At 36.0% G+C, this 144179-nt stretch overlaps 1 protein-coding gene across 1 annotated transcript; it reads left to right on the top strand.

The window, feature by feature from the left end:
• The first annotated feature begins 13533 nt into the window (after positions 1–13533).
• Positions 13534–109953, top strand: LOC149535939 (uncharacterized). The gene is made up of 15 exons (XM_089807763.1): positions 13534–14652; positions 16603–16689; positions 16999–17108; positions 18159–18209; positions 18359–18530; positions 18655–18972; positions 28820–29023; positions 29160–29660; positions 29784–29993; positions 31296–31484; positions 74982–75163; positions 108123–108275; positions 108382–108466; positions 108655–109198; positions 109330–109953. Exons 1-14 carry the CDS (start codon positions 14110–14112, stop codon positions 109093–109095), a joined length of 3246 nt encoding a protein of 1081 aa, XP_089663889.1. The 5' UTR covers positions 13534–14109; the 3' UTR covers positions 109096–109198; positions 109330–109953.
• Positions 109954–144179: the final 34226 nt, after the last annotated feature.

Raw genomic sequence — 144179 nt, forward strand, 5'->3', positions numbered from 1 at the left:
CCCCGAAAACCCCTATGGGGTCAATGCCCCTCAACCCCACCCTATACTACAACAAGGAGCACACCTGGGGCACTACCCTAGGACCCCGCAGGGGCACTGCCCCTTGACCCCATCTTGGGGGCGCTACCCCCAACCCCCCATAGAAATAATCAAGAGGGAAACCATGCTAAATAAACCTTTGAGTCTAATTAGGCTCCACATCACAACAATATCCCACTTGGAGACTAATCATACTTCACACTAATAACCTCCCACTTGGAGACTAATCATAGCACTATTAAACTTATAGCTCCTACTAGAATATCAAACCACCCAAGACTCTATTGTTTTTTTATTCTATTCAGTTGAGAAGACAAAATGAAGCTGAAGAGGAATTCAACTTCTCCCTTGTCACTACATTTGTAAACATATCCACTGAATTTTTATTTGTATGTATCTTCTCCAGCTTTAACTATCCATCATCCAAAATTGATCGATTAAACTGGCACTGCAATTTTATGTGCTTAGTCTTTGAATGTAGAGTTGAATTCTTTGCAAGATGAATGACACTTTGACTATTTGTAAACAAATACTTATCCCTCTAAGGGTGTCCCAACTCTTCCACGAAGAACTGAAGCCAGATCATCTCCTCAATTGCCTCTATAGCAACAACATACTCTGCCTCTGTAGTGGATAAAGCATTAACCTTCTGTAACCTAGAAACCTAAATCACGATTGTCCCACCAATAGTAAATACATAACCTATAGTACTCCACCTGGTATCAATATCCCCTACCAAATCTAAGTCAACGTAGCCATGTAAATCAGTAGTGGAGCCCCCAAAGTGTAAACACTTACTGGATATTCCTCAAAATTATCTGAGGATCCATTTAACTACATTCCAATGCTCAGTTCCTGGATGACTCATATACCTACTAACAATTCCCACTACATGTGCAATATCTGGCCTAGTACATACCATAGCATACATCAAGCTTCCTATAACTGAAGCATAAGGTACCTTAGAAATTTTATCCTCCTCTTCTTGTGTCTTGGGACACCTCTCCTTAGTCAAATTCAAATGACCAAGTAAAGGTGAACTGACAGCTTTAGCATTCTCCATTTAGAAACATTCTAACACCCTCTCAATATAATCAACCTGAGATAAAATCAATCTCCTATTCTTCCTATCTCTGCAAATCTTCATACCAAGGATTTGTCTTGCTGCCCCCAAATCCTTCATAGCAAATGCATGTGCTAACTGGTGTTTCAGCCCCTTAATGTGATCTATGTTAGACCCAACTACAAGCATATCATCAACATATAAACATAAAATAATATAGTTGTCATCATCTAACCTCTTAAAATAAACACAATGATCTGAATAACACTTGTTATATCCATACTCATGCATAAACCTGTCAAATTTCAGATACCATTGCCGAGGTGCTTACTTCAAGTCATATTAACTTTTCTTCAATTTGCACACTAAGTTCTCCTTACCTTTGACCTCATATCCTTGTGGTTCTGCCATATATATCTCTTCATCCAAATCACCATGAAGGAAGGTTGTTTTAACATCAAGTTTCTCTAAATGCAAATCTTCAACAACCACAATACTTAAAAGAATGTGAATAGAAGTAATTTTAACAATAGGAGAGAATATCTCATCAAAATCAATGCCATTTTTCTATGCAAATCCTTTTACCACTAACCTGTAAACCCATTTATTCTATAAAGCCCTTTTACCTATAGGAAACTTGCATAAATCCCATGTCTTATTTTTTTAGCAAAGAGTGCATTTCTTCTTTCATTGCAGACTCCCACTAAATCTTCGTATCCACCTGCACAGCTTCATTATAACATTAAGGTTCACCAACATTGATAAATAAAATAGAATACAAGGAGAAAATATTTCTGGAGGTCTACTTATCCTTGTTGACTATCTAACATTCACTGGGGTGTGTGGTATTTGTTGTTGTGGTTGTTGCACATCATAAGGAATTGTTGGAACATCAGCTTTTGGAGTATCATCCAACACTATATAATCATCTTCTTTCTTCTCATGTTGTTGCAACAGATCTTTGCACAACACTTTCTCATTGAATATGACATCCCTGCTTCTTACAATTTTATGATTTGCAAAATCCCAAAGCCTATAACCATATTCATCAATGACATATCCAAAAAATACACATTTATTTGACTTAGCTTCCAACTTGGCTCGATTTTTAGAATCTATATGAGCAAATGCTTCACAATCGAAGGTTTTGAGAAAATAATAACTCACCTTCTCACTAGTCCATGCTTCCTCTAGAATACCACAACCCAAAGGAGTAGAGGGACCTCTATTAATCAAATATATAACATATTGATAGCCTCCACCCACATGTTTAAGGGCAACCCTACATGCAACCTCATGCTTCTTGCACGCTCCATTATATTCTTGTTCATGTGCTTAGCCACTCCATTTTCTTGTGGAGTCCTTGGAACAGTTTTCTGTCTACGAATACTGTTAGTGGAGAAATAACCTTCAAATTCATGACTATAATGCTCACCACCATTATTAGATATTAGAAATTTTAATTTCTTACCAATCTCATTTTCAACCAAGAATTTCCATTTCTTAAAAGCTTGAAATACATCAGATTTTTGTTTAAGGAAATAAACTCATACTTTTCTAGTTGCATCATCAATAAATGTAACATAATAATGAGAGTCACCAAGGGAAGATACTTGAGCCGGTCCCCATACATCTATATGCACAAGCTCTAACTTCTCACTTTTATTTTCCTTCCCAGTCTTCACAAAACTCACTCTCTTTTGTTTTCCATACACACAACTTTCACATAAATCCATAGTGACACATTTTAGACTTGGTAAAACTTTCTTTGAATGAAGTACTTTCATACCTTTCTTACTCATGTGTCCAAGTTTGTTGTGCCACATTGTTATGTTAGAATCTACAGTAGCTATTTGTTCTCCCTGCTCAACTGTAGCAATTGTTCCTGAGCATTCATTTTTCTCTAAAATAATCAAAGTAGAAGGAACAATATAACCTATACAAAGATATAAGGTGCCTACTTTCACACCTTTTTCTACTACAAGGGAACCTTTTGAAAACTTCCAAATTTTATCATTAAAAGTAACTACACAACCCTCATCACTTAGTTGCCTTGTTGAAATTAAATTCCTACTCAGCCTTGGAACATGTCTTACTTCATGTAGTAACCAATGATTCCCATTCTGCAAATTAATCTTAACTTTTCCCTTTCCAACAATCTGACAGGGTTCATTATTCCCCAAATAAACAAGCCCAAAATCCCCTTGGACATAATCAATAAAATAACCTTTATGAGGTGTAGCATGAAATGAAGCACTAAAATCTAAAACCCATGAATCATCAACACTTTCTAAAGATAGAAGCAAAGCATCCTCTTTGGATTTGTTACTTACTACGTTTGCCTCCTTGTTCCCTTCTAGTTTGTCTCCTTCATTATTCTTTTGAGTACAACAATCTTTCTTCTTATGCCCTATTTTACCACAGTACCAACAATCTCTCTATCCTCTGGATTGAGATGTCCCCCCCTTTGACTTTCCTCTTGATTTCCCATGATTTTTAGCATTATTTCCTCTCTTAGTTGTTCTGCCTCTACTTTGTGCATTCAAAGCACTTCCTGATGTAGATCCGCCTGAGGATCTTCTACAAGTTTCCTACTCAAAATAACACCGATCAGATCATCAAATTTTAGGGAATTAGATCCAGAAACAGAATTACTCACAGCCATTACCAAGTCATTCAAGCTTTCAGGCAAAGAACACAAAATCAATAGAGCCCTAATTTTTTCATCAAAATTAATACCCATAGAAGATAACTGAGTAGTAATAGTATTAAACTCAATTAAATGATCTACAACAGATCCACCTTCTGCCATTTTCATATTAAATAAATGCTTCATGAGAAATACCTTATTTGAAGTGAAGGGCATTTCATATAATTTTGCTAGGGTTTCCATCAACTCTTCCATTGTCTTTTCTTTTGTAATGTTAAATGCCACTGATGGTGCCAAGCATAATCGAATGCTTCCAAGTGCCTTTTTGTCTAAAATCTTCTAGTCCTCATCTGACATAGTTCCTTGTTTCTTGGATTTTCCTTCCAATGGCTTCCATAAATTCTTTTGATAAAGATAGTCCTCCATTTGCATCTTCCATAACTAAAAGTTCTGCCCATTAAACTTCTCCACCTTTAGCTTACCCTTGTCTGCCGTAGCTTCCACTCAATTATGAGACTCCCAGTCAATTGTGAGACCTTCCTGAAGATGATTGTTTAAAAAAATGACGACGGTTTGGCTAAAAAACAATATCGATGGTCTGGCTCTAATACCACTTATTAGGATTAATGTTAGATAGAAATAATAGTTACATGCAAATATAACTAATGCTAGAAAATTTAATGCGGTTCACAAGACACCAAGATTTAATGCAGTTCACCCAATCCCTAGGCTACTTTCACCAACAAAAAGTTCAATATTATTATTATCCAGTGATTGCAACCTGATTACAATATGTAATCCCTTATAGCTCAATACCATCACAAGAACCAATTTTTGCATCACACATTATGAAAATCCCTAGCCCTAAGCCTTTTTATACAAGCTTTTTGTTGCTTACAAAATTAAGGCTAGAATAATAGAAAAATAGTAGCTGATGCCTTTTACAATATAAGGTCATTTTTGGCTTCGAGGGCGCAACCCTCAGAAACCCCAGTAGGGGCAATGCCCCTCGACTCCACCCTATACTACGACAGGGAGCACATATGGGGCACTACCCCAAGACCCATGCAAGGGCGCTACCCCTTGACCCCATCTTGTAGGTGTTGCCCCCAAACCCCTATAGAAATAATCAAGAGGGAAGCCATGCCGAATAAACCTCTAAGACTGATTAGGCTCCACATCACAACAAGAAGTTTGAGTTGTTTAAGAATAGAGTTGAGAATGAGTCTAGAGTAAAGCTCAAATGTTTAAGATTAGATAGAGGTGGAGAATTTACCTCAAATGGGTTTAACACCTTTTGTGAAGTGAATGACATTAAGAGACAACTATCAACACCTAAGACTCTTGATCAAAATGAAATTGTTGAAAGAAGAAATAGGTTTTTAATAGAAGCAATGAGAGCCATGATGTTTGAAAATGATGTATCAAAGACATTTTGGAGAGAAGAATTCAATAAAAAAGTATATAAAATGAGCATAGTGTAGATTAGAAAAGGTACAAACAAGATACCTTATAAACTTTGGTTTGGACATGCACCATCGGTGAAATATTTCAAATTTTTTGTAAGTAAATGTTATATCAAGAGAGATGATGACATTGGTAAGTTTGATTCAATAAGCAATGTGGGTATGTTCCTTGGTTATTATTTGAAAAGAAAAACTTATAGATGTTTTAATCAAAGAACTAAGACTATTGTTGAGTCTGTAAATGTAAAAATGGATGAAAAGTTTGGAGTCACAGAAAGAATGTTGGATTATAATTTTGATGAAGAAGAAGCTAATCTTAAGCCTATCACAGAAAATTTTGAAACTTTCTTTGAGACTAACAATGATTTACAAAATGAAATTCGAGTTGTGGAACATAGATAAGAACCAAGATATGAGCTTAGAGAAGTACTAAGAGTTGAGCTAGTGACGCCTACATTGAACAAGAATTTGACAAAGAATCTCCCTGCTAATCAGATTATTGGAAGCAAAGAAAAATGAGTTATGATAAGATATAGAGTTCATGAAGAATTGTGTTTGATTTCTCAAGTTGAACTAAATAGTGCATATGAGGCATGCAAGGATGATCACTGGATTCAAGAAATGAAGGAAGACCTAGAACACATTTTGAAGAATAAGATATGGGAATTGGTTCCTAGACCTAAAGATAAGAATGTTATAGGAATTAAATGGGTTTTCATAAATAAGATGAATGAAAAAGGTGAGGTTGTAATAAATAAAACAATATTGGTATGTAAAGGATATTCACAAAAAGAAGGTATAGACTATGAAGACACATTTTCCTTTTTTGCCAGAATTGAAGCAGTAATGTTATTCTTGGCTTATGCAACAAGTAAGAAGTTCAAAATGCATCATATGGAAGTGAAGTCAACATTTATGAATGGATAACTTAATGAAGAAGTCTACATTGAGTAGCTTGGAGGATTTCTTTTGACAATAGAAGGATATATGGTATGTAGATTGAAAAAAGTATCGTATGGACTTAAGCAAGCACCTAAAAACTGGCATGCTAGGTTGGAGAAGCATTTAGAAAAGTTGGGATTTGCTAAAGGTACTATAGATAATCATTTATATTTAAAAGAAATTGAAGATGGTTTGTTGATTATTGCGATATTTGTGGATGGTATAATCTTTGGAGGTAATGATGAAGCAAGTGAATTTTTTTCTAATGAAATGAAGAATGAATTTGAGATGAGTATGTTGGAAATAACAATAGGGAAGAAAATTTTGAGGGGGGGTTGGGGGGGGGGGGTGTGTGAATCAACACTTAAAAACTTCTACCACTAAAACATTCAACCATTCATCCATCTCATAACTTAACATGTAAACTAAAATATTTAAGCATGCATCACATCCATAGCATAAAGTAAATCAACACATAACACAAAAGATTTGGTTACCCAGAAACCCTCCAAGGAGAAGGTAAAATTGGGGCAGGGATAACACCCACAAATCTTCACTATTGCAACAATAAATTTTGGTCAATTATGGATACAATTTTTTTATCATAATCTATGATCTACCTTGTGAGAGGTTTTCCCTGTTAAAGGCTTACAAAGACTGTTAATTCTCACCTTGACTAAAGGATTTAAACTCACAATTAAGTAAGCACTCTGTTAGGAGATTTACAAAATTTTGTTAGGACTACTTTGTTGAGAGATTTACCTTGTATCACCTATTGAAATGATTTAGTACCTGATCCTTCACTTAGTACCTTTCTCCTAGATGTCAGATCTCTTCTTTACAGTCTGTATCTTGATCCTCCTAATCTAATACATCTTCTCTAACCTTTCACTACTTGACTTCACAACTGATATGTTCTCCTTAACTGATTCTTCACTCTTGCTCATTCAATTATCCATCTTCTCCATGCCTCTTTTGCACAAGATACTCTCTTTAGTATCCTCCTTCGCACACATACTCCCCCTTAGGGTTTACCTCTTTAAGTAGGCATTTGGAGATGATCTTAGGCTAAAATCAACGACTCTAGTTGATTGCTATTGCCGCCTAATGCTTCCCTTTTTCTAATTGGTTGCATGTATTGCATAGGGATGTGTGACATAACTTGATCCTTATCTCTTCATATCAAAAATTCAACATTATGTCAACCAAAAACAATTTACATATAAGTTTGCACTATTACAAACATCTATGCCATTGAATGGTTACTCAACATCAATAGGCTTTTGATGCTTGGCCTTAAATGTGCTCTTATGTTGTTTACTCAGCTCCTGAATCACTTGGCATACACTAATTGTTTGACATACATTGTTTGCTCGGCACTTGAGTGACTCAGCACATACTGACTGCTTAACACCTACTTATGCTCGACATTAATTGTCATATCACTCGACACGTATTGTTTGGAGACTTATGCTCGACATGATTTGTTCACTCAGCTCGCACTGATCACTCAGCTTTCTTTGTTCACTTGACATGCACTGTACACTCGACCTAAATAGTAGCTCGATCATAGTGATGATCAACTAACTATGCTAGATGATGACTTACTATAATGACAAAACCATAATGAGATTAACATAATATGATTGGTGAGATGAAATATTTATTGGGTTTACAAATTGTGCAAAATAGTGATGGTATTTTCTTATCACAAATTAAGTATTTGAAAGATTTATTAAAGAGATTTGGTTTGGAAAGTTGTAAGGATGTTGGTACACCTATGATAATTGGTCACAAGTTATCTAGCAACGATGAGACACCTATGATTGAGAAGAAGTTGTACAGATCCATGATTGGAGGTTTGTAATATTTGACTCACACCAGACCAGCTATAACAAATATAGTTGGTATAGTGGCAAGATCTCAAGTTGATCCTAAGGAATCACACTGTGCAACAATAAATAGACTATTTAGATTTTTGAAGTGAACACTTGATTTTGGGTTATGGTATAATAGATCAAATGATTTTACTCTATTTTCATATACTAATATGGATTTGGCAGATAGTATGAATGATAAAAAGAGTACAAGTGGTGGAGCATTTTTTCTTGGAGGAAGATTGGTTGCTTGGCTAAGAAAGAAACAAGATTGTATTTCATAAAGTACAATAGGAGCAAAGTATGTAGCAATAGCAAACGACTGTAATCAAATTATGTGGATGAAACATATGCTAAAGGATATTGGGATAGAGTTTTCAAAGCTATTATCATACATTGTGATAACATAAGTATAGTGAGTATGTCTAAGAATTCTGTGTTACATTCTATGACTAAGGATATATCGATTAAGTATCATTTTTTGAGATAGAAAGTTGTTGAGAAAGAAATTAGATTAGAGTACGTGAATACAAAAGAGAAAATTGTAGATATTTTTATGAAGCCTTTGCTTAATGATACATTTAAATGTTTGTGAGGTATACTTGAGGTTATACCCCTGCCCACTTCTGAGTAGATGATGCAGAGAGTGCATCGATCTAGTAGTACAAATCATTATTATTTATCTGGACTAAATGTAATTGCTTCCTGTATGGGGGAGTATTTATAGTTGAGTAGAATCATTAAGGACTCTTGGTAGCTAGTATGAAAAAGTATCTTTAGACACTTGAGCTGGTTGAAAACTTTGAGCAGTTGATTTATATAATGATGTCTTTCTCATTTATGTCAATGGGGGAGAGATTGCATGAAAAACATCTCCAATGAATGAGGGAGAGTATGTAATAAGAGAGAATTGTTCATGAGATATTAATGTCAACAGGAAAGTATATAAATGAGGGAGAAGTGTGAACAATTGATGCCATTTGCGTAAGAATGAGAAAGAAAAAATGAATAATTGTTCTTTTAATTTTTATATTTGATTGACAAAGAGGATTTGAAAAGATGAGAGCAACAACAACAACAACAACATAGTTTGATTTGATATTCATGGACTTAGATGTTTTTCATCTATGTTGCCATCAATGCAAATGGGTAGATTGTTAGCATGAATACTAATGGTATTCCTTTGGGGGAGTATCCTAAGTATTGGAGAGATTGTTAGCATGATTGACATGTTGCATTCATTACTTTGTTTGTCATTGATGTCAACATAGTATTGCTTATGCAAAGACTGGTAGAGTAGAAGGCATAAAATGAGGTCGTACGAACTATGCATTGATGATGAGGTCCAATGTAGCTAAGGATATGTTCTACATTCTATCTTGATGATATGGGGAAGTGTGCATGCAGATAGTCAAAGACATGCGAAATTTATTCATGATTTACAAAGGACAATGCACATACAAAGTACCTGATAAGTAGTTTTTGATGTTTGGATTGTATCTCTTGATAGGGATAGAACCATGATGAGTGAAGTTAGATAGTGACATTAGATAGTCTAAAGATGAGATTAGTGAGTGCACAAGGTCAAAGGTCACATGTGTAAGAAGTTGTATTTACTATGAGCTGACAATGTTTTGTAATTATGAAAAGATGTAATGAATTGTAATATCTTAATGAGATCCTATTATAATTAATTGGGAAAGCCTCAAGGATGACTCGGTAAGTTATTTTGAGGATATGGTATATAGGAAGGTCATTTAACTTGTGGTGAAGTATGCAAGATATGTGGATTTGTGAATTGTGCAAGTGATATGCGAAGTTGGTAAATGTGTGTAAGTGATCAAAGGGATCAATTTTTTGTGAGTTTGAAGATCTAGTATTTGGTGTAGTACTGGCACAGTAAGAGGACATAGAAAGAGTTTGAGTTGCGAAGATCAATTTCATTCTATTATTCTACAAGGAATAATACAAAGACTAGTTGGACAGTGAGTTCGGTGGTCTTACCCCCGAAGCTATTTGGATAGTGGGTCCATCTATCTTCTACAACTACTAACAGGGTTAGAATCTCCTAATATGGACTGATATGTACAAAATTTATTTCATTGACTCATAACAGAGTCCATCCTCTTACAAGGAATATTTATATTAGTACATAATTTTGTGGGTACCATCTCCACTGGGGTTTTACTTCTGATTAAGGGTTTCCCTAGTTAACATATCTGGTGTTATTGTGTATGTGTATCTTCTTATGGTTACCGATTATGTTGTTCACATGCTTAAGGTTTAATAGGGTTGATAAAAGTTATATTGATCTGATAACTAATTCACACACCCCCTACCCCAACCCCCCCTACCCCAACCCTCTCAATTATCTTGGTGGACTTTACTCTCTAGTGGATAGATAGTTTATGATATATTCTTTGCACAAGTTGACGTGCATGAGAGATGCTTTATGACAACTATGAGAGAATACGCAGGAGGCTATTTTTGGGGGTTGGCATGAGGTTTTTCCAAGTGGTTTTATAGTCTATTATTTTATGATACCATAATTGTATTTATCCTCACAAATTTCTAATAACTTGGTGGCTTGAGCTAGAGTTATTCATCTAGTCTCGTTTAATTTCTAGGGTTACAAAGTAGTGCTTGATTTGACAGAGGTTTGTAGAGAAGTGTATTCTTTTTGTAATTTTTATTGGATTAGTAATGTACCTCCCATCTCTCTTCATGGTAGATTTCTTTTTCCAAAAGAGCTTCTCCACTGGTGTTTTATGGGTAATGGTTCTCTAGTTCTTGTTTTAATTTCACAATCACTCTATTGAGGGTTAATTTTTAGTTTCATATTCAAATTAATATTCAGTTGAAGTTCATATATCAACCTTTCTTCACCTTGTTTTACAACATAGACTTCTACAACTTTTTTCAACTTAGTAATTGATGTCTAAAGGTGTTTAAGGATTCTTAGTACATTTAAAAATAGTGTTGGATTCCTTTTTCAACCAAATAAACCGACTTTACTATCTTAAGTGAATATAAAAAATAACACTCTCAAATATGTGGATGTCTTAAATGTAAACACACTTGTAATTATGGGTTTTAAAAATTAAATGTTCAATCTTGTATGACTCCATATTTGAACACACACATACATCTTATTATTAATGTTGAGAGGCATTCTAGAATGACAACAAGGGGTGAAGTGTAAGTACATTAGTGAATATTTTTTTAATTTTTACTTTAATTTCCACCACTAGATAAATGTCAAAATATCAATGTTTAAAAAATATACATAATATTTTCAAAATAAACAATATATAAAAACAAATATTCCGTCATAGACACTATCCACTTATTAATATATTATAAAAATAAAGTTAACAATACCTAGCTACAATAAGTTTTATGTCTATGTATATAATGAATAAAACAATTTCAAGAACTTTAAATTACCTATAAATTGACATTTCCATTTTTTTTTATATAAACATATTGAACAAATAAATATATATTGAAGTTATTTTTCATTATATAGCTCTTTTAAACATTCTTAAAATAAGTATAAATCAATTTTAATACACAATTTTGATGGAATGATGGACGAATAATAAAAATAAAGGTCAAATAATATTGAAGTTAATTTTCATTATATAACTCTTTTAAACATTCTTAAAATAAGTATAAATCAATTTTAATACACAATTTTGATGGAATGATGGACGAATAATAAAAATAAAGGTCAAATAATGAGAAATCTTTATAGTTCTTGGCCCCACCTTAACTAGTAGAATGATTCTCACATGTATTTAAAAAATAACCAAAACAAAACAAGACTTAATTTTAATTACTTACGTCTACTTAGAATTCATCTTTGACCTTATTAAATAACTACTCACAAATGAAAAAGTAATGATCTAATTTTTAAATTATTTAATAGATATACTTAAATACCATATAAAAGAGGTAGTCTGTTAAGTCTTTAAACTTTTGGGGAACACATCTTAATAATCTAAATGGGTCCCATACATCCAAACTAAGACACATATTGCGAAATGCATATTACAATTTTTTCTCTTTTTTTCTAAGAATATTAAGAATAAGCTTAAGAGAGAAATCCACTCCATTTTTGACATTTCCAATTAATTGATTCCTGGACTTTATATTGAATTTGAGTTTTTCTTTAAAATTGTAAATAAGAATAAACTACTATAAAATGAATCTACAAATTTAATCTTTAAATAAGAATAAAGTACTATAAAATGAGACAAAATTTAATTGAGTCCCATAGATCCTTGTTGGTCTCCCATTGGACATTAATAAATTTATCTTATCTTATCTCACTTCTAATATCTAAAAGTACACATTTGACCTTACTCTAATTGATAAAAAAATACATAAACTCTATTCAAAATTTTGAATTATTTAATAAATTACTATTAAAAATAATTAAAAATTTAAAATAATTGAAAACTATAATTAGTTCATATATTTAAAAATTAGAATACCATTTTTTTTGATAGAGGGTTCTGCAAGTTTTCAGTCCCATAGACCTTGTTGGTCTCGCATTGGACATTAATAAATTTATCTTATCTTATCTTATCTCACTTCTGATATCCAAAGTGCACATTTGACCTCACTCTAATTGATTACAAAATAAATAAACTCTTTTCAAAAAATTGAATTATTAAATAAATTACCATTGAAAATAATTACAAATTTAATATAATTGAAAACTATAATTAGTTCATATATTAAAAATTAGAATACCTTATATATTTACAATAATAGATTTCCACGATCCATTTGTAGAATAAGATGTTTTCTAGATTCGATTGTGTGTGTTTAGATGATAACTAAACACACACAATTGAATCCAAAAAACATCTTATTCTACCTTATATATATTTTTTGATGGAGGGTTCTACCTTCAAGACAGTCCAAAGTGATGAGCTAACCAGCAACGACCACCATAGAAACCACTGCAAAATCACACCCCTTTAAAAAAATAACTATATTCCTCGTTTATTCTCCTCAAAGATTAATATATATCCAAAACTCTCTATAAGTTTATTCCTTCCTTCAATAATTCTTAGAGATAAATTATAAAAAAATCAAACCAAGACCACATTATTAGTAGAGTTCACCCATTATAAGTCCACATCCATAAAGTTTATTCTTTAGAGAATAACAAGCTAACAAACAAAGACCACCACAAAAACCACAAAACGTTACACACCTTTAAAAAAACAACTGTATTAAAATCAAGACCTAGTTTATTCTCCTCAAAGATTAATATATGTCCAAAACTCTCTATAAATTTATTCCTTCCTTCAATAATTATTAAAAAAACGAAACCAAACCAATACCCAATTTATTGCTGCCCATTGTAAGTCCACAGCAATAAAGTTTATTCTCTAGAGAATAACTAGAGAAAGAAAAGATTATTTACAAAACCAAAAAGGTAGCTCGATAAAGTAGCAGTCAAAAAATATATCAGAAAGTGTCCGTTGGTCTCTCACTACCGGCTATTAAATTACTTAGTCCAACTGCCTGTCCACTACGACGCTCTCTTTCCTTAAAATAAGGAGGAGAGTTAATTTGGTCTAGAACTCTGTCTTGTATCCAATGACAGTAAATTAAAAAATACCGAGACATTTTCCTTATGAAGTGGGACGCGTTAATCAGAAGTCTGCGCGGGTTTTTGCACGGTTTGAAAAAGAAAAAGAAAAAGGGAAAAAGAGTAGACTCCAATTGATAAGTATGATATTTGCTCTCGTGACTGGTGATTGTCCCTCTACACGTAACCGACATACTCAACAAGAGTAACGTCATCTCAGAATTATTATAATTTATGCGGCAATTTTTAATGATTTCTGCAGATTTCCTTGCACGCAGCTGAATATAATTATACTGTTTTTTGTGGACCCATGTAAGTAGATCTAGTATGTAGAAGAGAGAAGGTTTGTGTGAACAAAGAAATTGAAAGCTTACATAATCAGTATTCGTTCTCACCCAAATGACATCGGAACCATTTTTTTGGGTGGGAGAAATTGAGTTTTGGGTTCAGAATTGGGCCTAATGGGCATGCCTGCAACACGCTCTGAAGAACATTTGGATTTAATTGCATCAGAAAACAATGGTGTTGTTTTGAGGAGGGATGTGGGGATTTCAATGAGAGAAAATGGAAATGGATATCCCATCAAACGCTTTCATTCGAATGGATTAGACCTCCAACAAGAAGCCCATAAAGTCAGTGGTGGTGTTAAGGGGGGCAGGCTTCATGGGTCCGGTAGAAAGAGTGGTCGGTCGTGGCTTTGTAGCGTTCTGATTTGTATTGTTTTCGTTTGCTTCTTAACTCAGTCTCTGCTGCAAGACACTCTGATGAAATTTATCGGACCAATTGAATCTTCTCGCCCTCGTTACAGTCATGACTCTAAGATTGATCTTTCTCAACCTCTGGAAAATAAGAACGATCTGAAATTGGCTGCTATTGCAATTCCTGCTTATTTTGGAGATAACATCAAGTTCATGCCTTCCAAGAATTTGGCAGGTGGCAGAAATCTACAGGGCAGGCATGGAGAGCTCCATGTCCATCCAATCAGGCATCCTCGTCTTGCAATTGTAAGTATAGTGAGCTCATAATTACTTTCTATTTTAGCTCGTTTACATAATACAAGCGACTGATAGTGTTATTGTTATAATTAGTAAAACATTCAAATTATAGAAATTGGATAAAGCAAGATAATACTCTCAATGCAATAAGTAAGAAAATCTAATATTGAATTGGGGTAAGATCAACAAGGATCAAACCAATATACTGCTAAATCGAGGTTGTTGACTAGCTTTAAGCCAGAGTTGTATGAACAACAAGTGTAACTAGTCACTACTTTTGTCAAATTGACATATTAACATTGCTAGATTGTTGTGGCATAATTAAACTAAAAGTGAAAAACATAAGCATTTGATCTTTAAATAGAAAGGATTGTCTTCAATTTTCAGGTCTCTAAAATAGTTTGAATGAAGCCCAAAAAGCATGATTTGACAAAGTTGAGTAGCTTTAGCTCAATAGCGCAGTGGAATATGAATTAATTTTTTTATGATGTCCACAAGACAGATCAGTCTGTTGGGCCAAGGATCTCCCTATTCCTTTCAGTGTCAGATCTCCTGCTATGGATCTTGACTAGAAAGCTAACAGTTTGATTTATCTTATCAACATAAAAAAAAGTGTGCATGCTGTTTGCTTTTGAGACGAATTCATACTGATCAGGGATATCTTCATATGCTGTGCACTCTACGAGAAAGTACCATTCTGTCTCTATTGCACCGTCCTGCAGAACATGCAAATTCTCTTTTCCCATAGCTCTTTGGGCCTCTTCCACCTACCTCAACCCAGTGATTAGTCTGCATGACATTTGACCATACAACCAAAGGGATAGTCTGCATGGCATTTGACCATATAACCAAAGGGATTTAGTTAATCCACAAAGCTGTCAGACAAATTTCAAAGGCCCAAAAATCTGATTTATATTCAGTAATTCGGACTGGACTTTAATGAAAGTTAATGCTGATTGAGGACAATGCTGCAAGATATGTTTGCTTATACAGATATCATCATTAAATGCTAAAATGCGCAGGTGTCTGGTGCATTTTTGTCACATGGCAGTTCCCTTTAAATGGAACCAATAACCCCATTGAAAGTGGATAGTCATTTCTTCACTGTGAAATTAGATCAAACCTACTTGGCTTTATATTTGTTTTCAAGTGGCTTTATATTTGTTTTCAAGCACTCTTGTAATAGAAATCGACTGTCCTTGTACTCATTCTGTGTCCAAAAGAGACCTTGAAATACAATTAAATTTTCTTTGCCAAGTACACTGGGGACAACTGTTCACGTGATTTCTACTTCTGTTTGCCTATTATGTGCTTCATAAAGGTATGGCATTTTCAGAGACATGCTGTCCTATTTCAGCATTGGATGATTGGAGATCAACCAGTATGAGCACCTGGCTACGTCATAGGATAGATTGTTCAGCCAGTCTCTCTCACCAGATTATTCCCCTTTAATTTCAGCAGACCCTGGGCTGCTTCTTTTATGGTGCTTGACAAGGATGGTGGTCCTTCTTCTGCTTCTGTTTCCGATGTTGATCAGAAACTTGTGGTTCAGGCTCCCTCTCTTGGGTCCATTAGTGGATCTTTGTTGAGGGACCTTTTCTTTAGCAGAAGTTTCTCGTATAACATGACTTGTATATGCTATAGATAATGACTTGTGTCTGGTTTACCTGTTTCAGCTCACCCTCTTTTCATTTTATTTATTTTTGATTGAATTCCAGTTTGAGTTCTATAAACCTTAGTTTTAGTTGTTGGTGTTCCTTTCAGCAGGCTTGATTAGCTTTTGAAACTTATTCTACTTCCGAGTTAAATTTATTTGCGTTGGTCAGCTTTGAACATTATTATATCTCTCTTTCAATTTGTAGTACCAGCATAATTATCTAAACAAGTAGTTTGGTTGTATTACTTATCTCGTAGCAGAATTGTGTCTGGCCTTAACGAACTTATATGTTTCCTTGTCAGGTATGCTCTGATCTTTCAAGAAGCCCAGGACTTCTTTTTTTGTTTACTGTTGCAACTGGTCTACAGGCTCTTGGGTACGAGCTTGAGGTAAGAGCTAAGAGCTATCAACTCACTTATTAATTGAAAGAACAAAAAGTAACTGCATAGCAAAGATAGCATTTTCCTGGTCTAAGCAATTAAAAATAAAGAAAGCATTTGCTTATAGAGATCAGTTTCTCATGTCTAGAAATAATGTGATAATTGATAAGAAATAGTTTTGTGGTTTTTGGAAACAATGAGCATATGGGGAGTTCTTATTTGGTGAAATGAAAAGCTATCCTGATTTGAAATTCTCCTTACCCAAAGTCAGTGTGAAAAATTGCAGCACTAAAATATTTAAATGAATTTCCTCTGTAGCTATTTTCACTTGAAGATGGACCAATACATGCAGTCTGGGAGAATTTGAAAACATCTGTTCATGTCCTGCAAGGTAGTTCAGAACAAGAACTCAAAGTAGATTGGTTAAGGTAAGTTGAAAAGGAAATTTCTATATTTTTAAGTTTTTTTTATCTTCTTCTGTCAAAACTCTATTATTGGGAAAGGAAATGAAAAACATTTTGATAATCATTTCTATTGAAAATGTCACATATAATCTTGTACTCAACCGTCCCTTGGAATTTGGCCATAGGTATTCCAAACTGGCAAGCACACAGTTGACTTCTTATATCAAGAAATTCATTTCAACTTTCAAGGACTCATTTAATATCTATTTTTGTGCTATGGACACTATATATTTACTATCTGATATTTGTCCCTTAGTTCTCGTCTAGCTTCTCATTTATTAGTTATTAGACTAGTATGTAGATTTCTTTTAAACAAATAAACATTTCAAAAGAGGTGGAAACTGCAATGCTTCAAGGCTAATAACCTTAGAGATAAACCCCATACAAATTAAATTTCCATCTATAGATCTGATGATCTGGCAGGTCTTACACTTGTCATATGTTCCCAAATCTCTCCAAAGTACTTTCCATGGCACCATGCCCTTAGTACATATAGAATGATTTCTCTTAATATGATAATATCTTAATACTTATTTGTTAATACCATGCAAATTTGCCTTCCATCATCTTTCCTCTCTTTCGAAGGCCAGGAAATCTTGTTCCCTGGCATAACAAGCTCTTCCATTGAAATATTTAAGAATCATGCCGAAGTCAAGCAAAGGTGTGATGTTTGTGCACTTCTTTTGTTATAGATTTTGGAACATCATAGTTGTATCTGAAAATAATTCTAGCTAGTTTGACACAAAATTGTTTGTCACTTCTTCTAGGGGCCCTATATTGCATAGCATTAGACCTCCTATACCAGGTCACAAAGTGATATTACAACCAAGCTTATACCGCTTTTTAGTTATCCTGGTGTTTTAAATGTCCAGACAGAGAATAATGATAATTATTTTTCTTTGTTTGTAAAACTTTCTGTATTATCATGTCATCAGTGGAGGAATGAAAAAGTTCCCTTGATTTGTGAAGTCATTAATTTACCTGATAAACATTGTTTTAATTTTTCTGGTGCAGTTTTGATGGTGTGTTCGTGAACAGTCTTGAAGCTAAAATTTTTGTTAGTAGGTGGGAGTTCTTATCTAAATATTCTCTCTTCTACCTGATGATAATCTTTGAAATTTTTTATTCTTTCAGCATAGCTTGTAGTGGGAAGTAATTGTAAAATCCATTCTATATGTTTTTCAAACGAAAATAACTTTAGTTTCTATTTACAGTCTTTGGCTGGAACCTTTTAATACAGTGCCTCTGATATGGGCCATTCATGAGAATGAACTGGGTGTACGCCTTAAGGAGTACACATCTAGTCAACAGACAGAAATATTGAATGATTGGAAGGAAACCTTTCGTCGTGCTGATGTGGTTGTATTTGATGACTATACCAAGCCGGTAGCTTGACAGCCTCTACCACTGAATTTGTTTTAGTGACATACTTCGAATTGTAATCATATTAAGTTTGAGATGGATGTTTGAGTTGATGTCTGATTTCTTATTTTCTGTCCTTGGTGCGCAGATGATTTATTCTGCTCTTGATTCTGGAAACTTTGTCGTCATTCCTGGCTCTCCCATTGCAACATGGGAGGTGGAAGATTTCATGGCTATGCAGACGAGAGAGGATTTGCGTAAACAACTTGGTCTTAATTTGAGAGATTTTGTCATTGTGGTTGTGGGTAGTCCATTCATTTATAAAGGAATCTGGTTGGAGCATACACTAGTAATGCAGGCATTGTTGCCCCTGTTGTCAGAGTTTAATGTGGACAGTGATAAAGATTTTCCATTAAAACTTCTAATAATGAGTGGCAACTCCAGTACCTATGGCACGGCTTTACAGGTTAGGAGCTTTGATAACTCATAACTCTGCAGAGCTAGATTTAATGGATGTATTTATTGAGTCTTTTCTTGTGTCTTGGATTGATAAAATTAATGCCAAATTCAAGTCTAAACCATTTAACAGGTCAGGAAAAGTTTAACAGATGCGAGAATCTATAAGACATATTACCACAGAAATACTGTTATATTCAATTCGCAACAACTTTCAGATTCCAAATCATATAGTAAGGGATGTTAATTCCATAACTACAAATCATACTGATCTGATTACAGATCATACTGATCTGTTCTTGCATTAATCCTTTCTGAAGTCATTATTTAAATTGTCTTATCCTCTTAATAGGTATCGGCGCCTATCTAGAACAAAGTAGTTTTAGAACTAACTAATCTCCTTGGTTAGTTTAGGTACTAAACTATTTTATTGCTTGGAAAGTCGCTGATTTTAGGAGATGAGTCAAAGCCAACTTTGGAAGGGACATGCCCCTTGGTTCTATATTTATGTAAGGTGTGGTTGATGTTGTCGGTAAAATGTATAGTGCAGCCGACGGGTAGAGTAGTATCCGAACGGGCGCGTGACGCTTGAGTCACCCCTTCGGAAAGGTATATGTACATGTCCAAGATGGACTTTGGAATCATCATTGTGATCATTGTAGTCATTGTATTCGGATCGTAATCAGTAAATGCATATATGAATAAAGTATCTGTTCTGCGTTGAATCATGCTATACTACATGTGTTAAGTTTCTTACCCTGTAAGGTAAACATTTGGCGCCGTTGCCAGACGGACCTGGAATGAAGGAATGATATGAACATTAATGCTGAATTTGCTTAACAAGGATAGGAACAAGGTGAATGATAAGGATGAACTACGGATAACACAAGAAATTTTAATTTTAGCGTAGCAGGCAGATTGTCGAGGGGCACCGAAGGGGTGAAGAGGCACAGACGGAGGGAGTGCACTCACCTAGTAGGCTGAGGAGTGCCGAGGAATTGCTGGAGGAGACTAGACAACGATTAAATTTGGTGGAAGAAACAAAGGAGTTTCTTAACTTGTATACGCCGAGGGGAGAGTGTCCAAACGAAAGGGAAGCAACTTGCACGGCTTAGAGTGCCAAGGGAGCACGAGCGTGGAGTGATCTCTGTGTTCCCGATACACCATACGAACGGATACAGGCGGAGAATAGAACATCACTTGAAGACCTTTCACTAGACAACGTGGTTTTTGGAAACAAGACTGTTATACAAAACAACGCGGGTGTATAGAACAACGCGGGAGTGCAGAATAGTGTGGGAGCTCAAAACAGCGCGGGTACACAAGTACCTCAAAATCAAAGGAAAGTAACGATGGTAGGTCCTAAAGAAAAGTTACCCAAGTTTCATGGTGATGGTACATCAGACCCTATTAGACATTGTAAAATGTGTGAAACCATATGGATGGCAAATGGTGTGACGGATGAGGACGACTGGGTCAAATAGTTTCCAGCGACCCTGCGGGGTGTGGTGATAGATTGGTTTTCCGACACTAGTCCTCAGAAACTCACTACATGGGAGAATGTTAAAAAGGAATTTATAGCAGAGTTCAGATTGCTTCAGGATGATAATGAAATAGTAGCAGAGATATATAGTACTAAACAAGGAAAAAATGAAATAGTCCGGGCCTATGCTAGACGATTGAAAGAATTGGTTGGAAAGATGGAAAGTCAACCAGCGGACGGTTTGAAAAAACAGTGGTTTGTGGAGGGGCTACGGCCGGCTTTGAAAAAGAAGATGAAGATTGTACCACCGACATTGTACACTGATGCGTATACTCGTGCAATAGATTTAGAAAGTGAACAAAAGACAAGTAAGAAGAAAAAGCATAAATCCTCCGATTCAGATGATTCATCCTTTGAAAGTAGTAGTAGTGATGAGGAGTCGAACAAGAAGGTGAGAGCATTACAGAAAGATATGCTTCAGATGATGAAAGAATTCAAGAATTTGAAAAAGAATCCAGACACAGTGAAGGGAGAACTGTGGTGCACAGATTGTAAAGAGGATGGCCATACGAATGGCCCATGCCTGAAGAAACAGTTTTGTGACATCTGCCCGGTGGCGGGTTGAAAGAGTGCCCGTTTAACATGAAAGCAAAAGGACACCAGTAGGTGTTACTAATGTAGGAAGCGTCCAACAACAACAATAACACGAGCAATGATGCAACTTCGGGTGGATATCGTAATAATAATAGACGCGGAAGGGGTGGAAACAATAACAACAACGGAGGCCAGAGTAGAATACAGTACGATGCGAGTGGACGACTGATGATATAGTGCCGGGCATGCAATCTTTGGGGTCACTTCGCAAGGGATTGCACTACGAAGGAGACGCCACAACTACTGTGCAGATGGTGTGGTCCAGGGGACCATGAAGATTCAAAATGTCCAAAGCAAGGTGTAAATCTATTAAGTATTGAAGCGTGTGATGAGAAGGTACTAGCGATCACACGGGAATAGGCGAGGAAAACAAAATATCCAAATGTGGAAGAAGAGAAGGGAGAGGTTACAAAAAGCATGAGTAGAGATAGAAAAACAGATGAAAGCAGAGAAATCACAAGTAAAGGACACGGCTGAAACTTCAAAAAGGAATTTGGCGGAACAATACATGATAAAATAGATAATGCAAATAGAAGTGCCGATTAAACTAAATGACCTCCTTCTCACGATGCCACAGTTGGGTACAACCATTATGAATATGACACCGTCCCTGAGAGTGACGGAGGAAGTAAGGGATAGTAAGGGAACAACGGCAATAGACCTGATGCTATTGGCACTTACAATAGGGAGGCACCCGACAGTAGTGGAGATGGGCATTTTGGGTATTGTGCTGACAGATACAATTGTCGATGGAGGATCGGGGGTGAATGTGTTGCCGAAAGATATTTGGAAAAAGCTTGGACAACCCACACTATGGCCACCTACTTTCTAGTTACTCACAACAGATCAACATGGGATAAAGCCGTTGGGAACTTTGATGGCACAGCCGGTAACAATTGGGACACAATCATTTTTACTGGATTTTGTGGTCATTCCACTGAGGAGAAGAGGGCACGACGCCATCCTGGGACGGGGGTGGCTGGTGCAGGCAAAGGTAAAGCATGATTGGAAACAGAACACCTTGTCTATGGAGAGAGGAGACAAGAGATTTATAATTGATTTGCATACACAAATGGTAGGGGAAGAAGCAGTGTCGTCGGACTCGGAAGGAGAAGGCGAGAGTGATGACGAAGGCAAAAAGAGGATACAACCAAATGAAGAAGGGGTGTTGAGATTAGGAGGGTCAACTGATGACTACCTTCATTCGGTGAACCGACTACTACACTGGCAAATGGAAGATTATGAGGTCTTTCCGAGATGCAACATGTTGAGTGTCGAGGAAGGAAAAGCAGGCAATGAGTTCCGGAAGGAGTATAGTGAACTGAAGGAAGGAGAAGCGCAGATGGATGAAACACCAGCCCATACGTTCAGTGAAGATAAATTGATGAAGTATGAAGAGCCTACGGTGAAAACAATGAATTTGGATGATAAAGAAAATCCGAAGAACATTCTTGTAGGAGATGATTGGAACCCAGTGTTGAAGGCGGTAACATTTAGAATATTCATTGAGTACAAGGATGTTTTTGCTTAGACATATAAAGACTTAAAAGGAGTGCCACCGGAGCCATGTGTTCACTGGATACCATTGATTGAAGGTGCAGTACTCGTATGGAAGCGGTTGTATTGAATGAATAAGAACTATGCAGCATGGGCCATGGAAGTTGCACAAAACTGGAGGAAGGCATGGCATGATAAGCACTTAAAATTAAACAAGTTTCAACCGGGCCAGTTAGTACTGAAGTATAATGGACGAAATGAAATTAGGCCTGGAAAGTTCAAAGCTAAATGGGTCGGATAGTACAAGATACGAGAAGTTGGCTATAACAGAGCAATTAAGTTGTGGACATTAGATGGGAAAGAAATATCAAATGCAGTGAATGGATCGAAGTTAAAAATATACCATGAAAGAAATGGTCCTCCGCCAAAAAACAACTGAGAAAAGGAAAAAACGTCTATAAATAATGTATATATGTATAATAAGTAATAAAATATTTGAACATAGTTTTGAGCCAAAGGATAAACTATAGTTTTAAAGTGTGAAGTTATAAAACATAAAGGAGGAGTATTAAGAAAGACAGCTTAATAAAGTAAAGAAAAATGTGAAGAAGTATAAAAATAAATGCTGTACGGCCTTGAGGGATATACTATGCATGAGTTAAAAAACGTATGGCCTCTTGGGAATGGAAATCAAGAAGACCGTACTGACACTGAGATATTAAAAACTCTGTACGGAGTTAAGGAGCAAATTAGGCAGAGAACATAAGAGGAACAAGTTAAGACCCTGTACGGCTAGAGGAAGAAATATCAAAGACCGTACGGCTAGTGCAGAAAGATCGTACGACTAGTAAAAGAAGACCGTACGACCAAGGACGTTAGATATTATAGATTGTACAGTGATACCCTACGGCCAGCAGGGAGCAAAGTACGGAAATACATTTCATAAGTAGAAGGGAAGGCACCGTACGAAATAAAACAAGGAGAATATTTGACATCGAACAGCTTCTAAAGACTGTACGGCTTGAAGAATAGGAAGAGGCAATTCGTACGGGGTTAAAGAAGAGCAGCTGGTATAAAAAAACGCCGTACGACGTATGGCTGAACAGGAACATAGAGAAGGAATTTAGTACACCTTCAGCTTAGCATAATGGGATCGTATGGTAAAAACATAAAGGATTGGAAAGAAAATTAAACAACGCAGAAGCTGATCATTGTACGAAAAGTGAATTAAGAGACAGGAAGAAGAAAGGTTGGCCGTACGGCGTGTGGGGGTGCATAAAAAGACAACCCGTACAGTGTTGGAGAAAGGACTCACAGCGAAATAAAGAAGCTAGAGAAGGGCCGTACGGCCACTACAAGAAGCAAATAAGCTGATCACGTATGGTGGAAGGAATTGGCAATTGCCAGGAAAGCATAAAGTCAAAGTCAGGACAGGAAAGCATAGAGTCAGGGAAGCATTTCTGTATGGAAGCCAAGAGAGGGCCGTACGCATTTGCACAGGGAAGGAGAAGAATTTCTGTGTGTTGAGGGATAACTGACCCAACTCAGAAGAGGAACAAATGAAGTCTGCAGGAAAGAGGAAGTGGAAGAGCAAAAAAAAAAAAAGACGACAACAAATCAAAAATGTTCAGAATGAATAATGTACGATGCCGAAAGGAAGGGAAAGACATAAACGGGTAGAAAACGCAAGTGGTTGGCAGAAAGAGTGTGGGATTAGAAGAAAATCGCAAAAATGGTGTGTTCCATGGACTTTTGTATGGCTTTGAGAGTGCTAATTTGGTCTTGGAGGCGGGTGTGTTGCCCCTCAACCCCGCCCTGTATTGCGGGAGCGCGCCTGGGGTGTTGCACATGCCCCCTAGATCCCTAGTCAATGCGGTTATCAATCATGGGAAGTGTGACTTGTTGATGAGACCTGGAGCTGCTGTGGGCATGGAGTGTCTGTGTGTTAGAGGTGGCACTCGAAGTAGGTGTTTGGACATGAGGCTGTCTTGGTGGATGCATAGAGAGCTCGGGAGGAGCTGATCATCCAGTTGAAGGCAGTACGACAACACTTGGCTCAGTGTACCCAGGAGTTGGAAGCAGAGAAAGTAGCACGAGTGGCTATCAATGTCAGCTTGATTAAGGAAACAATATTGTGTTAGCAGAGGCTACAAATGCAATGTGGTTTGGAGACCAATTTGGTGCAGGCATGGGACGAATGTGAAAGTGGTGTAACAGAAACAGATTTATTTTGTTGTAGTTAGTCAGTTAATGTATTTCGTTTTGTTACTCTCTCTTGGATATTTTGTAATTGTCGTCCGGAGACGACTTTTCTTTTGGGGGGGATGATGTTGTCCTTAAAATGTATAGTGTAGCTGACGGGTAGAGTAGTATCCGAACGGGCGCGTGACACTTGAGTCACCCCTTCGGAAAGGTATATGTACATGTCCGAGATGGACTTTGGAATCATCATTGTGATCATTGTAGTCATTGTATTCGGATCGTAATCAATAAATGCATATATGAATAAAGTATCTGTTCTGTGTTGAATCATGCTATACTACATGTGTTAAGTTTCTTACCCTATGCGGTAAACAGTTGAAGATTAAGGACACAATTATTAGAAGTCTACTCCTTGATCAACACTGCCCTAAAGACAATTCATAGATAATAAAACATCTCCAGAATTATACTTATAAATTCACTCAAGTCTGAACATTGAAGATTATACTTTGCAAGTACAAGAAGAAGGTATAAACTAAGTCTGATTTATTACAGAATTTGTAGAAACTTTACAAGGGAAAGCAGTAATTTTTTGGCTGATGACATCATCAGCTGTATATGTAGCTGAGACTGCATCATTGATAATCCAACAGCTGTATTGAATCTGATGTAATAGGGGCTGATTATTACCTCAAAATGTGACGTATGGAAATAATCTGGAGCTTCATCTAAACTCTTATGGTACATCAAGTCACTCATCCAGACTCCTGTTCTTGCAAACCAGTACACACAGAAGATGAAACATGTTCATTAGCCTAGTTATCCTTAGGTGCAAGTGAGTCTTCAGAACAAGCTTCACATCTTTGGCAAAGAATGTACCTCTATATCTATGTCTTTCTAAAGTGCAAAAAGATATGAAAACAGCAACCCAACCTTTTGCCTCGTAATGTCATAGACAATAGCTTGAGTGCTTTTCCATGCACATTTCAGTACAGAATGCAGTTTTGAAAATAACCATAAACTGAAAGGTGAAAGCTCATTGACAACTTACAAGAAAATATCATAGCTAAGTACCCCACCCATTTTCTCACTTACACTAAGTTTTGCTGAGTTTCCCGAGTTACTAATTTCATTAAATATTTTTTAATTTGCCAAGCTGCCAATTCTATTAAAAATTGGGTCTTCTGAATTGCGAGTTTAAAACTTTCATCCCGTTTAATGATAAAATCACATTTCTAAACATTCAAAAAATCAGAAGATTCCAATTTTCTAACATCCCAACAAATTATCATTGGTATAAAAGGTGATTATTCAATGGAGACATGCTTAAACTGGCCTTAAAAACAATATTATCTTTGCCAATGTCAGCTCCAGAGTTTACGGGTTATAATTGGAGCTCTATTCTCTTTATCACTCTTATTATTATCTTTATTAGATATAACACTTGATTTTTAAAATTTTTAAATATCATTATGATATTCTTCTTGATATCATAAATTTGTACAAGCAAGATTTACTTGTTATATTCATAGGCTTATCACTAGTTTGTTCCAAGCTTTCTTGATTAGTTTATGTTACAGTTTTTCTAGATTGAATCTCGATGAAATCATATGGAAAGCCTTTGATATTGTAGCTGTCTACTGGATCTCATATTGGCTGTTACAGACACAAAAGGCCAGACTCAGTATCTATGCTGCGAAGTAGATGAAAGTGCTTCTTTATCCTACTCGTTGAGTGTGGTCTATGATGCATTAGGAAATAAACAGAGCACTTTAATGAAACAACACAGATTTTTTCTTCCTTCTCAGGTAGGAAGGTCTGCATTTGTATTGATTGATTAACGATTTCAGTTGCCGAGCATGCAATATAAATGTAACACATATGTTTTCCATGCCTAGTGGCTATACAAGGATACAGCAGCTTTCAATCTTCTTATTATATCTATATATGAGTTTTACTTTCTGGATTTGATTGTGTAGAGTTTTTTTTCTTTTTTCTTTTTTAACATATATCTATATAATTTTCACTTGAAGTTTTTTAATGGTTTTGTGCCACTTAAAGATCACCTGCTACTTTTGATGCCCACTTCTTTATAATACTGTCCAAATCCCTTCATTTGCATACACTTGAAGAAAAATAAGGTTCAGGACCATAGCCTTAGAAAGTTTCTCATCTTTTAGAGAATAGCAGTTGTCATATGTCCTTGATAAGGTTCAAGATCATATAATTTAGTAAGAAATTGCAATATTTCTCGTCGTATGAGAGATTTTCACCTTTGGCCCAAGTGGCTTAATTGACTACATTTTTTTAATGTCAATCATGATAGGATCAAGTTGGATGGGTTTCTTCCTCTCTCACCATCCATGGAAATTGCTGGATGAAAACTATTTTCAAATTCAGTGGAAAGATATGCAGCTTTGATTTGATCCTTGTGAATTTCACACAAGGCATGTGAACTAAACATTCTGCAATAGAGAACCAAGAATAGGCCTATATCTTATCATAGTGATAATCATCAGTCAAGGGAAAAGAGATCTTTAATTGGTAATTTTACTAGGTATGAACCTAATCCCTAACTCTTGCTTTTATGTACTTCTGTTACTGTTTAGAGAGCAAATTCCTAGCAATATGCATATTGTCTGCTATCTACTGGCAATTGTTATTTTTAGCTCTGGGAAACAGTAATTTAAGGCACAATTATGCGATGCTTAAATATCCAATATAAAAAATGAAAATGCAGAAGGGAGCACGATCATGTGAAAAATCAGCAATCTGGGTGTTTACTGATATACTGATTGATATGGCCCATGGGTGACTGTTGGTATGCTGCCAGTTTTGTTGCCTGTTTCCTTAATTCTGTTGGACAGTGACTCAGTTATGAATCGTAATTTAATTTTATTCTTCTTTTATACCTCAATAGCTGTAATTTTAAGTCCAGCTTCTTACAATGAATTTGACTGCTACTCATTAGGGACCCTACACATTGAGTTCCATGGTTGCATAATTGTCGTGATCATCAGCTGTTCTGCTCATCTTTATGCATGCAAAAATGTAATCTATTCCGTCCTTCGATAAATTTATTGACTTGCTTTTTTATAACAAAAATGCCTTCCCTGCATCTTGTTGGAAATTGAGTTTCATTTCTAAATATGGATTAGGTATAATAGTCGAGGTGAGCTGTGTTGCTTGTAAACTTATTAGGGAATGGGTTTTATTAGGTGGAGGTGAGGTCAACAGTTAATTCCATTTCAAATGATATAAAAATGTATTCCACGATTGAGGAGTTGGATACTACACATTGCAGTCAGTAGTACTCTTTATTGTTCATCAGTTATGTGGGAGAATATTATGATCATTGCTAGTATTGATGTTTAGTATTACTGCTTTGGAATACATGTGTGCGAAAGGTCATGCAGGTGAGTTTACAAATATTATTACATTCAAAATGTTCTGCAGTCCTGAGCCCGACTTCTAAAGAATCAAACAGTATTATGCATACAATATTATGCATATTGGAAACCTAAGTCTTTATTCCTGCCAGTATATTGCCTGCAAATCTGTGGAAGGAAAACTATGAAAGTGAAACTCCTAGATGCTAAGGTATTGTGCCTTATTATGGATGCTTAGGGGATTATTACATTGGTCTTTTAAAGCTTTCATGGAGTAGTAGTGGCTAGAGCCTACCTCAGTGCAAACCCTGACCTCCTATGTCCAAATTATTTCTGCTAGTATATTTCTTGCAAATCTGTGAAAGGAAAATTATGGATGCGAAAGTCCTACATGCTAAGCTATCGTGCATTATTATGGCCGCTTAAGGGCTTATTGCATGGATATTTTAAGGTTTCAGGGAGTAGTAGTGGCTAGAGCCTGGCTCAGTGAGAACCCTTTCCTCTTGTATCAAATCTCAGCAGTTGTAATGCAACAGCAAGTTGTCAAACAATTTTTTGCATATATTCCCAAATTACATGTCTGATTTCAAATATTGTTGACTGAAATTTGTTTCCATGCTTTGTGGTTGCAGGCAGTTGCTCATCAATTGGGATTTCCAATTGGAAGTATCCAACATGTTGGGGTCAATGGACATGAGAATATCATATTGAGAATTTCTGACTTAGTAATTTACAGCTCATTGCATGAAGAACAGGCATTTCCAGCTATCTTGCTACGAGCCATGGCTTTTGGAAAACCAATTATTGCTCCCAACCTGACCATAATTCAAAAATATGTAAATGTCAATCCAATTTTTTTCTTTTTAATAAACTTGATTGTTTCTGATGAGTTCACTAGTTGTTTAATTAAATTTTTTTGGTTGTGGCCTTCAAACACAAGATTTAATAATTCATAATTTCGATCTGATGCAGATTAAACATGGCACACATGGGCTTATTTTCTCAGTTGGCAATGTTAATATGATGACAAAGGCAATGTCATTAGCAATACGGAATGGTGGACTATCATTTCTGGCTAGTCAAATCGCTTCAGCTGGCAGATTACATGCAAGGGATGTAATGGCATCAGATGTTATTGTTGGTTATGCTACCTTAATTGAGAATGTTTTGCAATTTCCCTCTGAAGCTTTGCTTCCGCTACATGCTTCACAGCTCCCAGAGAAAGTTAAAAATAATTGGCAATGGGATTTTTTTACAGATACCTTTAAAGCAAGGTCTGAGTTTTTACACCAAAGTTCTAAAAAAAGCAGTGTGATACTCCAAGTGGAAGCTCTGTGGAGAAACCAGCATCGCATGGCAAAGTCTTTATCAATATCTAGCTACAGAAAGGATGAAACAATAGACTTGCCTTTCTGGGAGGAAGAGAGGGCCAATCAAATTGCAGAGAGCATCAAGGTACGTGAGGAAGAACAGGTACGTTGAAAAATTAAGTGACACATTCTTTTATCTCTAGGCTATGTTTTACAGTGCATTTTCTTCTAATGTTTCTGCTATGCCATTACATGAGTAGGCTGAATTTTTGATGCGCGATTTCAGCTGGAAGAGAGAAATATGGAGCCAAAAGGGACTTGGGAGGATTTTTATCGGGCTGTTAAACGGATCGAGAGAAGAAAAGATGAACTGCATGAAAGAGATGATGGTGAACTGGAAAGAACTGGACAACCACTATGCATCTATGAGCCTTACCATGGACGTGGAACATTGCCTTTTCTACATCAAGGTGCACTCTACCGTGGGATAGCACTTGTAAGCTTGGTACCATCCTTGTCATAAATTTTTTAGATACTAATGAGGATAATCAAATAGACATATCATTGTGGGAAAATAGATACATGCATATGCAGAGTTTCAATGTTAAATATTGAGTATAACATGCTTCTACTTTTTAGTACATTCCACATCAAACATTATTTATGCCTGTAAACAACTGAGCTTCACTATGATACAATCTTAATTCTTGGGAAATTAAAACAAGAAATCTTTTTCCATATACTTTTACCAATGGAAATCCACTCCTTTTACACTAAGCCATTAGCTAGTCTCAGAATTCCTTTCTCTATTTCTATTCACAAACGACCTAAGATATATTCAGCATGATTTGCAGAAGCCTTGCAGATTGTCTTTACTTTGCTTATTATTTTCTTCAAAACTAAATAGTCCGTGCATGTTATTGATTGAAATCGGCAGTGAAAATGCATTATTCTTTTATGTGCTAATGATTAATATATTCAGAATTAGCACCTATCATGGAAATATATTACTAACAAATGATCATTTCCAAATAAAACATCAAACTTTAGAAATGTCCTTTATCTTGAAAGTACAATGGTAAGGAGTAGGACACTAAGATCAATTGGTTGTAATATTCCACAGGGACATGCCCCCCACCCATTGGAGCCATCCTGGATTTCCGGGACACATAAGCCTTCTTCTCTCTTATAAACCACAATCCCATAAGTGGCTCTTTTTTCACTCACTTTGTGGGGATGTTTCCTGTCTTAAGAAGAGAAGGCTGTACATGGGGATATCTACTGTCAGTGATACTTTGAAGGATACTCTTAGTTTTCTTCAAACACCCTTTACATTGACTGCTAGAAAATTTTAAATAGAAGAAATAGAACATTTTTGCAAAGTTTAAAAAGGGTGCCTAAGGGGAACATTGTCAAACAGTTAATTTTATAATTATTGAAATATAACAATCAGATATTCATACTTACATATTTTATATTTTTCATTGCTTCACACAATTGTTTGATTTCAATGTTTTGTAATTAATGTCCAATGTGACAGATGCTTAATGTTTTTTGTCTTTTATCATTTGCTTCTTCAAATGTTTTAATAGTTTAATTATAATATATTTCCCATCCCCTAGCCATTTCCATCCTAGAAACATATCCTCCGCATCATTTTTTTTTTGTATTGAAGAAGATTCATATCCTCCCCATCTTGGAAGCTTGGTTGCGACTTCCTTGCATGAGGCGAATATCATTATATATAGTACAACATCTATTGCTATTAAAGTTTGGTCATTCATTGATTTTGCCACAGGCTAAAACAAGCTTTAGAAATGGGACTGATGATGTGGATGCAACTGCTCGGCTTCCACTTCTTAACGATGCATACTATCGGGATGCACTTTGTGAATATGGAGCCTATTTTTCCATTGCAAATAGAGTGGATCATATACATAAGAACCCTTGGATTGGGTTCCAGTCTTGGCGGGCAGCTGGGAAAAAGGTAGGATTTAGATCATAATTCATTGTCAAATTTGCAAACTAGGTGTACATTTGTCTTTGTGTCTCATATATGATTTATGCATTGTGGTTTTCTGAAAGATTATTAACTGCTATGATTTAAGCCTATTATTTACACAAGTGCAAATCGTTGTCTCCAGTGATTAATTCACAAGCGCTTCAGAAGTTAAATTTGACATTAATATTTCTTATTCTCTTTCCATCCATGTTAAACTCTTTCTACACTTTTGCATTGTAATTGGTTGTCAACTTGTAAATATCATTTTTGGTCTTTATGCAACTTTATTGATTTTGTGTTCTTGATCTCTGTCTAAGCTTATGATATCTTTTCTGAATATACATGATAATGTTTGTGAGAAATTACTGAAATAAGTAGCTAGCAGTTAGAGTACATAGTTAAACGTTCCACAAAGAGAAGAAACCTGTCAGTATAACTTTCACCACACTTCTCAATATTCACTCTGTTATTGAATTCATATAATTATCACAAGGCTCTACTACAATCATATCCCTCAACCCTCTGAAGTTGCTTGAGGCTTTATCTTTCCAATTATGCTAAGCATTCCTTGTAAAGTGTGTACTCTTATTTCTTTAATGGCTCTGTCTATCTGTGAAGCCCAATAGTTACTGAGTGTAACTGATGCCTTAAATATTCCAAAACCGTTCACCTTACAAGCTGCTACGATGGCAGATACAAAACTGATTATTTAGGATGTGAGAATAGCTAATATGTTAAGAGCTGCTGTGTAATGTAAGAAAGTGATGTTATCTAAATAAAAGAGATATACTGATGGGGAGGATCTTGAACAAGGTTCTAGCCTCAACTACTAGAACTCACTTTAGGCTTTCTCCTAGCCTCTTAGGGTATTTATCCTATACCCTACTCCAAGGGAATCTTCTCTCTATTCCCTTATTACACTAATCCTCACCAATCAACTCAAAACTCTATTTCACCATGGGGTCTCCCTAGTGCTCTCATTGCACAGTTCTTGACAACTGGCTTCCAGGAGTGCATTCTTGGCTATATTGAATTCCAAGGCTTGTATTAGGTCTCATTCAATACTTTTTAGGATCACTAAGTGAATTGGAGTATTGGGTTTCCAATCGATTTGAAGATTGCATAGTTAAGAGGGCTACCAAGACTAATAACAAAATTAGGCCTCCAAAACTGATTTTTGGCTTATATCTCCTCAAACCCTTAAGAAGTACTCAAACAAATTTATGATTTGGATACCCTTTTGGCTCCCCTTGAAGATTTATCAGGTCTGCAACACCCAGGTCATCCGTACAAGGGATTTCCAAAAATATGTCTATTTACAAGGGTTTCTTGTTTGTATGAACAGGAATATAGAGAGTTCTTCCTTCCACCACTCAAATGGACTCTAAATGACTGAAGTCCTGGAATTAACTTCCTTCACTCACCACTCTTTCCTTCCATGAATTTGTATTGCACCCAACACCCCATTCTATGCCCCTTTCAAACACTTATTTGCTGATTTCATTGCCTAGCCGGGTATGCAAACTCGTCTAGGGCCTCTTGGAAAAAACAACAAACCTCTGCAAAACAAGACAAAAATACATATTTACATTGTTTATATAGTCTAGTACTTGATTCCAAAAGGCCATCATGGTTCCACCATTGAAATTCAAGTTATAGAGATTTCTTTGCTGATTGTTGTGTACAGACCAACGAACTGGCAACTTTAAAAAGATTTTCAAACTAGTAATGAAACTGATAAAAAAAACTCCTAATCTTTACCAAAGCATCTACATTCCATACACTATAAAATCACATGAAAACAGCAACCCTATCAATCCATTAAAGGTGTGGATGAAGGGTGAAATCAGAAAACTGTCATCAAAATGCTCAGTTTGCTCTTCATTCCAATGCCAAAATTCGTACAAAAGCATATGCCAACCCTCAAACTAACTTGGATTGGTCTTAAATACCTCTTACCCACGTGAATCAACAGATCCCATAGGTTTCCAACTGATTCTTGAAGCCCTTATAAAGTTTTAGCACTTTTTGTCAATGTTGTCAAGCAACTTTGCAAAGTTGCAAAGTTGCCAAGTGCAACTTTTGCACTATTGTGCATTTAATGGCTCCATGACCTCAAACATGGTTAAATGAACCTATTTCCATGTAATTACAACTTTTAACATATTTTCCATGTTTCCCATCCTCCTGGGGTCTTGGTCAGTGTTTGACCATTTTAGGCTCTAACAAGCAATTTAAGCAATTTTGCCAACATAGAAGCAACTTGGAAACTCAAACACAACAAAAACCTATTTACAAACACAACTCACACACTTGGGGCTTTATCTCATAGCCCTTATTCATGTGGTCTAGCCAAGACCACTATAAGCCAAAAACGATTTAGGAAACTTGGCATATTTCCTAGGTGCTCCTGCACCATTCTCCCCCTATGACAAAAAAAAATCTTAAGGTGGGTCAGTATTCAAGAGATCTTGACTGATACCTCTCTTTTTGAATTCATGTTCAGCTACCCATGTCGCTTTAGATTCAGGCTGGTTCTTCCATTTTACTAAATGCTCCATATAAATTCCATGCCTAGTCTTCTTCTTTACTCTTGAATCTAGAACTTTTTCAGCTTGAGGCTTGGTTTGGAGAGGAATACTGATTTCTGGAATATTCTTATCTACCTCTATGATGTGTTCCTCTTCCATGACATTAGGACCCTTGTATTTAACCAAATCTTGAATGTTGAAGATGGGAGAGATGGCTAGATTGTTTGGCAACTCAATCTTGTAGGCATTTGGGCCATACTTAGCTAGAACCTTACAAGGCCCTATCCTCCTCATTTGAAGCTTGCTTGGAACACCTTTTTGAAGTCTAGCCTTGTTCAAGTGTACCATCACCAAATCTCCTACTTCAAATTGTAAATCTCTCCTCCTTTCATCTACTTTAGTCTTTAACCTTTGAGTAGCCTCTATCAAGGACTTCTTGACCTGCTCATGTACCTCTCTCATGGACTGGGCAAAATCATCTGCATGTCCACTAATCTCTTCTTGATTCTTTAATTCTCGTAGCTCACAAACTCCTCTTGGGTGATAACCATAAACAACTTGAAAAGGGCTCTTACCAGTAGTTCTATTTGTGCTATCATTGTAGGCAAACTCAGCTTGTGGTAGGACTTGATCCCACACTTGGCCATACTCCTTTGTTAAACACCTTAGAAGGTTTCCAAGCACCCTATTAATTACCTCAGTTTGACCATCAGTTTGGGGATGGTAAGCTGAACTATGTGCCAAGTTAGTACCTAGCCTTCTCCACAAGGTCTTCCAAAAGTGCCCCATGAATTTAACATCTCTATCTGAAACTATACTGATTGGTAAGCCATGAATCCTTACAACTTCTTTGAAAAATAAGTGAGCAATATAGCTAGCATCATGAGTAGTCTTACAAGGAATAAAGTGACTCATTTTGCTAAATCTGTCCACAACTACAAACACACTATCCAAACCTGATGTTGTTCTTGGTAAGCCCACTATGAAGTCCATGCTGATGCATTCCCATGGCCTATTTGGAATGGGTAAGGGCTGGTACAATCCTGCATTTGTAGAAGTTCCCTTGGCCTTTTGACAAATCATGCATTGTTCAACATACTTCTGGATATCTCTTTGCATCTTAGGCCAATAGTAGAATCTTTCCACCAACTCCAATGTTTTGTTGAAACCAAAGTGTCCACTAAGGCTTCCATTATGCTTCTCTTGGATCAGATTTTCTCTCATTGATCCTCTAGGCACACATAATTGATTTCCCCTAAACAACAACCCATTTTGCAAAGTGTAATCAGCAAACTTGCTATGAAAATGATTGTTAAACTCTACACATACCTTGTAGGCCTCTGAGAAGTCTTCATCATCAGCATATAGGTCTTTGAAACCTTCAACTCCAATACTCTCTAACTGTATTTCTTGGATAGTAAGCAGCCTTCTACTTAATGCATCAGCTACTTTATTTATCTGCCCTTTCTTGTGCTTGATGGTGAATGTGTAGGATTGTAGGAACTCCATCCATTTGATGTGTCTTAGGCTCAACTTCTCTTGAGTGTTGATGTAACTCAATGCTTGGTTATCAGTGTATACAATAAACTCTTTAGGTAAAAGATAGTGCCTCCACTTCCTAAGTGCTTGCACCAATGCATACAATTCTAAGTCATAGGATGAGTACCTAGATTTGGATTCATTTAGCCTTTCACTAAAGAATGCTACTGGCCTTCCTTCTTGGCTTAATACAGCCCCAACAGCAATATTACTTGCATCACATTCTACAATAAACAACTTGTCAAAACTAGGTAAAACCAAAATGGGTTTAGTAGCTACCTCTTTCTTCAACCTTTCAAACCCTTCATTGGCTTCTTTGGTCCACAAGAACTTAGTTTTTAGTCCTCCCTTGATGGTGTCTAATACTGGTGCACATATCTCACTAAAACCCCTTATAAACTTCCTGTAGAATTGTGCCAAACCATGGAAACTTCTTACTGCAGCCCCTGTTTTAGGTGTAGGCCAGTTTAGAATGGTTTCTATTTTACTTTCATCCATCTTCAAGTTACCTTGTGAAACTACAAAACCAAGGTAAACCAACTCTTGTTTCAAGAACTCACTTTTCTCAAGATTAATGGTCAATTTTTCTTCTTGTAACTTCTTTAAAACAATTGCCAAATGCTTCATGTGTTCTTCTTTAGTCTTGCTGAAAATGAGAATATCATCAAGATAAACCACTACAAAAATGCCTATGTAGTCCTTCAACACTTCATTCATTAGCCTCATGAATGTACTAGGTGCATTAGAGAGGCCAAATGGCATTACTAGCCATTCATAAAGTCCTTCCGTAGTTTTGAAGGCTGTTTTCCATTCATCACCCTCCTTCATTCTGATTTGATGGTAGCCACTCTTGAGATCTATCTTGGAGAAATACTTAGCACCCCCCAAACAATCCATTAGATCTTCTATTCTAGGAATAGGAAACCTATATCTAATTGTTATCCTATTTATGGCTCTAGAATCAGTGCACATTCTCCACATACCTCCTTTCTTTGGTGCCAAAACAACCGGTACAGCACATGGGCTAATACTCTTCCGAATGAGACCTTGGTCAAGTAGCTCTTGTACTTGTCTTGCAATTTCTTTATTCTGATCTGGAGTCATCTTGTAAGCAGCCTTGTTGGGCAATGAGGATCCGGGAACAAAGTCTATTTGATGACTAATAGATCTTTGTGGAGGGAGTGTGGCAAGTTCTCCATCACTTATGATGTCTTTGAACTGATCCAATAGTTCTTTTACCTCTCTTGGCAATGGTGTTTGTTTGACAGCATCTTTCTCCTTTGGTTTCACAACTATGGCAAACCCAACATTGTTCTCCTTGAAATCATGTAAGAATTCTTTTCCACTCATGAGTAGAACACGCTGATCTGTTGCTGCATCTATGCCTTCCTCAACAAGTGATTGGATTTTGTATGTCACTCCTCCTTTCTTGAATGTATACAAGTTCTTCTTCCCATGATAGACAGCATCCCTATCATATTGCCATGGTCTACCCAAGAGTAGATGACAAGCATCCATGGGCAACACATCACAAAGAATTTTGTCTTGATATCCTCCAATTGAAAAATCCACCCAAACTTGTTCATTTACCAACACATTCTGCCCTTTATTCAGCCATGTGACTCTATATGGATGATCATGAGGAATCTTTGTTAGCTTGAGCTTTTGGACAGCCTCTTCAGAGATGATATTATCAGTTGATCCTGAGTCAACAATAACTTTGCAAACCTTACCAAGTATCTTGCATTTTATTCTAAAAAGTGCCCTTCTTTGTTTAGGCTCTTCTTTGCTAGGCTCCTTGATCAAAACTCTTCTAAACATCAGATTTTCTCCCTTCTCAGAATCAAGATTCACTTCTGAAGTTATATTGTTGCTGCATTCTTCTTGAACATATGTTATCTTCTTATCCCCTTGGGAAGATGATGCCTTCTCAGGACATCTATAGGCTGGATGACCAAGTTGTCCACAATGGTAACATTTCATGTTTGCAAAATGTGAACCCCTGCTGAAATTGTTTGATCTGCCTCTAGCTCCACCACCAAATCCTCTTCCTCTAGTGAAATTACCTCTTCCACTTGTTTCCCCACTTTGCTCAATCAACTTGGAGTCTCCTGTGGCCTTGGGTTCATTGCTTCTTCCCCCATAACCACCTCTATGTCCTCTAGAGTCTCTCCCTCTTCCTCTACCCCTAGAGTTAGAGTCTTGTTTCCTTCTATTCTTATCTTCCACTTTGAGTGCCAATTGAAAACACTCATGAACAGTAGTAGGAGTCCAAAGGCTGATCTCCTCTTGAATACTCCATTTCAAACCACCTAAATATCTAGCCACCTTGATGCTCTCCTCCTCTTGGACCTTGGATCTCAAGCAAAGTTTTTGAAACTCTTCAGTATAGGAGGCCACATCCAAATCTTTTTGCTTCAAGCTTTGTCTCTTCTTGTGTAGCGGGATTTCATAGTCTTCAGGCAAATAGTTATCTCTGATTTTTGCCACCATAGCTTTCCAATTAGAGATAGGTTTCTTGCCTTCTCTTTCCCTCTCTTCTTGAATGAACTTCCACCATGTTAGGGCTGGTCCCCTTAATCTTGCTTTGGCAACCTTCACCTTTTGTGCCTCTGATACGCCTTCACATTCAAAATGGTTCTCCATCCCTTCAATCCATTCCATGACCAACTCTGAATTCATCTTACCAGTAAATAGGGGTATCCCCTCAAGAGATTTGCCACCCAATGCCTTGATGGCTTTAAGGAAAGGTTCCTCTTGTAATGGAGGATCAGGTTCAGGTACATAGTCCTCTTCATTCTCTTCCTTTCCCTTTTCTTCATTAATTTCCAACTTCTCTTTCATTTTTCCAGCTGTCTCTACCACTTCATCAAGCTTATCTTTCATAGCTTCTAAGGCTTCCTCAAGGAGCCTATTTTTCTCCCTTTGTTCTGTCACTTCCTTTGCCAACTCAGCATTTGTTACCATGGTGGTTTCTCCCACTGACTCACTTCCAAAATAAGACATACACAATGTCTTGTCCCAAACCTTTCAAGGCTCTGATACCAATTTGATGGGGAGGATCTTGAACAAGGTTCTAGCCTCAACTACTAGAACTCACTTTAGGCTTTCTCCTAGCCTCTTAGGGTATTTATCCTATACCCTACTCCAAGGGAATCTTCTCTCTATTCCCTTATTACACTAATCCTCACCAATCAACTCAAAACTCTATTTCACCATGGGGTCTCCCTAGTGCTCTCATTGCACCGTTCTTGACAACTGGCTTCCAGGAGTGCATTCTTGGCTATATTGAATTCCAAGGCTTGTATTAGGTCTCATTCAATACTTTTTAGGATCACTAAGTGAATTGGAGTATTGGGTTTCCAATCGATTTGAAGATTGCATAGTTAAGAGGGCTACCAAGACTAATAACAAAATTAGGCCTCCAAAACTGATTTTTGGCTTATATCTCCTCAAACCCTTAAGAAGTACTCAAACAAATTTATGATTTGGATACCCTTTTGGCTCCCCTTGAAGATTTATCAGGTCTGCAACACCCAGGTCATCCGTACAAGGGATTTCCAAAAATATGTCTATTTACAAGGGTTTCTTGTTTGTATGAACAGGAATATAGAGAGTTCTTCCTTCCACCACTCAAATGGACTCTAAATGACTGAAGTCCTGGAATTAACTTCCTTCACTCACCACTCTTTCCTTCCATGAATTTGTATTGCACCCAACACCCCATTCTATGCCCCTTTCAAACACTTATTTGCTGATTTCATTGCCTAGCCGGGTATGCAAACTCGTCTAGGGCCTCTTGGAAAAAACAACAAACCTCTGCAAAACAAGACAAAAATACATATTTACATTGTTTATACAGTCTAGTACTTGATTCCAAAAGGCCATCATGGTTCCACCATTGGAATTCAAGTTATAGAGATTTCTTTGCTGATTGCTGTGTACAGACCAGCGAACTGGCAACTTTAAAAAGATTTTTCAAACTAGTAATGAAACTGATCAAAAAAACTCCTAATCTTTACCAAAGCATCTACATTCCATACACTATAAAATCACATGAAAACAGCAACCCTATCAATCCAATAAAGGTGTGGATGAAGGGTGAAATCAGAAAACTGTCATCAAAATGCTCAGTTTGCTCTTCATTCCAATGCCAAAATTCGTACAAAAGCATATGCCAACCCTCAAACTAACTTGGATTGGTCTTAAATACCTCTTACCCACGTGAATCAACATATCCCATAGGTTTCCAACTGATTCTTGAAGCCCTTATAAAGTTTTAGCACTTTTTGTCAATGTTGTCAAGCAACTTTGCAAAGTTGCAAAGTTGCCAAGTGCAACTTTTGCACTATTGTGCATTTAATGGCTCCATGTCCTCAAACATGGTTAAATGAACCTATTTTCATGTAATTACAACTTTTAACATATTTTCCATGTTTCCCATCCTCCTGGGGTCTTGGTCAGTGTTTGACCATTCTAGGCTCTAACAAGCAATTTAAGCAATTTTGCCAACATAGAAGCAACTTGGAAACTCAAACACAACAAAAACCTATTTACAAACACAACTCACACACTTGGGGCTTTATCTCATAGCCCTTATTCATGTGGTCTAGCCAAGACCACTACAAGCCAAAAACGATTTAGGAAACTTGGCATATTTCCTAGGTGCTCCTGCACCATATACTCTGCTTGAAGAGTGGATGTAGTCCACTTTGGACCATCCACTATAAAATTTGTGTTTCTTTTCTGTGGGTGATTATTTTTCTGGGCATATGTGTTATTCTGATTTCTTATTTTATTTCTTCTAAATTTAAAACTCAACAATTGGTATCAGAGCTAGGAGAGCTTCATTTGATTTTCTGTAAATCGGTGAAGATTTCTTGAAGCCATTGGTGATGTGGACAAATGGAAGTTGCAAGTCAGAATTTTGTGTTATGTAAAGTGCAGATGGAGCCACTGCTGATTAAGTAAGATTTCTCTTCTCATTGCAAGGAAAAACCAAGGGCAAAGGATCTCTATCAGATGAAGATTGGAGAAACTTTATCAAAAGGCAAGAGCAACCATTTTTCTATCATTCTCAAGCTAGGTTGCATGGGTACGTGCACCCACACCCCTGGGATGCATACACATGTTCCCAAGTACCGGGTACTCAGTGGAAAGCATCATTTCTAAGGACCTTGATTACGATTTCTGATTTTTGTTTGTGTATTAGCTTGTTTTTTATCAAGCTTAATTCAATCAAAATCAGTTAGAAACTTTGATGCAATATTGATTAACAGTAATATATATCACTGTTCAAGTCGGAAGTTTATCATTTACAATATGCCATTGTTATATGATTTATGATCTTCTTGTTCATGTTTAAAGTCTGCCTTCTTTGTTAAACATCTAAACATTTATCATATATTATTACTACTGTTTACAAACGTATTGCAAATCAGAAACTGAATACATTATATTACATCTGTAAACTTTATCACTATTCTTGTTTTGAAAAACCACTGTCATGACTCATATTTTCAGATTTTCTAAAAATAAATAAATTATGTTTTCAATTTTTTTGACATACTGAAGTACCCCGTCCCCTATTTTGAAAAATAGCCGTACTGGTACCAGTACCCAAAGTACCCAAGTACCCCTGTCCCTATACAACCTTTCTCTCAAGTAATGTGCTGTTCAATGTTTGAGCAGAAAAGTCAACGAAAGAGTTATGGTATAAGTTATCCTCGCTGTATGAAAAAGCATCCGCTGCAAACAAGGTCTTCATAATTGAAAAGTTATATATACTGAAATAAAGAGGGAGGAGTTATGTCAAATCACCTCAATGAGTTTAACATATTCATTAATTGATTTCAGTTGGCATAACATTAGATGATGAAATAAAAGCTATTCTATTGTTATGTTCAGTGCCGAATAGTTGGGAAGGGGTGGTAATGGCAATTAACACTTCCGTTGCGGCTAAAGATAATTAAAATTTGACGAAGTTGCAGCTACACTTCTTAGAGCAGACATGCACAGGAAGAATCAAGAATCTTGCTCAGGTGATGCACTCACAGCTATGAGCACTATTTCTTCGTTTGCTGCTAAAAGTAAATCAAAATTTGATGAGGTTGCAGCTACACTTCTCAGTGAAGACATGCATAGGAAGAATCAAGAATCTTCCTCTTGTGATGCACTCATAGCTATGAGCACTAGCAATAGAGGTCATAGTCGAGAAAGAGGAAAATCTAACAGCAATGCAAGGTCAAAATCTACACATTGATCAAAATCTAGAGGCAAAAATGGTGCATTTTGGTTTTGTGGTAAACCTGGACACACAACAAGGAAATGTTGGAATTAAAAAAGGGCCCCAGATAAAGTGATTAACGATGGAGTAAACACTACAGCTGTTAAGGATGACGGTGTGTTAAATTTATAGATCGATTTGGTGGAGATTGAACTAACTTAGTTTGATGGAATTACAGTACTAATTTGAGTATGTATTCAACTTCTCTGGCAGCAGATTTTACTGAATATATACATCATTAATAAAACTGACTGGAATATTAATTAATTAATTAATTATACATACATACATATATATATATATATAATATAGTATAGAATATATGTATATCTATGTTTTGAAAGTGTGTATATATATGTATCAGATCAACTATGAATAGCAGACTGGATGTCCGATGGCTGTGATTTGCATTGCTGTGTTTATTGATACTCCTCCCAGCCTTCGAATGACAAGTATCAATAGAAAAGGCTTGCCCACATAGGGGCATGACCCTACATGGGCATGCTTATATATTCAATACTGACATGGTGTTTCAAAATGGTTGGGGGTCAAAAACATAATCGCTAGTCTGTTAAGATAAACCGATACTTGGCAATTTTTAATGAGATACTATTTGAAATATATATGTATGTGTGTGTGTTGATATATATATATATATATATCAATCAGATTGAATGTGAATAGCAGACTGGATGTCCGATGGCTGTGATTTGCATTGCCATGTTTATTGATACTCCTCCCAGCCTTCGAATGACATTTAAGTATCAATAGAAAAGGCTTGCCCACTTAGGGGTATAGAAAAGGCTTGTGCACATAGGGGTATAGATGTGGGCAAGCCTTTTCTATTGATACTTAATGTCATTCGAAGGCTGGGAGGAGTATCAATAAACACAACAATGCAAATCACAGCCATCAGACATCTAGTCTGCTATTCATATTTGATCTGATATATATATATATATATGTGTGTGTGTGTGTGTGTGTGTGTGTGTGTGTGTATGTATATATATGTATATGTATGTATGTATATATATATGTGTGTGTATGTATATATGTATATGTATTTATATATGTATGTATGTATATATGTGTGTGTATGTATATATATATAGAATTTGCTTCAATTCACAATGAGGTTAAATTCTCAACACTCCCTGTTTAACAAAGAGGGAATTGAAGCAATTTCCAAGAGTTTAAATGCCACCTTAAGTGTGGTCTATGATAGTAACAATATTATGGTTTCCAGCAAGATCCGACCCAAAGAACCATAACAATTAGTTTTCATAGCGTCCGGCAAAATCCAACCCATAAAACCATGATGAGTTGGTTATCATGGTGTCTGCAAAATCCAGCCCAAAGAACTATCATAACACTTGCCCCTAGAAATCCGAACTATGATAACACTTGCTTCTAGAAATCCAACATATTTTGGTGATACAGATTAATGTAGCGAATCTAGAAGGTAGGTCAAACTATTGATAAGGTCGTCACCTCACAATAGTGACCTTAAACACATGAAAGATCGTCACCTTTCGTAACACACAAATGCAAAATTTAATTTTCAATTTATTTATGAATATATATTAAATTGCAAATGTATTTACAAACTTGTTATGCCAAGCTTACCTCTGAAATACTCTATTTTTAACTTTGCAAGAGGCTTGGTGAAGATGTTGGCATTTTTCTCATCAATGCTGATATAAATCATTTTGACATTTCTATCAACCATGTCTCTTATGTAATGATATGGATTCTCGATTATGAAAGACAAAATTAGCAGAAAGTTTGATGCAACTTTGATTATCACAATGAATCATAGTGGAGCTTAGTTTCTTTCGGAATAATCCAAATAATAACTTTCTCAACCATATTGCTTCATGAGCTCCCATGGAGGCTGCCATATATTCATCTTCGGTGGAACTCAAAGCAACTGTTGGTTGTTTTCTATTGAACTAAGATATCATCACCGATCCAAGACTGAAGGAACACCCTGTAGTACTTTTGCGGTTTATGGAAAACTAGCCCAATCAGAATTAGTATATCTTTCAAGTTTAATCTCAACATTTTTGTACTTCAATCCAAGACCAATAGTACCTCGTAGATATCTCAAGATATGTTTAGCAGACATCAAATGAATATTCTTTGGTTCACACATGAAATGGCTTAAAACATTGGTGGCATAGTAGATATTAGGCCTAGTGTTTACTAAATACATAAGTGATCCAATGATGTGTCTCTAGAGAATGGGATCAATGGACTTCAAATTCACTGCTTCTTCTTTTAGCTTGTGTAAATTTGTTTCCATAGGAGTTGCTAGGGGCTTGAAGTCTATCATACCAAATCTAGTCAAGATGTCATGAGTGTACTTTCCTTGATTTAGAAAAATATGATCTTACTTTTAACATACTTCTAGACCAAGAAAATAGTGTAGTAGGCCTAGATTCTTCATTTCAAATTCAGCCACAAGATCTTGTTTGCATCTTTCAATTAGATGATGTTCACCTGTTATTAATAAGTCATCAACATAGAGAACAAGTATTAACATGTCACCATTAGATACTTTGAAATATATATTAGGATCAACTTCATTTTTGGAGTATCCTAGTTTGAAGAGATAGCTATCTATCATTTCATACCAAGCTCATGGTGCTTGTTTAAGGCCATAAAGAGCTTTCTTTAGTTTACATACATATAGGTTCTAGTCTTTTATAGTAAAACCTTCAGGTTGTTGGCTATATGTTGTCCTGCATTTTGTCACCAGAAAATGTTGGTAACAATGTGAAACTTTTTCAAGCTAGTTTTGCAAAGTTTGAATTTGATATTCAATTGTTTAATATTGATTGATCAATTGACTTCAATTCATATATCAAATTGTTCTACAGAAGGCTTTCGTCAAGTCTTTTCTTTTTGCTTTCTGTCGAACCTTTGCTTGATTTTTGAGGCCTTCATCATCTTTTTCTTTGCTTTTGAGTTTGCGTCTCTTGGTTTTTAGTCCTTTGGTTTTTCTCATTTCATGCCTTTTGCTTTCCCTTTCAATTCGATCTAACTTAAAGGTCAATCGGAGTTGTCAGTTGAGAGATATGGTTGTTTTAGTGCCTCAAAAGTGGACCTTTTTGATGCAACAACACGAATATATCATTAAATTTTTCACTTAAAGTAACTATAGTGCACTTTATGTTATAATTTTAAGTTCAATTACTTTTTGATTTTTCACTTAAAGTGACTATATAAACTATATAGTTTCAGTTTAATTTTTGATTTTTAAATCAAATGCTCATTTTAATTTTACCTTTTAAATGATATTTATGGGTTGTATTTTAAAATATGATATATAAATATTATTGATGTCCCATTAAGTAACATTTTTTATGAAATTAAGTTAATTAAATGACTTTAAGTTATCAAAAGTGGAGCTTTTATATGCAATTACATGTAAAATCCATCAAAAGCGGACATTTTACATGTCACTGCATATAAAGTTCAAGTTGAAAACATAAGTGGACCTTTTTGATGTCATTACATCAAAAAACTATCAAAAGTGGACCTTTTTGATCTCATTACATCAAAAGGTAAGTTTTTGTGTCATTGCATCCAAAATGTGAGATATAACTTAAAATATGCATGTCACCCCAAAAGGTACGATTTTGATCACTTGCCTATTTTAAAACATGTCATGCACTCCAAAAGGTCCGATTTGCCTTGTTACAAGTTTTTAAAGTGTGTTTGTCACCCCAAAAGGTGCGATTTTAACTAAAGACATGTTTTAGAATGTGTTGTGCCTTCCAAAAGGTCCGATTTTGAAAGAATGCATGTATTTGCACTCCAAGAACCCGATTTTGCTCACTGTGAGAGATTTACTTGGTGTATTTGCATGAGATCTTCTCCATTGAGGGCGTCTTTGCTTGGCAATGGGTTTTCTTGCATCAAGAATGGATTTGTCATATTGAAAATCATTTTTGGAAGCTCTATCATAGGGCACGTTTTTGGAGATAACTCCAAATAAAACCATTTTTGATCAATGTTTTTGCACAAGGATGAATCGATTTGGTGTTTTATGGTGATTGCATTGCATTATGATACACATTTTGACCTTTAAACTCCAAATTGATTTGATTATGCTCCTTGGTGAAACATGTTTTTCACTAAAAACGTCCCATGAGCTTGTGCATGCAAAACATTGGATCTTGGAGCATTATTAGGGTACGTTTTGGCATCATGCTCCAAATACTCCTTGATTTCTGCCTTCTCCCATTGGAATTTGCAAGAGTTTGAAAGATTCAAACATTTTTGGAGACATTTGCAACATTGGAGCATCTTTTTCCTTCATTTTTGTTACTTAATCTTCATGCAAGTGGACTTATTCTTTCTTGCTATTTAATTTGTGCTTATCTTGCTGATTTTGTGCACATTATTGCTTGATGATTGCCACTTGTTAAAATCAATGCCATGGAAAGTGCATTTTTCCTTTAAAAATGAAGAAATTGTTCATTTTCTTGTTTTTGGTTTTTCCCCAATTTCCAAATTCGAATTTGTGTTGAAGTGCATTGCATCTTGACATGTTTGAGTCACTCTCCAAAGGTACATTTTTCTTTTGAGTTTTTGTGCTTTGTGCTTGCTTGTCAGTTTTCTCCACTTCGGAGAAGTCACAAGTTCTTTCCCAAGAATTTGTTCTCGTTTCACTTCATGCGAAAGCATCATCTCGTTTCACTTCCACTTCCATGTCACAACACTTCGCATCTCATCTAACAAATGCTATTATATGTTTCCCATCTCATTCACCATCCACACATGCATGTAATTTCATTTTCCACTTCCATTTTCACTCATCTCACTTTTCACATCCACTCGCACGACATGAGTACATGAAAAGACTTGTGTAATTGCATCCAAAAGGTCCGATTTTGATTAAAAGTCACTTTTTGAAAGGTCAAAAAGATGTCATTTTCATCTTCCATATACTTTGACTTCACCCTTTCATCAAAGATGACTATAAAGCTCATTATCCCTCTTCCATTTTCCATTTCCATCTCTCCATATGCATTTGCACCTTCATGAGCAAATACATGTTTTTGCATCTTTCCATGCTTTGCACTTCATCCTTTATTCGCACTTGCATGTAAAGTGCATCCTCCATCCACATTCACATCTCATCTCACCTTTCGATCCCATTACATGTTGCACTTACATGTACTCATTTTTCGTGTAATAATGCGTTGAAAACCCTAAGTCACATTCGAAAATCAGCAATCTCCATTTGCACGGATTCCCTTGCGTTTCACTTTTAGACATTTTCATTTCATTCCATCTTCCATTTTCCACCTTCATAACACTTCATTCCGCATTTCGTTCATTTCATCTTCATTCACTGCATATGCATGATGATTTCTTTTTGAGATCATTTCATCAGATCTACAAAGTCTCCAATCTATTTCCGAACCTTTGTTGCTGATCACAAATCAACTTGTATGGCAATTTCTTCTGATGATGTGTTTATGTTTTGGGATTTTTGTGTTGCAGCGCAAATGCAAGAGATGCCCCCATCATCAAAATCTAAAGGAAAGATGAAATATCAATATGATAAAGAGTTGGCTTATGCAACCCCATCGTCAATTGCATCTGTTCTTGACAATGTAATGGACACGATGATCGGTCATGTGGACATGGCTGATTTTCTGCGAAGAGTTGAAAATCCTGTTGGTCATGAGATGAAGCACATCAAAAGAAGTAACATTCACTTGGTGTCTGCATTTCCTATGGCAGCTATGGAACCGGATTTTGTTCTTTGTTGTGCACGATGTGTTACTCCAAAATCAAATACTATCAAGGACATTGATGGCAAGGTTATCTAATGCCTTGATTAGAGGTCATTGAGAAGATCTTTGAAGTGCCACATAGAGTAGAGTGTGCAAATTTAACCAAGGAATCATCTTTGGCATGCTGGAATGGGCAAAAGGGTGATTATCAGAAGTTTGCAACCTATACTAGTTAGACAATAAAAGGAACTTCTCCAGATGGTCAAAGATCGTTCATCGGTCTAATTTAAAACAAAAATATAAGGATCTCATCATCCTTCTCAGGAGAATTTGCGGTCTCAAAGATTCTATTGATTTCGAGCCATGGATGTACAAGTTCCATCTTTCAAATCATGGAAAATAAAGAACACATCTTTTGAGGAGAGCTCATCGGCACTGCACTTTGCCAGCAAATAGACAATGTGGGAACTTCATTACCCTTCTACATGAACTCTTACCTTGTTTACATTGCTGCTGCCATGGGATCCTTTTATGGTCCCTCAACCAAGGGAGATCATCTTTAGGTTCCTATTTGGGATTACTATGACCAAATCACTTTGGAAAATAGTAAATTTCATTATAGAAGAGTCCAAGATGCCTTCTTTGGGCATTGCCAGTGCTTGTTCGATAGACAGTTATCTGTCAAAAGAGTGTCTGATGCAGCATGAGAAAAGGTGAATCAACACGGTTGTATTTTCATTCAATTTCCAACTATTACATACTTAAGAGTTGGGTATTTTAAAGGCGAGCCATATACCTTACCTAGGTATCCTTCTTAGGAGAATTTGCGGTCTCAAAGATTCTATTGATTTCGAGCCATGGATGTACAAGTTCCATCTTTCAAATCATGGAAAATAAAGAACACATCTTTTGAGGAGAGCTTATCGGCACTGCACTTTGCCAGCAAATAGACAATGTGGGAACTTCATTGCCCTTCTACATGAACTCTTACCTTGTTTACATTGCTGCTGCCATGGGATCCTTTTATGGTCCCTCAACCAAGGGAGATCATCTTTAGATTCCTATTTGGGATTACTATGACCAAATCACTTTGGAAAATAGTAAATTTCATTATAGAAGAGTCCAAGATGCCTTCTTTGGGCATTTCCAGTGCTTGTTCGATAGACAGTTATCTGTCAAAAGAGTGTCTGATGCAGCATGAGAAAAGGTGAATCAACACAGTTGTATTTTCATTCAATTTCCAACTATTACATACTTAAGAGTTGGGTATTTTAAAGGCGAGCCATATACCTTACCTAGGTATGCTACATATCGAATCATTTTGATGGAGCTAGCTAAACAACTCATGGACGCGCAGAGTGATCAGCATGCTATGCATAGGCCTAGTTTCGGTATTACCTCAGTTAAACCCTTGGCAATTGACAACTATTCAGTCAATTCTGTGCCCAAAGCAAAGAACATGAAAAAAGAGTTGCAATTGATCACCTTGAAGAAGTTCAAGGCCAGATTTGACTTTGATTACCGAGAGATGAATTCTCAAATGAAAGGAGCTTTCGCGCACGTTCATCACATCGAGGATATTTGGATTGATATAAGAATAGAGCTTGACATCATGAAGATGGACTACTGTAGATTAACCTTGCAGTAGATAATCGATCTCAACATGTTGGAGATCCCTTCAGATTTCCAAGTTGAAGATGACGACAACATTCTTGATCTGGAGTTTCATCAAGCTGGCTTTGATAAGAAGTGCCCTTTTCCTATTCAGTAGCAACAGAAGGAAGGTACATCTATCATGGATAGATTTCAATCCATCTTGGTAAACACTAACAAATGACTGAAAATAAAGACCTTAAAAGAGTTAATCCTAAGATGGGATTGGATTGTGGGAGCTTTGGCCCTCTTGGTAGGGAGTCACAACTAGAGATTACGAGGAAAGATGGTGCCTCATCTTCTAATGCTAAGGTTTCCCTCCAATTCAAATTGAAGGGTGAAAAGGGTTCTAAGTCTTCTCAAATCTCTGAACCAGTTCAAGAGTTAGAGGAAGAATCATAAGAGGAACTAGAGACAGAATCAGATAAGGAAGATACAAATAAGGGGAAGTCATGATCATATCTCCCCCAAAGCCTGCACAAACTCATGCATCGTCTATACATGAAACACCTTTTCTGGATGAGGTAGATGGCGATGTGGATTCATTCTCCACGGTTTTCACTCCTATTCTAGTCTCGAAAGTTAATATAATGGCCCTTCCTATTTCTTCTACTGCTCCTCTCATTCTTGGAAATGAACCATATGAGCATTTGGCAAATGTGTTTGAGGATTTTCCAACTCTCATAAGCGGTCAAGTTTCCCAACTTGATACTCTTTGACGGGTTTTGAGCTTTTCATGACAAAATCTTCTCAGCATGTTCCTATGCCTCCAATTGTGCAAATTGAATCTTGTTCTGTTACAACGGAAATACAATCTGGATCAATGGCAATGATCTCCATTGTATTTGCTTCTACGGATGAAGGTTTCAGCTTGCTTGCATGGTTGAGTAGAATCACAACCAAGAGAAGAAAAGTGGTCGTACCGCTAGATAATCTCCTTGTTAAGAAGACCAAATCCAAATCTTTGAAAGATTAGATTGTTTCAAGGATTTTGGTTGATTCAGATAATACCAAGTTTCTTGAAGTTGCTAAACCCTTGGTGGACAAACCTACAGAAGAACTTACTCGTTTTGATTACAAGCTCACTAAGGTTGAAATTGGAAAACAATCACGTTTGAGTTGTTTACAAAATGCTCAAGATGCATTGGCTAATGTGTCAAAGAGTAATCATGAGCTATGGGAGAAGAAAAATCAATTGAAACAGGAGGTTTCACGCTTGAACGAGGTCATTCGGCAACAATCTTCTCAAAGTGTTGTTGCTACATCTCAAACATCCAAGGAGAGAAAGCTGATTGAAATCGCCAAATCTTGGATAGGAAAAATCATCTTTGAAGGAGCCTGAGCCATCATAGAGACATTTGTAGTTCTTAGGCCTATCAAAGAAATGAATGGAATAGAGCAAAACTTGATTTTTTCTTTGACTCGAGAAGCAGATAGTTTGAAAGAAATCCTCAATGATTGGGATAATGACAAGTTTTGATCTAGATGCCTTGGTCTCATGTGTCATTCTTCCGTCATGTGAAATGTTCTTCAAATTTCAAGGACTTATTGGTTACAAAGAGGAAACATTGAGGAAGCTGATCACAAAGTTACAGGTGGCACTTGGAAATTTCCAAGTAGTTGAAATAAGTGTTACTTGTGATTTGGAATAGATGGGATGCCATGTTATTGATGAATTCAATAATCTTATTGTAGTTGAAAGGGTAGGCTTGGAATATACAATCAGGATCAATGCTGATGTAGATCTGAAGATTTTGGTTCACACATAATGAACAAGTTTGTCTTGTATAAATCCTTGACAAAACACTTGTTAGATTCTATGGCATAAAATTTCGAAGTTGTGCAATCAACATATGCAGATGCAGTGAAGATTGAAGCCATATCAAAGACCAGGAAATTGATGATCTTCCCACAATGCGTGATATCATCGTCAAATTGAAGGCATTGAGAAACAATCTTAAGGATTGTTGTTTTTATTTCATGTTTATAGGTTTAAGAAGATGCATTACATGAAAAAGTGTAATTACATGTAATGTGGGTTACATGTATGTAAAAGGATGTAATGCAAGTTGCATGTGCAGTTGCATGTAACCTAATATTTTCTCTTATAGTTAGACTAGGTCAAAGTTGGTTGAGTTGCTCCCACCTTTTCCTCCTTTTTCTCAACTCTTGTGCCTATTTAAAGGAGTGCCCCCTCATTGTAAAAACATCATTATCTTTATGCAAGAGAGCTCTAGAGAAATTGTGCTAACAAAACTTTGTTTGTGTAGCACTATTTTGAGAGAGAGTGAATACAAATGAGCATTTGAGACTTAACTTTGATTAAGTGAGATTGTTACTTCTGTGAGTTATAAGCTTTGTCTATAATTTATCTAAGTTATCTTTGATTCATGTTATCTTGTGTTCTTGGTAATTGTATCTTGTGAATTGAATATAAAAGAGTTAAGAAGCAATTGGAGCCAAAGCTTTTACTACGAGAAATTGTGGAAGTGTATAGCTAGAAGCTTTGTTTGTAGCTTATACTTATTTCTTAATTCGCAAAATAGTTAAGTTATTCTTACTTTTAGGAGTCTTTGTGCCCTAATTGTAAAGCTTTTCATATAGAAGTACGACTAGACTTAGAGCCAAACTGATACATTTTCAACTAGCCTTCGAGTTAATGAAAGTTTATTGGTATCACTATTTCCAGCATTTGATAGAATTGTCCTTGCCCATTACTTGCTCCACAAGTAAGTGGATTCTTTCTTGAAAGTTAAGAAGAAAGGATATTGGTAACACCCATTTTACAAAATCTCTCGACTTCTTGCTTACCTTGAGTTGATCCAAGGAACGCTATGGCTGGTCATCCTACTTTATGATTGGATTTTACCCAAATTTGTAGGTTGCAAAATATCCACCCAACAATATATACTTCTTTATCAATGAAACCACTTAGAAATGCGGTCTTGACATCCATTTGATGTATCTTCCATCCTTTGGATACTGCAATTGCTATAATTGTCCTTATTGAAGTATATCTAGCAACTGGAGCAAATGTTTCCTCATAATCAGTACTTGCTTTTTGAGAGAAACCTCGATCTACAAATCTTGCTTTATGTTTTTCAATATTGCTATTTGAAGCATACTTGATTTTATATAACCACTTTGATTAAGCAACTGATTTGTCTTGTGGCCTAGGTATGTATTTCAAACATCATTTTGTAATGTGGATTGATATTCTTCGACCATAGCATATTTCCATGCTTGACATGATAGGGCTTATGCAATAGTTGATGGTTTAGATTTTGTAAGCTCAATTACTAGTGCAGTGTAACATGATTTATTTATGGTTTTCTTACTCTCTTTGGAGATTTCATTCGGTTCAACATTGTTTTCTTCAATCATTTTCCTTGACCATAATGACCTTTTCTTGATATTAGAGATGTGTCCCTATCTTTAGTGTCTGGTAATAGTTCATTCTCTTTTGATATGTTCTCCCTTTGATTTTCAGTTTGCTGATTTTCATCTAATTCTGTAATGGGCTCATTTTCTGTACTAGTGGATAGTTTAAAGGCAGTGTTTTCTTCAAATTTGACATGTCTTCTTATTTCAAGTGATCTCAGCCTAGGTAGATAGACTATATACCCTTTGGTGTTTTCAATGTACCCAACAAATATTCCTTTCTTTTCGGATGGTTCCAACTTGGTTCTCTTTTCTTTAGGTATGTGAATGTAAACGGGGCAACCAAATATTCTTAGACGATTTAGGTCAAGTTTGATTCTTGTAAAGGCTTCTTTAGGGGTTATGTTTTCTAGGATTGAGTGTGGGCATCTGTTTTGAATATATACAACAGTTTTAGTGGCCCGAGCCCAAAATGAGAAGTGTAAATTTTGATTATGTAGCATGACTTTTGTTGCTTCAACAATGGTTCTATTTTTCATTTCTGCCACTCCATTCCGTTGAGGATTATAAGATACAATATACTCCCTCTTAATCCCAACAGAGGTGCATAAGTCTTTGAAGTTTTCAGAGGTGTATTCATCCCCATTGTCTGATCTTAGAGTTTTTTTATTCTTTTTGATGTTTGATTTTCCACAATTGCTTTGAACTCTTTAAATTTCAATAGAACTTCATGTGATTCTTTGACCTTTAGAAAGTAAATCCAAGTTTTCCTAGAAAAATCATTAATAAAGATTATGTAGTATGAGTATCCTCCTAGAGAAAGTGTTGGCATATGTCTACACAAATTAGTGTGAACTAGTTCTTGAATTGATTTAGATTTGTGTTTACTTGGAGGAAAAGATCTTTTTACATTCTTTCCTAGAGCACATCCTTTACAAATGCCTTTATGGTTGGAATTTAAGTTAGGTGTTTCAATGGTGATTTTTCCTATATTCAGTAGTGTACTGAATCCAATATGTCCGAGCCTTCTATGCCATATTTCATTAGGGTTTAATACTTTATGATTTAGGGCTTGCTTTTGGATGTTACATAGTTTATATAGGGTTCCATCTCTAGATCCTATGGTGATAGCATTCTTGAAGTTAGAGTTTTTAGGCCAATACAATACTTTGTCTTCATTAAAGGTGACATGATACCCTTCATTTGCAAGTCTAGAGATGGATACTAGATTACTTTTTATGCTACGTACAAAAACAACATCTTTCAATTTTAGAGTAATCCCAGTTCTTAGTTGTATAGAACAAGTCCCATTCCTATTATTGGATAGGTGGAGTTATCTCCAATGGTGATTCCTTTAGTGAGATAATTTCCAAAAGTTTCAAACTTATGATGCACCACTATCGATTATCCAACACATTCTTGTTGGATTTCATCTCACTTGATAGGGCTGAGTAGAATAATAAATTTTCTTCTTTATTAGCTTTGTTTATGGAGGCTAGAATTTATTCTCTTTCAGGACAAATTTGTAGGTATGTCCAAACTTCTCACACTTGTAACATTGAACTTTGGAGAAATCTTTCCTATTGTGATTATTGTTTCCTTTTCTTTGATCATTTTTCTTCCCTTTATATTTAAATTTCCTCTTCTTCCCTTTGTTATTAGAGACCGAGAAAAGGGCTTGATTTTCTCCCTCTTGGTTTGAAATGATCCCTCTAGAAATTTGTCTTGATTCTTCTAAGGTGCAATCATTTTTAAGTTGATCGAAAAATGGTATTGAAGGTCTGTTGACAACTTAGATGAATGCTTCCCAAGATATAGGTAGTCCTCTAAGTGCTATTATGGATGATTCTTGATCTTCAAATTTATTTCCAATATAAGATAGTTGATTCTTTATTTTGGAAATTCTTCCAAATTAGCATGAGATTGATTCTCCTTTATTCATTTTTATATTCATAAGTTGGTTTTTTAATGTGAGCAATCTACATGAGTATTTGATCTCAAATGTATCCTTAATTGTTTTAAATACTTCAAATGCTTTCTTGAGATTTGATATGGAAGGAAGAATATGATCTTTGTGATGTCCCCGCTCTAGTTAGTTCTCGGGAACTGTGTGTTAGCCTTTTTATTGGACCCTTGTGGGCTAGCTGGATTGGTTAGAGGGTCAGTGGTACTTTTTGGAGAGTTGGATCATTCTCGTGTTCAGAGTTTTGTGTTGGTTCATAGCAAACGTTAGCAATTCAGAAGTTGACAACTTTTGACGACACGAGATTCTATGAAGATTTGTGGAAGTTGTCTATTTGAGTGATTTAAGTTATTTATTAACTTAATATTTTATTATAAAGTCAAATTGACTTTATACTTTTTAAATCACTTAAATATTCTCTAAAAGTGATTTAATATTTAATCACTTAAATTAATAAAGTGCGCCCACTTTATTTGAGTAAAAAACTATTGAAAGTGACATAAATTATAATTTAAAAGGTTTAAATATCAAAAGTGGAGTATTTTTCTTGGAAGTCGTGCCTTTTGAGCATATATGGGCATTTTGGGCAATGAGAAATTCATCTTGGAATATTTTGACTTTGCCTTTGGCTTCTTCCTGTGCTTCTCTTGTGATAGGGTTTTGAGCATTTTTTTTGTCCATTGGAGAACGATACCTCTTCAGTGTTGAGCACTCTTGAGATTGTGAAAGATCAATCGAATCAGTGCAATTGAGAGCTTCATTTAGAGGTTCTACATGATTTAGATAGAATATTATATAAAGATTTATTGTTGATTGCAATAAGAAAGGGGTTTCTTCCTTGTGGCGCTTTCTTCTTCAAATTAGTGGCTTCCAGCAAGGTTATTACTCATTCTTCTTCTTGGCCATACAACTTGTAGTGGAAATTGTGCATTCTATAGAGGCGTGTGAAGAGTTTGGTTGCCTTTTGACTTCCATCCTTGGTGCCTAGTATTTTTAGAGACTTGTATCCAGTTTCGAGGCAGGAGAACCTAAATCTAGAGGTCAAGTGTCCTTTAATGTCAGTTTTCAGCATTCTTGGTAGGCGAGCTGGCTTACTGTTTTAAATAAAAAATCTGGAAACATTCTGGTATGTTTATCATTCATGATCTCATTGTTTCAATAAAATAACGTCTTCTGCATTTCCATTCTGTAGGAAATTTCTCTGTATTTCAGTTTATAAGCTTTTATATGCTGCACCTCTTCTCTTCTGTCTATGAACTTTTCTCAAAAAAACTAAAATCACACAATAAGACTTAAGAGTTTCTAGAGTTTGAGTTGAGAACCAATAGGGCTCATCACAATCTTTTACTTAATCAACAATAATTTTCTTGGCTTTATTATTTCGCCTTTTCCAAGTGGATTTTTTTGCCTCGTCTTCAGGCATTGAAGTGTCTTCTTCAACGAATGATTCTAATTCCACATTTTCAAGTAATGCTGTAATTCAAATTTTCCATAAGAATTTTTTTTTTCACTCTTTCAAGCCTATCCTCGACTCTAACATTGCTTGCCACAGTGTCACTTTATCTTGTGATTTATAAAATTTGTTTGTTTTAAGTAGGTTTGCAATCTATCTACCAATTTGTCTTTGATACCATGTTAAATTTATAGATCGATTTGGTGGAGATTGAACTAACTTAGTTTGACATAATTACAGTACTAATTTGAACATGTATTCAACTTCTCTGACAATAGATTATACTGAATATATATCATTAATAAAACTGACTGGAATATTAATTATATATACTATATATAATATAATATATAACTATGTTATGAAAGTATATATCTAGTATGTTAATAACAATAGTGACCTTACACACACGAAAGATTATCACCTTTCATTACATATCATATGCAAAATAGTAACCACCATAAACCAAGTCAGAGGGTGGTACAAGGGCTTTCACCTCAATTCTCTCTCATAGAGAGGAATGCTTTACAAAGAGTATCACTTAGAACTTCTGCTCATAGAGAAGATATCATATACAAAGGATTGCACCTCAAAATTCTCCCTCTGAACAATGATCGTGGGAAGTCAGGTCCTCTAGTTACTCCCTTAGAGCTCTCTTTGCCTAAGGATGTCTGTCAAACTCCCTCTATATCTGATATCAATCTTCCGACTTTTTGGTGACGTGTTGTTACTGTTATCTTGCATTTTGTCACCACAAAATGTTGGTAACAACACAAAACTTTTTCAAGTGAGTTGCGTTTCTCTAAGCTTGAATTCGATATTCAATTGCTTAATGTTGATCTATTAATTGACTTCATTTCATATATCAAGTTGTTTTATTGAAGGGTTTCGTCAAGTCTTTTTCATTTTGCTTTCTGTCGAGCTTTTGCTTATTTTTGAAGCCTTCATCATCTTTTTCTTTGCTTTTGAGTTTGTTTTTGTTGGTTTTTAGTCCTTTGGTTTTGCTCATGTCATGCCTTTTGCTTTTCCCTTCGATTTGGTCTAACCTAGAGCTCAATCGGAATTGTCAGTCAAGAGATATGCCCGTTTTAATGCCTCAAAAGTCGACCTTTTTGGTGCAACATCACGAATAAAAATATGATGTTATATTTTTAATTTGACTTTCACTTTTTGATAAATATAACTTAAATTCACTTTTATTTTATTTTTTAAAGTTACTTTAACTTTGAATTTTTAACTTAAAGTGACTATAGTGCACTTTATGTTATAATTTTAAGTTGAGTTATTTTTTAATTTTTCACTTAAAGTAACTATATAACTATATAGTTCCAGTTACTTTTTAATTTTCCTCTGATTCTGAGGATATTGAAAGTATCAGCTCAAAGGGGGAGGAAAAAGTTTCCTTTGGAAAGAAGGCTAAAGAGTCGGAGAAAAAATCGCCCTCACCTATTATCCCAAGCAGGAAGAGTCCTAAAGGACATGGGCCTAAAATTACAGGCCAGGGTGATGAAGATAACAATGAGGAAGGGGAGGATTTAAAATTTGATGATGAGGAGGAGGAGACGAAAATTAAGAGGGAGGAACCAGTTGCAAAGAAAAGAAAAATGGAAAAACAGATGGATGCAGAGGGGGTTTTAGGGTCAGGGCTGAATATCTTTGCTATTCCTCTTTCCCCTATTCATCCTGCGGAGCAGGAGAAGGAGAATATTGGAGGAGAGGGTGGAGAAGTGATTGTATTAATTTAAATACCTTGTGATTATTATTTATCCAATTAGTCCCTATATATCATTTAGAGGAACAACTATAAATATGTAAAGTTAGTATATTCTTAATTATTACTTTATTGATAAGAACATAATCAATATCTACTTACCTAAAACATCGTATCTACTTACCTTTGCTTTATAGGTGAGGTGGGTCATATTCAATATTTAGAATTGAACCCCTTATTAATTATTCCTTCTTACACATGGCTTGAGCAGAGGTGTGTTGGGGTCACCAACTACACGATGGTAGAATTACGTAGTTTGAGGGTGATATTTGATTTCTTTTCTAGATTCGATAGTATTCTCCATGTGGAGGGTCACATGGGAATGCTTAGGTTTGGCTATCAATCTAATTCAGAGTGACTTATACAGACAATCACAACCAATATTATGTACTTGATCGTAGGCAGTTAATGGATGTCTTTGCAATGTTGTTGGCTCTATGATCCCATGTGGCTTGCAACTATTTTAATTGTTATGGAGTGCGTGGGTTGGGATGTGATATATTGGAAGAACTCTAACGCAAGTCATCCCACAATATTTCTTAATACTTGATGACACATGCCATCGCATGATATTTCAAGTTCTGCTACTCAAAACCATTTATGATCTTCTTGCGTTTGTTGATCAAGCTTTATATCTCTATTTTCAAGCTCCTCAAGATGTTATGTGATTTGTATTTGTCATCAATGACCAATGTGACAATTTCACTGTTGTTGCATTCTTTCAGATAACTGTTGTGTTGAAATCTTCTAGTGATTTTTGCCCTTGAGTATTTGTAGATTGAAGGTGCATTTTCATCTCTTCTATTCAATAATTTCCAATTTTATGGAAATGATGGACTAAGTCATAGTTGCATCTACAACAACGATCCCAATGCATTCACATCTACATTTTATTGAGTCACCCTCTGTACTAACATTAGGTTGCCACAAGACACATATTTGAGGGCATAAGTTAGTACCCCATCGCATTCCACCAAACATTAAGTGTTGGCATCAGCTTGTTTGATTCGGCATTAGACATCAGGTGCCTAGATCTCCATGTCACGCCAATAGACATCGATGAAGACATTGACTCGAGCAATATTGATGTTGTGAGAGCCAAAACATGTGGTCTAGCTCCAACTCACCTTTTAGCATATGCAAGATTTGACTGTGTTTGATTTTTTTTATCACTGTTAATAACACGTATCATTAAACCACGTCAGAACTAAGGTAGCATGTATAACTTGCTCGTCTGTATATGTTTAATGCTTCTTTTATGAAAGTCTATGTTGAATATCATTGTTCACTTCACATACTAAACTTAGACTAAACAATGGTTTTCCTTTGTCGAGGTTTGTACTTTGATTCTCCTGCCTCCTAAGCAATGTATGTTCAGAAGGATGCCATGATAGTTTATATTGTATTTTCTATTGTTCATTGTTTTCTTACATTTGCAGCTTGGCTCTGATACCATGTTGAGTAACATGGATCGGTTTTCTGCAAATGTATTAACATTGCCAATGTAATTGACGTGTTCCAAATGTAGATTTGGATATCATATAAATATGAGAGGAGACATGTCTCATGAAGAGACATGTCTCATGAAGAGACATGTCTCTATGGTGTAATCATCACTTAATAATATTATATTAACATAAATAATAATGTGTATATATATATATATCTATATATATACATATATATATATATATATATATATATATATATATATATATATATAATTTAACATGGATATAGATAGGAAATGATGATTTACCAATAACAATAATATATATCAGATTGAATCAATCTGATTGAAGCTACAACTTTAACATTTTGGTTCTTGTTGCTGGTGACACAAATGTGTGGGTTCTCGATTCAGGTTCTTCATTCCATGTTACTCCATGTCAGAGTGCTTTCACAAACTATCAAATAGGTATATTTGGTAAAGTTTTTCTTGGAGATAACAAAGAATGTGACATTATTGACAAGGGTGTTGTTTTATTATCACTGAAGAATGGTAGTAAATGGCCTTTGAAGGATGTTAGAAATGTTTCCACTCTTAAACACAATATGATTTCTATGAGCCAACTTTATTCTCAAGGTCTGAATGTTAATTTTTCTTTGATTTCTCGGAAAGTAACCAAAGATCAGTTGGTTTTGGCAAACGGAAAGCAGTTAGGGAGTTTATAACTTTATATGTTTTAGAGTGCAATGGTTAAGTGGGAATTGCCATGGCTGTTACAAAAAGTAATACTGAACTTAGGCACAAGAGGCTCAATCGCCTGAGCAAGAAGGGTCTTGAAGTTATGCTTCAATGAGATCAGCTTTCGGGTCCTAAATCAATCGATTTGGAGTTATGTGAGCATTGTCTTTATGGCAAACAAAATCTAATCTGCTTTATGCGAACGGGTCATGAGAAGAAATCTTCTCAATTAGAGCTTGTGCATTCCAATGTTTTCGGTCCCACAAAGGTAACTTCTATCGGTGGTGCAAATTATTTTGTTACTTTTCTAGATGATTGCACTCGTAAAGTAGGGATTTATATGTTGCATAAAAATTTGAGGTGTTGTCCAAATTCAAAATTTTCAAGGCTATGGGTGAAAATCAGATCGGAAAGAAAATTAAATGTCCATTGACAGATAATGGTGGTGAGTTTTGCTCTTATGAGTTTGATAATTTTTGTGCAGATATTGGTATTTGAAGGATTAAAATAGTCCCCTTTACACCCCAAGAAAATGGTGCAACTGAGAGGTTGAATCAGAATATTTTAGAAAGAGCTCGTTGTATGCTCTCTAATGCCAGTTGGAGGAAAGAATTTTGGGTAGAGGAATGTAATATTGCGGTTTATTTAGTCAACTGTGCTTATTCATCTTATTGGCAAATAAATTTCATTCACTCATTTGCGTGTTTTTGGTTGTGATGCTTATGTTCATGTTCCTAAAGAGAAATGCAGGGAATTAGATTTGAAATACAAGAGGTGTATATTTCTGGGGTATGGTGAGGATCAATTTGATTTTCTTTATGTGGGATCCCATTGCTCATAAAGTCATTCGCACTCGAAATGTTATTTTCAATGAGTTCTTTCTTGGGTTTGCAAAATCAGACCATTACTTTTGATGATTATATCCAAATTGATTGTATTTGACAATGATAACTATGTACATAGAGTTCCTTGGGTTATATTTGACCCATCCACTATTTTGGAGTTTCTTTAGGAAATATAGGATTTAATACCAATAATGCACCTCTGCCTTGCAATATTCCAGTCATCCCCTTATGACAACAACAACTCCTATTTTTACTCCCCATTTTGGCTCCTCGAGCCACACACTGCTTGAGATCATTGCCACAAAACACTCCCCTGTTCCAACCACAACTTGGAAACCTACTAAATGATGATAGATAAGATAAGATAATGATATTAATGTCCAACAAAAGACCAACAAAAGGTCTATGGGACTGGAGGATTACATCAATGAGGTTGTCAGCAGCAAGAGCACACAAAGGTGTCCGAAAATAAATACAAACAACAATAAGAGGAAGCAAACAAGAAACTAGAAAGGAGGCCAAGAGAGAGACTAGGAGTCTTTTCTAGGCGAAAAGAAGTCAGTCATTGAGTGATATGCATGTCGATGAGTAAAGGCCTTGCTTTGTTTGTAGCCACACATAGAGGAGTGTCACTGGTGCAAATAGCCGGTTCGAGACTTGATGCATCTAGAATGCTTGGTAGATCTAGTGGAGCTAGAAGGCCTTTTCACACCACACAAAGGAGATAATGGTGTGAAAAAGACAGTAATGAGCTGAGTAGATGAGTGCCGATGCGGAAGCAGTGACTGGATCGTGCTATCACGGAGCATAGTGGTCTCTTGAAGATAAAGTGCAAGACAATGCTGATCATAGTAGCTGAAACAATTATAGAGAGAGAAGCATTCCCGAAATAGATAGAAAAATCTCCCTCTGATCTCATAATAAATGGAGCAATGGAAAATGAAGTGTGTCTCAGTCTCCACCTCACCCAAAGTACAAAGCCTACAGATCTGCTCACCACTGTCAATATGATGGTCAGTTTGGATCCGAAGACAGTGAGAACCAACTCTGAAAGACCCCAAAGAGATACGTAGGGCATGAGACCACTTCCGGGAAAGGTAGCTAAGATGAACAATAATACCATTTGACATCTCCAAAACATGCTTCGCGTAAAAGGACATCCGTGGGCATAACCCACGAGGAGGGTTAACCCAGGTAGTGGTAATGTACTTGTCTATAGATGTCAAGTCTGAGCTTTTGTCCAAATTCTTATGGATCCTACAGTGCTTGCTCCCACTCCTTTTCATTCTCTTGCCTTTGGAAATTTGATTGTTGTTGTTTATGAATAGGAAAAGGGATTGTTAGCGACGGATTCTCATCAATCTTTTCATTGTCTCCAATTGCCATAGATATATAGGGTGAAGAGATTGGGGGATCATAACTCAAATCAACGACCAGCCCCCCCACCCAACGAATGATCCTATTGGTAACTGGGGGGGCAACCAATGAATAATAATATCAAGGAGCTCTCAAAGAGGTAGAGGCACAACCTTTCACGCAGTTCAGGGATACGCAACCTTCGGCTCAGTAGGAGAGAAAGATTCTATACGTAACATGCCCCCTCAAGAATCTAATGATGGTGCAGGGGGTTGGCCATTCCCTTATCCCTCATCCCTTACCTTACCTTCCCTTCCCTTCCCTTCCTCAATAGAACCCCCCGATGCATTGGGAGGCCCCTACTCTTCTAAGGGGCCCTACCCATGGCACTAGCAATGAACAAGAATTTAGACAAGAGTAGAATGTGAGTTAAATACATGGATATGGAAATGAATTTTTTGCTACTAATACAAAAGGTTTTACTGAAGTTCCGAGTCAAGAAATTTAACAGAACACTCTATTGCAGAGGCCTACAAAGGAAAGAAAATGTCCCAAAAAATTTGATGTTTATGAGTTATTAATTTCTTTGTGTTCCAATCAGGCGGAGCCTCTAACTTTTAAATGAGCATGTAATGACTTTCATTCAATGCATTGGATGGATGCAATGAATAGTGAATTGGAGTCCTTAAAAGTGAATTGGACTTGGGATTTGGTTCCTCTTTCATAGAATCAAAAAACTTTGAAAAATAAGTGGGTTTACTGGTTAAAAGAAGAAGATGGAGGAAGAAAAGATACAGGGCTAGATTAGTGGTGAAAGGCTTTTGATTTTAGTGAAAGTTTTTTACTAGTTGTAAAAATGAAAACAATTCGTTTGGTTTTGGGTTGCTTCTATTTGGGATCTTGAGCTTGAGCAACTTGACCTTATAACAATGTTTCTTCATGGTGATATTGAGGAGGAACTATATTTGGTGCAGCCTGAAGGTTTTGTTAAATAGGGTCAAGAACATTTATGTTGCAGGATGAAGAGGAGTTTGCATGGGCTTAAACAAGCTCTGAAGCTGTGGTACATACAATTCGATAGTTTTATGACTCACCAAAATTTTATCCGCAGTGAATCAGACCCATGTGTTTACTACAAGTGGCTTCTTGATGGTGAGTTTGTCATTCTTCTACTTAATATTGATGATATGTTGGTTGCCGGAAATAGTGTATGGGTTGTACAAGAATTGAAAATCCGTTTGGCTCTTCATTTTGCCATGAAAGATTTAGGGGCAGCGAAGAGGATTCTTGGCATGGATATTATTTGAAATAGAAAAAAAATGGAAATCAGATTATCTCAAGAAAATAGTATTTTAAAAGTTTTGGACAAGTTTGACATGTCAAATGCAAAATCTGTTGCTACTCCATTGGTTGATCACTTCTAGTTGTATTCTGAGATGTGTCCATCAACTCTAGAAGAAGAGAATGAAATGGATAGTGCTCCATACTCCTCTGCAATAGGCAGCCTTATGTATGCCATGGTTTGTACTTGTCTAGATATTGGTCATGCAATTGTAGTTGTAAGCAAATTTATGAGGAATCTGGGAAAAACTCATTGGCAAGCGGTTCAGTACATTTCTGATTATGAATTACATTTTATCGCCAAGGATGCTCATCTTTGTGGTTATGTTGATTTTGATATGGATCATGATTTAGATAAGAGGAGATCTACTACTGGTTATGTGTTCACTTTGCCAGGGCAACAATCAGCTGGTCCTTTCGTAAGCAATACACTGTTGCCCTTTCCTCTATCAAGGCTGAATACATTGCTCTCACTGAGGGAGCCTAAAAGACGATATGGATGCAACAATTGTTCGAAGAGTTGGGTTGTAAGCAATATTATTTCACTCTGTTTTGTGATAGTAGGAGGGCCATTTATCTGGCTAAAAATTCAGCTTTCCACAGTCGTACAAAGCATAAGGAGATTAGATATCATTTCATCTGTCATACTCTTGAGAAGACAAGTTACAGTTAGATAATTGATACTAAAGTTAGTTTGACAGATGTATAAACTAAGGTTGTATCGTGGGAGAAGTTCAAATTTTGTAGAGCTTCTCTTGATATTGTGACAACATAGCCATAATGATCAAGTGGGGGATATCTTTGTGCAACTCCTCTCACAACATTCATTGAACTTCAAGTGGGAGATTGTAACAACTTTATCTATCTATGAAGCCCAATCATTACTTGTAAGCAATGCCTTCAGTATTCAAAAACCATTCACCTTCCAAGATGCTGCAATGGCAGAATTCAAAAACTGATTATTCAGGATTTGAGAATAGTTAATATGTTAAGAGCTGTTGTGTATTTTAAGAAAATGATTTAATCTGAAGAAAAGAGATATCCTCTGCTTGAAGAGTGGATGCCTTCCATTTTGGACAAACCAATATATTGACTTTTTATTTTATTTCTGCAATTTTTAAAACTCAACAATGTCTCTATATACCTTCATGTTAAATTTTGGATAGCTGCAAGACAGCTCTTACCTGCGCTGTTCATCTTTCCATTTGTTGATTTCCTATTTTGTTGCACTATTGTGTTCATGTCTTCGAATGTCAATGTTTAATGACATCAAATTTCTTCTCTTTAGTAGTTGTCTTTATTTAACATATTTGTCTCATCGTGTATGATGAGGAATCATCCAAGCTGGACCTACGTGTGTTAAATTCATGGATCTTCTACAAATGTATATTCAGAATTTGATTGAGGCAGATATTACTAATGTTTACTGCAGGTCCAGTCCTCTATATTCGATCTTGGATGATTAATAATATCTTTGCTATGTAATTCGGAGGAAGTAAAATGCTTGGAAAATCAGACTGCTGTGTATGCGTGTCTTCCAAACTGCATTCACAACCCGTACATATATCCTATCTAGAGGGTATGTCCCTCAAGGGAGATAACCTTTGGCATTAACAAACAACTTGTTATCCCTAAGCCAGCGATCTTTAGTAAATAAATTAGTTATGACTAACTAAGTTAACCAAGAACAAATAATGTATTTGTCTAGAAATCACCGGCACCTTTAGAGACAATATATATTAAATTGAATGCCATTCATTAGGAATATATGTATAGAAGAGCAGGTATGATCTGTACCATTAGACCTGTAGGTTAATCTAGGTTATATTCTTAACACTCCCTCTTAACTTGATAATCCTATAGAGAGATATCATATCTAGCAACATCAATACAAATGTTTAAGCAAGAATTAATACTCTATATCTGTCTGTCTCTTCTTAGTATGTGATATCATAGAACACATGATACAAAGTCATATTACTAAATTTGTGATATGACAAATCACTGCTACTAGTGATAAGACACATGTTGTGACTCATAGAAACTAGTATTTCTATATCACAACGAGATCTTGAGTTTAAGATCTACCAGAATACAAGATAAACTTGGAGAATTCTAAGATTCTTCCTTTATCCAATTTGTGACCCATGGACATAGCAATGTCAATGTCACAACACGATCTAAAACTCATCTGAATCTTACAGTAAAATCTACTGTTTAGTACATTATCTAAGAGATTGTCATCTCTTATAATGCCTTTTACACAAGTATTCATTATTTCAGAGATCGTCACCTCTTTAAATAATGATTACACATGGTGGAGCCCATAACAGTCAATAGCTTGACAAAAATAAAATTATCATAAGAATACAAAATAATTCAATCATACCTGGATCTTTCCTGAGATGATCACTCTCAGAGAGGTTTGATAAGAATATTTGCTTTTTGATTTCTAGTACTTAAGGATGAAGTCTAGAGAATAATTAAATTCTCTCTTTATCCAAGTTGTTATTCATAGACATCGAAATGTCTCTTTCACAACACAATCTTGAATCTATTCAAGGTTTGCCAGTAGTCCTCTACTGATTAAAAACACCATAAGATCATTTGATATCACATCAAATTCGTGCTGGAAGATTTTTTTTTTTTTATTATTGCAAACTGATGCTGCAAGACTGTTTGCTGAAAAATGCTTCCACACCATGATGTTTATAAAGGTAGGCCCATCAGATGGTTGCGCACTTTAGATTTTCAAGACTCCTACTAAATATCAAATCTTTCGAGCTCCTTATTCAAGGTTGCCTTGATGAGATGTCGAACTCCCTCCGACTCCAAACTTCTTTCCTACAGGAACATTCTTCAGAAAACAAAATCAAGGCATATACTCTTCTTATACAAAATACAAATGAAAGATATTATAGACATAAGGTAAAAGACGAGCTCAAGTACAATAGATACTTATCTTTCCATCATAACCTTGATGAAAGCTTTTGTACTTTATGAGTATACACCATCTTGACATGGTACACTCAGTCAAAGTTTGTATAACCTAGATCCTGGGGAGTCAACCCGATCTTCTAAGTACTCTCTCTGACATATAACCTTCTTATAAGTTGATACTTATATTTTTGCTACAAATTCTTTATTACTCGGGAATAAATAAAGCATGGTCTACTCCCTCTTGGACTTGGGGAAAGATCAGAAATGCCTTGAGTACAATGTTTTGATATCGCATATGATATCATGAGTATTGGCCTCCTAGAATATCAATGATATATACCAAATACTCTTTGAATAATGGCCTTCCAGAATGGTAGATAGTCACCAAATATTACAATGAATTTTGTGCTTGACTATAGTTTCCAGCAGCCTAATGTATCCTCCTTTAATATTCCTGACCTGACAAAGCCTTACTAAAAGTATCTCCCATCTAGAGATCACAACCTTCATTTCTGGCCAATTCCATAGAATTAAATATGCTAGAATCCGATTTAGCTAATTTCAATACTCCCTCTTAGCTAGGGAGGATTCAAAACATTCAAAATATTCACATAATCACTATGGCATTCTCAGAGGGTGATTTTGAACATTATGGACTTTCTATGATACCATCTTGCATACTTGCAAAGGATGGATCTACCTAGTATTGCCCACAGAGGATGGGAGATACAACTAAATGTATCAATGAAGTAGTCTACATATCTCTCATCTTCCCATTGCATTCCTCTTATGAAAAGTAATTGCTCCTTGGTAGAAGAATACTTAGATATATTTAGTACTCTAACCTTGGTGCCATCCTGACAGCTTTTCACAGAGATTAATAACAGTCCAAGAGAAATATCAATGCTTGAATCATTCATGATTCATTATCCAAATAATATAGCATGAATTAATAACAACATGAAGGATTGAAGAGCATTATTCAACCATAAAGAATACTTATCTCTTTGCACTTCTTGGTCCGTCCGCAGTCAACAGATATAAGCATTCAACAACATAGAAGTCAGACTAGATCACAAGCTCCAGTCCATAGTATATTCTGAAATCCTTTACTCGTATTGATCTTGAAGTAATTTCAAGTGCATACCCATCTCAGTTCATTATGTTTCCATTAAAATGTAAAGCGTTACTAGTTCGAGTACTGAGACTTCCAAGAATATTGAAGGTGTAAAAAATATGACTTCCACAGTTTCAAGCTGAAGGACCTTCACACTATGCACTTTATCAGGATTTGGAATTATCTCCATTAAAACATCAACATCCTCAAGCTTTTTAATGGCCATTATAACTCTTGCTATGCCTTCTGCAGTCTTTCTGCCCATCAACTCTGTACTGCCTGGAATCATATAGAGTTGTTCTGACAACACTCTTGTTCAATATTTCCCTTGATGGCTAATTCCAGAAAAACTTCACAGGCTTCCTTAGTGTCTGTCGATTATAGACTCGAAGTGCAGAAGTCCACTGTCTTATTTTCTGACTGAGTTGTTTCATCCAAATTACAACTTTGAGGGTTTCAACCCTAATGAGAAACAATCCCTACTTAGAAAAGCTCTTTCAAAATTACAGCACACACTCAATCAATTTGAGCACCAACTCAATGCCAACTTACAAATGATTTGAGGAACCAATTGCATTAAGTCTGAAGTCATAATAATCCAATAATATTGCTGTAACTTCCGTTATAATCAAACTGAAATTCTGATACAGTAAACTGTTTATGAACAACTTTTCAGAACAAGAAATTTAACTTGGGATATACGGAGCGTCCTTGCAAATTAAATCAGATATTATAGGGAAATGTCTCTAGCAAAATTGAAGCATTTATTGGAGAATATCACAATTATTTCATACATGAACTGAGCATTGATCTTTTAAACTTATTCTTTAAAGTCTGGACTGTATTACTGAATCTTCTTTCTGTAGTACATTGATGATCACAACTTATCTTGTCACTTTCAGCAGCATTGAGCCCACATCACCCTTCAGCAGACATACTGTGAATATATATATTTTATTTCAGACATAGTCAATCCGTCTCTCGGTCTGTTTATTTGTGCAATTGAATTTCTTCATATTTTACAAGGATGCTTTTCGTTATCCACACGGACGTCATAAAGGAATCGAGAGCATATGTATATACAAGTCGCTGTTTGTTTACTCACACGTGTTATATTTAATACAACTGATCAACAAAATGAGTTTTATTTTCTATTAAGTGTCGGATCTTTAAACTGTAGCACTCATATCAACCTGATCTGCATGTGGATTGGCCCATGTGACCCATCCCAAGCACAAGGTTTTTACAGTGGATTTGGTCAGATCATATCTTATAAGCCCCAAGCACACCATCAAGGGTGTTGATAGTCATATCAGCGTATAAGAAAAAATCCCTGCACCGGAACTGCCACATGGCCCCATCTGTGGCACATTGGTGAAGACACACGGGTTCCTTGGCATCACAGAGCATGAGCCAATATGCTAGCAGATCCACATTCCTGCATACAAGATCTTTACAACATGAGTGATTTTGTACATTGACTATGATCCAAGAATCAAATCTTCTCCGAATCTAGATGCCCAATATCCCATGGATCGCGTGACCGATGGTGGAAAGCAATTTTTGATCAAAGACGCATCATTGGTTGTGAATACGAGCTTGATTCATCTTCATTGATATATCCAGCGATTTGAGTTCGCAAGCTTGAAAATCATTGGTCTGATTTCACCAGCGAACCTTCCAATACTCTGTTGAGTCCAATGAGTTCAATACTTGACAAACCTCTTATCGATATTATTATGAATCTTTACTATTTCCTGCGTGATTAAGTTCATAGATTTGTACAGGAGGTTTCTGTAATTCAACAACACTTGTAGATGATTGCGCCTGATAACCTTATCGCCTGTCAACAATTAAAGTTTATTATCATCGAACCCCTGATGACAACAAGAAGTCTTTGCGGTAAACAGAAATAAAACTCCAGTTTTTCTCTAATGCTATTATGTCTGTATTATAGATGTAATACTGTCATGATGAATTTGGTTCCAAACCTTACATTTGAAGTTGGCTCTGATACCATGTTAAATTCATGGATCTTCTACAAATGTATATTCAGAATTTGATTGAGGCAGATATTACTAATGTTTATTGAAGGTCCAGTCCTCTATATTCGATCTTGGATGATTAATAATATCTCTGCTATGTAATTCGGAGGAAGTAAAATGCTTGGAAGATCAGACTGCTGTGTATGTGTGTCTTCCAAACTGCATTCACAACCCGTACATATATCCTATCTAGAGGGTATGTCCCTCAAGGGACATAACCCTTGGCATTAATAAACAAGTTGTTATCCCTAAGCCAACGATCTTTAGTAAATAAATTAGTTATGACTAAGTTAACCAAGAACAAATAATGTATTTGTCTAGAAATCGCCGACACCTTTAGAGACAATATATATTAAATTGAATGCCATTCATTAGGAATATATGTATAGAAGAGCAGGTATGATCTGTACCATCAGACCTGTAGGTTTATCTAGGTTATATTCTTAACGTGGACTTCATGTATATGTCCTTGGGCTATCTTTGCTGCTGACATCGTAGCTCTTATACCATCTCTTTGGGTGTCAAATTAATATTGGCCATGTAATTATCATTTCAGGATTCTCTCTCCATCAATTATTATTCCTCATTGGCTTCCTTATTTGGGTGACAATTCATTATGAGTAGTTCCATCTCTTGGAAAGGAGTTGCTTTTATATTGTCACCGACCTTCATATGTGTAGAGAGAGAATATATGAAGAATATTTGTGTGCGATTATAATGTCAGTCCTTATATGATGTTGTTAGACATGTCTTCAATGGCCAGGGCCGTTGGAATTCTTTGAGTGTTTGTTTCCTCTATGCTTGAGCATGAGAGATTGCAGGGAGATTGTTTTCATTGTTGTTTTCTTTAGAAGGAAGAAGACATATCGTGATTGGGCAGCTCTTGTTGCTCATCTTTTGTTGTTCAAGTTGTCGTGTTTTTATCTCTGTGAAGTTCACAAAATTTAAGACAGATTTTATTTTCGATAGATGAGCAATATTTTGTGAGTATACAAAATCAGCTATGTTTTGGTTCGGGTCTTTGGAATGCAGCAATATAAGATACTAAAGTCTTGAGCCTTCATATATTGATGTGTTCTTTAGCAACAAGGATTCATTAGTTTTGATACTTCCAGTATGTGATTCTGTATACTAATGACATATTCTGTATTCTTCTTATAGTGATCAAATATGATCTTTACGTGAAAACTATTGGTCAACCCTTATTTGTGCTCTGTGAGAACTAACCTATGATTATTGAGAGGATTTTAATCAATCTTTATGATTGTTAAGATATTGATGACAATCATTAGTTTGAAGTTTTATATTTGATTCGAAGAAGTCAATGAAGGATATACTTCTTGGGTGTGGCTGGATTTTTTCCTCGAGTAGGAGGGTTTTCCCAAGGTAAATGATGGTGTCATTTGTTCATATGTATTTCTGATTTTCCATATCTTGCATTTTTTAATTCTGATACCCAAAATTTAACACTTCAAACATATCCAGTCTACGTCTAAGATGCAACTATTTTTTGTATTAGATAAGTGTGCAACATATCACAGTTATAGGATCACAAACCTTCATGTTTTCACAATGTTAAAGCAGTTTAATGTGCTTGTTGCCAAGTGGTCCAAGGATAAGGATATTGGTGTTGATGTACTAGCATCCTTCCCGCTCAATAGGTGATAACATCGCCAATGGTTTCAGCATCATGTTGTGTGGGCCCACTCTTGTTTGTGGTTGTAATTAATGTAATGTCAATTGATTAAGACACTAATTAAAACAATGACATGAGTTTGTTAAATTATTCATATTAATAATCTCTTACTTTGGGTCTGATTATAATGTGAATCCAAAAAAAATGTTTTCTTTATACCAATTTAGAAGACTTTATTTTATTATTCATCAACTCTGAAAAATTTCCTATAGAATGCTTAAACAATGAAACTTAGAATTGGTATATCACTTTCATGGAATAAGATACTTCTTATTCTAATACAAAAAAGGATTTTTTGCTAACTAGAAAGGGAATTGATGAGGACACTAAACATAAAATTATGGTTAACACCTTTGTATCACAGGGATTGGGTGACTAATTCCATAAACTTCAAATACAATTTTTATATTTCTGTATTGTATTAATTTCCTATTCTGGATTTTGTTTGTTTTCTCTAGCAATCTTTGTTATCACTAGGTTTGTGGTAGTGTTTGTGATGTCACATGTTCTGGGGACTCAGGGACTTAGGGGGGACGTCCCCTCTTTTCAGAACTGGTGAGCTAAAAAAGATGATTTTTTAAAAGGAAAATTATGCTAAAAACTCCAAAAAAGATAGAAGGGAGAGAATTGTCATTGCGAATTCAATACTTCATATTTTTTTTTTGAAATTTCTGTTGATTTTACTTTTTTAAAAAGTTATATTAATTGCTTTCTCTCCATAGTTCCCACTCTGCTATTTTAATTCAGGAATTGTTTGTGATCCTACTCTTGGAATCTCAGAGGAGCAAAAGTTCATTTTTTGAAATTGTGTCTAGGATGAAAAAACAGCTATATACTTGAGCATTAAACTGACAAAGTAGTATTTATTGGGCATTTGGAATACTATAAAAAAAAAAATTATATAATTGTAGCACATTCAAGACAACTAGCTTTTGAATACCTCACCCATTGTGAGGTTAGACATGGGTATGATTATTTTACAACAAAAGAAGAACTTCATTCTGTTCTATTAGAATATTTTAGTATATTTTGCTATTCTTAGCTAACCTTGCAGAATCTTCTATTCATGGTCATTTAGGAGTTCTATTTATTACTTTATTTTAGACTTTTGCTTTAGTTTGAAGCTATTGTATTGGTCTATACGTTCATTGTAAATCTTTCATTGAATGCATTAAATTATTTGAACATGGTATCAGAGCGGATCAATGGGTTTTTTAAAGCTTTGGTGATTTCTTCAAGAGAGAAAATTGAGCCTATTGAGCCTCTTCGTGGGATTTCTACGAGATTTGTATTGTGTTCTAAGGCTGTTTTGGAAAGTCACAATTTTGTTTATGTGAATTGTCTGCTTCTTTCTTGTCATTCAGGGACGTGAAAACAGGTTTCTAAGCACTGTTCTTTAAGTGGGATCTATGGTTTTTTTTGTGTATTTTTGAGATGTCTGGTTTTCTCAAGCAATTTGTTATCACAGTGTTAGGGTTTTCCAAGCTCTTTGTGGTAGGGTATTTCAGTGTTTATATAGTTGCATCTTGGTGCTTTGTGACCTCCATTCTGCAATTTTTCTTGTGCTTTCACTTGCATTTTTCTTGTGCATGCTTTTGTTTGGTTTCGTTTTTTGCGAAAAATGGGCATGTTTTTCTAGGTGTTGTTTATTTTTTGCCACTAGGGTTTCATGGACATTCTCTGCAATAAATCCACCATAATAATTTTTTTTTGATGTCTATGATTTGCATGATTTTGTCCTAAAAAATTGAGGGGTTACAAAGGGTTTTTAAATTTTTCCCACAAAATTAATGTTATGTATTACTGCTCTTGGGTTTTTACCATTTTTCAAAAAATATGATGCTTGTAGACTTCAATTTTAGGATTTTGTTGGTTTTTCCAAAAATGATGGCTTTTATTGCACTCTATTTTGAGGTGTAGTGCTCATCTGCAAAAGTTCTTGGTGAACATAGTATCTTGTAGTCTGTTTTGAGGAGAAGTGCTCATTTGCAATAGGGTTTGGTGATTTTCTGCTTAAAATTGCGATTTTAGTTTCATCTCAGTGTCTTTGGCAACATGGACTGATACCTTTGTTTTCCAACATCAGGTTGGCATGATTTTCATTATCTTGGTGATTTACTGAAGTTTTGTACAATTAAGGAGGGTCCCAAGTTTCAATTCTCAATAGTAGGCTCATTTTGCAAAAGTGTTTTGAAGTGGAGGGGGCATCCTTCTACACATTCATGACCAAAAAGCCTGCAAATTGTCTTTTGTAGGGTACCTGATAGAATGACCATTAAGGGAGGGTATTGGTTAGAATATTTAAGTATCTTTTTCTATTTAGCTAGTTTTGTAGAATCTTTTACTAATGGTTGTTTAGGAGTTTTTTATATTACTTTATTTTAGACTTCTATTTTTAGAAGACTTTTTCTTAAGTTGAAGCACTAGTTGAAGCTCATTTTAAATCTTTCATTGAGTACATCAAATTATTGAACAAGTTCATGTTTCTCTATGACTTACAAATCCAATGTTGCACAAAAGTTTTCACTGGATTTGAGCACAGATAGAATGTGTGTAGATAAGGTGACATTCTTTTGTTCTTCTTTTTATCAATCATCATTAAATCGAAGTGTCGCTCATCCTTGGTGTAGGCGACTGTGCACATTTTTGCCACGTGTGACTTAATAAACTACCTATTTTCTGAGTGAATAATATTTAGTAAACCATTAAGATCCATATATGACATCATTGTTCTTGATGACACCTCTAGGTTAGTAGCTTCTTCACTTGCATTGTACTAATGGATGTTTGATTCTATCTAGCTTTTTGTAGTGTAATCCATTATTGGGTATTTTTTGTAGATTACTTTTGTATGTATGAGGTTGATATGTGATGAATGTGTCTTCAATTTTGATTGGTTTCAATAGTATAACATAGCTGCATTTTTACTTCACAGGTCATTGCTTTTTTTACATGATTTTTTTCATACCTTTTGTTCTTTCACTAGAATTGCATTACATGGATGATGTTACATTTTATCTGTACATGTAGGTACCAATATTACATAACCTTGAAGATTTCTTAATTTTATCTTGGAATATGTAGGCCTTTATGTCACTTCTGATTCTTGAATTTCTCATTGATAATGTAGATCAAGTGGATATATAATATATATAAAAGAACAAAGGTCGATTAAGTGGCACTGAACTTGTATATGTAATATCTGCTTAAGTCAATTCTGGATTATTGCAAAGGGGAAATTTCTAGACAGGCAATTTATTTTTAGGGTTTAAAAAGTATGCAAATTGAAAATTAACTTATTGAGAAAGGCAGATTTTAAATATGTAATTATTGAAAAATTAACCTATAAGGGGTTTAATTATAATGAGAGATTTAAAAATTACCTGTATATATTGTGAGCTTCTAGTGCAGTCTCAATGAAGTTATCGTAATCAATTTATAGCTTCATTTAGACATGTTAATTCTGGCTTGGTCTGTTATAAATAAGTAAAGCTATTAAAATGTTCCAAGATATGACTGAAAGTATTGCAATGACAATTTGAAGTTACTTGTATGTGCTAAAGAAGCAGATACTAGCAGTACGTATTTTTCCCGCATGACGTTGGAAGATTTTCTTGTGTTTAGGTTTCTCTTTCTGCAGTTGCTGAAAAGGAACTGATAAATGCAGTTACAACAGCCAGGCATGGAGATGCTGTTTACTTTTGGGTGCGCATGGACAGGGACTTTGGACATACCACACAAGGATCTGCCTTGCAACAGAAAGATTTCTGGTCTTTTTGTGATGCCATTAATGCAGGGAATTGCAGGTACATAACAAAGCACAGAACAATTTCATGACCAGCATAGTTATTTCCATTATTTTTTTTGGTTCATCTCTTCACAGTTGCCATCCCCAGGCAAGTCCTGATTTGCCCTCTTGTATTTAAGTGTTTCCTTGGCATCTTATCTTGCTTTGATCACATCATTTTGGATTAAGTGTAGTTTTTTCCTCAGTGGTCCCTAGCCCTTGCATTTTTGGCGCAAAGCCTCAGCTTGCCAATTGTAATCTTCATGATCCCTGCTAGGATTAACAGGTCAAGTGGATCACCAATGTATTGTTTTTCATCTATACCTATCACTGAATCACATCCTGAGATGTTCGCGAAGCTAAGGTCCAAGTCACCACATATCTAACTATTAATTTAAAAATATCATTTATTTGTACTACTCACCACTCTATATAAGCTTTCTCAAGTACTATTGATTATTTCTTTTATTAGATTTCTCAATTTGTATATGGATTCCCATGGTTCTAGAGATTTTCCATTCTCCTTCTCATGCTTACGGGCTCTCCTGATCAAAGATTTAGGCAACTGTGTTTTTGATTGCCTTTTTATGTTCATTCTTACATTTTATGTTTTTGTATTTACATAAAATAAAAATCTTCAAACCCAGAAAATTGTAAGTGTTCCCAAAAGTATACAGTTGAAAACAGCTTATGGCCATTCAAACTAAGTGTACAAGAAATTAAAATAAATAAATTCCCATAACATGAAATGGCCTAACCAATGGACAAGGGGTGGATCAATCAGTAATAGTTCGTATAAGAAATCATAGTAGCAGTGCATAACAGCAAAATATTTTGGGGAAAAATTGGCAAAGCATATGATTTAAAAAAATAAAGTTATTTAAACAGGAGAAATTCAGAAAAGAAATGTTAAATATTTGAGAAAAGGGATAAAAACTTGTTTTTGAAACTTAAAAAGGCATTTCTGTAGCATAGAGATACCATGAGCAAATAAAATTAAGAGTTTAGCCCATGAATTGTAGAATATAGTTTTTTTTGTTAATGTTCATATTGCTGATTACATTTTGTTACACACCACCAAGTTCCCAAGTGAGCTATTTGCCTAAGGGTTTTGCCTGGCAAGCTGGCAAGCTTTTGGGTGAGTTTTTGATCTACAATGACTATCAGGGATTATTGCAATCTCATTTAACCTGATCAACATGTTTGCCATTTTCTTTATGGTGCCTATTGTAACACTTACGAGTTGCACAAGGACGGTGAAATGTACCTTTGACAACAATTTAGTAGTGAAAGATACCCACACCACCTAGAAGTTTGCAATTTCAATAGTCATAGAAAAGGATATATAGAGATTCATAGCACGCTTGCTTCCTTTATAGATATCTTTGAGTAACTTAAGGTTCTCCCTTTGCCTAGGTCCATAGAACATTCGGTGATCTTTAAAGATTAATATTCTGCAACTTATATATCTCACTTTGTAGAGAAATCCATTTCAAATGTGTGTAGTCATAAAAATCTTGTCATTCTCTGATTCAAAATGTGTACCACTTTGGTACTAATAACATGGTCTTTGTGCAAGTCACTTTTATTGCAAGTTCAAATGAAGTAAATGTACTTTATTGTTTCCAAAGACTAGATTTCTACAATACTCCATGTCCTACTTGATTCTAGTGTGAAGGTGCATAACAGTCCATCAAAAAAATTATATAAGACCAAATTTCATATAAATTATGCAAGATTATAAAGAATTATATGCAAACATTGAACAACTAAAGATATTGAAGTTGAACATTTCTATTCTTCAATTTTTTTGACAAGCAACTATACCCAAAAGTAATAGATTATCTGAGAAAACGCCACTAGTAAATAGAGTGATGAATTCTTCTATTACATAAAAATTAAAATAACAATATATTCAAATAAAATTTTAACCATACATCAAGGGCATTCTTTATTAATTCAAATATTTGAAAGATAGAAAAAAGACCTTTGTATTGAGCAAAGTCCAATTGTATTAAATTTTTTTTAATATGGCAAGAAACATATCTCTAGGCTTTCCTTTATTTTTCTTACAATACGCACTCGTATTTTTAAATCTTTAGTTCCAAATTTCCCTTGGAAGTGCAATGAAAGAGTGTTAATTACTTGTGTGAACACCTTTGTTTACTCCAATAGGGTTATGTTACAACATAGAGAAAATGGGAGTAGAGCCCACAAAACATAGAACATCAAACACAATAATATCTCTAGAAAGATAGAGCATTTTATTTCATTCAAATGATATGCAAATAAGTAAATGGCCATTTATAGACTGTACTCGATTAAAAAACTACTCGTTGCGAAGGAATGGCACAATTACACCATAATTAACTTGGCACATTTGGTCTACATTTGTACCCCTGAAAAAAGTCATTTGTCTTCCGGACGATTGGAGCGAAAATGGGGGCTATGTACAACAAAGCTATTGAGGAGGGTGAGAGGATGTACCTGGACAAGTGGAGGACATTGAGATTGATGTGGCTTCTGAAATGGAGAGCTGATGATGAAGGCATTGCATCTGCTCTTGAATCTTCAAGTCATGTTCAACCATGAGCTCACATTCCCTTGACTCCTTAATTGTAACAACTATCTCAATGAGATCACTCTTAGTGTTCTATCTCTTGGATTGTAGCCTTATACCCTTGCTCCTCCTCAGCTAACTGAGCATCCTTCTCTATCAACTTTGCCTTTTGCTGCTAAAATCTAACCTCTCACTCAATCAAATGGGCCTACCATTGCCAAGGTGGGCTCCAAAGCCATAAGACATCTATGGTTGGTGGTGGTGAGCCAGGTCTATTAGGTGAGTTGCGTCTAAAATTTGCTAACATGGGCAATCAAATCATTTCTAGCACCCTCTGCTTGTTGGAGTGCTCACTCTCTGGTTGTACTTGCCTCTTTCAAAGTTGCCACCCTCCCAAAAGCAGGCCTCCATGTCGTAGCCTCTCAAAGTCTCTCCTCCTCTATATGGGGACTAGGGTATATTGCCTTCTTCCTTTGTACCCCTGTGATTGTCAGGACTTGTTTATCCTGATCCTCTCTGAGTAGCATGTTCACTCCATCTTGCTTCAGATGATCGGTATCTTCATGATTGCCAAGTCGGCACCACTCGCACAACATGCCCACATTATTTTGACCACTTTGGTACTCTTGAGAAAAGCGGTCCCATTTGCTGTACTTCTGACATTGAATGATTTTTCTTCCCTTCGTGTCATACTGTATTCTGCTTCATGGGCCACTTGTGTTACTGTTATTATTTCCTTGCCTATTCTGGTACCCGCTAGACGATGTATTGGAGTTAGCAGATGGTTTTGGTGGTGTGGATTGTGGGATCGATTGTTTTCTGAGTAAAGAGCACTTGTGGGTTTTTTTAAAAATTGTATGGGCATTCCTTGATGGAATATTCCAGTAGCTGCCAAATGTCACTAAATAATTGTTTTGGACAGGTTATTTGTAGGTGATCTTCTTCTTTACAATTAGTGTACCAGATTTCTTTGTTTTCTTTGGAATTCCTTTTCTTGGCTTTAACAATCCCTGCTTATTCTACCCTTAATTTTTCAGTTAGATAGTTTGACATTACGTCAAAACACTTTGCATGCAAGTGTCTCAGTTCTGTTTCCGAGTTTGTATTCTGGAGTTTGGATTGGGTTTTTGTGTTTATGTTTTCATTTGGGATATTGGCATGCAATGTTCATGAAAAGGTAACAAATTGACAAGCACATATTGCTGATAATAATCTAATAATAAAATATTGACAGTGTATAGGACCAAAAATTAAATTATAAATCACTTATTGCATACCTGTATTAGATCCAGGTGGCAGTCACATCAAAATGCTGAAGTCTGATCACAAAATGACAGTCCAATAAGTCTATATTCAAACCTTTGCATGCAATGAACTAATTTCTCAATTTCATCTGGACCCGAACCAATATTGCCCTGGTCGTTGCAATGAATAACCCTCTAGCTGACCGCTCCAAAAAAGATGGATTAATGACTGATGCAAAATTGGAAGTTCTACCCTAGATGTCTGTACATCAAGCCCTTTTTCATTGTTGGTCAAAACTCCACAAATCCAAATGGCTAGACCTTAGAATGAGGCTGCTAGGGCTAGGGATGAACCTATGAACTTTTAGCTCCCCAAAAGTGACAAAACAACCATTATCTTTTGACCGTATTGAAATTGCAGACCTCTAATATAAATTTTGGTCACTCTTATGATGAGATTTTCACCACGCCACTCTTCAAATTTGTACCAAAAATTCTCACATGCTTTCCTGCAACCTTGATGATAAAATATGTCCAAAGCTGTCCCAAACTGAAATGTGTTGCCTTCAACCTGCAATAAGCTCAACGTGAATTCTGGAATGAATCTACACAATAGGCTGAATGGATTTTTGCCCACACAACCGAGAAACTCCAACGATTTCCATCCTTAGATTTCCTAGAAATGAAAGCCAAAGCTCTCAAGCTTCTTAGAGAAATTAAACAAAACCAGGATTTGTAAATGACTTTCTCAAACCCCCTTTTATAATCCTCTCATAAAGTTTTTAGAAAACCTTTTTAAAAATTCCCTCTTAATACTCATATTAACTTGCAATTGGGAATAATAGTAAAGTGACCCCTTATATAATTTAAATTAACTTAAAGTCGCTTATTAGTTGTATATTCACCTTATATCTCTCAATATTGTCATTTATCTCCATAAAACACTATTATATAAAACCTTATAACTCCCTAGGTACCTAAATAAAGTAATTTTAAGTAAATGACTCGAATACACTTAACCCCCTTTATGCCATCATATCATAAAGTCATTTAATATAATTAATATTATTAAATTTAAACTTGTTTGTACTTTAATAATTTAGCTAAATCATTAAACCCTTGATAAATGCCGATATCAGCTCAGGAACAATCCATCCAATTCCCAAATATAGATATGATGTTATGTAAGTATAAACAAAACATTTCATGACTTACTAAAAATAGTCCTTTATGTCGTTATATCATAGTGTCTTTTAATATAATTAATATAATTAACTTTAATCTTGTCAGTACCTAAAAAATTAAATTTAAATCATTAAACCCTTGATAAATGCCGATATCATCTCAGGAACAATCCATCCAATTCCCAAAGATAGATATGATGTCATAGTAAGTATAAATCAAACATTTCATGACTTGCTAAAAATAGTGAATGTGAATCGAAGTGTCCTAAATGATCTACTACAAATAAAATAGGACACTAAGCTGAATAATACTGAAATAAACACCAAAATTTGGGGACAATACAACATTAAACTCCATCATGTGCATCATATCTTGTCACAGGGCTTGGATGGTTTTGGATTCATCATCACTACTCTCATTGGAGTTGTCATCATCATCCATTATTCATTTTCCAGGGAAGATGTTGTAATTTCTCTTGCTGTCCAGTGTATGCATCAAGGAATTGTGATGGAGGTACTACCTACTTTTCCTTTCTCAATGAAGGGATCAACCTCTTGATGAATCTTGTTACTTTAGTCCATTTGCTAGTTGGTTTTCTGATTTTTCCAATTACTTCTTGAGCATAGGGTTGTAAGCCCATACATTCTCATGTATCCCTTGTTTGTAGTTGTAAATTTTGGTAATGATCCCATTATCATCCTGTAGCAATTAAAACTCAACCTCAAATGCCTTCTTCAACGCATCCCAAGAGATTGTGGATCAAGCATCAAATTTCATGAACCAGTTGATTACTATAACTCATCACGTCCTTGTATAAACTCTTAGCAAATAGTCATTGTCCTCTTTACCACTTTTATTTAAATCTTTTGGCATAATTTGTAATTTTGCACTAAGTCTTCCAACCCAATCCCTATGGCTCTTTTTGCAATGCCGCACTGGGTCCTCCTACCCAGTCCCTATGAACACATTGAGACGTCCTATATTGCATGTGTTGTGTTGGGCGTGGAACACCAAGATGTTTCTGTAAGGCTCTTCATAGAGACTTTACAAGGTACTTTTGTTGACTAGTTCTACAATTAGTTATAGGGGCTATTACTAGCCATGATTCCTTGAAGACTAAGTTTGAGGAGCGTTTCAAGCCTATCGAGGACAAGCACGCTTCACTTGCTCAACTTACCCAAATGGAGGAGGCACATGAAGGCATGTGAAAGTTCATTTCCAAGTTCAATAAATTGGCGAATTGGATTCCAGTTGCTTCACAACCCACTGTAGAAAACTTGAAGTGCTTTTTCACCAATAGTCAACCTCCATAAGTTAGCTTCTTATTAAGAAGAGCTATTCCTACTACTTTGGCTAATGTTCAAACTTTGGAAACAAAAATAATAAAATTGAGGATGCTCAAACTCTAGCCAAAGCTCAACTTTAAGCAGTACTGACTCTATGGTCCAAAAGTTGGCAAACAAGTTGCTTTGAAAAGAAATTTTCTCAAGGGTCATTTTCTACTTTGCATATGGATATCACAAGAATGACATTTCCAAATTTTTCTCACAAATATGCAACAAAGAATTAGGGAAAGCTTCCCTCTTCTTCAAAGAGGCTTGCATTTGAAGCCCCGCAAGGGAAATCCGCTACGGGATACTTTGAAAGTGATCAAACTGGTTTCTTACTAGATGATTATCAAATGGAGGACATTGCTCCCTATACACTTAAAATGAAGAAGCAGTTGGCGATTCTAGCATTTGGTATATGCACTTTTAGGATACGGATCTTGAGGCGGATTTTGGCTACGCTTATGCGGTTATGACGCGTTCTCAAATGCTGTTGGCTTTTCAAAGAGATGAAGTTGCAAAAGCAAAGGATGATGTGCAAATACCTCTTATGTAATAACCCCAACCGGTATAGCATAGATAGACTCCAACTTTCCTCATTAAACAGTGTTTGGCATTCCATCGAACATTTGGCAAGCTTACTATGATACCAATTTGTGCTACTGCGTATATAGGTAAATCACTCTAGTTTTGAACAAATCAACAATTTATGTAATGTCCAGATAGAAATCAATTACATTTAATACCAATTGCTTGCACAAATCTGCTAGCCAATCTATTGTACCAGTTTAGTGATAAACAAACTATGTTTCCCACCATTCACTGTTTGCTCAAAATGCATTACAAATTACATTACATTAACTGAAAATAAAGAACATAAAACTTGGAATGATATGCACAATGCTGAATAATCGCTTTGATTTGGTATCATCTATATCCACATTAATAAGTTTGCAAGTCTCAAAGAACACTCCAGGCATCCAAGAATTCAAACGATGCCCCCTGAGAATTGTTTGCAGACCCCAATTTGAAATCGCAGGCTTCAATCTTGAAGCGCAGGGCTATTAAAATGAATTGTAGGCTCAAGCGGTTGTTTGCAGATCATAAAAGATGATCGCAGGCCTGTCACATAGAACAATGCTGCCTCAGGAAAGAAATGACAACCTCCAGCCAAATACCGCAGTTACACAAACCATCGCAGAGGCTCAAGATGCAATTGCAGCCTCAACCAGCTCTAAAATCAGCCGAGTTAAATGGAGACGGCAGTCCTCTGAACAAATCCTCCAATACAGATCGTAGGTAATTATGTCTAATTGCAACAATAATTTTCTCTCCAAACACGAGCAATTCCTTCAGCATTTATGACTTCTCAGCTACAGGGATGAACAATAGAGAAGCTCAAATAAATCAAACCACCAAGACTTCTTCCAAGCAATAGGATTAACAGAAATGGAAGATGCTATACTCAGAAATTGATCCAAAATACTTCAGTTGTAGAATCAATGCACAACTCAAAACTCCAATCCCTTATACCTCAGCAAGGGCATTACAAATCAGAACCTTAGGAATGTCACCAAGACAACAAAAGAGAATAAGTAATTGGATAATTGGGTGCCTTTCTCATGAAATGGGCTCATATTTATAACCCCCATAGGCACAAAGTTTCCCAAATGCAACTTCACTTAAGAAACATCACCAACACATCATTTTATAACATTATTATAATAAAGTGCTATTCTAATAATTTTTTAAAATAAATATTTAATAAAAAATGAACTCGTGCAATAAATAGCTCCATTCAATGACGGTTACGACCAACTACCAGTGCCACCATTTGCATTGTCACATATGGCAACTGTCTAGATTTGACTTACTGAAAATAGTAAGTCCACAACAAAGATGCCCAAATCACCCTTTTAGCTCATGAGAGTCACTATAATGGATTGGCACAATACACTGTAGGAGCTCGCCAAAAATGGGGACATTACATATTACCTTTGCAAAAAGAGGAATGTCATTGCCTGCCCTTCCTAAGGATGCCACGAATAATCAAGTACACCTCCTTCTGTTTCATCCATTGTACCCAAATCTAGTATTTCAAATCCTATGCCCTAGGGGAAAAGTTTTTCTTCTTTGTTGACAAGTTATTTTCAAGTCCTTGATATCATAGACCATGCCAAAAAGACCAAAATCCAAATGTTTGAAGTAGCATATCTTCAAGTGTATCAAGTTCAACTAGAAATGCTTACCAATTTTTTCAAGGAATCCCAACCTGCACAAGTTCATATTGCTGCTCGGGATCCTAAAAATTTACCTAATAACTTAGTTACTAATCCTCAAGAACAATAGAACCTTTTTATATTTCCTTTTTGATTAGTGGTTTTAAACTTATTAAGTGTTATATAGACTCTGGTTGTAGGTTGTAGTACGTAATAAAGTAATATTGTAATTAGAACTAGTTAAGCTTGTAGGGTTTGGGTAGTTAGGAAGTGAGAGAATACGTTGGTTGGTTTTCTCAACCAACCAAGCCTTATATAAGAACTTTGGAATATTGATGATGTACTCATGTTTTTGGTAATCAATAAAAGTAATGGTTTTCCCTTGTCATCTTGGTATATTGGTACTTATAATGAATGTCCAATTTTATATTATTGAATCTATGTTCTGGTACTTTGTATAATGTGTGGTAATCACCATTCTACATTTTGGCATCGTTGCCCAAGTTTGAACCTAGAGGTCATCGGTGAGACAGGAAGGAGTACTGGGAAGACCCTTCCTACCATGTATACAAGTAACAAACAATGACTGTGAAGAGGAGGAAATAACCAGAGAAGATCAGTAGACACATGATTTGGTGACAACTTGGGAAGTTTCTGTCGACTAGTACGTGCAAAGGAAATCTTGCGGGAGAGCGATTCCAGAGAGTACGATATGGGATGACCTTTAGGTACCACTAGGTGTATGGTCTACTCGGACAAATTCCTTGACTGTTGGCAAGAAACTTGGTACGTGTGGAGGAAGAAAGAGCGGAAACATAAAGAAAATGAAGAAGGCAACAATTGCTCCAGTATTTCGTCGAAAGGACACGGGAACAACAACTGGAGGAGTGTGATAATTCACGGAAGACAAATAGACACTAAACCAATTCATGCCTTGATTCCGAACAAATATCCCATGCAGGTACTAGAGGAAGAAATTGAGGAGGAAGTCGCACTGAGGACATTACGCCTCCAACAACAGGAGGAAAGATGTCATCTTTTAAGGGGATGACGGGACCACTTGCGCATCCAAGAAGGGTTGATTGAAAATACAATCGAAGGAATAGCCAATTTGGCTAAATCTGAGACACCAGGAAGGAAGGCAGGGTGCAAAAATCCTGAAACCCTTGCACGCAGAGAGCATCGACAAGAACAAAACTCCAGCCTAGGAGAAGGAGATACTGTTGGGACAAGTACTCAAGAATCTAGCCTATCAAGAGGGAGCGTCCCAAGAAGAATGGCAATGGATAGACAAAAAACTCCATAGATTCATGGGGGACAGCTCGGAGGACCCCGCACATCACTGCAAAACATGCATAACCATATGGCAAGCAAATGGAGAGAACGATGCAAATGAGTGGCTAAAAGCATTTCCAACTTCACTGAGAGGTATAGCCATCGACTAGTATACAGATTTGGAGGCAGGCAAGAAGAATACATGGAATAATCTCTGTGCAGTGTTCGAAGAAGAATTTAGACTCCTTCGGGACGATGTTGAAATAGTGACAGAGATCTATAATACAAGACAAGGGAAGAATGAATCGGTCAGAGCGTGTAGTAGGAGGCTGAAGGAATTGATAGGAAAGCTTGACAACAAGCCTGTGGATGGACTGAAGAAAAGGTGGTTTAATGAAGAGTTGACGCCATCCATAAGGAAAAAAAATGAAAATAGTTCCACCATCATCCTTTGTTGATGCGTGTACTCGTGCAATGGATATAGAAAGTGAGAACAAAACCTCTAAGGCCAAAAGGCATGGAAGCAGGAGTGAAAGCTCAGAAGAAAGCGAGGATGAATCCAAGACCTTCCAAGCTCTGAGGAAGGATATCATGCGATTAATGAAGGAGGTAATAAGAAGTAAGGAAGAGAAAACATAAGGGAGGGAACTATGGTGCACAGACTGTGAAAAAGAGGGCCATACAAAAGGGACATGCCCGTGAAAAACATTCTGTGAGATCTGTCAGGTGTTGGGACATGCAATCAAAGACTGTCCCTAAAATCTAAAAGTACGAAACGCACAAGTATTCTTCACCCAGGGAGAACAATCCACACCACCCTTCACCCCTCCACGAAATACAAATGTAGAAGCCTCACCTAGAGGTTATAGAAATAATAGATGGGGGACTAATAATAATAGTAATAACAACAACAATAACAACACACCCCCAAAGAGCAATCCAATATAATTCTAAGGGAAGACCTATGATCTAATGTAGGTGGTGCAATGAATGGGGACATTTTGCAAGAGATTGTCAGAATAGAGGAGGACAAAACAAATGAATGTTGTGTAAATGGTGCAGACCAGGCAATCATGAGGATGTGAATCACCCTAGGCAAAAAGGGGTGAACATGTTGGATATTGCAGAACAAGAACAAGAAGTCTTTACTATCATAGGAATGCAAGCCAAGAAACTTGCTCACCCAGATGTTGCTACGAAAAAGGGAAGATTTCATGAAGCAAGAAAAGACATTCAAGACAACATGACAGTAGAAGGGAAGGCAGTTACAGATAAACTTCTTACCAACTGGCCTATACCAAGCATCATGAAATAAGTTCTGGAGACCACTATTCCTGTGAAAATTGCCGATCTCTTGGAAACACTACCCCAGCTATGGGTATCATTAACAAAGGAATAAGCATCAAAGGGATACCCCCTTAAGAGGAAAAGAAAGAAGAAGAACAAGAAGGAAAGGAGAACAACACCCTATTCACCATAGGGATAGGAAAGACACCAGTAGTGGTTGAGATGGAAATAATAGGGTATAAACTATCGAATACTATTATCGCTAGATGATTTGGCGTGAATGTCTTATTTGAGGAAACATGAAAGGCAATAGGGAAACCCACAGGTTGGCCACCCACATACCAACTAGTGGGTGTAGATCAGCATGGAATCAAGCCAGTAGGAACCTTGATGGCGCAAAAAGTGGTAATCGGTACACAACAATTCTTCCTGGATTTTGTGGTGATCACCCTAGAAAAGCAAGGGCACTGTTACTGATTTTTACTTATGTGAAAATTCAGTTTCATATATGCAAAAGATTTCACAAAAATGCATGATCAGTTCATGTTTACAATCAGATATGCTTCTTACAAATCTTTCTATTGTATACAAAAGATGAAAAATAAGCTGAAAATGTCCTTTTTATTCATTATCAAAAGATGAGTAAAACTAAGGTATACATTTGATGAAATGCAACTGATATGCCAAATGAATATACATCTCTCACACAAAGGACTGTAAGAGTAGCCACTGCTGCTTTATTACTAAGTTCCTATCTTTTTTCTATACAAATGTAATGAATATCAAAAGAAGGAATAGATATGCAAAAGGTTATAGGTAACCAGTCATTGCCTATGCCGAATGACTGGTTAAACCTCCTCTTGATTGCTCCCCCTTGTTAGCTGCCCCATGCCTTGTATCCAAAGCTTCATTTATGACCTGCAAGAGAAAAGAGAATGGTTTAGATCGAAAGATCTAAGCAATGACAATACCTCTCCATGTGCATACTTATCCTATCTTAATGCCATTTTATACATTTGCATAGAAAAAAGAGGTGTTTTTTTAGCAGAGAAATGGCATCAGCAAATACATCAGATAGCATCAGAAAATACATCAGATAGTTTCTTTAAAGAAAATCAGAACATGCCTTGTTAACAAGTAAGGAGTAATGCTACAGCTGTAAGTGCATTACAAAATTATGTTGTTGATAAAAGTAAATGCTACATGTCTTGTCCAATACATTATTGCAGATGCAAAGCAAGATATATGATAGGCTTATTGATTGTCAAATAAACCTTTCAAGAGACAAGTTGAGGGTCTGTAGATACTTCCCAAAATCTAGCTGTGAAATAAAATGAAGCTGTAAAAGGAGAAGAAAAACCCTTATGGGTTTCACGACAAGAACTTACCTTTCAAAAGAGTTTCAAAAAAGGGAAAAATTGTCAAAGCTAAATAGGATAAACGGAATGGAAACACTAAAGATTACATCAACATGAGCATCATTATATCCATGGTGGAGAAGTTTCAGACTTTTACAAAAGGGAGTTCTAATCATGGCGTCAACTTCCTAGTAGCTGAAAATGCATAGGAGAAGGAATAATGGTGGAAGCAAGATGCACATAGTTAAAAAGTCATATTCAGAAAGATAAGTGAGCAGCTCAGTGTTTTTAAAAGAAATGGAAAAGCCGTAGACAGTAACAAAAAAGTGAGATCCTCGACATGTGCCAAAAGGAAATTTTTGTTGCTACAAACCCAAGTCAGGTCTAAGACCAAGAGTAAGGGCCAGAAGTGAAAGAACACCTACAAGAGTAAGGAGTCACGACAAGCAAGGAGTATGTCATAATAGCAGCAATGGAAGATAAATACCCATCAGTGGGTTTAATTCTGGAAAGAAACCCTAGTTACCGGAGCTGCAAAAGTTTCAGATTTCTTCAATATCTCTCAAAGTTACAACTGAAATCTCCAAGCTGAACAAGACCCAACAGAAAATATCAAGATTCAAAGAAGAAACAAGAGAACTTATATACAAAATACCTAGATAAAGAGTATGAGAATTCTCAAATTTGCTTTTAAATATAATGCCAATAGTGGTTTTGGGGTGATTCATGAGAGAAAATAGCTACAAGCTGAGACGACACAGGCTAAAAGCTAAAACACAACTTACAGCTCCCAACTACAGCCACAACTAAATGAAGGGCTCGAAAATAGCAGCAAATCTCATCCAAGGTGGCCATAATAGCAGCATTAAAAAAATCACTACAACATCTCCAAGTCACGGCACAGGAATAACAGAGGGTTGAAATTCATAAATTTATTCTAGAATGACAACGTCTACCCAAGTCACCACATTAGCATCAAAAGATATTAAAAAAAAATTAAAAAAATGCTAAGTCACATGTATCAAAACTACAACTTGTTCTAGAAAGAAATTCATCCATAGCAGGTGAAAAGAACTACAAAACGACTTCCAGAATAAATGAAAATACCTTCAAAGAAGTAGAGCTCATGCTGTAAGAGTTTTCCTTTCATGTCGGCCAAGAATAAAGGACAACAAACCCTAGCTATTTTTGCCTTTCGAGCTTTCTAAAAGTGCTTGACAAAGACCCAATACGCGAGACAAGGATCTCCTCAAAGGTGGATAAGACAGGAGAAATTCTCCAAATTCATCAATGGCAGGACGAGAATTCCAGATTTCTCGAAGATGGCACAATAAATCAAGAAAGTCACATGAAAATGGCATGAGAAATCAGTAAAGCAGACTCAAGTGTTTCTACTATGGCGTTTAGACACCAAAATATGCTAAAAAATGCATGGAATCAAGTTGTATCAGTTTTCCTCAAACCCTAGTAGTGGCTCAAACTCTCCAGATTCGCAAAAAATGAAAATGAACAAAGTGTAGGTTTGAATTGCAACTAAGTGTTGCCCTAAGACAAATTGTATAAGTTTTTGAAGTCCATGTGAGGGGTGGGGTGATTTTTGTTTATTTCTTTGTTATATCCTTAAGGGGTGGAGTTTTATTTCTTAGCACCTTAGTGTGTTTGTGTTTATATTAATGTAAAATAAGTTTTATAAGGTGGTAAATAATAAGTCACCTTACAAAATCTTATTATTTTAAAATGCAAATACTCTTTTGTCATAAATTACCTATCCTAGTTCATGGGATTTTGTCTTATGCGTCGAATTGCCATATGTTAAAGAAGTAACATGGATTTCAATTCTATTTGATGAGTTGAGTCATTTGGGGAAGGTTTTTAGGAGAATATGTCAAGCCTTCGATGTCTTCTTAGGAATCTATTGACTTGTCATTAAAAGAGTATTTCTAGGAGGCAGTTCAAGGTCGAATTTGACTTTGCCTAGGCATTTTAGGGGTCTTTCTAAATAGTTGGAACATTTTTGGGGCAGTTTTGAGTGAGTCATAGATGTTATTATGACTTAGTGGGGGTTATGAGGCGGTTAGTCATCATTATGATGAGTATTGATCCCTTCTTTGGAGGCTTTTTTCATGGATTCAACTCCAAGGGGGTTTGTATTTAGTCTCCTGGGCTCTTTTCGTTGAGCGGGTTCTGCTTTTGCAGAGGAGGAATTTTGTGACATTTTTCCTGATGTCCTTAGTGTATTTTCTATGTCTTTTGTAACTCATTTTTGGAGACTCAATATGCGAATGGAATAATTTTGAAGCAAATTTTCTTGGGATTGATTACGAACCTTCTTTTTCTGCAAATTCTGTGTAAATGTTTGATAGATAAGAGAAAATAGTTAGTTTTAGGACTCCTTTTGATCTGTCTCAACTCTTATCAGATTGCAGAACTGTAAGTTTGTTTGCAGGTTGCAGTGTGTGTGTCACATCTTTAGGATAGTTAAGTGAAATAGTATCTTTTCCTTAACTTTTTCTTCAGAACCTCACTGTGAAATATTTATGCAAGCCTTTATAAAATAGAAGTTTTTTAGTCATAAAAGAGTTGTTACGAAGTGAAGTCATACGTGTGTTTTGTATCAATAAGTTTGTGTGTCACCTATTAGCTAGGTTCAATTTTTAAGGTTTTATTTTTGCATCTTCTTCCCTTTTCCTATCAAATCTAGTTTGTTTCAGTATTCAAAAACTTAGTTAATTATCTTAAGGAGTCAACCTATAACCTAGAGATTCACTCGGGAAAATCCCACTGCCTATGAGTGATTCCATGTTACCTGAAATTTCCAATTCACTTCATTGAATTTAGTAGGGTGCAAATTTCAAGCCTTAACAGGTACAATGTGCTTTGGAAGAGGATGGCTAGTAACAAGAAAGGCCACCCAAAATTGGAAGAGAAATAACTTGTCCATCTTAGTAGACGGAAGGAAGTACACAATAGACCTACAGAACCAGTTTGTGAGTTAGGACCTAGCATCGGATTTTGAGTCGAAGGGTGAAGTTAGAGAAGGGGTAGACCCAGATGAAGGAGTAGTTCGACTGGGGGAGTGCTCGAAAGATGAGACGAGCTCTCTTAACGACTTGTTTCATTGGCAGATGGGAGACTATGAAGTATTTCAGCCAGAATGCAATATGTTGCAAATCCAAGAAGCCAAACCAATGAAAGGATATCGGGAGGGCTATAAGTTTTAATATAGGGACGGTGCGACTGTTATCAACAATAAACCAACACATATATTTGAGGAGAAAGTAGAATATGAGGAGGCCAAGCTGCAAACTATAAACCTTGGTGAAAAGGATCAACCCAAGGAGATTCTTATAGGGGACGATTGGGACCCAGTGTTGAAGGCTGCAACTTTAAAATTTTTCTTGGAGTATAAGGACCTCTTTGCTTGGACGTACAGGGACTAGAAAGGAGTACCTCCAAAGTTGTGTGTGCATCGGATACCAGTAGTACCAGGAGCAAGACTAGTATGCAAGCGATCGTATTGAATGAATAAGAACTATGCAACCAAAGTTCAAGAAGAAATCACGAAAATGTTTGAGGTCGAGATAATTTTCAAAGTACAAACTAGTGAATGGGTATCTCTTATAGTCATCTCATTGAAGGACGACAACCAAATCCAGATATTTGTTGACATCAGGTGCCTAAACGTGGTAATTGTAAAAGATCCTCTTCCATTTCCCTTCACGGATAGCATCCTGGAAGAGGTAACCGACCATGAAATGTACTCCATGGACAGATTCTTAGGATATAATCAAATCACTATTGTTGAGGAGGATAAGCTAAAGACTACATTTATTGTTGAAGATGGGGTTTATGCCTATATTAGAATGTTGTTTGGGTTGTGTAATGCACTAGCCAGGTTTCAGAGATTCATACTACATATCTTTGATTGTATGTCAATAGGGAATTTCAGAGCCTTTCTCGACGATTGGTCCGTCTTTAGCGGGAAGGAGAATCATCTCAGAGTCATTTGTGAATGCATGGATCGTTGACAGAGAGCAAGGCTGACCTTGAACCCAAAGAAATGCTGATTTATGGTCCCACAAGGTAGACTTCTTGGTCATATAGTATGCAAGGAAGGATTGAAAACAGATCCCAACAAGATCAAGGTCATTCTAGATATGGAAGCTCCATCAGATGTAACTGATGTCAAGTCCTTGGGACACGTTGGGTACTACAGGAGGTTTATAAAAGGATTTGTCGAAGTATCTTTACCCTTAGAAAAACTAACTAGAAAAGGAGAATGGTTTTGCTGGGGGCAAGAACAGGAAGAGGCTTTTTAGGAGCTAAAGAAGAGGCTGGTAGGTGCTCCAATTCTCATATACCCTGACTAGAGCAAAGAATTCCATGTTCATGTGGATGCTTCTAACTATGCAATAGGGACCACTCTGGCGCAAACTAGGAAGGACTAGACTACCTAGTGTAGTTTGAGAGCAACATGCTGTCAAAAGTGGAGCGGAACTGTAGTACCACTGAAAGAGAGGCATTAGGTATGGTCTATGCACTACAAAAATTTAGACACTACTTACTAGCTACTCCCTTAAAATTTTTGTTGACCATCAAGCATTAATGTATTTGGTGAACAAGCCTATGATTCAAGGGAGAGTGAGTAGATGGCTAATCCTTTTGCAAGAATTTACTTTTAAGATCATAGTGCAACCAGGAAAAAATCATGTAATTGCAGACTAGTTAGCAAGAATTAAGTTAGGAGAAGCCTCTAGTAGCGGAGTGAGTTTAGATTTTCCGGATGCCCACCTATTTCAAATTGTACTACCCCAATGGTACGAAAGGATTGGACAATATTTGTCAACTGCTACCTTTCCAAGAGAGATGCCAACAATGGAGAGGAGAAAGATTGCACTCAAAAGGACATTCCAATTGATCGAGGGATTATTGTACAAGATGAGACCAGATGGGATATGAAGGAGATGTGTTACGAAGGAAGAAATTCTAGGAGTTTTGAGAGAATCCCATGAAGTGTTAGCATGGGGCCACATGGGACCTAATGCGACAATGAGAAAGGTGTTGTTGGTAGGACACTGGTTGTCCACACTTTAGGAAGATGCTTGGGAATGGGTTTTGAGCTGTGATACGTGCCAAAGAGTTGGCAAACCGCTAAGAAGGGATTTCATGCCATTGTTTCCATCACAGCCACAAGAATTATTTGAACGATGGGATTGGACTTTGTAGGATCCTTACCTACAAGCAACAACCAGAGATGTAAATACATAGTGGTGGCAACTAAATGCCTCACAAAATGGGTAGAAGCACGAGCACTCCTTGATAACACAACCCTTAGTTCCGTGAGATTTTTGTACAAGAAGATGGTAATCAGGTTTGGCATACCGTTGCAGTTGACGAGTGATAGAGGGGTTCACTTTGTAAATCAAGCAATTAGGACAATGACAAGTGAGTACAAAATTTTTCATTCCTTTTCCAGTCCATACTATCCTAGGCCAAATGGTTAGGCGAAGTCTACAAACAAAATATTGGTGACAATCCTGTACAAGACTTGTGGAGTTGAAAAAGGAGATTGGGAGGAAAAGTTCCCGGCTATTTAATGGGCATATAGAACTACTTACAAAGCCACTACCGGGAAAAGCCCATTCCATTTGATGTACGGGCAAGAGGCAATGATGCCTATGGGATATATAGTGCCAAGTTTGAGAATAGCAATGTAACACAAGTTGGAGATGTCAAAAGTTTAAGGAAAAGGTTCAATACTCTAATGAAACTAGATGAAACTAGAACACTAACCCAATGGGCAATAGAAGTGGCACAAAGGAGGCAAAATTTTTGACATGATAAGCATTTGAAGAGAATGAATTTTGCTCCTGGCCAACTAGTACTCAAGTACAACAAAAAAAATGAAATAAAGCCAAGAAAATTTAAAATTCGATTGCTAGGTCCATTCAAAATCATGGAAATGAAAGAAAATGGACCTATAAAGTTGTCGACATTAGATAATCATCCTTTAAAAGACTTGGTTAGAGGATCAAAATTGAAGCTTTATATTTAGAGGACAAATATTTATTCCACATGCCACATGGACATAATCAGAGAAGTTCACAATAAGGAGGTAAAAGGAGGAATAATAAAAGGCGCTAAGGAGGAAATATTAAAATCAAACCCTATTAGTGGACCTCCTAATAAAGGACTAGCAAATGACTTAAAAGTGGGAAGAACCACTCGCTTGAATATAGAAGCACATATCAGCCGTACAAGTACGGTACATAAAGGGGAGGGAGGCAATCAATGTACGAGTTAGATATCTAGCATACGTAGCAAAGCAGGTACAGGTGGAGAGGGGCCATACTAGATTGAGTCTCCAAGTCATCAAGGGACGAGCGTGTCCGCACAACTTACAAGGAAGAAGGGTGAGATTACCTCCGTACAAACCCAAAAAAGAGGAGTTGTATGGGCTGCCATATCAGCCGTACAAGTACGGTACATAAAGGGGAGGGAGGCAATCAATGTACGAGTTAGATATCTAGCATACGTAGCAAAGCAGGTACAGGTGGAGAGGGGCCATACTAGATTGAGTCTCCAAGTCATCAAGGGACGAGCGTGTCTGCACAACGTACAAGGAAGAAGGGTGAGATTACCTCCGTACAAACCCAAAAAAGAGGAGTTGTATGGGCTGCCATATAGATGACTGTATGAATTAGAAGAAAGCTTGATTGTATAGGCAGAGAAGGCATTGTACGGATAAGAAGCAAGGACAGTCGTACAAACCCTGTGCTCGCTAGAGATTAACCACCGTACGGGTCCTATCAGCCGTATGACACAAGGGAGGAAGGGACATCATATGGTCACTTACGGTGTACGAAAGGAGTGGCCATACGACTAACAGAAAAGGGAGTACGAACAGCTCAAGTACGGGCCAAACTATACGGAGCACAAAACAAGGTAGGACTAAGGAGGACAAGTATGAGGGTGCGTCACAGAGAGAAATCCAGTGTAGAAACAAGCCACGTGCACAATACCGATTGGAGTAGAAAGAGAATTAAAGACACTTGGGGTTCCTTCATATACTGCAAAATGGTAAAGCTAAGCTTGGGCAATTTGAGCAAAGGGAAGATCATTGATTCTAAGGAGAAGCATTGCAGGCTTATAGGTGAGGATGATGGCTAAAATGACAAATAGAAGAGATAAAGGAAAAAGTGCAGAAAGAACTACGGCTGCCAATATTACCTTTGAAAGTGTCATGGGAAGTGGATGTTGTACTTGGTGGGAGCATGGGGAAGACAACCATCCCTTGAAAGAGGTGTTACGGAAAGCCTAGGTAGATAAGATTATTACAATGTCGATCTTTGATATAAAAGATTTTGAACCTGTATTACGCACCATGGTGGCTGGCCATGATAGGCAAGCCAATAGATCAGTGATCTAGTATTTTCAGCAAACTCTAACAATTTCCTATATGACCAAGGAAACAAATAAGGTTTTTGAAATTCCCCATCAGGGACAAGAGTTGACAAAAACCTAGCTAAGCTTGGGCAATTTGAGCAAAGGGAAGATCATTGATTCTAAGGAGAAGCATTGCAACCTTACAGGTGAGGAGGATGGCTAAAATTGACACGTAGAAGAGATAAAGGGAAAAGTACAGAAAGAACTATGACTGCCAATATTATCTTTGAAAGTGTCATGGGAATTGAATGTCGTACTTGGTGGGAGCATGCAAAAGACAAACATCCCTTGAAAGAGGCGCTATGGAAAGCCTAGGTAGGTAAAATTATTACAATGTCGATCTTTGATATAAAAGAGTTTGAACTTATATTATGCTTCATGGTGGCTAGCTATGATAGGCAAGCCAATAGATCAGTGATCTAGTATTCAACAATCTCTAACAATTTCCTATACGACCAAGGAAATAAATTAGGTTTTTGGAATTCCTCATCAGGGACAAGAGTTGACAAAAATCCTAATGACCACGGAGGAAAGAAAAAGAAGTGGTTGGGATTAATGTTCAAGAATGATCTCACGAAGCAGGAATGGGAAGGCATTCTGAAGAACAGTAGGGGCCTCAAGAAAGTGTTCATAGCGAATGAAGATTGGCATTGCATTATCGATTTGGTCTAAAGCAAACTCATAGCCGGTAGCCACACATCAGATATTTCTCTATGGATGTTATCTGTGGTTGAGGGATTGCATAGGGGACAAGTGTACAATTGGGGGCATTTCCTCTGTGAAAGACTGCAAGAATTCATGGAACTGAAGCATAAGGCATTTTACATGCCACATCATGGTATAGTGTTATTTCTGGAAGTAGTTCGTACTTAGTTGGTAGTTGAGCATAGAGTGACATTAGTTTCAACAAACAAAGTGCAACCCTACAAGTCGACAATGACATATTGTGTGCACATGGACAGTTGTGGAGGAGGTGGAGGATAACCTTGGAAAAAGAAATAGAAATAGGTGGCGGTGTAGGTAGTATTTGTTGAGGATTCAAGTTAGGAGGAGACTAGAGAGGACAACTCTGAAGAGGGGGAGAGTAGCACAGACACATCTTCAGACTCCCTGAAGGCGGAAATTCGTCTAAGTCACTTGAAAGGCACACCTGGGAATATCACATTCTTACCACTAGCAGGAGGATCACTGCGCACAGAGGTACTCGAGTATGCCCAAATTCACCAACCTAACCTAAGCACGCATGGTGTAGTGGTCAACAGGCGTACGGATGAAGGTGTCCAAGGAGGTGCCCATATAGAGGAAGGAGCCCATGGAAGCACCGATACGATGGAGGGTGAGGATGGCTGTACCTTGGAGGACAAGGCGAACGTTGAGGAGGGGGAAGAAAGTCAACACCAATAACACATTCCGCAATGGGGGGTCACGAGAATCTCCATTCCTGTAGTAGCGCAGTTGTTCCCATCAGATCAGCATCCCCGCACTAAGGTGATAGACCTCGGATACCAAAAACAGTGTGCACACAAGGTGAGGTTGCAAACACCGTTGGGTACAAAAGTGGTCCATCTTGTTGCTTGGGAGGTGCAACCCATAGGCCAGATAGACATTCAAAAGGAGTAGGGGGGAGACACTACAACTACAGAGGATATGCCGATTGAGGATATCGTTCTAGAGGAAGCCGATAAATTGCTCGAGGAAGAAGGAATTGCCTCTCCACCTTCCCCCATCCCTCTAGAAATAGAGGATGAAAACCCCATAAAATTACAGAGTGAGAGAGTGGGACAGGCAGAGACATTTTCCTTCGCGAACAAAGCTACAATGTTCCCGAAAGAATTACAAGCTATGGAGTATTCCACCAAAGAAATGATCATGTAGGCTAAAAATCAGAATATGGGAACCATACTTAGGGCGGCTGAATCATTGGTAGCAATTATGCAGCAAGGCTGCCATAAAGACTGGGAGTTGCTTCAACAGAGTGGATATGAATAGGAGGAAATAGCTATGGAATGGATAAACAATACACCATACCTCTAGCTCAGAATCAACCACCTCTCATACAGACACTTGTAGACATGGAAATTGCATTTTGGAGGACATACTTAGAGCTCCAACAAGGAAAGAACTTGGCCCAACAGTTGGCTAAGGAATGGGAGATTGAAAAGGCTTTTCTGGTAGAACAGTGGAAGGTAGAAAACGCAGCGCTGGAAGGAAAGTCGAACCTAGAAAAGGCTTCTTTGAAGATAGAATCACAGTAGCAGAAGCAAAGAAGATGAAAAGCGGCTGAACAAGAATTGCAACGACTCCGTGGAAGCCCAAGTACAAGGATGTCTTCCCAACCCTCTTCTTGAAGTTTGAGTTTTTGTTTTAGTTTGTTGGTAGTCGTCTGGAAGACAACTCCTTTTCTGGTGGGGATAGATGTAGTGCGCAATAAATTAATATTATAATTAGAACTAGTTAAGCTTGTGGGGTTTGGGTAGTTAGGAAGTGAGAGAATGCATCGGTTGGTTTTCACAACTAATCGACCCTTATATAAGAACTTTGGAATATTGATGATGTACTTATTTTTTTTAAATCAATAAAAGTAATGCTATTCTCTTGCCATCTTTGGCATACTGGTACTTATATTGAATGTTCCTTTTGATATTATTGGATTTTTGTTCTAGTACTATGTATAACGTGTGGTAATCACCATTCCACAGGTGTTCCTACTTCTTACAACATGTTACTTGATTGTTACTTATGTAAGGATATAGATGATGATCTTAATATGGATATATCAGAATTACGAATACTTGTCAAATGTGTCATGCATAAGATACTTCCAAAAATGGAGTCCAAATACATGTTTGTGAAGTTTGATGATTGTCATGCACAAATTCTATTTGAATCAGCAGGAATTGGGAATTATTATTTCCATATTCATAAAATCTTAGAGTTTTTTTAGGATTGGTCATTGGATGCATCCATACTGTCATGTCTTTTTCACACTAATAGCTTTGCTGATGCAAGCGAGGATCAAGTGATTTATGTTGTTTCCACAACATCTTGTACTCTGGTTGAAAAATCTACGCTTCCTAGCATGGAGGTTGATGATTTTGAAATTCTGATGCTGCATGCTTCTAGCTCTAATGATGTATGGATATTGGGGTTTGATGGTTGTTGTGCATTAACCAGTTTCACTTCTGGAATCATTCTTATCTCTCCAAAATGGGAGATTGTCCCCTTCTCTTTTCAGTTGCAGTTTAACAACAATAATATTTCAGAATTTGAAACTTTGTTACTAGGTATTGAAATTGCGCACAAAAGGGGGATTTTGAACTTGCATGTTCAAGTTGATGCTAAGGTAGTGGTATATCAAGTACAAAATCAACATCAGACATGGAGGTTGATGATTTTGAAATTCCTTCCCAACAATCTGATGCTGCATGTGCTTCTAGCTCTAATGATGTATGGATATTGGGGTTTGATGGTCGTTGTGCATCAACCAATTTCACTTTTGGAATCGTTCTTATCTCTCCAAAAGGGGAGATGATCCCCTTCTCTTTTTAGTTGCAGTTTAACAACAATAATATTTCAGAATTTGAAACTTTGTTACTAGGTATTGAAATTGCACACAAAAGGGGGATTTTGAACTTGCATGTTCAAGTCGATGCTAAGGTAGTGGTATGTCAAGTACAAAATCAACATTAGACATGGAACAAGAGACTCAAGCATTACATAAATCTAGTTTGGGTCTGTTTTGAGGCATTTGATGCTTTCAATATTTCTATGGTTGCAAGGGAGTTCAATGACAAGGCTGATTCTCTTGTGACTTCGACAATGCTCTTAATTCCTCACAAGATTTTTGAGCAAGTATACCATTGAGCTTGTGTGTTGCCCAAGTGTGCCTAATAATTCAAATCATTGGCAGGGCTTTATGATGATGAGAAGATTACCAATTTCCTTGAGACAAAGGAGAATTTTGATGATTTGTATTTTGAGGGTAGTAGTTTGCCCCCTTTGGAAAAAAATTCAGAGAGATTCTGAGACGGGTGAAGAGTTCATTCAGCTCAAGGGTAATAAAATTCCCTGAGGTTTGGTCTCATTAGAGCAATTGTTTATAAACGTGATCACTATGTCAGGTATCAACATGAGGCTGGGTCTCACTCTACCATGGCATTTGAAAAGTACAATCTTGGTTCAATTGCTGATCCAAAGTTCGTAAATGTTGGCAAGTGTTGAACACCAAAACAAAGGGATATATTTTTTAATTTCTTATGTTAGTACATGCTTGTATTGGCTATTTATATGTCAACTTAAAGTCATTTTGGCCCAAGATGGTGTAACATGACATTCCTCTCAAGTTAGGCGTTGATCCATTCAGGCAAATGCAACGACAATATAATCCAAAGCTCTCTGGTACCATTTTGTTAGAAATCCAAAATATTTTAGATGCTTGGATCATCTTCCCTATCAGCACTCGACATGGAAGCCAATATTGTTCCATTATGCAAAAGAAATGGTGAAATCCACAGTTGTGTAGATTTTCGCAATTAGAATCAAGCATTATTGAAGTATAACTACTCATTGCTGATCATGGATCATGTTTCGCAAACAACAACTAGTTCTCAAATGTTGTCTATTCTGGATTTTTATTCAGTTATAATCATATTGAGCCTAGGGAGGATGATCAAAACAAAACATCATTTACAACTCGGTGGGATACGTTTGCTTATAATAGGATGCCTTTTGGGTTGGTAAACACGGGCGCCACTTTCCAACGAGGTATGGGCTGGGCATTTCATGACATCAGAGATGAATTCATTGTAATTTATCGTGATGATCTCATTGATTTTCAAAGCATCGACAAGGTCATTTTTATCATTTGCAATAGGTTTTGGAAAGATGTCGCCAACACGAAATTTCCCTCAAGCTCAAGAAGCCTATTTTTGGGTTCATATAAGGCGAGCTTCTTGGACATGTCATGTGTAAGGAAGGGATGAAGATTGATCCTAAACGGGTCAAATCGATTCAAAGTCTTTCATTACTTACCAAAAAGATTGTCATTCACTCTTTCTTCGAAAAGGTGAATTTCCTGCAGAGATTTGTTTGAGACTTTGTAGAGAAGTGTCGTCACATCTCTAATATTATGAAAGTTTAAGTAGCGTTTCATTGAAGTGCTGAAGAAAAAACCACTTATAATAATCCCAACCAGTTATAACTTCGTGAAACACCAAATCCTTCTCAAATTCAGTTGTTTGACATTTTGTCAAACACTTTGCAAGCAAGCTCTAATACCACTTTAATATCCTGTGCAATCTGATCTTTTTTCATGATTGCTAACTTGAGAATTTTGTCAAACACTTTGCACACAAGGGATATATATATATATATATATATATTGCATATCTAAATTCTGTTTTCTTTCGCTTGCAAAACTCCAAACAACCTACAAAAAATGTTTTTGTATTTTTTTGAAACATTGAGCATTGACTATAAATGAGAAAATATACATCTACATCAATAAGACATCAGGGCAACAATTCTGATGTAAAACTTTGATATAAATCAGATTACAAATAATCTCTAAATTCTTCATATGCCCTACAACATTCAAATCTTATTTTCCATGCATTGCAAATGAATTAGATAGGAACTTGGAAAAACCGCTCAAGGGAATTTGGATTTTTACTGTAGCAGCAATGACATTGTAGCAAATCACTGTAGCAGGTTACTATAGTGATGACACTGTAGCAAGTTACTGTAGTGATGACACTGTAGCAACGTCACTATAGTAGCAGTACTATAGCAGCATTACTGTAGCAATATCCAACTCATCCCTTACTCCACAAATCTGGCCCTAGGCTACAAATTTGGCATAATGAAAAGGCTGATTTGTCTTCTTCAACACCCGCAACCCTTCGGAAGATATTTCACCACTTTAGTTATGCAAATCAATGGGAGTGTTCGTTCCCAACGATCAATGTAGCAATTGCAGAAACTCTTGGCACCACAAGTTATCCGAAAGAGTAGAAAGCAACACATTCGATGCTCAACAATGAGGCTGCCCTCCCTATTTATTCTTTTCCTCCAATAGTTGGACCTCCTTCTAGAAGAAATAAAATAATATTTAATTCCCCCTTCTAGAAGATTCTTTTAATTTATTTAATTAACTTTAGTCACTTTTAATTAAATTAATTAAATATAAAGTCATGTTTTAATTGTAATTTATTTAATGACTTTATAAGAACCTAATTTAATCAATTTCTCCTTATTTCTCCACTTAGCCTTTGAAGAATGAAAAGCTAAGAACTCCATTAAGAGGCTAAAAGATGGGGACATTACACCACCTCTAGGGAGATCAAAGAAGCAATAACATAGGCACCAGTGTCAGTCTGCCCAGACTACACGAAGGATTATCATGTACAAGTATGATCTAAGCATAACGTGTCCTCTATTCTTATGCAGGAAAAAGCTGAACGTATCAAATCTCTTATTGCATTCATGAGTTGCCCACTCAAGTTGCATGAACTAGAATATTCATTGATAGAAAAGAATGCTCATGCAGTAGTCAAATCGGTCAAGTATTTTAGGTTCTACATCATGAACTTGCATGTTGTTGCTCTTTTCCAGATATAAATGTCAAGTCTATGTTGACAAAACAAGAATTTTGAACAAAAATAGGCAATTAGATTACTAAATTCACGAGTACAACATTGAGATTCACCCTACAAAGCTGGTTTGTGGTAAAGGCCTATGTCAACTTAACACGAACCTGATAATTAAGAAAGCTCCAGATTGTGACAGATAATGCTCTAACTTTCTCCTTGTTCGAGATCTCACAGTTTTGTTTTGAGCATGGCATTACCCATTCTCATTCGTCTGATTACTACCCATAGGGTATTGATCAAGCTAAATCAAGTAACAACAATCTGATTACTATTACCTGCAAGATGGTGGATGAAACCAAAGATCATGGCACAAAAAATTGTATGACGCTTTGAGGGAAGACAAAATCACACCTAAGAGGGCTATTGGCATGTCACCATTGCAGCTTCTTTATGGTTTGAATGTGGAAACTCTCATAGCTTTGGAGCTTCCTGCTCTTAAGTTGGTCAAGGCTGTTAAAGATAGAACAGTTGAGAGTTCCTTGGATAAGCAAATCATATTTCCTAGTTAGTTGGAGGAACAAAGGGCACAAGTGATGGATTGGCTTGCAACACATCAACAAAAAGTCCAAGTACTTTTTCATTATGAAAGTGAGGTAGAGAGAATTCCAAGTTTATGATTGTGTTCTACTATGGGACAAAAGACGAAAACCAAAAGGAATGGATGGAAAATTTGATTCTCTTTGGCATGGACCTTTCACGATTCATCTGATTTCAAGAGAGAACAATTTCCTACTGGCCTATAGGGATAGGACTCCTTTTGCACTTCCATATACTGCACAATATCTAAAGCACTATTTCGAAAAATCTCTAGATAAGTACCATTGTATGTAATGTCCAAGCCTTTTGAGTCTTTTAGTTTACAAGTCTTTTTCTTTTTTGTTCTCTTGACTCTACAGCCCGATGGAGTAGATAAATGATAAATCCACTTAGAGAATTGGATTCTACATTTCTCATTTCTAGCAATGAATTGGATTCAACACTCCCTGATCAGAGCCAATCGTTTGTAATTTTGTATTTGCAAAATTTGGGCAACTCTACAAAATTTGTAGTTTAACTTTCTAAGGTAGGCATTTTGAAGACGTTTTTCAAAGATAATTGATCATACTCTGAATCGGTCCGAGTTTCTCATCCTATAGATGCCATTTTTTGAGATTTTGTCGAGTTTTTCTTATTCTTTCCTGCTATTTCAGGTTTTATTCTCTTGACTGCAAGTGCTCTATTTTTGAAAATCTAAAGTTTTGATCAAATTTTCTTGTTTGAATTGATTATTTTTGTTTCCTTTTGTGTCTTAGGTCTTTTGCTTTCAAAATTTGATCGTTTTGAACCATTGTAGTTTTAAAAACATGCTTTATTTTAAGAGAAACCAAAGAATGAAAGTACTTGCAAGTGAATTTTTAAAGCTTGATTACAAGCATCCATTACTCCGAGTACTTGTGATAGCATTGCAATGGCCCAATTTCCTTATAGTTGGGTTTTGAATACAAAATACAAGTTGTAAGTCTTGTATTTTGAATTGCTTGAAGGTATTGTCAAGGTTTTAAAATAAGAGGACATTTTATAAAGGTGTTAATATGTGTAGTTGAATTCTTAAAGTATGACTACATATCTTTCTTATCATTTCAAGAGTTTGTAAGTTGCGAAAGTAAAAATGAAACTTGACTTGAATAGAGAACAAGGAAGTTCTTTAAAAAAAAAAGTTGCATCATTTTTAACTTGGAGTTGGGCTTCTAAAGCTTGAATACAAATTATTTTGTTTGTTTTAAAAGCTAAGGGCCCGTTTGGTTTTAGGCATAGGAATTGGGAATTAGAAGAGAAAATTTGAATTGGAATGGAAATGGGGAATGAGAATAGGAAATTACAATCGAATTCCATTTATCTTTTGTTTGGTTGCACAAACTTGAATTGAAGATTGAAGGTTCGAACCCCATCAAATTTTATGAATGATGATTGTTGGGAGGACGGATGGATCAAAAATTGATAATGACCAAAATAAAAAACAGATCTGGTAGCAGGTGGAATCGAACCCGAGACGGGAGTGGGGTCACAGCGGAGATAGGGCATCAGATTCATTCATGTCCCACTCACTTTAACAATTGTTTCTCCACGCACTTGCAACTGTGTTTCAAACATGCCTGCCCAAAGAAATACAAAATCTAGTGCACAATTGTTTCAATAGAAGTAGGGTTTTAATAAGTATTTTCTCCATGCACTTCCGCAGCTTTGGTCGCGACGTGGCCGACAATGGCCAGGATTATTCATTTTGGGGAGCTCCAACAGGAAGTTATAATGAAGCGGATTTGAAAACATTTTCAAATAAGAAAAATTCAAAATGGGAATGAGAATAGCAATTCCAATTACAAGTATTTGGAGAATGGACTAATGCTCATTTTGGGGCAAAATGGGAATACGTATTCCTATTCCCAATTTCGATTTGGCACACCAAAAAGAGAATTAAAAATGAATTCTAATTGTATTCCAGCAACCAAACGGGCCCTAAAAGATTTGCAATATGTTATCTAAAACATGATTTCCGCCATAGTCGCCGTTTTTGGACTTCAAGTCCATTGTTGACTTACAATATGTTAGCAAATCCTTGACGCTAGGTATTTGAGGGGCTCTTTGAGCTTGACTCAAGCTTGGAGATCATCATTTGTGAATGGGAGTCCTCATTTGTATACACCAAATAGAAAGCTTGCAATCTCGAATGCGAAGCTTACTTGTGCCCTGAAGGTCATCATTTTTTGACCAATATACATTTGCACTTGCAAATCAAATCACGAACCCTGACTGGGAGATTCAAACAAGTCTTTGGCTTTATTTCAAGCAATGAACCTTGCTATTTTTGGTGTTGGAATTGAGGGTTTTGGTTTTCATCATTGCCATTTGTCAAGAAACCTTCGAAGACTGCAAATGCATTGATGGAAGAATGTTTAAGTTTGTTCTGAATTTACTCTCGGAAAATGTCTATAAGAGCCGCGTTTTGGGTTTGTGTTCAAGATACCTAAGCATTTTTATTCCCATAAAGCCCTAGCTGCGTTCTTGAGAAAAATTTCTCCACATTTCGTTTTTCTTTGCATATACATTTTATTTTTGTAGGTCGTTTTATGAAGATTTTCTACCTTCATTTGAAACGCCTAGGGTTTATATATCTTGTTTTAGTCTCCATCATTTTGCATAATGTTTTTCAGATTTGTTTAGAATTTTTTGCATTAAGAGACTGAATGTGTTGGTCTTTGCAACCAAGCAAGTTCTTCCCTCAAAAGAGATGATGTGAGTTCTTCCCAAGAAGTTGCAAGGTTTTTTCCCCCAAAATGCATGTCCTTCCTCACTTCTAATTGGATTTAAAAACTTGGATTTACAAGTCCATCCTTTCCAAGAAACAGCCAAGTCATTCCTTTACTTACAATTGCAAGTGTTTCTGAAACAAAAGTTGAAGACTTTTTTGCTATTTGCAGTTGGGTTCTTAAAACTTGAATGCAAGCAATATGCCTTTTCAAATGTGCTTGTAATTGGATATCAAAACCCTTATTATAAGTGACCTCCTATATATATATATGGACACACACACACATTTGTGCATAAAAGCTCATCATTTTGACATTAAGCGCTTAAATCCCATTGGCTTGCAAAGCTTAGGAAAACCCCCAAAATTCATCTTTTACCTCAGTGTAAAAGTTGATTTTTTTCATTATTATTTTAGTTTCCATTGCCTAAAATCCTTCTGTTCATATTCTACACACATACCCTTCCAGATTTGCAAGCTCATAGGTCTAAAAGTGTCTTATGGATTCTCTGGCATCTCATGAAGATGTGCTCACTTTTTGGAACTTTCATATTGCAGCTTCATCTTCAAACAATTTGCTAAAGTTTAGCCAGTTTGTCCAGTCAACAAGAGAAGTATGAAGCATAAATATGACAAATATCAGAACTCCATATCACCTTCATAGGTTACTTCTTTGCTTGATGAGACCAAGGATACAAAGATATGACATGTTGATATGTCTGACTTTATCGAAAGGGTTAACACATTTCAAGAGCCTGAGATGGACGCTCTCATTCAGAACATATTTTACCTTGTCTCTACATTCCCAGTGGCTGCCATGGAATCAAAATTTGTGTTAGCCTGTGCATTACACTTTGATTGCAAGCCCAGAACGATCAAAGATGATGATGGAATGGTTATCATCAGATTGGATCCAGACACAATAGACAAAATCTTCAAAGCTCCTCTTACTTCAGTGTATACAAATATCTCAAAGGAAATGGCTTTGAAGAGATGGAATGATAAGAAATAGGACTGCATCAAGTTTATGAATGAGAAGTGACTTGTTATTCAAAAAACCTGTTTATCCAGATGCTTTTTGGATAGTTGTTTTGTTGCTGAAAAATTACATGTAATCAAAGAGAAAGTTGTAATTGTAGGTGGATTTTCTCAAAAGCTATTGCATGTAATTGAATTGTAAGTCAAATACATTAGGACATGTAATTTGAATGTCAAGGTTAGTTATAGAATAACTCAAGGTCGTTAGGATTCTCCCACTTTTTTCTTCCAGCTTCTCACCTATACAAAGGAGTGGGCTTTATTGTAAAAACCATAATTTGTTAATGCAAGTAGATTATGCAAGTAGACTAGAGCAACACATGAGTTTAAAAAGTAAAATGAGTGCCAAGGAAATAAATAAATCATGCATGTTGAAGGCACTACTAAGACCATCTTATAAGTGAAAAGAGGAAAATCACCAGTCCATGTTTGTCTAAGCTTAAAAGTGGCCTAAAATCTGTCATCTGGCTTGTTAAAGACAACAATCTGTGTTTCTGGAATTTCCATTGAAAATATGGGAATATTGTCACATACATAGGCTTAACGACTCTAAAGTTACAGGAGTCACTAAATTAGTAGCCAGCTTGTACAGTGTACACTCATCTTTGTATTGGATTCAAGGTTCACTTGCCTATGAAATATGGAGGGATATTTATAGATCCAATCCATATTTCTCTTCACATGTTCTCAAAATATAGGCATCTTATTAATTCCCTTTTTCAGGATGGAAAATCAACTTTACATGAGTGTTCCTACCTGTAAGTGGATGCTCAAGAAAGCTCATTCTTCTCTTACCAGAATACTTTTATGTTCTGAAGACACTGCATTCAGCAATACCAAAGTCTATGAGACATAACTTCTGAAAGTATTATGCTTGATTACTCATCTACTCATCCATAGAATATATCTTGGATTTCTTACTTTTTCTTTTTCAAGATACACTTCTTGATGCCATGCATTTTACCATCAGATAAAGATAGATCACTCTATAAGAAAGAAATGAATCGAGTTTTCTTTCACTGTCAAGTGATTTTGCTGTTCCGCTATTGTGAAGTATTTCTGTTTCTATAACTGAAATTGGGGATTGTTGTAGGAAAAAATGATAACCGCCATTTAGGTCATGGGGACAATAGTATTTTATTTGTGCACAGTGTCTCTAGTGAACAGTTTTTGCCCTTAAGTTTATTTGAATCTTAGTATATAGTTAGCAGTCACTTATCTGGCCAATGGGTCTTTAATTTAGGAACTAGAAGATTCCCAGAAGGCCTTTCCATTATTGAAAGGAAATCAACCATGCAACAAAAACTTGGGGTTTACTATGGCTGGAGTTGCAGATATTTGACATAATGCGTGCTCTGTTATCTTGCAGTTGGAATTGTACCTTTTCATCCTGCTATGTTCATATTAATACCGAACCCATAAATCTTTCATTTATGAATTATAATATTTCTTGTAATGCTTTTCCATTAATAAAAGGCCATCACCAGTGTAATGATTTTTTTTTAAAAACTATGAGTGACATATTTCTTATAGAAGTCCTTTGCTCCCTTTACGAGTTAAGTGAGTGTAATGGAATCTTTGTCAATATAAATGCAAAGAAATAAATAAATAATTAAAATTATAGAAGAATGCTGTACCATACTATTGCATAAAGGAGATCCTTTGGTGAATTTAATGGAGACTATTTAGAGATATGGTGATGAAAATATCTTATATGATTACAAGAATATGTTCTCGTGTGACACCGATGGTTCTCATCCATTCAGCTAAAATATTCATCTCATTTGGCATGATGCTGGATTCCCATTATTATAAAAGGCAGGATTAAAAAGCAAATTTATAGGGCAAGACCCAATGTGAAAAAGGCAGAGTAAAAATTAGCAGTTAATAGAGTATCATATACTTTGCAAGATTCTATTAAGCAACGTGATTGAATATATATATTTTTTGATGGCATGCTACTAGCAATAACTAACCAAAACATCAAAACCCTTGTCATACTCGAGAATGTTATTTTCTGTCATAGACACTATGTTACTTAAGGACAAATTTCTTTGTCGTGGAAGCTATGATTCTCACTACTTCCTGCTTATACTTTTTTGAAGGTCAATCTTCACCAATGCATTAAAAAGAATGTACAATATGCCTGAAACATGGACTGGGCTTCCACCTATGCCCTTGGATGGGGACTCTTGGTCGGTTCTCCACAGTTGGGCAATGCCAACTTCATCGTTTTTGGAGTTGGTAATGTTTGCAAGGTAGTAATGCTACACCGATGATCTTTAGTCGTGTTTCAGACATATATGGTACTTGTAGTTTATGCACTTGGTACTCAGTTTCTAGTTTTTGTGGATCACATTACAGAATATTTGTGGATTCCATAGATGCACAACACTATGAAGAGCATCTGAAGAATGGTACATGCTGCTTGGGCATGTCAATGATTGAGGTAATTTTTGTGGCAAAAGCTCCATGTTGTCTTTGATTGCCTGTTTATATATATGTTTTTTCCTCAATATATGGAAATATCAAGGTCTTATATTGAAGTATAAGCTTCTGTGAAATCCTAAAATTTTATAGATAACCTTTTATTTATCTGAAAAGGAGTATTTTGTGATGGTTTTATCTCCTCCCCAGAATCAGCATTGCTATTGCAGGCTTCTGGAGTTGCTTGTAAATGTGTGGGCATATCATGGTGCAAGAAAGATGGTTTATGTAAATCCACAAACAGGTCTAATGCAAGAGCAACACAGGCTAGAGAACCGGAAAGGTCAGATGTGGTTAAAATGGTTCAATATTAGTAGGCTGAAGGCCATGGACGAGGACCTGGCTGAAGTAGCAGATTATGGACAGCCTGTAAAACGATGGTTGTGGCCTCATACTGGAGAAATATTCTGGCAAGGAATATATGAAAGAGAACGTCAACAACAGTACCGTTTAAAGATGTCAAAAAGGAGGAGGAGCAAGCAAAGATTAGATAGAATGCGCAGCAAATACAGGCAGAAGGCCCTTGGAAAATACAGGAAACCACCACCTCCAGAAGTTGGGAATAGACAAATGGATGATCACCGTGCATAAAAATACTAAACATTGACATCGTTCTGGCAAGAAAATTTGCAGAATACATGCCCTTCTTGGCAGTTTGCAGGCAACTATACTTCTTCCAAACCAAGAGACAAAGGCATGACATCTTCCTTGAGCAGTTCCGTGCTGTATTTTATATCAATGTATCTGTTTCAGTCTTGATGTCTTCTTTTTTCTTTACAAGACATCGTATTTTTTACCTCTGAGGTTTGTGCTTTGTCGTCACAGATTTTGATGTCCCAGGGATCTGCTGTCTTTGGTCTTTCAGAGAGATTAATTCTATATATAAGGATGAGAGCCACTTGCATCAGCAATTATAGAAATCTCATCTCATTGACCATATGGAAGGCTTGCATCCAGTCCCTGAAATGAGGGTAATTCAAAAGAATATCATCAATAACCAGAAAATTTTGTATATGCTGAAATTTGTGTTTTGTAAAATTAATTGTGAGCATGTAATCTCCGATACTAAGTTGTCAAGTGCTTCCTGAGAGAGAAATTGTCGTTCTCAAGTGAAGAATGATTAGAACCACATCCAGATTTCTGAAATTTATTTGGTCTCATATAAGCATACTCTGCAATTCAATTTATTGACTGGCCTTAATGTCCTGTTAAGAACCTTAGTTAATCAGTCATAAGAACCTGGCGCATGTACCAGGGTAACCAATGTCCAATTAACCAAGAATCTTGGTTGTTTTTCATAATTCAGTGGTAAAGAATCCCAAACTCTGCCATGTAACTGGAAGCCTCTTTGCAATTGGAACACTTTCACTGGAAGAAATTAATTTCAGTGTCAGCAGATTTAATGAAGGACACAAAAAGAAATTAAATTTCATTGCTTTTCATTGTTAAGGTCGGAATCGTCTGCTCTGAAGATTGTTATTTTAATTGCCAGTCAAACAAATCATGACGTGTGCATAAGGCCCCAGAAGAAAGCGAGAAATGTTTCTAGTGCGACATCTCTGATTGCAACATGCCATTTTAATACAACATTCAAATTCTCGGGGTTTATTTAAAAGTCATGCTCTTTTTACTCAGGTTCTGGCTTGAATGAAATTTTAAAAAATTTTAAAATTAATTTAATATTGTTGTTATTTTTAATTAATTGAAAAAATACATTTTTAATAATTGTTTATAAATTAATCCATTTAACTTTTACCATCTATATACAATAGTTAGACAGATCATTTAGGATCAATTGGATTTTTATTTGAGAAATTTGTTATATATATATATTTCATGTAAATCTTTAAAGATATGTAACTACTATCACTTGTAATGCAACATGTATTACCTTTAATGGATTAGGGTTAGAATTAGAATTATTATAACTTTTAGGGTTGGTCTTAAAATTAGGTTAGGATCAATATCATAGTTATATTAGTGTGTATATTGGGGTTTGGATTAAGATTAGTGTTAGGGTTGGAGTTTGGTTTAGTTGAGAGTTTATGTTAGGATTACACTTAAAAATTAATGTTAGTTCTAGAGTAAGGTTAGATTAGACTTAGAGATGTAATTAGAGTTAGGATTCAAATTAGAATTATTGTGTTTAGAGTAAAAATTAGATTAAAGGTTGGGTTTAGGAATATAGTTAAAATTAGTGTTAGAGTTGGAGATAGATTTAGAGCTAGGGTTATAATTAATATTAGTTTTAGTGTTATATTACTAATAGAGTTAGTGTATGAGTCATAAATCATTCATGTTTGTGTTAGGTTTACCAACCAACTTCACTTGAAAGGGGGGAGAGAAATTGAGTTGGACATACAGATGTTTGTTCAAAGAGCCTGCTAGTTGGGAAGGTCCTAGGAAACATACGTTAGGACAAACAACAAAAGATAGGCCAGGGTTAGAAAACAACTAAAATCACACTATAATCACTTCATCATATCTAATTATCAACTAATTCCATGAATAATATAATACATCATTGAGACATATGACATCAATCAACATATACTAAGGAAACAAGATCCATCTTATATCATGTCCATTTACTTCTTACAACAAAAAGAGCAATATAGATTCTTGGGTGAAGGGGTATATAGAATGAAAGTGATACAATTTTACCAACAATTAAGCATGTACATAGTAGTGGAGTACCCCATTGTTTTTGTATTGATCATTAGTAATGTTCTCCAATAATCATTGGTTCAAATACAACTCTAAGGGAGTACTAGGGTTCATACTAACACTAAGAAATTAGGGGAAAAGCCACAGTAGCCACCTAGGCTAACTTGGTGCACCTAGAGCTCCTAAACTATAAGTCAGATTTTGCCATTTTTTTGGTGTACCTCTGTAGGTGAGGAAAGAGCTTAAAGCCAAGGTTTTGACTTTTGGGTATTGATAGAACTCCTTTTAGGGATTCAAGTGTGTAAAGTGGGCCAAAAATGCCATTCAAAATGTTTACTCAGAATGTGTTACGTTCATGCACCAATAGTCGGTGACTCAAAAAATACTTGGACTTGTGGTTGAATGTCCCAATAGTGGTGCACAAATTGGTCAATCACCAACCAAAAAAGCTTTAAAAAGCTAAAAATGATAGACTATTACTACATGTCTGATTGACAATTAGTACATGTGTTTTCATGTTTGGGACTCTTTTAAGAACGATTATTGGGAAGCATCTAGAACAATGTTGTCATGATTATTGGACCCCCTATTAGTTATTGTTTCTCTTCCCCTATAATATCACTTTAGGCACTTCAAAATTATGAACTTTCTAGAGCCTAACTATGGCTGAAAATGATACATTTATAGCGAACTTTCCCCCCTACAACATTCCAAGAAAAGGGAAAAGGAGAAAAAAGAAGTGGAAGGGAACCTGGAGGTTTGAACCCTATGGGGAAATAATGGTGTAAGTCTTCTCTTATACTAAATACATTTTCTGAACCTTGAACCCACATCATAAATACTAGATCAATGATATGTTTCACCCATCTACTTGTACCTTGCCTTGAATGTGAAAAACGATGTTCGATCAAAATGATAGATAGAACTCGTAGAGCACCCAATCTTTTTTGTCACTTCACATAATAAGTGTACCTATCTTTTCCTATAATGGAATATTATATGTATTGTAGGAGGTCAAATATGGGTGACCATGTGTTTGTTGTAGTAGGCTTGCTCTAGACATGATGTGTGAAAGAGTAAAATAATAAAGAATGCAAGGAATATAGATAGCCCAGGGAACCAAAGTTTCTATGTGCCTTTAGACTTAAAAAGAAAGAATGATATAATAAAGAAAACAAAGATCGTTCACCTTGGACTAACTCCCTTAGAGTAGATTAGATTAGATGAGATTTTAACATCCACAAGGCTGAAAAAGCTTATGGGAGATTTTACCCCCTACATTGACTTAGTTCGGTTCACTTTTTGTGAAGGTTGATGATGAGTCCACCAAACTTGATGTTCTCTTTATTGAATAGGTTGTATCATGATTTGTCAGATAGGATATTTGTGAATTTGACCTTGCTGTCCTTGTATGCCTCACATTCCAAAATGAAGTGTTGTTCAGTTTCTACCTTCCCTAAATTGCAAAACAAGCAAATTCTTTCTTACCAAAGTCATTTTGGTCTCTTCCACCACTTAGTCTCGCACCAAAGTTGATGGGAGTTGGTCCTAAGTTGTGCAATGAGTGTCTTAGCTCTCCAAGGCATGCTGGCCTTTATATGCTCCTTTTGGTGTTGGTCATATGTGGGGTTGAATTGTTGATGTAGTAAGACTTTTTCCTACCAATCCCCTTTTCCCAATCTCTCTTATGAAATTTCTTCATAACAAATGCTTTTATTTCTTTATTGTTGGCAGGACATGTGTTAAAATGGATATCCCATTTGCTCATCCATTTGATGTTTTGTTGCATCCAAGTCCTTTTGCGTTTACACAAAGTATCCTCAAAGACCACTTTAGGCCATCTAGTTGCCTCTATCTTTCCAATTTTTTTAAGATAGGTAATGAGGTGGGCCATAGCGTGAGCCTCAATAGATATAGCCCCCACTTCACAAAGCATGATATCATAGGGGACTGTGCTTTTGATTTAAAACTTGTTGGTGATCTAATGCTTTTGTATCATCTCGATTTGTCTCCATTGTAGGTTTGAAATGTTGTTGGCCCATATTGTGCAGCCATAAAAAACCACTGGTATCACAAAAAGCCCGAACAAGGTTTGATTGGTTTTCCAATCCCGAACCTCAGCATCCTGACACCTATTTTGCAAAGCATAAAGTGCCTTTCAACCTCCCAAAACCCTTTTCTATCTACAACCATCCCAACTTAGATTTTTGTTGAAGTCAATCCCAAGGAACTTATATTCTGCTACCTCCTCGAGAATGTTGCTCTCGAAATAGAATTTGTTGATGCTGTTTTTGCTTTTTGAAAAGATCATAACTTTAGGTTTATTGATATTGACTTGCATACCAACCATTTTACAAAAGTGCTTGAGTGATAGTAAATGTTCTTGCAAACCACATGCAAATTTGGCAACCAAAGTAAGATCATCCGCATACAGGAGCAACCGTATCACAAACTCACCTAATTGGATACCCTCACCATTTTGCATGTCTAACCATTTATATGTTGAACAAAGTTTGTGAAAGCGGGCAACCCTGCTTGATCCCAATATCACTCCTAAAACACTCTAAGATGCCTTCTAAAGTTCTAATTTTAGTTCTAACTTCTTCATACATCCTATGAACAACAACCCTAAGATTTGTAGGGATAACCAATTCTTCCATCCTGGTCCAAATCTTGTCCTCAAGGAAAGTGCCAAAAGCCTTTTTAAAGTCAACAAAGTAGCGAAAAACCTTATCTTTTCTCTCCCATGCTTTTTCAATAATGTGTCTCAAGGTGATGCTATGATCCACAATTGAGTGCTTTGGCCTGAAACTCGCTTGATCATGTGCACATTTATGATTCTCTTCCTCCCATTTGCTAACTCTATATTCTATCAAGCTGCCAAAAGGTTTTACAAATAGGGGGTTGATCATTATGGTTTTGTAATTAGAGGGGTTATTAACCTCACCGCTCTTGTATAGAGGTATTGTCAGGCTAATTGTCCAATCACAAGGAAATCCATGTTAGCTCATATTGTTGAAGATTCTTGTAATGAGAGGTGAAAGAGTTTTTGTACCCCACTTGAGATACTCCGCTTGAAGTTCCTCCACGTCTTTTGTCTTATCGCTACCTTCCTAATACCACTCTCAATCTCTTGCATAGTAAAATGGTCTTCCGTGTTGTTGACCAAAGGTGGTGGGTCCATGCCATCATCCTTCTCGTAAAGTTGGTTGGCATACCCAAACCATTGAGTGGCAATGATATTATTTTCAGTTTGTTTCTTTCTTGGCTGAAGTGCTCTCCAAAAACGTTTGGGGTTATTTTTGCTAAGAAAGATTAACTCTTCTCTATTTGTGACCATAAAATAATGTTTCTTCTTCTTTAGGATATTCTTGTAAACTTTAATGTCAAGGCTATTTTTATTGGACTACCTTAGCTTTCTCTTAGCCACTTTGCCTTCTTGATCGAACCAGGCATTTGCTAGAAAAGAGTTAGTTTCAAATTTTCTTTGCTTAGATCTTTTGCACTTGGAGAGAGCCATATGAATGAGATTTAATAAAGATTGGCTAGTGATATCATGCACATGTTTTCCCTCCACCATATATAGTCTCTTAAGCGCAGTCCTAAAAATGTACCTGTTCTCTTGAGTCAACAAAATTCTACCTTGTGAAGGTGGTTGAAAATAGCAATGACATTTTGTCTCTAGTTGTCCTGCTCTTGCCAACTTCAAAGTAATGTGCAATGGTCTATGATTTGAATTAAGATCCCATATATGTTCCCCAATTGCTACTTCCTCAATACTATAATATAAATTATGCGAAGAAATAACATAATCCACCACATTAGCGCCGTTGTAGGTGTTATAAGTGAAAATGCTCGATTTTGACCAGCTAGCCACTTCATTGCAAATTATTAAATCAAAAGTGCCACATAGGGAAATCAATTCCTCTCCAAAACGATTGTATCCTCTAGCATTGCTTGATACTCTTTCCCACTAGTGTTTACTCTCTTTTATGAGCCAAATCAGATTGGTGTTAGCATTGTCGCTAAATACGCTAGCTTGGTAGTTTGTTGTCCTAGCATTGAAGTCACCTACTAGGAGAACACTTCCCTGCTGCAAAAACACAACTACATCTTTAGATTTAGAGCTGCAAATGGCTCCTTATGGTATAAACCACACCTCTTATAAATATTAGAAACTTGTGAGGGAATGTAACATGCTGAAATTTTGAGAAGATTGTTGATTTCCATGATTTTGAACCAAATGAACTGCTTATTGATGTCCTCTTTTTCCATATGGATGATAAATCCTTCCCTTTCTTTAATTAAAACCATTATGCCTCCATGTCACTTCCCATTGCTTTCTACCTCATTCCACACTGATGCCTTCCAATAACCTTCAATCATAGGAGTCTTACTACCTTTGTGTTCATGTGTTTCTATCAAATAAATAATATCATTGCCTTCCGCAATAGCTCACAACCCAGGCCCACGCCTCCATGGATATCCCCTGAAGTTCCAACAAACTATGCTTATGATGGTTTGGGCTGAGTTTGATTTCTATTGGTTTTGATAAGAAATGTTTGCAAGCCTCATTCAAGTTGTTGAGGTAGTGTATCTGGATGTTTTCTTCCCACACTGCAACTTTTCCTAATCTGAGCACTCCTTAGTCTACATTGTGATCCTTTGGGCTTCGTATGAGTTGAGGACCAAGTGCATCCAATCATCCATCGCCTACTAACCCAAATTGTGAGAATGACTAAAGTTCTCCTACGTTCGCTTGTCAAAGCTTGCTAAAAAAAATCCAAAATTATATGACCCTCAAATTATTTGGGTGAGAGCTCATTGTCCGTGCCATGTATAAGGAAAAAGGGCAACCTATTCTTGTACTAATTGAGGGTCCTTAATTGTTGTTTTTCTTGAATCGTTGCAAATGTATTTCCATTGCCTTTTAGGTATATGTTTTTCAAATGCAACATCCTCTCACATTTATATTAAGCATAGGTCATTAATAGAGTCCCATGTCTATTTGATAATCAAATAATTAATATTAATTATAGTTATATATATAATTATTTATATTAATATCTCTTATATAACAATAAACTTATATCTTAATGAACATAAATATATATAAATTATATCTCTTATATAATTATATATATAGGTTTATTTGACTGAAGCTATTAAACATCAACACTCCCTCTTAGCTAGGGAGGATAAACACAAGACAAATGTTACACCATTGGTAATATTAAGAAGTCACACAACAAGGAAGTCTTTGATTAGAAGACTTCATTATATGATATCATATGGTTATTGGCCTATTAGAATGTTAACACATGACATTCACCAAATACACTTTTGATATCATATTAGATAACATGAGCATTGGCCTATTAGAACACCAATCAAATGATATTCACCAAGTACTCAGAGTATTGGCCTATCAGAACATTAACTAAATGATATTCACAAGTGCTCAATGTGGTAATGGCCTATCGTAATATCAAGGCAAGATATTCACCAAGTACCTAAAATATATCTATAGGCTAAATTAATGACATCTAACACCTAGTTGTTGATTTATAAGATAAAGTCTTCTCATGATTTGTTTCAACATTTACACAAAATGTATATCATGATATAAGCTATTGTAAGGTCGCCACCTTTCAATAACTTCTCCAAATACAAGTGATGATCATTTAGAAGTCGTCACTTCCTCATGATGTACATAGGGGACATGCTCATACATGTATGACATCAAAAGTTCACATGAAGTCACCACAAATATTGTCATGTAGTGTTGTCACAACATCCACCATAAAACATATCAGAGAATAAGTTTTTCAACTCAAACTTATCTCTCATAGAGAAGAATGTATTACAAAGGATTTAACTTGGAAATTCTTCTTCATGAAGAAACACTAACCTTTTGACCTTCTGGTCAAGGTTACTAATAAAGCGTCAAAACTCCCTCTTGGTCTGATATCAACTTTTCTAACCTCTTAGTACAAGGTTCTCTTTGATGAAGTGTTAGACTCCCTCTGAATATGTTATCATCCTCTATCTTCTCTTTCTATTTGTCCAAGATTGCCTCGAATGAACCGCCATGCTCCCTAGTTCAACAAGTATCCATCTATCTAGGATTGTTATAGTCTAGATATCCTGGGTTCACATGGAACTTCATCCCAGGAATTGTAGTCCCTTTAATTACTATTTTTTGATTAGTAGAGAAACCATCTCAGTATAGTCTACTCCTCCTAAACTAATATGACAAAGATTATTAGAAGCAAAGTGAAACATATCATCTATCTACTCACTCTCTAACAAATGTTCGAAACTCCCTCTTGTTATAGAAAGGTACTCATGTTTGGTAGCATGCCTAATGTACACCATTCTTCTTTTCCTACACTTGAACACCTTCAGAGACAAGGGAAAAGATCAAGAGAAGTATCTCCTATAGTACATATTGAAATATGATTAAGAGAGAGATTACGAGTAGATAAATGTAATACTCAAAGCTAATTAATACTTATCTGGATATCCTTGATACAATTTGCTTTAATGAAGGTTCATATCCATCAACTCAGAAGATACCTTCGTAGGTTGTTTGAAAGACATCTTCTCTTTTGAATAATCTCCACAATAAGGATAGTTCAAATGGAAACATCCACCTCCATTATCTACTTTTCCACAATTTTAAGAGAAAACATGTTTTGTTTCACTACTTATTTGATTGAAGCTACGATTGTTTCTTTCAGTAGCACAACAATGACTCAAATTTTCTTATCACTTCTTTGATTTTGTCCACATCACCCTTTTCTTCAAGTCAAACAATGATGATTCCTCAATATGTAAAGACAGATTAAGAGAAGTTTAAAACTGTTGTGACTATTTCTTTAACTGTTGGACAACTGAATTAACTACTTGCAATTCATTGGACCCAGTCTTTGTACAAAATCTTTACCCAGGGCAATGAAAATCCTTTCACTACCCTGCACGCTTCAAACTTCTAGGTTGTTTTTATTCTAGACTGCATGGTGGATATGTCTCAAAAGGTTGAAAACTTAATACAATATCTGTGCTCCATGAAAAAAATGGTTGCTTGAGTGTCTCAACTCTTAACCAATCTGAATTGCTTGGGAACACTTGCATGCATCATCACTGAGATACTCCTCAAGTAGGCGGTCCTTTTGGCTAAAGAACACAATTTACTCTGTGTTTTGTTGTGTCAGATGTCTATCACAAAAAAATAGGAATATATTGCAACAAAGCTTCTGCTACAACCCACATATTGCCCCACGACATCTTTAACCAACACCATTTTACATCTAGTGGGCAATGTAATTGGAAAATGTTTCACAAATGTGAAGGTGTCAGATTATATTGTGGCAAATTTATTTTACGCCTTAGATTGCAGAGCAGTGAAAGTACAGACCAACAAACCCTTTGTGTGTAGTGTGGGTCCCTTCGACATTGGTTCCTCTTCAAAGCTTCAGACCCCCTTGATCATATTTCCTCATCTCTTGTCATTGCAAGATGTATATGAATTTCGGGTCTATATCCAATGATCATGAGAAGATAATCTATTATAGTTGTTCATCGATCCGCAATGTGTGAATGTTGTCCTCTCCAATTGAATGTTGTTCTCTCCCCAATTATTGTATCATGAATGAACGACAAATACACATATAATTACCGTTATTTATTTGGACAGTGCCAGTTAAGTATGAGAGTTGTTTCATCTTCAAGACATAGTTATCTGGTTAGCGCCTCATGCCCCTTTCTCCTTTAACGAATTTCCTTCATTATTATTTATCACATACCCTGCAACTAATACCAGTCAAGTCGCATAGAATCAACATATAATAATTTGTCCATTCCTTTTGTTGTGTCGAGTACAATGTGTATTATCTTTTTGAGGGTCCCTTCTCATCATGTCGCAGGCAAGCTAATCTCTTATCGATCATGGGACCATGAGATGTCATGACATAATCTATCTATACTTAATCATCAACTCTACTTTAATTTCAATAAGCAACATGTCATTAGCATCTCCTGAGATGTTTTGAGTGAAACGACATGCAAAAATACATTCCACTCCAAAGCCAAATGCCACATATAATCTTGATGATATCATGCACTCAAATGAGTTGTCATATACAGCGGCACAAATTCAAGATCTGTCATATGAACGACTGCAATAAAATATGGTTTATTTTTCACTCAACTCGATTTGCCACTTAAGGCATTCCCTGAATATGTTCATTGTGCTCTAGTCAATGTGATCTGTCTGATAGGTCCTATTTGACTACATACCACCTTGACTCCTGAATGCTTGGTATAATTTATAACATGGTGTGCACACATCATTTAGTTTGGAGGATTCAACATAGGACTTCTATTATTTTCTCTCTTATATCTTAGTATTAAAATTGTATCATATGCTACAAGGTCCAAAATGCATCCACAATACTCATTGTGAGAGCAACTTTTAGTGCCCCATCTAGCATATACATAGAGGTATGTATCTATCATAAAGGATCTCATGAGAATATCACTACCTGCCACTTGATCCGGGTTCATGCGTGAGGCAGTAGCTCCATCTCTGGTGACTTGACTTGTTCTATGAAATTGTCGTCACAATGAATCAACTCCTTACCAGTGTTTCCTGACAGTGGTTATGAAGTATTATTTTTGAAACATTGATCAATGTTGACAATAGTAATACAGACTAGTGATTTTTATATATTTATACAATGTCGATACATAAAAAAGCACCATATGGAGGAATGCACTCGATTGCGAAATCAAAGAGATATTTCAATATAGGCGAGTTGCGAACTTTATTACCAGCAAGTTGACTTGTATAGAATTCACAATTAGTGCTTGGTGTTAGCATAAATATATTTGTACTAATAACAACAATATGAATGCAATAACATACAAATTTCTACACGGTCTTCACCAACGCACTCCTCTGTTCCCTCAAAACTCTGCTCAGCTACTATACAACCTCCTTATACTTAGGGTGACTTATGGTATGGTTCCACTTTCACTTATGGTTGTCTCTGCAGTTAAGGACTAGTCTTACATTCCTTTTTAGGAACCTTCCATCTACACGTTTCACATCTTAGCTGATGGGAGATGGTTCTAATATGGGCTATGAGCATCTTTTCCCTCCATTTAATATTTGCTCCTATATACGCTTTTTCCTCGTGATTTGTTGTGGGGTTAAACTCCTTGATATAATAGGAATTTTTCTACTCATTGTGTGTCTAGTCCATATGGTACTTAAAAAAATTTCATAGTTTTTTTTTATAATTCTATATTACTAACTGGGCACTCTTGAATGTTAATATCCCAATTTTCCACCCACTTGTTGTTTTCTCTCATCCACGTGTCTTTTCTCTATCAAGCCTTTCCTTTTATGATTAACTTAGGTCAGCGATGGCTTTCTGTGCCCCAAGTTTTCTTTAAGTAACTTATCAAACAAATCATTATAATAACTTGTAAGGGGAAGAAGCAAGCTTCCACCAATAAGATCTCATATGACACAACTGTCATGATTTTGAGGTTGTTGATGATAAAATGTTTCTATATTCTCTCAACCTATTTTCAGTTCTAATCTGACATACTACTTCCCCAAATTTCAAACCTATATAAGACCACTGAGGTGATTAGTAGCCCAAACAATATTTTCTTGGTCTTCCAATCTCACAGTTCTGCATTCCTACACCTATTCTATAGAGAATACAACAGTTTCCAACCCCCTAAACCCTTTTTGTTATGCATGTTTCCTAGCTGAGCTTGTTTTCAAAACCAATTCCTAGATATTTTTATTCATTCTCTATCTCTAGATGGTTGCCTTCAAAGAGAAAGATGCTTGAGAGCTTCCTATTTATTTTTAAAGAAAAGATCATCACTTTGGTTTTGTTGGTGTTCGCTTGCATTCCCACTTCATGATAGAAACCTTCTAATTTTTTTAGTTGTTCTCTCAAATCGTTGGTTGTCATAGCGATTATGATGAGATCATCTGCGTATAAAAGTTGTCCCTGCTTTCTCTAGAGCATTGAGCTTTATTTTTGTTGTGTCCAACAACATTAAAGTTGTCATTTCTTTTTCTTCTATATGAGGGATCCCTTGATAAATATTTTTGAGGAGGGGATTATTGAGGAGGTTTTGGGGTTGGTTGATGGAAGAGTTAGAATTTTCCTTATGAGTCCAATTTCTTCTTGTACCATCATCTGTTCCTCAATCCTTCATTTCCCCCCCCTTTTCTTTGGAGTTCCTCTTTCTCTGTAACTTATCCTCACCTTATCTTCTCTACTGCTTTCTCTATTTATCAACACACATCTTTCATTTTCTCGACTTCCTCTTATTGTTTCTAGTGGACATGTTGTTCCTTCTACCTCCTCTTTCTTCAAGGAACATTCTATCCTCTCTTCTTCAGACTACTTAGCTTCCCATTCTTCAATATATTCCTTTTCCATATCCTCCTTGAGGGCTTGCTATCGAACACATACTTAGCCCTTATATTCCCTTGTGAGCCTCTCACTTTGAAGGCATCTATCTTCTTCTTCCTTCTGAGTGCACTCTTCTTCCTCTCCCTTTTTTCTTTTCTTTGGTTCTTCTACATATTGGAGGAAGACAACCCCTTCTTCTAAAGTGAGAAGCATGTTCACATCCTCGACCCCAATGGAGTTGAGGTTTGGGAAATCTTGCATATGCTTAAGTAGGATCTCCTCTTCAGTTAGGACTTGCAATGGAGGTGGAGCCATTGCCTCTAAGAAGGGGACTGGTTTTGGGAGATGTGGGAGAGTTACACCTATTATTTTTGGGTGTTATCAAGCTCCAAATATTTTCATTTGAAAGTGGATGAGAGAAACCTCTTTGTCAAACAATTTTCCCTCACTGTCTTCATCTATGCTTGTTGGCCTTATGGTAGAATGAGATGATGTACGTTCTCCTATTAAAGTAGTCTTTGTAGGTGTTATCATATGTCCTTGTTCTCTTATGGAATCTATTTTTAGGGTCCTTTTTGGATAAGCCATTAGTACTAAAGACAATGCTAAGAGGACACTTCCTAAGAAATGTCTTAGGCTATCCATTGGGATCACTACATTTGATAATTCAACTTTTTATACACTTTTGCTGACAATGAAATATCTAGAGGATCTCCCACTTTTTTGTTTTACTAGTTTTATCTCTCACTTTTGTGTTCTCTTCTCATGCACGACCTCCTTACTTTTTCCCTTGTCTTTATGAACCCTTGGGAAGCCAAATGTCAATGACCTATGACCATGGGTGATTACCTACATAGAAAGGGACTTGATTTTTGAATTTTTTACATCCTTGACCCCATTTGACCAGGGAGATGAGATAATGAACTACCTGCTCTACTTCATATGTTAGGTCATGAATATACTCATCATCTTTAAGATTCTCAGAGATATTGGAAATGGAGGCTAAACTCTTGCATCAAGATAGCTATCATCTTGTAATACTTGTACCTCATCTTATAAAAATCAGAATGTATATCTTTGCAAAACTCCTTTGTTGTAGGTTTGTGCATGGAGTAGGCATTAGACATGATACCTTCTTACTTTGGGTCATAAGGATTCCATTCATGATTGAACCTTCAGAGGTTTAATCTCTTTAACTAAAAAATGATGTCCTTGATGGTGGTAGTGGAAACACAATTGTAATGCCCTAAGGAGAAGGGGAAACCTACTCCAAGATTATGCTTCATTTTCATTAGTGTCTGCACATCCAAAATCTATTGGCATAACTATAAATATTTATATCTCATCTTTACAATTTTGGTGAGGGAGGCAAGGGATTCCCAACAAGTCCGCAAATCTGCAAGTATATACATGTTTTGAAAAGGATAAACCAACATGCCCACTCTTCTACTAGGACCATAACATCCTTGGATAGATAGTATAAGATTTCTCTATTCAACTTGTCTATTTTTTTAATAATTTAACACATCATTGACACAATGAAATTTTTCTTACAAGTTTTTAATGCACAACTATGGGTAAAATTCCCAAGGAAGGGTGTGCTTCAAAACATCACCCTGTATACCCCATGTCTTCAGAATTGTGATGATAGTATTCAATCTTGCCACTACCTAGATGGAAAATGAGGTCAAGTAGAACCTATGGCTGGTGTGGGCATATACAATTTTCTGGTTAATGGCATTTGAGATTGGTTGGCCAGTTGAAGTATTTGGTCTGTGTGGAAGCAAATAAAGTAAGTTATCCACGATTGATGATTATTCATGTTTGGATATCCAAAGATGCATCACAACATTGTAATGCTATTGTAGATGGGTGATAGGGATTCTAAGTGCAGGATAATATCATCCATATTGGCTCTTTGCTTCCTTAAGTGAATGAGCTAGTTGTTAAACAAGTATCACTTATGGGTGACCTCTATGTGAATGTACTAGGAAACTTCTTCCTCCTCCGTTAAAACATATGGATCATTTGTTTCTAGGATAACTTGATTTTTTTCATTTTAAGGCATATGGTGTAAAATTTTCTATCATTATCCACAATTACATTTTACTTCTCTAGCTTTATGTAGTGGCTGGCTAGGGTCAAAATCAACCCCAAATTTTGGAGAAGAAGGTTTTGTAGAAGAGTGAAAATTTGTGAAGTTACTGTTGTCATAAAAGCTTGCACCCTTGTCCAAAGTTTTTACCTAAGGACAACCTTGTGAAACATCGAAACAACCTCCAAGCTATGGGACTTGAACTATGAGGGTGAGACTCCAAAGAAGGTCGGCTTCCTCTACTATTAGGATGCACTTAAACTATTCTTGAAAAGAAAAGGGAGAAGGAATGCATGAAAGTAACTAGTTAATCTATTCTAAGGAGGTGATGCACAAAAATAGGGTGTTCAGACCAATCTCTACCCATACATGCATAATACAATTATCATGACATTCCAAAGATATGCAAATTCAAACTTGCTTTAATCTATTAGCCACATATAGGTCAAACAACCAAATGAGTGACACAAGGAAAAAGAGATTCACTTCTTATCATTCATAGGCCAAGATACAAAAATGTAGATTATAAATATCCACAATACATCGAAGAGAGGCAGACAAATCTTGCACAATACATTGGTGGCTGAAGGAGATAAGATAGGATGTCATATAATTTAGAGGTAAAGAGGGAATTTAAAGTAGTATGCCAAGGCAATACCAGAGAAATAGAGAAGATCCGACCCTAAGAAAGAGTAAAACATATTCTTTGATAGTGTAAGTATAACTCAGATAGCTTCCACCCTAAGATAAAATTCAACACTAAAATCAACTTTACAGAGAATAATTACTGTAAAAACTAGAAAATATCTGATCACAATGCAAATTCAGATGTGAGAAGATCACTTATCCACCAAAAAATCTCTAAGAGGACAATAATGGTGGCCATTAACTTCTGACTGAATAGATAGATCCACATGCATAGATGGAGTGTCCCTTTGCATTTATCAGACCTAGGGAAAGACGATAGTGGTTGCAAGAGATTGAGAAGATCAGATCCATCATCAAGGAGCTGCTTCCATTGTCATAAGTACGTGTTGGTGTAAATAAGTATTTACTATTTACACTTTACTTAAGTTTACTTAGGATAATGCATATTCATATTAGTTGTCATGTAGACACCTAGGAGTTTGCATATTCATATGAGTTGTCATGTAGAAAACATAGTAGTTTGCACTCCAATTGAGCATATGTTCTCTACTACATCTCTTTACGAGATATACCTTTGTATTCTTATCCTCTCATTGTTGTACGTACATTCATGCACAATGGAGGATAATCCACTCTTGGTGGACATATGCTTAGTTGTTATGCTCATCTCTTGTATGAACCCTAGACATATTAGTTGCCTTTATATACATGGCAATTCTATGATGTATTCATCCAATTATCTAATTAATCCATTCTGTTTTGATCATAGCTTGTCTCTCTTGTGCTATCTCTTGAGCTTCTAGATCTTGGCATTTCATTCTTGCCTTAGGCATATTCTTGCATGGTATCAAAGCTATATCAAAATTCTTACATGGTATTAGAGCTATATTGAATTCTTACATGGTATCAGAGCCATAGGAGTTTCATTACATAGCAATTGGAGAGATTTTGTTTTTTGAAGATCAAGATTGGAGCTTGCTGGTGCAAATTAGATGTTGGCATCACATTTAGAAGGTCAAAAAACTCTCAAATTGACTTTTGTTTCATTAAAATCAGATATTTGAGGCGAAATCTAGAGTCATTTGATTTTTGAAGGTGCGACGAAAATGATTCAGGAAAAATAATTACAGAGGTGATTTTCAAACAACTATATCTCCCTCATACAGACTCCTTTTTTCAAGCAAATTTTGTTTTGTTTTGGGGTAGAATTTCATGATCTGCACATTGGTGTAGGTTGTTTATACTCTCTGTTCCTGAAGTTTTCTGCAAATAGAAAGTCTCATTTTTTACAACTTCAGAGGCTTTGTTCAGGCTCATATGGACACATATTCAGGTGCCTTTTTTTTGAAAGTGCATTTTTTTGTCTACTTTCCAGATCTAGTATCAGTTTGGAGTAATTTTGAGTGGAGATAGTACTTTCAACATTTGGTCATTTTTGGCCTATTTTGGCACTTGTAATTAATTAGATCCTTGAGAGGTCTTGTGTCTTATCATGTTGAGTCATATATAGCTTCATATTTGTTGTTGTAACCATAAAAAATAGAAGTCCACTTTGGTCTATTTTGATAAGTGGTCAATTGTACATGCACTAAGTATAAAGTGTCAAAATCATCCACTTTGGGGGGGGGGGGGGGGGGGTTCTTTGATTGAGTGATTTGGTGGGGTGTCTTGAGTATTTGCACTTCTCTTTCTCTTGTGTCCTTTTATTTTTCATCATAGGTTCTCCTAGGTTTCCACTTTTAACTCCACATAGTTATGCTAAATGGAAAATTAGAGCATGGAGTAAAATAATGGAAAAAGGTTTAATTTATTATGTTGATGGAACCATGGTTGCACCATTTGATCCTGATAAACTAAATGAATGGACTCATAAAAATAGGGTTACTTGGTCTATCTTCCTATTCTTCTCTCTTATGGGGGGGGGGGGAGGGATCTTTTCCTCACATGAGGCCTTCTTCTCTCTCATTTTCTTTTATTTTACTTATCTCTCTTTTTGGAGGGGGGGTTTTCCCATGTGGTTTTGCCTCTTTCTCCACTTTATGAGAGATTGCATTATATATCTTTTGGACTTGCATATTGTACATGGGTACTTAACATAGTCTAGCAGTCGGGACCCATGTTGAATTATTATCTAGCTTTTGTAAGCTTAAGTACATTCTCCTAAGTTGCACTTAAGGGGGGGTGTTGGTGCAAATAAGTATTTACTATTACACTTTACTTAGGATAATGCATATTCATATTAGTTTTCATATAGACACCTAGGAGTTTGCATATTCATATGAGTTGTCATGTAGACAACACAGTAGTTTGAACTCTAATTGAGCACATGTTGTCTACTACATCTCTTTATGAGATACACCTTTGTATTCTTATCTTCTCATTGTTGTACATACATTCATGCATAATGGAGGACAATCCACTCTTGGTGGACATGTGCTTTGTTGTTATGCTTATCTCTTGTATGAATCCTAGACATATCAGTTGCCTTTATATACAAGGCACTTCTATGATGTATTTATCCAATTATCTAATTAATCCATTCTCCTTTGATCATAGCTTGTCTCTCTTTGTGCTATCTTTGAGCTTCTAGATCTTGGCATTTCATTCTTGCCTTAGGCATATTCTTGCTTGGTATTAGAGCTATACCAAAATTCTTACATGGTATCAAAGCTATACCAAATTCTTATAGTACGCCAAATCAGTTGTATTATTTAGTCAAATGGAGTCAACCATAAAGCCTTGCCACATGGACCAAACATCTCTTACCATTCTACCACTTTGTCAGCATTCAACTTTTATACTTTATGTTTGACCACCCATGATTGTAGCTTCACCACCACATTTCCTTAATAATAGTTCTTTCTTGCGAAATCATGACCAATTGGTTATTGCTACTTCGTAACCCACCCTTAACATCTTTCCCTAACCACTGCAACCTTGCGAAGACTAAGATCTTGATTGTGTCCGCACTATCACCACCTTGACCTAAGTTTCACCTTCTAACCTTGTGATCAAGTGAAATAAAAGAAATTGCTTGATGGAAACTCTAACCTTAGTTTCTTCTTAACCTATTGTGACCATCTACTAGCCATAGATATGAAAGATCTAACGGTGCAAAATGTATCCTTGAAACACTGAAGAGTTGCCCTTTCTGCACTATTGCAACCTTAACCACAATATGTCAATATAACCTTGTGACCATGCGAAAACAATGCAGTCATGCCTTCAACACCTTGACTTTGGTTGAGCCAACTAACCTTATGATGATGCAAACACAATGCAGTCACACCTTTGCCATCTTGACCTTAGTTGACACTTAACCAGTCACAACCATATGAATCGCATAGTCGTGACTTGAAATTTTCTAAGGCATAACATGAAATAAAAGATATAGCCAATGTCATATTATTTCATAAAAAACCCTAGGTGACCATTGAATGAATTATCTTTAAATTTGATTTTTTGGTGATAGGGCATTTTGGTTAACATTTCTGGCAACTTAGAGGGGATGCAAGCTTGCTTGGCATATGACTAGTGACCATTAAAAGATCCATTGGGCTATGAAGTCTCTAAAACCATGAAAAATCATCAAATTCATCACCTCTGCCACATTCTAAGCCATAAAACATGCCCTTTCACCTCTGTAACTCTACAAAATTGGAGCCAAAACTCTTTGCAACAAAACATATTCTCGACACTTCTTGGAAAACAAGAAAAAATAGAAGGCAACTACTCTAACTATGTACAAAAAACCTCATCTTTTCCTCAGAAATAGGGCTTGAGATATATTCTATTTATTGGAATAGGCAGAATTTCACTGTCAGGTTTGCTTAACTGGAAAGCATTGGCCTATTTACAACTAATAATTACATAGGGACCACTCCATAAGGTATCAAATTTTGAGTGTCTCCCTACTTTTTCTCTGGCTGCATCACATTTGAGAACAAGATCACCCTCCTTGAAATTCTTGTCCTTAGCCTTCTTATCAAAGCTCCTCTTCATCTATTGTTAATGTATTATAAGATCTGTATTGCTTGATGTCTCTTCTCTTCAAGCTCCATTAGTTCTGCCATTCTTATAGACATAGCATCATTTTCAATTAGTTCCAACTAATGAGTTAGCTCAAGGTAGGAAACTCCAATGAGATAGGAAGTATAGCTTCCCTACCATATACTAACATGAAAGGAGAATTTCTAATAGCCCTGTTAGGCATCATTCTGTCAGCTGACAGGACCATCCTCAATTTCTAATGCCAACACCTTTAATTATCTTCAATAGTCCTCTTGATGGTTTTGATCAAATTCTTATTGGATGGCTCAGCCAAATCATTACCTTGCAGGTAGTAATTGGAAGATGTGCTTAAGTAAATAGCATGATCAATTCCCCATGTGTAAATCTGAGCTCCTACAAATGATTTTTCATTGTCTGATATTACAGTGGAAGGAACACCAGATCTGGTAATAATTCTATTAAGGAATTCCACAACTGAAGCCTCTATAGAGTCCTTCAGGGCTACTACCTCAATCCACCTTGTAAAGTAATCTGTTGCAGCCAAAATCCACCTATGACTAGAACTAGAAGGCGGCTATAAAATCTAACCCCCATTGAGAAAAAGGCTAATCGACTTGGATGGGGTGAAGTGGAAGGGCTGCAAGTCTCTATTTTCTTGAGAAGAAAGCACACTTCTCACACTTCCTTACATGTTGGTGGTAGTCATGGAACAAGGACGACCAGTAGTAAGCAACTCTCATGATCTTCATTGCAGTGGTTCTTGCTGAAAAGTGGCCACCATTAGGACCATCATGAAGCTCCTTAATCATTCTCTCTACTTGATTTGCATCAATACATCTTAATAAGGCTCCATTGAAGTCTTTCCTAAAAAGAGCACCATCAATTATAGCATAAGGAATAGACTGCAATCTAAACTATATTCTTTTAGCTTTATCCCACCATTGAGGATATCCATTCCCAGCTAAGAAGGTCTTCATGTCATCTATCCAACTCCTTGGATTATCATTCCTCACCTTCTGCTATTCTGCCAATACGAAGACAACTTCCTCATTAGGTTCACGAGATGAGATCATCTGTTTGCACAACCCCTTCCCTCTTACTAGTTTGGTAATTTGGATGTCCACATCATACTCCATCACCTTTGTGATCCAACCTGCTCTTTTCTCACTAATATCTCTCCTTAACAAGAAATCCTTAACACTTGCATGAGGGACCAACAAATGGATTTTTTAATGAGATCGAAGGTGTCTGAATTTATTCAAAGCTCTTATGAATGCAAGGGCATGCTTTTTCACATAGCTGTACTTATTTCCATACTCTTTCAACCCTTTGTTAAAGAAAGCAATAGGCTACTCTTCATTTTTATCATTTAATTGAGTCAAAATAGTAGAAATACTTGGTTCACCTCCTAAGGTGTAAAGAATGAAATCCTTATCAAAGTTCAGATTAATGAGAGTAGGGGCTGAAGCTATGACTGCTTTGATTTCTTCAAAACTTGCTTTCCCTTCCTTGGTCCATGAGAAGACCATGTCCTTTTTAAGCATGGCTATAAGAGGTTTCATCATGGTAGATAAATTAGGAATAAATCTTCTCACAAAATTTATTCTACCAAGAAAACTTTGCAGACCTTTCTTGTGACTAGGAAGGGAAAGGGCAAGTATTGCCTTTTTTCTTTTTGGATCAATGGTGAGACCATCCTTAGATACAATATGTCCTAATAATTTCCCTTGATTAGTGGAAAAGGCACAATTTTTTGGATTAAAAGATACTCCATACTCTCTACATCTTATAAACACTTGTTTGAAATGACCAAAATGCTCTGCTACATCTTTTGAATATGCTGTGATATCATCAACGTAGGCCAACAAAAACCTTTCAGTCATGTTCTTGAAGGCCATCTCCATTACCTTTTGAAATGTGGCACCTGGATTTGTTAGTCGAAATGGAATTTTACTATAGGCATAGGTGCCCTATTTAGTAGTGAAAGAAGTCTTATATCTATCAGCCTCTTTGAATAACACCTAATTATAACCTGGAAATCTATCCAAGAAAGAGAATATCTCTGAACCACTAACTTTGGACAATATCTATTCCATGGAAGGGAGATGATGATGATCTTTAAGGGAGGCTTGGTTAAGATCCCTAAAATCTACACATAGTCTAATTTCTCCATTCTTTTTCCTAATAGGGACAAGGTTTTCCACCCAAGAGGAGTTCTTAATAGAGAAAATGATATTGGCCTCAATTAATTTGGATGGATCATTTCTCATTAGTGGCTCAATCTTGGGATTTACTGCTCACAACTTTTGCCTAATAGGCTTGACATTATCAACTAGATCTATAGTATGTTGAAATAAAATAGGGTCAAAACCCTTTAAATCATCATATGTCCAAGAAAATACATCATTAAATTCTTGACATAGATGAACAAAAATGTCTTGCTCGGTTTTAGAACATACCTTCCCCATGTTTAACATCCTTCCATTAGTAATTGCAACTGGCATATGATCTCCTTTGTTTCTAGCAAGATTCATGACTCTATCCCTTGCTTGGTCATCAAGATTGAAGGAACTCTCTAAGGTAATGAGACCCTTAGGAAACTTATTGGAGCTGAGGTTGGTGATTTGATCACCATATTGGTCATGCAATGTTGACTAATTTCAATCTAAGAACTCTGATTTATTCTGCAAGAAACTCACAATTTGTGCATCAGATTCAAAGACCTGCTAATTGATATTATTATCAGGGACAACGGGTTTGACCATCACTTTAATCTTCTACTTCTTCTCATCTTTGAGGCTTCTTGGGACATCATAAGAAGCACCCACTACCACAAGTCTATCAACATGTCTATTTCCTTTCCTAGGGATGCTCTAAATATTAAAGGCATCAAAATTTTTAAGTAAATCCCATACTCTATGTTTATAAGACCTGAGCAAACCATTCTTAGTAACATTTTGATTCCTCACCTTATTGACCACTAGATCACTATCTCCATATACACTTAATTCTTGAATTCCTTTTTTTTGAGCAAGTAAGAGACCCTAAACCAATGCCTCATACTTGGCCACATTATTAGTACAATTGAATTGAAGCCTAAATGAGAAGTAGTACCTTTCTAGTGCAGGAGAAACCAACATCACACCAGCCCCTAATCCATTTTTATTCCTAGATCCATTAAAATACATACTCCATGTCCCACTTATGTCTTCTTCAATTTTCATTAAGTTGGGGACAAGAAGGTTCTTTTCTGATATATAATAGGTGCCAAGGCCTATCTCCAATGTTTTTGACATAGGATCAAAGTGATATGCATTAGCCCACTCATCTAAGAGGAAATCAAGTATCTTTGCTAAAGGAGTGGCAGGATCATTTGGTGTGTCATTTTCATCTATTTCTAGGATGGTGCAGTTCATATTGATGAGATTAGGAGCGTAGGGCTCAATATGATGGAGGGCTAATGGTTTTGCTCTGTTGAAGCTTTGGTTCTATATCTAGTTCTAAAAAACATATATGACCAATTAGAGGATATGTAACCACCTATTTGGGCAATGAAATCTCTTGAAAGACAAATGGAAAAGTGTGGCTTAACCTCAACAATTGATATATCTTGAACTATAGTACAACCATGGCATGCATGTAAGGCCATTTCAACATTTCTAAGTATTCCCACAGTCTTGACAGTACTACCATCTAATTGCAATACATCCTTAACAATGGGTTCATATTTCACTTCTAAAATATCAACAACACATTTGGGCATTACTAAACTACTAGCCCCTGAATCAATCATGCAGTTGTGGACTAGGTTATCTCCTATAATCAGAGAAACATAAAATGGAGGAGGTCTAACCTTTTAACTTGTTTCTACCTCCTTTGATTTTTGTACCAAACTCATGGCCTTCTCCATGCTAGGTGGTTGATCTCTGAGTTCAATGCTTTCCAACTCCTACTACAATAGCTTCTTTTGTGATGGTATAGTAGCAACAACATCCCACATAGAATACCACACTAAAAGATGCATTAGATGTCTTGGTAGAAGCCCTAGATGTAGAAGCTTGAGATGGAACAACTTGAGGGTTATTCACATCTCCTCTTCTTTCATTTTTCCTTTGCTAATGAGGGACATTAGCGGCTTGATTAACATTTTGTTGCTGGGAAACTACTTGTACATGCAACACTACACTTGATGTTGAAGCCTGATTAGGAGGAGGAGGATTAACCTCTTCCACAACTCTTCTCTTGCTCTTGGTATTGTAAGCACATGAATCCTAGTTTACATTAAAATGTTCTTCCACCAGATGGTGCATGAAAGAACAACCACCCTGTTGAAAAATATCAACAGGTTTAATAGCATTGTGTTGCTGGGAAACTATTCACTCTAGTAAAGTTAAAGCCAAGTGAAGTTTTGCCTTCTGACACATGCAATATCCATAAGAGTAATTACAAGAAGGGTAGAAATCTTGATCTTGGGAAAGATTGTTCTGAGGGATTAAAGTCCTATTTAGGTTGGTGTTTGAAGTTTGGGGGTGGTTAATAGGTTTATTCTGATTGTAGGGGACATGACTTGACTTGGGGGTCTACCATGAATGAGACCTTAGCTTTGGAGTTGGAGAGGCCTATTATTTTGAGCTTTCCTTCTCTTCATAGATACCAATTCATTTCCCATCTTTTTTACCACTATACTATTGTCCTCCATCTTCTTTTCTTGATCTTGCATCCTCCTATCCACATTCTTCATCAGTATCTACATCATGGCCTCAATCCTATCAACATCATTTGAGGATGTGAAGGCTATTGGGACCATAGCAAGAGGTTGACTTACAGAGGATATATGAATAGGGGCTATAGTAGGATGATGATTGGACATGTTAGGGAAGAAAGGCATTGGGGGCCTTGGAGCTAAGTTACCTCCCTATATCAAAATATTTTCCACTCTTATGAAAACCTCATAAGCATTTGGTAGAGTGTCCCCTTTGATAGATTGTAGAGTGGTAGCAATATCACTGTTGAAGGCTCTAAGATAATATAAGAATGAATTACTAGGAGAGGGCTTCACTGTAGTAGATATTTTGTCCCATGTCTTCTAAAATCTACAATTGAAATTAGTCATACATTTATGGGGTTCCCTCTTGATAGTTTTCAGCTATTCTAAAAGTGACAGGTGATAACTTTTGTCCTCAAAAAGTTTGCATAGGGCTGCCCCTAACCCATCCCAATCAGTAATAGAGTTATGAGGAAAACCTCTATATCATTGTAGTGCCTTATCTTTCAAGGATGAGGCCAGAAGCCTGACTGTTACATTATCCTCAGTAATGCTATGAATATTGTAGACATTAGACACCTCTTGAATATGCTCAATAAGGGAGATGGAGGTTTCACTAGTAATATTAGGTATACTTTTAAGAGCTAATATTGGTATGTCATGCCTTTGGGATAATAGGAGTAGGGATTACTTTAGCAGCGAATCTTAGCCTTTTGGCGATCTTGTTTGACAGGTCAATCGTCATTTGGAAAATATTTATCATATTTGGGTCCAACCGCATTGCCAAATATTTATCATATTTGGGTCCAACGCTTGGGGTGGTCACCCATTAGTTATCACATGATTGGTGAAAAATATTGGTGCAATCACCAATGCGATATACAGTTTGGATACATTTATTTTAAACATATCGCCAGCCTTTGCATGTTGTTTCTTATTGGCCGACGTTATTTTGCCATTACTACAACCATATAAATTTTCCCTTGGGTTGGGTGTTGCCAACCATTTTACCTACATGTGTCGATCACCTGCCCCATTTAGTCAATTGTTTCCTACTATGGGCTTGCACAGGAAGGTGCATTTTGCCTGCATTTGACATTCCTGCTTGTTAATACCACCTAATTTGCCAACCTAGATTGGACTATAAGAAATTATTATTCTGCACAATTCGCTATTTTTTGGTCTAGAGACTGGCATTTCTTATTCCTGCCAAACTTTCAGAGTGTTGAGTGTATTGGCCATTGACTCGTGTACCCTGGTTTTTGTAAAAGGCAAGTGATTTTTAAATTATTTTGTAAGTGGTATTGGTTTTTTATTTTAGTTTCATTGTCCAGTGTCTGCTGGTGACTGGACATCTCACATGCTAAGATAGCCTATAGGTATTATGTTTGCAAATTATATTGGGTAGTACTGTAGACTGTAGTACCCTTTTTTTGAGAATGAATCATATTATTGTTATTATATGTAGTCTAAGTAGTTAAGTCTTTTTTTCAACAACTAAGTTGATATTTTTTTGCAGCCTTTATCAGTTTTCCATGTCAGACAAGAGGGGTACGATCCCTGAAATCCAAGAGAGGCCACCATTACCAAAAAATAGAACCATAGTGGCATATTTTGGTGGTGGAAATGTTGGAAACCTACAAGATTCACAAGTTAGATCTCCAGTGGTTACTGAAAAAGGAGATTCATCACAAGTTGGACCCTCAGACAGTATTGAAGTTCAAGTTGGTGAATCTAATATCTCAATTGAGGACAAACTTGAATAAGATCTAGAGGAACTTCCCCTGAGTAGGGAGTCACAAACTAAGATTATAGAGTTGGAGTCGGTCTCAGAACAGTTGGTTGAGAAAACCAAAATTGATTCCATAAATCAGGCTCATGCACAAAAGGGGAAAATAAAATTGGAATCGAAGAAAGGTTGATCTCGCTGGGATCTATCCAAAAAGAATTTTCAAGTAGAATGGGTGGAAAAGTATTGGTTCATTGAACTAGTGCCCAATCCAAATGATGGTGAGCCTCTTGCAGAATGCAGATGTAAGATTTGCACATAGATAACAAAGAAGGAGAAGAGGCAGAAACTTAAAATTGATACCATAGAAAAGCATGTCGGTAAAGTTTACAAGAAGAAAATTATAGATGGAGTCAAAAAATCTGTGCTAACTTGGAAAACAAAGGAGAATTGTTTGCATATCAAGAATGCTGAAATATACAAGTTACACCAGCAAATAAGAGAGAAGCGTTCTGTAGTAAAAGGTTCCATTGAAGATTTCATTGGGAAAGCAACGAAAGTGCAAAATATGGGAAAAGTAGTTCAATTAGGTGTGTTCTTTTATATATTGAGTAGAGGACGCCATATGATAGACTACCTTCAATGACTACATTATTGCATTTTTTGAAAACTTGAAACTATCCTAATAGTCACTGGTCAGTAAACAGTGGGTGGGAATGGGCTAAATGTCTTGCATAGGTTGAAATAGAAGATATGAAGGAATCTATAAAAAACTCAAATTTCATTGCATTGTCTCTAGATGAAGTTACAACAATTGATAATACTTCCTGGGTGTGCATGCATGTTTATACTATAAACAATCTTTTTCGTCAACCATTTCTACTATCTATTGCTAAATTGAATCGTAGTGCGACAGCTGGAAACTTATATGAATTGTTAAAGACTACTCTAATTGAATCTAGAGGTTTGGATAGCACAGAGATTGCCAAAAAGTTGGTGTGTGTTGGAGCGGATGGTGCTTCAGTTATACAAGGTCATAAAGGCGATCTTTGCAAAAAGATCAAGAATGATTTGGCACCCTACGCTATTCCCATTCATTGCATGGCCCATCGAATGAATCTAGCTTTTGGAATTGTCAACAATTTTGGTTGTGTAAGTAAAGTGGAATCTCTTATCAAAGAGATTTACCAATACTTTTGTCGAAGTCCAAAACGAGTCCGAGAATTTCAACACTTTGCTATAGGACTTACTAATGGTAGGAAGCTTCTTAAAGACAATGATACCAGATGGATGTCTTTGGATGGACCAATGCATTGAGTAATGTTTGAATACCTGTCATTGCTTGGACTAATCCACTTTGTGTGAAATAGATTCTCTTGACTATATTCAAGCCTAACTAATGTTAAAGTACTCTTAACTTTAGTAGCTATTCTCCCCATGCTACAGGACATGAGAAATATTATAAAAAAGGTTCAACAAAGAGCTATGTACATTGAAAAATATAATAAGCTACGTAAAATGACATGTAGTAGCCTGGATACTCTATATCGATTATTACCATTAGATGAAACAAAGTTTGCAAAGTGGTTAGAAATCTTAGATTTGAACAATCCTGGGAACTTTTTACATATTGGTGCAAATGATGAGGTGTATGGCAGGGTACCTAAAGTTGACATACCAATGTAGTACTATGCCTGCATCAACCCCAACTCCAACCCCAGTGAAGCAGGAAGTGAAGTTGAATTAGAACCAGAGAAGGTACTTTCACATGTTACAAGTGAAGCCTTCAAGAAGATCAAAGACTCTGTGCTTGACTCTGTCAAGCGAGTTTGCTACAATCTGTCATAAAAAATCAGATTTAGATTCCCTCCAGAAGAACTACTAGAAGCAATGTCAATTGTTTTTCCACAATATTGGTCTCTAAATAGTCCAACTAATTTTTGAAGAAGGATGATGACTCTGATTCAACATTTTTGCACACCTAAAGTAATCAATGGAGTCATCATAAATGAAATTTTAGATGAAACTCAACTGAGAGATGAATCACACTCTTTTGTAAACATAATGAGGGAAAAATATGCTGTTATGGAGAACCCAAATGAAGAGGGATTAGTAACAAAGCTTTGGAAAAACCTTGGTGAGAGCAACCAGTTGAGAGAGGCAATACCAGAATATTTCAAGCTTACCAATTTATGTTTGACAATGATATTGGGTTTTGTGGAGGATGAGAGAGTTTTCAGTACTTTGAGCTTCCTTAAGTCAAAGGTTAGAAAAAAATTAGACAAAAAGTTGGATAATTGTCTAAGGCTCTATAATTCTAGGTATGAGGTAGAAAGTTTCTCTTATGATAGGGTTGTTAGCATTTGGAGAAAGCAATGTCAAAGAAGAGGGATTGCCAACATTTCAAACACAAGTGGTAGTGGTAGTGGTGGTGGTAGTGGTTCATATCATGATATTGAAAGTCAAAGTAATGAAGATGATGTTGAATTTGGCATGCATAGTGAGTCTGACGCTGACAGTGAATCTGAAGAAAACACAACAAACAATGACATGTTATATGCAATAAATGAGGAGAATTCTGATGATGGTGATGCTGAGCCGGTCCAGGTAGAATGGCAACTATAACAGCTTCTCAACCTTCTGCGTGAGTCAAGTAGTAGGCTAGTAGCTCTGATCTAAGACTCTACCTACTAATTAATTATGTAACATGTTTGTAGAAGTTAATTTATAGCCTTCATTCACTGTCCCTTCATAGATGCTTAATTTTTTAAATTTATTTTTGAACATGTTGATGTTACAAACTTAGTACTTACATGTGGAGATTTTCATTGATTGTATTTTTTTAACATGTTGAGATTTTCATTGATTCTAGTTTCTTTAAGAAATTGTAACATAATGCATTTAATAGAATAAGCTCCATTAAAAAAAAATTGTATTATAATTTATAATTACAAATCAGCCTATAAGATAATACATTTAACTATTGTCAATTACAAAAAATTACAGCCCTTTGCAAATGACTCAATGTCAAATTGCAATGAATGTGAATTCCCTTTTGTAGATACAAAGGAGCAACAATAGCTATAGGTCAGTTTGTAATTGTATATATGATCAAATATGCTAGCTCTTGATTCTTGATATGCCATAGTATGCTAGTGCTTGGCTGCCCAACTATCCTGATATGTTGGCTCTTGATTCCTGTAATGATTAACATTAAAAAAAGTTGAAATTAAATCCAAATTTTGAAATTAAAGAGCAACAAGTAACAAAATCATTATAGTTCTATCACTTACTAAGTTGTTACAATGTTACTCCTTAGTGCTATCAGCTATGACTGCCACTAATAGCAACAATAACAGTTTGAGAAGATGACCTAGCTTCACTGAATTTCTTCAGGGTACTCCATTCTGCATCATTTGGAAGCCCCATTTTTTTGAGGTTGTAGCTAATTAGTTGTAGTCTCGTCAACAAAAAATAATTCTGAGATATAGAATCATATGATAGGAGGAATCTATCTATAATATCACTCATTGTTGACAGTGGTTTGATGCAACTTGCAATTCCCTCCGGAGTGAATTCCTCAGGCAATTTCCCTAAATCAGAATTCATCCTTCCCTGCAACTTTTTTATGTAATTTTTGTTTCCAATGAATGTGCCTTCTAAGTTAGCTAGATTTGGTAATCCAACATTCAACAAGTTCACTATGGTGTTATTCATCTTCATCAACTCTTTGGAAGCAGAATTGAGCGATTCACCAATTTGCGTTACTTCTTCACAATGTTAAGAGACATTAATGGCCTTTACACAGGCATCCAAGTAGTTTTTTATTCCATGGTTTTCCAAATCCCTGTCACTGGATCTCTTTAGTTTATTGAGAAATTGGTCAGAAAGATCTTTTAAGGAATTGGTGAAGATTTGTCTTTTAGCCTGAAAATCAATTTTTACATTTTCAAAGACAACTCTAAGATTGCTATTTAAATCAAGCCATTCAACCAAATGATCACTGATCGTCATTATTTTGTCCCAATTTTTTTGTTTGATAAGCTTAACTGTGTTTATTATAGTATCCTTCACATGATGGTCTTTGGAAGAGGTCATTCTATTTTCTGCCATTACATTCTCCACCTTTTTCTTCATTTTAGACATCTCTTTTTCACTCTTTTTCTGCATTTCCTCTAGTTGCCTTTGCCAATCAGTTGCTCTCTTCCTCTCATCCTCCAATTTCTTCTTCAAATCTTGGATTTTATTTGTTGTAGTTACTTCTTTTTTCTTCTTTTCCTTGAGTTCCCTTTTCAAATCATGGATTGTCTTTGAAGTGGACTCCTCCTTCTTCTTCGCATTGTCCAATTCCTTCTTCAAATCATGGAGACTTTGAGTAGACTCCTCTTTCTTTGCGTTCTCTAATTCCTTTCTCAAATCGAGTTTTTGCTTTGCAGCTGACTCCTCTTTTTTCTTTGCATTCGCCAATTCCCTTCTCAATTTGTGGATTATGTTAGTGCTTGCAGTAACACTAGACTCTATTTTCTTTGCATTCTCCAATTCCTCCTTCAAATCACTGATAGTTTTTGTAGTTGAAAACTCTTTTTGTTTCATTTCTCCAATTTCTTATTTAAATTATGGATTGTGTTTGCACTAGACTCCTCTTTTTTCTTCTCATTCCCCAATTCCTTTTGCAAATTAAAAATCATACTTGCCCTAGACTCCACTTTTTTCTTTTCCTTCTCCCATTCATCCTTCAAAATTTTATTTTCCTTGGCAGCAGATTCCAACTCAGTTTTCAATTGATTGATGACTTGTGCACTACTCCCTATAGACTTGAACAACTGTGCAGTAGATGCTTGTTCATTCTTAAGTCTTTTTTGGCACTCATCCAATTCTTTAGTCAAATGTTGCACTTGTTCATTCATCTTTTCTTGCTAGACAATTGCCTCTAGAGGAGAAGATTTCTTTATCTTGTTTTGCAATTCTTTGAACCTATTGTCTACTGCTTTCTCCTTCGCCTTCACATTATCAAGGTCTGCCTATAACTTTTCTATTTGCTTTGTAAGCCTTTTGTTTTCCCTCTCTGCTTTCAAAAGTGTAGAGTGGACCATTTTGTTGCTCTCTTTTGATATATTGATTTTGTCAATATTTTTCACTTTTGACAAATTCATTTGAAGACTGGTAACTTGTATATCATTATGATTTATTACATTTTGTGGTGGATTATTATCTCTACGCAGGGGCATAACAACCATGAAGTTCATCATTTCATTGTTTGGATTATATGTTGGAAATATTCTATTAGTAGATCCCTGACATTCGGCAACTGCATCACTTTTCAAAGTCTTCATAATTTGCCTATTTCTTTTGCTTGTCTGTTCAAACTTTGATGCAAATTTGTTCAAACTAAAATCTGGGGTTTTTGACACAATTGATTGTTTAAAAGGTGAATTATCAACTATATCATTGAATGCTGATGCTCCTCCATCTCCAACTAAACTTACTCCACCTACAATTGTATTTTGAGGATTGCCAACATGTTGAAGATGGCCCATTCCAAATCTTGACATTTTAGGACTATTTTTAGAGTTTTGTACAGAAGCCATTGGTGCATACATTGCTAAAGTAACCGCTGACATTTCTTGTGGTGTAATTGTCATAAGTTTTTTCTTTTTTCCACAAGGTTCATCCATGCTAGTGCCAGTGTCAGTGCCGGGATCAACTACAACTGGATTTGAAGATTTAACAAATAATGTGTTGGGATGACCTTCAGAAGTAGAAGTATAATATTTTTTGCCTTTTTTAGATGAATCATCTTCAATCTCGGAGCTTCCAATGATTGGTTTACTTCCTCTTTTGGGTGGGTCTAGTATTGGAACTAGATTCCAAATCCCATCACCACTTGCACCAATAAGCCCTATCCCTGCATAACCCATTTTTTGTATCATAGTTGCTCCTTTACCATATGTTTATTTAGTAGAATCACTCATTTGAAGTTTAATAATATCTTTGCCCATGGTTGACCTAGAATTCTCAATACTTTGAATGTCAGCATTAGACTGGAGGTCCTTCTGTCTTTGAATATTACTGACACTGCAACTGCCAAGTTGATATAGTATAGTTGGATGCTCTTTATCCCAATAAGTGCTAAAAAGGTCATCCTCATCAATTTCCTCAAAATCTGCTGATGTCTTTGGTTCACCCAAATTTTACCTCATTTTCCAAAACTCAGTTATCTTGGTTTGACACCACATTTCAGATATGCATGCCTCTTTAATTGCTTTCGGCATAGACTTCTTAGAAGGTTTAGATGCTTTCTTGTAGAAATTTAAGTATGTCAAAGGGCCTAATTTGTTTGACTTTGATATGTGCAATGTCATAATTTGGGATGACAGTTGTTGCATTGAAATATTATTCTCTGTTGCATGTTTCTCCATCTCTTTCTTAACCTCATCCCAGGAATCCTTGTTTTTTAACTTTTCTATCAATGGCATCTCCTAGTGTTGATATTTGCTCCCAGAGTTCCCATTGGCAATAAGTCTTGTTTTTATTATGTTCAATGGATCATAATTCCAGTGACTAACAAAATGAAAGACAAAAAAAGTTACCAATTCATTTGCCACTTTGAAAGCCTTTCTCTCAAATGTGAGGCCTCCAATTGCGAAAGGCAAGGAAGGAAATATCATTTTCTTTTGTTGTCCACTAAAAAGTTCATCTGCGCTCTCCATCTTCCTTACATATTCCACTGCAAAAACCCTTTCTGTAACATGCATTGGAAGTTTACAGGGTTCAATCGCTGAACCGTAAAACCTTAAGACAATGTACTCTTCCATGAAGAACCAATCAACCAATTGAATCTGACTTCCCAGTTGAATGCAATCTTTACAAGACATAGGCAATCTAGGCATTGTAGTGCCTATGATTTTTTGGTAAATAGGTGCCAAAAAGAAGTCTACAAAATAGTTGTAGTTTTTATTGTTAGCATTCATCCTCATCTTATGTGTCCACTCATTTATTGGACTTGGTGTCTCTGATTTCTTCTGGGTTTTCTCATCAAACTTATAGACCTCAATATCAAGCTTGTTGTTCTCTGTCTCAAATATTGGGTGATGCTTTGCTAAAAGAAGGTAGCACAAGTAACTTGTGAACCTAAATGTCTTCATCTTGCCTGTAGTTGTACTTTGTTTAATCATTAGTAATTATTGTTGAATAGATTCAACAATGTACCAAAAAAAATCATATCTTACTGTTGCATTGTCAACTAACTAACCTCGACAATGGATATTATAACTCATTTTAAGAACACTGGCCCCCACTTCCTTGTTACTATCCAATTCCAGGAAAAATGATAACAAATAAATAGTATTCTGAACCCATGGCACAAAAATATCATACTGATAAGGAGGCTTATGGTCTTTGTCTAGTGTAATACTAGTAGTGGACTTTGAGGGTATTAAACCCTTAATATATGAATCTTGAAAACTTCTTTCTAGCTTTTCATAAGCCTGAGCTAGTTTATCCAAGTCAATGCGCTCCTTAGAGTTTTCTGTTCTAAACCCTAACCCTAGGTCTAACAGAGTGAAAAATTCACTTTCAGTTATTAATAAAATTTCCTCCTGAATGTTTTGGTTTACAATTTCCTTTCTATTTTCATCATAATTCTGAGCACATAGCATTATAATTTTAGGGCAAAGGAATACTTCGGGTACGACGAGGTTTGCTAATCTAGTAATCAGAGCAGCTAGTTTATTTGTATATGCACCAATATTGCTGTTATATTTGTAATAAATTCTCCTCTTCTAGGGATCTTTCCACTTACTAAACAATGAATGTTAATTGTCATGATTCCAGAATCTCCATGGATAACAGGATCAAAAATATCATGACATTCATCAGTGAAACCTAGGGTTTGTAGCACTTGTCTGAGTTCTATAATGGTGTTCTTTTCCTTTATGGGTGCACTCATTTGGGAGGTTTTTGACTTTGTTTTGCCCATGCCTGGCTGCTACTGGTTATTAGACTTTAGGCCCTATTCAAAATAATTGTAAAGTGTAAACCTAAGACAATTTAAATCAAGATACTTGGAATTGAGATTAGATAATTGGTGTTGTCGTCTGATACCTAAGTTTCACACTTTCAGTCTTCAAAAATCAAAACACAAAATGGAATTCTGCCATTCTTTGAAAATTTAAAATTTGAAAACCCTATGGCTATCATATCGAACTCTCATCTTACAGTTCCAGAACTCTCAACTTCATACTCTAAAAAGGTAATACTTGAAGTTTAATAGTTAAAATGAAAGTAAGAAGTAATTAATGGTTTTAACTTTTATGTACAATGTACATCTAATCGTAATAAATTGTCAAGACTCAATATTAAATAATGTAGTGATGTACATAAGTTACACATGTCATGATTTCGGATGAATCTTGGCAGATGGGAAAGGATTCCCCAAATCGGCCCGAAATTCATCTCGGGTCGTCGATCTATAGACTATCAAATGGTTATTAAATTTATTATTATTATTATATTATATTATTTAATATTATTTATATAATATTATTTAATATTATTTATATAATATTATTTAATATTATATAAATAATATTAAATAATATAATATAATAATAATAATGACCATCTCAATCTGATAGATCGACGACTCGAGATGAATTTCGGGCCGATTTGGGGAATCTTTACCCATCTGCCCAAATTCATTTGGAATTGTGACACGTGTCAAAATTTCAGATGAATCTGGGCAGATGGGAAAAGATTCCCCAAATCGACCTGAAATTCATCCCGAGCCATCGATGACTCGATGGTCATTATTATTATTATTATTATATATAAATATTATATGGTTATAATTATATTATATTATATGGTTATAATTATATTATATTATATGGTTATGATTATATCATATGGTTTTAATTATATTATATTATATTATAGTATAAATAATTATATCATATGTTCTATTATTTTTAATTAAATTATTAAATTATTATTGTTGTTAAATATTTTTAATTTTTTTTAATGTAAGTGGATTGGTTTATATTTATATTTTAATAATGTATTTTTTAATAAATTATAATATGTTTTTTGGCATTCAATTAAAATAATATTACTTATATTATGTAATTATTTAAAATTTATTATTATTATAATTTTTTTTTTAAATTTATAATTATTTATACTATAATATAATATAATATAATTATATCCATAAGATATAATCATAACCATATAATAAAATATAAATATAACCATGTGATATAATATAATATAATAATAATAAAAAATTTAATAAAATATATAATGACCATC

The sequence above is a fragment of the Cupressus sempervirens genome, chromosome 10 (assembly GCF_028749045.1).
Source record: "Cupressus sempervirens isolate cs-2001-9-10 chromosome 10, ASM2874904v1, whole genome shotgun sequence".
Lineage (NCBI taxonomy): Eukaryota > Viridiplantae > Streptophyta > Pinopsida > Cupressales > Cupressaceae > Cupressus > Cupressus sempervirens.

Excerpts from the sequence above, each read along its gene's own strand:
- LOC149535939 (XM_089807763.1), top strand. The coding sequence starts at position 14,110 with ATGGGCATGCCTGCAACACGCTCTGAAGAACATTTGGATTTAATTGCA. Across the intron at positions 16,690-16,998 it reads CTCTTGGGTACGAGCTTGAG|CTATTTTCACTTGAAGATGG; the intron begins GTAAGAGCTAAG and ends TTTCCTCTGTAG. Across the intron at positions 108,276-108,381 it reads GAGTTGGTAATGTTTGCAAG|AATATTTGTGGATTCCATAG; the intron begins GTAGTAATGCTA and ends ATCACATTACAG.